Raw genomic sequence first — 144,179 nt, 5'->3', positions numbered from 1 at the left:
AAATTAATTGCAGTATCTCAAGCTTACAAGCATGTGTGACTGATCTATTGGAATATTTTGTATATAGTGACTGCTCTATTAGCTATGAGCATATGTTGTCTAATACTATGCGTGACTGTTCTATTAGAGTATCTCGATCTTTATCATTCAAAATGTGCTAAGTTGCCATTCCTTGGTGCCCATTTTTCCAGTTTCCACCTATTTTTCCAGCATTTTGCTCTTTGCTTTTACCAACGTATTTTTCCAAAAAGTTTGCCAACAAAATTGGCGCATCCCTAGTGACTATCCTTCATGTTTTTGTATCTAGCCTACTTGTTTTAATATAATTCATTATAGTGATAGTGATTAATACACCACATCAAAGGTAATAATGATGCTAGATGTATTAAGCTATATACAGTGGAACCTTACCTCTGTTATCCAAACCCCTTGGGGACCAAATGTGGTCAATAAGTCTGAAAATTCATATCTCTGAAACTGTGTATAAATAACCATAAAATAGCATAAAGAAAAAAAAATCAGTATTTTCAACTACCCAACTAGAACAGCCACTACTCTAATAGAGCAGTGGTTTCCATAGTTTGGTTAACCAAGAATCCAGATAACCAGATAACTGAGGTTCCACTGTACTTGCATGACAAATTGCTCATTACTGGCTAGCAAAGTAGCAGTTTTGATTAGTTTCCAGCCATGTTTTGCCTGTTAACTTCGTTGCACATAGGGTATAATACATGAAGTGCACCTGCAATCAATCTGGTTAATTTAACAGTTAGAGGTTTGGGTTCACTTTGTTTACTTGTTATTTTTACTAATGGTAATCTGTGTTGAATGAACTATATAAATTGGCATTATATATAAGCACACACTTGTAGCCACATTAAAAGTATGTTTATGTCCTTCACGTGTATTAACATCTTACCTGAATATTTTATTGTTTGATGTAGTGATTAGTGGAAGGGATATGTATGCAAAAGATGCTGATGGTATGTACAAAATAAAGTATGAATTCATTGCTTTAGCTCTTATGCCAATGGTTTGTGACCTGTTAAGCTAAAACCTGACTAGTTTACATAATTCTGTTTTTGAAATACATGTAAATGTCATTGAAATACATTGGGTAAAAACTGTGTCCTACAACAATAATTTTGTACATGTTTAATTGTTTCAATAAACAGTGAAATTATAGACTCACTTGTATATACTATCAGATTTATCTCTTCGTGGAGAGTAATTTTATACCATGGGGCAAGTGTGAATCGTGTGTTTTTGTTTATGTTGCATATAATCATTGCCTTTTATAAGCCTAAATAACCTTCTTGCTTGAAGGCATATGTAGGTGTATACAAGCCAAAAATTGTACCGTAATGGATTCCTAGTTCATGCTGAACACAATGAGACAACTCTGTAGCCTGTCACACCATCAATTACCTGCAATTTATTTTCTGTATAATTTTGTAGTCACTCCACAAGTCACTTGTTTTGCCTTTCATGTTGTCTATTGTTATAACTACAAGAGTATCCACCAGACAAGGCTAAAACTTTAACAGCCCATTAGTCAACAAAGAAGTCATAAAAGAAATTTGAGTAAAGTACAAATTAGTTGGGTTTTTACTCAGTGGGTCACATTTCAATTTAATTGGGATGAAGTGATTATGATGAATTTACCTGTAACAGTAGTGTTCATTTTGTATACGTACTTCAGGCAAGAGTGACCCTTACTGCTTCATCACTATTGTCAAGTCTGAACATGTTGATATGATCAGATTTGCTAAACATGATGTGGTGAAAATTAATGAAACAAAACAACTAGGACTGGATATTAAAAAGAGTAGAGTTATGCCCAAGACACTTAACCCAAGATGGAATGAAGAGTTTGAGTTGTAAGTTGATGTACACTTGTACTCACCCATATCATAAAGTCATCCAGGCCACTGAGACAAGATAGTGATTCTGATATGATTCTAATTGAAGTATGGTAAGATCAGATGTGGATGTATTTACTGTGCACTAGAACAAGTTCTGGAGCAAGATACAGACAAGGCAGCTGGTTTTATTACACATCTTAATAAGTAATATACGTATTACTGTTTAGTAAACACTGGCTGTCAGTCTTATTGCTGGCCTGTAGTGAGATAGAGTATGATTTTTTTTGTGAGGTACTTAATTGTAAGTTATTAAGCCAGGTATGTCTTAAATTATGTACATGTGCTTGCTTGTCTGTTAACACCCAGCACTTGAGCAAAATGGGTTTTTTTTGTGAAAAGCAGCCTGTGTGTGTGTGTGTATGTGTGTGTGTGTGTGTAGCTATGTATGTGTGTGTGCATGTGTATGCATGTTTGTGTGTGCGTGTGTGTGAAGAGTGTAGAGTGTGTCCTTTATGTGTACAAAAATGAAGAACAGCCTTGGCGCTTTACATACATATCTGTACAAGTTTAAATGGAAAAATATATCTGAGAAGTTATGCAATATTCGTAGTTTAAAGTTTGTAGTTGATCAAGTTATGCTTCCTTAGTAACAAAACGTAATTGGTAAATTACAAAAGTCAAATTATAAGGGAGTATGTATTGTTACAAGTAAAACATAAAAATTATCGCTAAACTTTATTTATTCGTCATTGATTCAATATTCTACTTATTTAGCAAGAGATAGCTGTATTGTGTGTTTTAATTCTGTTGTTTAGGGACAGTGATGATATTGAAGTTGGGATGTCTGGAATAAGTTTAAAGAAAATTGGCAGGTAATTACAGAATTTTAATCTGTTTTTCCATTCTCATGTTCTCGTAACTACTTCTAGATTCGTGTATGATCAATTTACTCACACTGATGATCTTATAGGAAGAGAATTCATGTCATTATCAGTTAGTAATACATTGTATAGTACTTCCTATACTAATAGTAGTAGATATATTTGTATGTACAGTGATGTTTGATATTAGTGGTCACAAAGTTACATATATGAACATATCCAGTCAGGGTTTTAAAAAAGTACATGACATACAAAAATAGTGCAGTGCCCAAAATTTTAAGCATTGTCTACATACGTAACACTGTGGATAAAATATAGGCATGAGACTAAAACTGTGGTGGTACACTTCAATACCAATGTGTGAAACACTGTGCATAAGCCCCTCATCGTTGATCAGGCACAGTGATGACTATTGAAGACAGATGTTGTAGTTATATTGTTATCCACACGAAAACAGCCAAGCTGTGAAAAAATGGTGCGGCCTTAAAAAGCCTGGGTGAAAAAAGTTGTGAAATCAAAGGTGGCGGCCAAGAAATGGCTGCAATGATGTAAATGCTAATAAATTTTAACAATGCACGCAGCCATTATTAAAAATTTTTAGCATTAACATCATTGCAGCCAATTCTTGGCCACCACCTTTGATTTCACAACTTTTTCACCCAGGATTTTTAAAGCCGCACCATTTTTTCACAGCTTGGCTGTTTTGTGTGGATTTCACTCCTTTTTGTACTTTATAAGGCCCCAAAACCAGCCTACGGCTGACTTTGAGGTTTGCACATTTCTTCTTTTCTATGTAGATACAATGATGATTGTTGAAGACAGACTTATAAATGTATTTCATTGCATGATTTAATTCAATATTTGATAATATTATTATAATACTCTAATAGAGTGTACATTTTTTTGAGGACTTCTAATAGAACATACATAGAATGTTCTAGAGCAATCTAGTTACTTCTATTGGTAGATCTATGAAATTACAAATGTTTGATTATGAGCAGATTTCAACTAGAAATTTCATTTATAAAGTAGAAATTAAGTGAGGTGATCAGCCAAGGTAGCAGTGGTTCAGTGGTTAAGGATGGAGGTTTTAGGTATGGAGGTCCCTGGTTCGAACTCTGGTAAGTCTTTTTTCGACATTTTTTGCACACCTTTTTTACCCCGCAGTGACTGTTCTATTAGAGTATCTTGATGCCACAATTTTACACATGCTTAGTTTTTGCTTTATAACTTTGTCGCTGTAACTCTATTGCTATTCAAACTATCAAAAGGCACTGCTACGATGATCAGCCTATTTATACACCAATTTTCAAGTTATTTCTATACTTGGTTTATCCTGTAGCCGTGACAGAAGTTTGATCTTTTTTACGTGAATAAACACTCATAACTCCTTGAATAGTACTCAGATTCACAACAAACTTAGTACGTGAATCCACCATTACACGCTCTTCATTTGTGCCAAAGATCATGGCAATCAAGCTACACATTTGCATTTTATAGCAATTTTTGCTAAGTGTGCGAAAAGAAATCAAAGCCCCGGTACGGCATAATAAGAAAAAATGAAGAAATTTAAATGAAATTTTGAATGCCCATATCTCACAAACGGCTGTTGCAAATTTAATCAAATTTTCTGTATGGCGTACCCTACTTGGGGGACAGCTATAATGCAAAAATGGTGTGCTTTGGAGAAGGGTCCATGGAGGTATACACACATGAAAAAGCTGTTTTCTTTCTTCCTGTAAATATACTCACGGTGTGGTCGCCGGCTTTCTTGGCCACATGACACACTACCATGTGTCTTGATTACATAATTTATTTGTCTATACTATTTGTTATTCCAATGGAACACTAACTATTAAGCAATACAACATTATTGTTCGATCATGAACCATGTAGTATGCCCATAATAGGATTGCCAAATGTTGTTGTTTGTTTTTGCAAAAATCTTAATATAATGCACACCTAAAACCCACCTTGGAATGCATCCTTTAACTTAGAACAACCCACTTTGTAAGGAGTAGCAAATATCAAGTGAAAAGTAACAGTACATGCATTTCAGACATAACTGAAACTTCTTATTGTGTTCATATCGTGAACCACTGTAGGGGTTCATATTAGGGATTGTAATGTAATTTCCACAACCCCCTAATAGAGCAGTCATCTACAAACTAACTTAGAAGCAGGCTTGTTCATGAAACAACACTCAGAAAACTTATTGTCAATCAGATAAATGGTGGTACTGTAGTAAAAATGGTCTAGACAAAATTTGGGGACATTCTAAAATTGTAATTTTTACACTATTTGTTCATCATATTTTATTGTTTCACAGGCCTACAGCACTTTTAGAAAAAAAACTATGCAGCAATGCTTACTAAGTCCTTCCACATATCCGTGATGTCTTTTATAAACCAGTAATCCACAGATTGTCATCCACCCTTGGGTTCATGAAATTTTTAAATTCCTTTTTGCCATTGTTACCAGCATCTTCATATATAAAAGAAACCACTAAATTACAGAACTCCTTGTTATGTGTTTACCATGCTGTAGTGTTAGCTGATTAAGTTTCAAGCTTAGTTCTTCACCACAACATGTACTGCATTCTTGAAGCTGTATCTTCACCTATGAACATGTAATTTCACTCTGTTAGTGCCAGTTTGAAGCTCTGTTGATGGTAAACACTGGGTCCAAATTTTGTTTCAACTACAATACAAAATTGTATGTTGGCACTTTCCTTAAGGAGTGTATTTAGATACCACAAAACTATTTTAAGCACTTAAACCGCTGTAGGTGGAGTAGATACTTGTAGCTACACATATAAAACCAAGTATGTGATCTGATCAAGAACATGTGCCGTGCATTTAACAATCGGTGTATTCTGTGACCACATCCCTTAATGACCTAGCTGCGACATGGCAAACCATGCCCCTTACTCTATTATGTAACTCATTTGAGACAAGCAGGGAGATCGAGATACTGTAATAAAGTAGTCACAGCCACACTTGTATAACAGCTAACAAAAAAAGTTAATGAACTAAAAAAATGAAGTAGTAGTGAAGCAAGATATATGAATGATGGTAACTATTACAACACAGCTATGTGAGAAAATCCCTACATACGTAGGTATGTTACTACCATCTGTTCAATGCCAAATTCCCATATAGCTATCTTGTGATAGCTACCATCACACTTGTATCTTTGTTTCACTACTTTTTAATGCTGGAACTCTACTTTTAATCTTGATTTGTGGCAATATGACAATGTAAACAGTCTTTGTTTAAGAGAGTTAGCCAGCTGTTTGTATACCAGATATCTTTGTCAATAATCATACTGACTCTATTGTAAACACTCTGAGGTATGATTTTAGTTACCGATTCCCACTTTTTAGGAAAAACCGATATCCGATATTCTTATACCCTATTTTACCAATAGTTAACCGATACCCGATTGTAGGTTACACTTTTGCATACTCCACTAAAAGTACAGCCAGTAAAGCCAATGCTGTGAGGTTGTACACTTACCTCAACGTAAAGTTGCTAGTCAGACAAGTGGGCTAAGGCTCTAACCATCACTGTTTATTATTGTGGTTACCACAAAACATAAACAAATTGACTAAGTACATGCCAGAGCCTTTGACACCAGCCCTCCAGTGGTACTGTAGCTGCTGAAGCTAAATAGACTAATAATTTCCCTGATTTCCGATTATAGTAAAAACAGCTAATTATCGGCTTCTACTGATTACTGGATTACCAATTACCAATCCAATTATCACTACAACTCTAGACTATAGTGGTGTAGCCCCCAAAATTAGCCAAATTGTGTACTTCTTTCTACATAAATAGCATTCCTCATGACATGTATTTTTTGATAGTGTCATTGCATATTTGACCTTTGGTGACCTTTATGGCCATTTTTGCCCAGAAATTTAATCATTTCTGTCTTTATCTCCCTGAGGCATTAATTGGCATGCTATTGAAGTAAAGGTCATGTTGAACAAAACAACTTGGTTTTTATTTGAAGTTAATAGGTAATTCCATTTTGAAGTTATGATTGTTTTTATCATCTCTGAGTTTACCTACCCTTGGGGTGTAAATTATCCATGGGGACGTAAATTATCTCAAAATTCATGGGTAATATAAATGATCATAAATTTGGAATAAAATCACCTATTAACTTCAAATAAAACATTAATTGTTTCGTTCAAAAATATCTTTATATTGCCACGATATAGAAAAACTCTATATCATATATCACCAAGGTTTATGTCACAATATGAACATATATCACAATACAGAACTAACTGTAACATTTGCAAGACAAATATATACATACTCTTTTGGATGTATACCACAAGCAAAAGCTATTCTTGTTTATAAGGTTTTAAGTCCATTTTGTACTGCTTTACAGTTGAGACAAGTGGCTGGCACTACATAGAAACCTTAAAACCTCCCAGTTTACTTTGGGGCTGGCTTGTTTACCACACTACGTCATCAAAACATAACTTAATTAAATGCCCAATACCAGATGTCTGGCCTCCCCCACATCATTATACTAAGCGGCACCACTATCTATCACGACTATCATGCAACCATACATTGATACAACTGATTGGCTATATAAAATCATATCACCACCTTGTTATATCGATACTTTTGATGTATCGATATATCGTGGCAACACTACATGTTTTAGCACGTTAATTAATGCCTCATGGAGATAAAGACAAATTTCTGGGAAAAAATGGCCATAAAGGTCACCAAAGATCAAATCTGTGATGAAACTATATCAAAAATTTTATGTCATGGGGAGTAATACTTATGCAGAAAGTTTCATGCTTTTATGAAAAGTACGCAATTTTTGCGTTGTGCCAATAGACTATTAGGAATCTTAAAAGTTTAGGCTTTGTTGGCCCACAATATCACCCTAAAACCAGTCTCACAATACCTTCATGTAGCCTTGGCATTATTAGTTTGGTATAACCTTTAAAGTTTGCATTTAGTAGAATTTACTGCCGACTGACTAACATACTAGCCAGTATTCAGTACTGGAACTAAAATAGTTTCCAGTTCTAGAACTAGAACTGGAAGTGGAACAATATTTTGCTTTCCTTAAGACTGGAACTGGAACTAGAACTATAATTTTGCTTTCCTCAAAACTGGAACTAGAACAAGAATTATAAAGAAATTTTTAGAACTAATACTGGAACTGGAATTGGTCTTAACCATACAGTTTTTGCCAATTAGATTTTATGCTCTTTACAAGACCAGAATTTTTTCTACTGACAAATACATGCAATGTAGACTAGTATATAACGTCATGAAAAGTTGTATGTATGTATTACAACCATGTATGCATGTGTTAAAACACTGCTTGAAACAACTGATTAGCTAGAGAATGCCAAATGTGCAATGCTGGCTCAGTTGCATTGTTATGTCTTGTTCAGTGTTTGATAATTAGCTATACAGGTATTTTTAGGATAGGTAAAAACAGTGGACCCAAGGACCCAGGGACCCACGGAAATCTAACTCTACTTGGAATTTTATACACTTCATGCAAAGTATTCTATATTTGTTCTAGGTACCTCTGCAAGTAGTCTTGCGTGACCAATCCACTTTTTCCCCCCTTGCTGAGTCTCACATGATGTTTACACTACTTAGACTTTATAAGCACCTCTGAAAAGTGTCTGAAGCTGACTTCATGTATAGGCCACTGCCTGCTACACAGTAAGCATACTAGTCTATTATGCCACCTAGCTAGCTACTAGAGTAGTTTAGGAACATTGTGCAAATGCACCATGACGTATGAAGAGCTGCTGGAACTTGCTTAGCTTGGCTTAGCTAGTAGCTAATTGCTCGCCTACTGCATATTGAGCATGTTAGTCTATTATGTCACCTAGCTACTAAAGTTTAGAAACATTGTGCAACCAATATTCTAGGGAATAGCGAGTGACCTATATTTAATGTAGTCAGCTTCAGACACTTTTTCAGAGGTGCTAATAATTTCTAATTGGTATAAACATTGTGTGAGATGCTGCAAGGGGGGGAAAGTGGATTGGCCATGCAAGACTACTTGTAGAGGTACCTAGTACAAGTATAAAATACTGTGTAGTGTATAAAATTCCAAGCACAGTTGGATTTCCGTGGGTCCCCAGGTCCACTGTTCATACCTACCCATCTTTTTGTACCACACCACCATTAGACTCATTAGTTACTTCAAACAACTTGAAATAGTGGTGTTATATAGTTGTTTATCTAATAATTAGCTACATACATGAAACAATTAAATCTGGCAAGACTATAGCATATAACTTATTAATGAGTGTCTATGTGCATAATTCATTATGGGCTTTTGGTAGCTAATACTTAAGTTAATGTTATAGAAATTGAAGAATGATTCTAACTGTCATGATTCCTGAACTGGATCTAGAATTGTAATCCTAAAAGTTTATGGTTCCATAACTACGTAGAACTGGAACTATAATTTAATAAAGATTATTGTTCCAAAACTGGAACTAGAACTGTATAATAACTAGCTGATACTGGAACAACACTACAATGTACTTATGAATACTGGCAGACAAGCATAACTCGATAACAGCTAAGGCTATAGACTTCCATTTTTTAACTGCTAGATGCCACGTCAGCTTGATAGGTGCGTATGGGCATATCACTGGACTTACCTCCTTTGTCCTCCTTTGTGTCCCAGTTCTTTTTGCTGACAACACAAGCTGTCAATTTGCAGTGGCTATCGTGATACAGCTTCCTGTGGCTGGTTATCATGCTGTGTTTTCTGTGGTGACTGGAAGATGCTTCTTGTGCTGTTCTTCATTTGTAATGGTGGAACATAGCTGAAAACAAAGCGTAATGGCCACTTCACCTTTAAGTAATTGATTATTGGGGTGCACGTTCAGACGCAAAATTAATTTTATAGCATGCCTGGTGCTGTTCTTGGTGCCATTCTTGGTAATACTACCCAGGCAATACGATCCTGCAAGAACTTTACACAAGATCTTGCAAGAGAATCATTTCTTGCAGGATTTTGCAGGAATTTGCAGGAATCCTGCAAAAGCTTTCCAGAATCTTGCAAGAGAATCCAGTCATTTCTTGCAGGACTCCTGCAGAATCTTGCAGGATCATTTTTGCTGGGTATGCATGGGCTCATTAGTTATAGTTATGATTTAAAAGTAAACAAAGCAAGTAGAAGGAAAATGAAGAATTTTAAGTTGGATCAGGAATCAAAAAAAGTAGTGAGACAAGGGAATAGCTAAAAAGTAAAGAAACAAGAGAGGTTGACTATACCTGCAGATAATTATACTAGTGAACATTTAGTTCCTAACTCAGTCATGATTATAGACTGAAGTACGGAGATTAAATGCCCATTAGCATACCTGCAGATATAGGCAGCTTTCTTGTTTCACTACTTTTTAGCAATTCTTTTGTTTCACTGCCTTTTTCTTTTGATTTGATTTGATGGACCTATTGTTTCCTTCTACTTGTATTGTTAATGGTCTCTACAGGATGTTAATTTATTGCCAAAGAAGAAAGAATTAACAGTTTGGGGTTGCCACAAGAGGAAACCACATGGATATGTGACCATAGAAGTGCAGCTTGTTCGGAGACAGGTATTGGTGTGATTACTGTATCTGTGACATTGTTTCATTTCCTACATATTAAGCATTCTGTGAATGAAGCTAAATTGTTAAAGGATCATAGTATGCTTACTAGAACTGTACTGGATTTTGAATCACATAAGGTATGAGTGTATGTTACGTATATACTGTGTTGTGTGTGTGTTTGCTCATAGAGGTATATGTTGCTAACTGTGTGTTTTACTGTTATGCAGACTGAAGGATATGTTGTTGGATGGAATGCAAAAATTACACCACTTGGTGATAAACTGTTATCACTCAATGCTAAGGCAAATGGGATCACTCTGTTACAACAAGCCTCAATGTGAGTTAACTATTCATGCTGTGTACCTAACCATAACTGCCATGTACTCCCATTAATGATAACTATGTATGAACCAGTTCAAAATAGGGATTGAACATGTTTTTTACAAAAATCTTAATAGAGTACATGTCTAAAAACCACCTGTAAAGCATCCTCCAACTCAAAACAACCACAAAATTGTGTTGCATTTTTCTATCTAACTGTCTTAGGCCATAGTTCCCATGTGTAGTTGTAAAATCATCTGAGCAGAAATAGTATGTGTGGTTACCACACTCTTAATACTCTATCGCGCTACCAGAAACTCACTCAATAAGCAGTCGCCCTACTAATATTCTAATAGAACAGTCACGCTTGTATATATATAGCTAGAGTATATGCTTAACAAAAAGGTAAACTAACTAGTGCAATCAATTAAAGGATCCAAATGATAAAAGTAGTAGGGCAAGTTATATGAATAATGGTATTATAACATACATAGCTATGTGGAAAAGTCCCTACTTTAGCACCAAGATTTCAAATATAAAGATCTTTCCACATAGCTGCATGTGTCCTTTGTATGTATTGTTTCATTACTTTTTATTTTTTGGGTCCCTACACCATTCTAAAATTAATACTTTTTAAAAATACACTAGCAAGAAACTTGCTGCACCATGTTGTACGGTACCACTCAAGTGCAACAGCATCTCGCAAGGGTCCAAGCAATTAAAAATGTACTAATTAAAGAGCATGGTACCTGTTTTGCTCATGAGTATTCATCCCGTTTCGTGTGGGATGAATACTTGCAAGCAATACACTTGCCACATCCTTTAATTAGCGAGTTTGTAATCGCTTGCATTCTCATTCATTGGAGTGGTGCGTACTACATGTATTGTTTGTAAAGGGAGTGTATGAGATATTGAGATATACATATAAAGATGCTGTTAGTTTTACTAAACTTTTTCATGTTTTAACATGCATGTATTTAACAATGTGTAGTTTATTTGTGATCTTCTACCATGGTATTTTTTAGCATTTTTCCATTTTTACAATTATATGATAAGCACATTGGCTTATCCATTGTTGGCTACTTTGGACTAGTGAAAACAATTCATCAACATCAGGACCAACTGCCTTCCCAATTGCTTACAAGCTCTAGTAAATCACATGCTGATGGTGACCTGGCTGACTGGGAATGTGTTGGAGAACTGCCTGTCTTTTCTAGTGGTGTGGATGTAGCAGATTGGGTATGTGCACAGTCATGTGTATTGCTCCCTTGATTAGTCAAACTCTTGGAGTGAACCCAATGGCATTTGAATTGTCAAAATATTAACCAAGAGTTATTCTCTATGCTAATCATCACTGAATTGTTGCTGTACATGGCCAGCACTGCAGGACCTTTAGCAGGGCAAACGTATTGCTTACCAACACCGCCTCAATTGTGCTGAGCACCACGTCAGGCAAGAGTGTAGCAAATTTGCTGGTGGATAGCTTAGTGTAATATGTAGAGTGCATGGCGGACAGCAAATCCTTGAGCAAATCGGTTCACCAGTCCAATTGCCATTGGTCAGTTTCTCTAAGTTCTGCTACAATGTCTCCTTAGTTTCATTGTTGTCAGCCATTTCTAATGTGGTAACTATGTTTCTCTACCAGTTATCTATGTTTCTGTACTAATGAAGAATTGAGTTATGTTCATTTCAGCATGTCTATTGATTCCAGCTCAATGCACCATGCCAAAGACTCGTATAACTTAATATATGTATATGACTCGCATGATAAAATTAATGGGCACAGAAACCCGTAATACCACATTTTACCAATAGCTATCACCTTGTAGGGAGTTCAGCTACATAAAAAGTTACCCTGTATAGATGGTTCAGCTATGTTGCTAGTCATCCAGTAGAGGATTCGGTGCCATAACAAGTCACCATGTACCCCAAGTCACTCTATAGAAAGTTAAGCTATGTTACAAGTCACTCTGTAGAGAGTGCAGCTACATAGTAAGCCACTACCGTGTAGATAAAGTCAGGGAGAGTTCACTTACAAGTAAGTTACCCTGTTGAGAGTTCAGCTACATATGTTCCAAGTCACTCTGTAGAGGGTTCAGTTACTCTTCTTCCTGTAGTAAAAAACAAAGGGTAATAAAAACTAAAAGCAATTACAAAAAGATGTGATATCTATACCAAAACAGTCAAGCTGTAAACGAGGGTGCAGCCCCCAAGGCACCAAATTCACCTGAATTGACATTATTGAATTTTTTTGCCATTAATCTACCATTACAATCATTTCTTAGCCGCCATCTTTGATTTCATAACTTTATTTGCCCTGGTATTTTTGGTTTGGCTGTCTTGTTGTAAATATTGATATCATAGCTTGCATTAATCATGCTCACTGTGTAAGTTGTGTAATTGTGTTATAGGCTAATACATTAATGAACTGTTTGAAAGCCTTGGATGATAGTGTGATTGGAACATTAAGAAGACAAAATGAATTGTTTAATTTCAAAGATGAAAAAGAGATTGAATATCTAACACTGCATGTTGAGTATGTTAAATTGTGTTTTGTGAGATGTGTGCTTGTACTTGTGTGCACTCTATGTATGTACATGTGTAGGTATATATACAGCCAGATCTCATGTATGCATGTGTATTTCCATTAGTTTGCAAACTCAAATTGAGTATTATTTGTATAGATGTAGTAGTTAATTGGTATATACTCAGATATGTACATATTACACATTACAGTGGAAACTCAGTTATCTGGACCCCACTTATCCAGATTCTCAATTAACAGGGAAATGACTGCTCTATTAGAGTAGCGACTGTTCTATTAGGGGAAATGAAAATTCTGATAATTTCTTTTTCTTTATGCTATTGTAAGTTAGATTTACACAGTTTCAGAGATGTGGACTTTTCAGACTTATGGACCACCCCTGGTCCCAAGGGGTTTGGATAATTCCACTGTATATAGCAGATTATTTTGAGCAGTGCAAATGACTGAGTTAATAATGTTTGTGGATAACAAATCCACAAAATCATTACTACCTATTTGTAGTTGGATAGGTATTGAGAACTGAATATATCAACTTCTTATCTTACAGGCTCCTCAAGGAGATGTATAGGATTGTACTTCATGTACAGAGACTGGAAGAATCCAGGAGGAAGAATTTTATAACTACTCTGCAAGATGAATGTGTGGTATGTGACTGTGTGTCTATGTCTGTCTGTGTGAAACATCACAGCCAAGCAGTGCAGAACTCAGCTAGGTAATTAGAAGGGTACAGGTTTGATGCTCATTTGTTGTTTCTATAAACAAGGACATTTCATTGCTCCAGTATGCCCAGCTGTAGATGGGTACATGGGGAAACAAATACTGTCCATATCCCACATATAAAGTAAAGTTTCAGATGGGTGTTCGTGCACATACACACCTTCACTTGTGAGTCATGGTACAGCCTCCTGTGGGATAGTATTTCTGCCCCAGAAAGATTTCCTGCACTGACTTGTAATGCCCAAGTAGTGCACAAGTGTCGCAGTGCTGGTTCACTGAATTGGATAGCCAAAGGTTTTTACTTAGTGTGCACATGTGTAGTGTGTGTATGTGTTTATGTGTGTATCTGTGTCACCATCGGTCAGGGGAATTTTTCTGATTTAGAGTCAAGATTTGATTACCTGTATTATGAGGCTTTAACAATTTGATTATTGTTTTGTTTTGGAGCATTTATATGTATACTATGTACATTTTCTTTGTGTAATACACATGTAGACAGAGCTATGTACACATGTGTTGTAAATTTATTGTCATATTTATGTAATTTTTTTAGAAAGCTTGTAAGCAATGGTTTGATAAACTAATCGCACTAGAAACGGTAAAGTGTATATTGTCATTAGTGCTTATCAAATAGTGTGTCTGTAGGATGAGCAAAAACAACTGCTCCATTTTCTTGAAGTGGTCAATGACATTATTCAACATCTCCATAGTATTAAAAATTTTGGAGATGAAGCTAGTACTGTGTTTAAACAGTGAGTGATGCACAATGGGCATACTTTTTGTGTCTACACTTAATTATTCTTGACTTTAGTAACTTCAAAATATCTAATCCATATGTGTTCAATTACATAATTATTACATAGTAAAAAAAATTGATTGTCTTGGTTAAAAACTGCCACAATTACAGTTTACTAGTGTATTATATACAGACATACATCATACAAAGTGAATTTTGGCCCCACACTTTGTGGCCAAGTAGCTCAGATTTAAAAAAAATTACCACTGAGCCAATGCTAGCTTCCTGTTTGCTGACAAAGAAACACCATACCTCCTTCCATTGCCAATTTCTCTTATGTCTAATGCATTTACCCCCAAAAGCATTTTTTCTGGCACATAATATCTGTGGTTCAAAAATTAAAACTGTGGTTCATGCTATGAGAAGTTGAAACAGAGCCACAGATGGTAGTTTTGAAGGTGACCTAGCAAAGTAGGCAAGAGAAAATTATAGTTATGCACTATTACTATAATGCTATAATAACACGATGTACATAAAGGCATGTATGAACCGAGCTGAAAAACCTTATCAATGGACCCTGCAAGTTGTGTCTGCAGGAGTGTTGATCTTAAAGGACTAGTTGTGTTGTGGTGGATAAGTGATGGCACCCACACTCCAAAATTCATTTCTGTGCCCTGTGTTTGTATATAATTATTATTATTACTCAATTCTTTGTATTTTGATTTAGAAATTGCATTGATTACTACACATTAATGTTCGAAACGTTAGACCAGAAGGTAACTAAACTGTGTATTTCATAGTGTGAATGTAGAATACTTTTGTGCAGCAAGACCCATGAAAAATATTTGCACAGGATATTTCAACTAGTTGATAACTTGAGCTGTTTTAGTGTACGCATAACAGCTCAGACAAGGCCTGCATTACAAAATTGTATATGAACTGCACACTAGACTACTGCACACTATATAATGTGTGTGTTAGTTATACAATAGCTGGAATTTGACTGGTATATACACACTTTCCTTCAGGCAAATAGCCTTAAGGTTTGTGCATATACAGCAGGAAAAGAATGAGTGCCAGTTACATAACTGTTATGTACTACTAACATGATAGATGAAGAAGATCTGATGTATGTGTTATAAAGGCTAGGTTAGCCGGACCAAACATTACAACCCCATTGTATAGTACTTCAGAATGAAATAACCCAGTATACTGTATCATTAGTAATGAGAGTTATTTAGAATAACTATATGATTGTAATGATTGGTCAACATGCCAAGATGGACATAATGTTGCCTACGCTAATTGCTAATTTATTTTGTGGTCTTTTAGAACCCTATCGTAATTTTTTTAAGGCACCTCTAACTACGGTAGCGTTTATTTATAGTTGGTGAACTCAGCCGTTTATCTGCAGTCAACACTAGGTGAATTAGTATGGTGAACACGGTGAACTTGCTATTGTGTGCTATTCTTGTAAGTGTTTGTTATTTAGTTGTTATCATGTAGTACGATAGTACTACATAGTAGAGACATCGAAGGTGTGGGGGTGATCCGTGATATAATATAACCCAAAAACCTGCCGCGATTTTTCCTCACAACGACATGACAGTATTGGTTGGGTAAAACCAAGCCCAAAAGTGTCTTCAGATTGATCCGAAACATTTCCGTCAAGTTTCTACAGAATTTTTTAAAATTATTCAATGGAATTTTCTACTGCTTGCCTGCCTGCCTGCCTGCCTGTCTGCCTGCCTGCCTGCCTGCCTGCCTGCCTGCCTGCCTGCCTGCCTGCCTGCCTGCCTGCCTGCCTGCCTGCCTGCCTGCCTGCCTGCCTGCCTGCCTGCCTGCCTGCCTGCCTGCCTGCCTGCCTGCCTGCCTGCCTGCCTGCCTGCCTGCCTGCCTGCCTGCCTGCCTGCCTGCCTGCCTGCCTGCCTGCCTGCCTGCCTGCCTGCCTGCCTGCCTGCCTGCCTGCCTGCCTGCCTGCCTGCCTGCCTGCCTGCCTACCTGATGCATTCAGTCAAGCGTAGCGGAAAATTGGCTACAGCTACAGCCTTACTTCTTTGGCAGAAATGCTTCGAATTTCATGGAGATGAAACTTTTAGTATTTTAAATATCCTACAATGTATGCACTATTGCTTACTGGTTTTCCTTTGATCCTTCTTTATCATGGCCATTGCTCATCAGTAGGGCTTCCATATCAATAGGGCTTTCATAATCATTGTGAATACACGTGTTATCGCACCAAACTTTTAGAATACGTTTGTAATTTGACGTTTGGTTTATACAGGACCTATCTCGGGACCTATTGTACGTTGTCGACAAAATGCACGTGTAAGACATCTTGTTTAGTATTAGTGTGTTTGTTGTTTAGCGGCTAGGTTTAACTGCTTGTGTTTCTAAACGCATTTCTTTGTGACTAACACATTCTTTGCTATTACAGTATTAATCTTGCTAAACAAAATACACGCGTAAGACAACTTGTTTATAGTATTAGTGTGTTTGTTGTTAACAAAGTTAAGTGGCTAGGTTTAACTGCTTGCATTTAAGAGAGAGTGTCCTACTGCAATAGACTCCCAAAAGGCACTGAGTCAAGTGATGATGCAACAGTCTTGTATCCACTCAATGTGTTAAATACTTTGATCTACAACATAAAGGGCACAACTCAAGAGACGTAGTGTATTTCAGCAGAAATCATTGATGTGCAGTCCATTGACACCTATCAACAAGCCTATCACTTAACTATTTGTGTTATAATAAAGCTAGAATATCCTGAAGTTTACTGACAACTTGACTCGTGCCTTTCTAAGGGTTATATTGAGAGTTGGACACTCTCTCTTATATTTTATTATTACGTACTCTTGATATTATCTATACATTTTCACACATTGCAGCTATGATGTACATTATAAACACAAAGTTATGTGACCATTAGGCTTAAGTTATAATCATGTTCCATAAAAAGCAAATAAACAAGTATTTGCACAGTATGGATATAACACGTCTTATTATTTAACTGTATTTTAGTATTGTTCACTACCCCTATGCACTTGTTTCAGTACTTTTTATCAATGTACTGTCGTCCCTACTCTACTTGTAAATTTCTAATTTTTTTTAATACTTGTAGAAATGTGTAAGTCAATAAATATAGTTTATTTAGTAACAATGTTAAACCGAGTCGGGTCATCCCAATCCCGCTTTACAGATTATTTGAGTCTGACTTCACGTGCTAAATTAAATGTGAACGTGTTACTACATGTCATAGCGTAGCCCTGCTTCTTTTGTGAGCCACGCCCCTTTACGTAAATTACTGTCTGTAGACATGGTAGCCACGCCCATTCATCAGTTTGTAGGTATGCACGAATCCATGCCCACTTACATAAATTACTGTCTGTAGACATATGGTAGCCACGCCCATTCATCAGTCCGTAGGTATGCACGAATCCACGTCCATTAGTGTCTGCAAGCTTATGTAGAGCCATGCCCACTGATCAGTTGTTATTGTATGAGTCATAATCTAGTATAATAGCACTGTGATTAACTCTTTTAAACTATAGTAACTGGTTTTGTGAAAAGCAGGCTATTTAGTGGTCACGAGCTTGCAAAAAAACTTCACAAACAAGTATAAGAAAAAATTAGGAAGTTTAAGTTAGAGTAGGGACAGTGTATAGTGCTACAATAAAAAGTACTGAAACAAGCTGGATCGGAGTAGTACGTAATGTCCAAATACTGTAAAACAATAAGAAGTGAATATCCCTACTGTACATTTGAGTGTAGCACAGAAGGGATATTCACTTCTTATTGTTTTACAGTATTAGGACATTAAGTACTACTCCGATCCAGCTTGTTTCAGTACTTTTTATTGCAGCACTATACACTGTCCCTACTCTAATTTAATTTTTTCTTATACTTGTTTAATAATGGGTCTGAAGTAGTTAGTGCAGCCCACAATACAGCTTGTTTGTGCATTTCAAGGGACAATCCAGTATGTTATATACAAAATAATAAGAAGTTTGGGGCACATTCTCACCTGCCGGGGAATGGCCTTTACTCAATCTGGTCACTGATGGCTTTAATGGTGCAGAAGCCATACCCAATTGAGGTTGCTACACAGACAAGTACCTGCCTACTTATACCAAACTACATTCTTTGGTTTGCCACTTCATGTCCCTAGTAAAAAAAGGGCGCTGCCAAGCAAAGTAGGATCAATCAAACAAGCTTATTCAACATGACTGGTAAGAAAAAGGACTGATATCAAGTTGTGGCTTTTAAGCAGCCAAATAACAATTTAATATCAGTTGCATGTGTATTTGCTCTAGTTTTATTATATAGCTATAGCTAGATACAATGAGAATGGGTAAACTGTATTCACTTATAATTACCCGCAACCTGATCAGTCCTTGTTCTTACCATTTGTTTTACAGAATTGATCATGGTAATATTCCAATCTACTTGGCCACAACTTTTGTCCCTGTTCTTACCAGTCATGTTGAATAAGTTTGTTTGATTGATTCTACTTTGCCTGGTAGTGTCCTTTTTTAAAAGCCCCAAGGCTGTTTTTGTTTTAGGTAATTATATAGAGTAAGGTTGTAAGCCTTTGTTCATATCCATATCCTGAACAAGACTAATTGACATACCTAATAGTGTTGCTGCCATTTCTTGGCTGCTACCTTTGCACCTCTTTTTCATACTAGCCTATTTTTTGAAAGGTCACGCCCTTTTTCAAAATGTGGCAGTTTTGCATTAGATAACACTACAAGTATTGTAACATAACAGTTGAGTGAGACATTGCACCATGAAAGAATACTACAACGTTTATCCATGCAGGTATTCCCCAAAGGTGTAGATCATGTAAATACCACACTACGTTCACTGTTGTCTCAACCATTATCAATTTTCATATTCAAAATCCAGTTACTACCTTTATGGATAAATTAACTTGTCTACATTCTTAACCATATTGGCTTGCAAGCTGAACCCACTAAAACAGGTTCCTACATTTCTCATTAATGCATTCCAGGCATTCCCATAAATCATCAGATTTTTTGATTTAACTTTGTCATCTCCTCTGCTTTAATATAGTGGCACTTAATGGGATCAATTGTGGGTTTTAGTTTTGTGACTAATGTGAAATTAACCTGTGAAGCTGGAAATGATGGTACGTACATACACATGTAGTTATTGAATGAAGAAGTTTGCAGGTTGTTGTTTTGTTTGATAATAGATACGTCGCATATAGCACATAGCGTGGTGCCATTAATGAAGCTATCTGCATGCCACGCATTACACTGTTTGGCCTCAGTAGTACATTATCATTATTCTAACATATACATACACAATCAAAATTCACATTGCCCAACATAAATATACTTGTGAAGCATGCCTGCAGTTCCCACATTTGCAGGTGAGTCACCAAGTGGAATATTATATTGGCTGTAACATATACAGTATGTGCTCACACTAGTGTTTGTGGCTACAGGTATATATTAGGGCTGAGCAATACTGCCATTTTAGTATCACAATCGATACTAAAGCCACTATTCACAATACTGAATGTTCACGATACTTACAAATAAGTCAATCATAGCTGGTGCTATATATAGTGTATTCCTCAGTATTCCTGTAGGAAGTCTTTAAAAGTAGCATCAAACTAGCCACTGTCATCCTTGTTTACAGTAACAGTTATTGTAACACAGGTAACCAGGTTATGACTTACAAGGATTCTTGAGCCTAGTACAGCATAACAAATGGATTTTTAATGACAATAATGTACAGGCATGGTATAGTTAATAACAAAATATCACGATATATCGCTAAAACGGTAGTATTGCTCAGCCCTAGGCAAATCACTTGATCACAACCATTACATATAAACATTCTTGTGTAGCTGTCATCTCAAATTATTAAGTATACTGCACATCGTATACCTGGAGGAGAGATCGCATCTTACCATCTCTACTTGTACATCAGTGAAATTTTAAAGCTTGCTGAGAACGTCCCTTCAAAGTAATACATAGCATATTGGTTACATCTTTTTAATAAGTGTTTTGTCTCCTTTGCAGGCAAGAATTACATCTCAATCAATACCATGAGTGGTTTAAAGGTTTTGTTGGTGACTGGATTAGTCTGGCTTCCAACAAATGTAATGATGAAATTAAGAGAGCAGTTACATTAATTGAAGTAAGAGAATGGTGTATTCATGTACGCATACATGTATGAGAGTGTGTATGTTACTATGTGTGCATTTCATAGGTTGATACTGTCACTGAAAATGTCAAGTTTTCTCAATCTGCTTTAAGTGCTACTCTTTCCTTTAAGAGGGTAAGTACGTGCTTATGTGTTTACCCAACCATGTATATACATATATCAGAAGTAGAATATGTTTGTACTGTGCATGTGCTTTTGTGTATGTAACTTATCTAGTACCTTATCCAGTAACTTGGTGTTCTTTTGTATAGTTAATAACATTTTGGAATAAAGTGCACTGGCCAATGGTGTCTGAATCTTATGGTTTTATTATTGGAATTGTTGAGGTATCAAATTATATTTTCAGTATGTTTTGTATGTGTGTATAAATGGTACTTGTACATTTGACTATATATATATATTGTATATATATATATATATATATATTGTATATATATATATATATATATATATATATATTGTATATATATATATATATATATATATATATATATTGTATGTGTGCGTGTGTGTGTGCATGTGTGTAACGTTGGAGGTCGCACGCCGGGCATCGTGCATATATATCAGGCAATGCACAACTTCCAATGTTGCAACTAATATGTTATACTTTTTAAAGTAGTTTTACCCAAAACCCAGCTTCAATTTTCCCTGGTGACGATGAGGCAGTATTGGTTAGGTAAAACTAAGCCCAAACAAACTTTCAGATTGACCCGAAACGCTTTCAAGAAGTTGCTACAGAATTTTAAAAATACTTCATTCAGCGGAATTTTCTACTGACTGACTGACTGATGCCTCCAGACAAGTGTAACTTGATAATGGCTAAGGCTACGAACTTGATTTTTTCACTGTTCGACGTTGCTTCGGCCAGAGAGGTGCCTTTTGGCATACTGCAGTATGTACAATGCATTCTTTATGGACTTACCAGTGTCCTTCTTTGTGTCCCATTCATCTTTGCTGACACTGAAAAGTATATATTTGGCGATAGCACGTGATGGCTTCCTTTCATAACGGAAATCGTCCATATTTGTCATAGTGGCTATTTTGATTACAGAGGTGCTTTTCAAACAGTTCTTGATTCATACTGCTGTGTAACGAGTTGAAAATAGCCGACAATGAAGCATAATGGATACTTCACTTTTAAGACGATAATTGATATAACTGGGGCATGTGGCACCATTTCTTTCTTTCGGTATGCATGGATTGCAGAGGTGCTTTTTGAACAGTTCTTGATTTGAAATGCTGTGTAACAGGTTGAACATAGCTGACAATGAAGCATAATGGATACTTCACTTTTCAGACGATAATTGGGGCACACGGTGCCTTTTCAGATGCAGTATGTGTGGGTTCACCAGTCATAATAATTTGTGATAGTATTTACAAAATCAATCGTATGGGTGCAAAAGCCAAAAGTGAGATAACACCAGCATGAAGTTGCTGCACTATCAGGCTAACAATTTCCATATCAAACTCGTCTTCAACTTGTCGGGTCTGCTTTTGGTTGGTTGTTCTCTGGTGGCCTGTATAACCTCACCAGACATCTGTACAGGTGTGTGAACAACAGGGAAGTGCTTTGGGAGGTTCATATACTCTGGACAGACAAGCAGGGTGCTGAATGTGTGATGTATGTCTGTTTTGTGAGATTTTGGTCTATTTCCTGCCTCTGACGGGCTGTTTTGTGGTCTGGTGTCTTCAATTACCATTCTCGTCCATTTTGTAGTCTATCTCTTGCCCACCCCCCACCCTCCACCCCTCTTTGAGGACTTGTGATACAGCAACACTGGTGAAAAAAGCTATCTAAAAAGGCAGGAAACTCTGATTACCTTGGTCACTAGCTGTTCTTAAAGGTTGTGAATTGCTCCATCTTTGCTGAAAATTCCATACGTGTAGCTGCCAAGGCTGGTGAGTAACAAAGCTTTAAATTATTAAAATGCGTTTTTCTCCAAATCAACAATGTGCCCACAAAGGTGATTTTCCAAAATCCAGTCACATTTATTTACAAAAAAAGTTAACAAACAAGTACACAGAAAAAATTGGAATTTTCAACTAGAGTAGGGACCATAACACATCAATAAAAGTACTGAAACAAGCTGGAGTGTAGTGGATGATATTAAGTCACAGTAAAACATTAAGAAGTGTTATATCCATACTGTGCATTTTTAATCAATGTGTTATGGTCCCTACTCTAGTTGAAAATTCCAAATTTTTCTGTGTATTCATAATACTAGTATTTACTATGTAAGGTTTTCAAAATGTATAAGAAACCTATATCACCAAGAGACAGCTTTGATTGTGGGATTCAGTTGGTCTCAATCAAGAGCCACAGGAGGCTCAATTTTAAGTCACAGGAGATCACTGAAATCCACAATGTAAAGTGCATCTTGCTCATTTAGGTTTATATACTTTATACTACAGTATTCAATAGTAAGAAGCATTAAAACTGTATAATTTGTGGAATGCAATAACAAGTTGTCTGCACGAGTTGTCAGCACGAGTTGAATGCAGTAACGAACTGTCCAGCAGTACAACATCCAGATGTCGCACTGCAAAGTGTGCCACATCACATTTGTAGCATAAAGAATTCCTTTGATCTGAGGTGTGAAAGTGTTACATATATATATATATGTATGTATATATATATATATGTTAGTGCTGTAAACTGGTATGGTAATTAACTGGGTATTGTCTAGGTCAGCCGATTACCGGTTAAGAGGCCTTTAAACTGGTTTTTGCCCACCCACTTGGCAAACCATAAATTACTGAGTAGGTAAAAACAGTGGACCCGGGGACCAAGGACCCTGACCGGGGACCCACAGAAATCCAACTCTTCTTGGAATTTTATACATTTCACAGTATTCTATGCTTGTACTAGGTACCTCTGCAAGTAGTCTTGCATGGCTAATGCACTTTTTCCCCCTCACAGCTCCTGCATGATGTTTACACCAATTAGAAATTATAAGTGCTTCTGAAAAAGTGTCTGAAGCTGACTTCATGTATAGGCCACTGCCTGCTACACAGTAAGCATACTAGTCTATCATGCCACCTAGCTACTAGAGTAGTTTAGGAACATTGTGCACATACACCATGACATATGAAGAGCTGCTGGAACTTGTTTAGCTTGGCATAGCTAGCAATTGTTCACCTGCTGCACAATGAGCATGCTAGTCTATTATGTCACCTAGCTACTAAAGTTTAGAAACATTGTGCAAACAAATATGATTCTGGGGAAGTAAGCGAGTGACCTATAATTAATGCAGTCAGCTTCAGACACTTTTTCAGAGGCACTCATAATCTCTAATTGGTGTAAACATCGTGCGAGATGCCGTGAAGGGGGGGGGGGGGGGGGAAGAGTGGATTGGCCATGCAAGACTACTTGCAGAGGTACCTAGTAAAAGTATAGAATACTGTAAAGTGTATAAAATTTCAAGAAGAGTTGGATTTCCGCGGGTCCCTGGTCCTGGGTCCTTTGGTCCCCAGGCCCACTGTTTTTACCTACCCTAAATTACCCCTGCTGACAAGTGTTAACATCATAACATAACCTCAAAGCATGTGTAAATATGTGATTGTAACAACTGTTATTGTAAGACAGGATGTTGATGGTCACTTTGGTACCACCCTAAAGCTTCAACCAGGCATGTTGAGTATCATTATGTCTGCCAATACCACTGTGTTACACAGGAACCAGTTAACCGGTTAACTGCCAGTTATTGGTTACCAGATAACCGGTTTTGAATTTGTTATCAGATTTACAGCTCTAATGTATGTATGTATGTATGTATGTATGTATGTATGTATGTATGTATGTATGTATGTATGTATGTATGTATGTATGTATGTATGTATGTATGTATGTATGTATGTATGTATGTATGTATGTATGTATGTATGTATGTATGTATGTATGTATGTATGTATGTATGTATGTATGTATGTATGTATGTATGTATGTATGTATGTATGTACGTACGTTTGTTTGTATGTATGTATGTATGTATGTATGTCTGTGTATGTATGTATGCACATATATAATTTGCAGCATACTGCACTGAGACTACTTCTAGATTAACAATACATATGCTATGAAACTTCTAAAGGTTCTATCTTTAAGCATCATAAGATTAGGTAAGTAGGTGGCTGAGTTTGCCGTCTGAAACTAATAAGCGTTTTCCATCAACCAATGGATCTATTCTGCTGTTTATGGAGAGTAAGAATATCTTTTCTGTACCAGTTAGTGGACGTGATTTTCATGTGTCACACTGTACATTACAGTAAAATGTGATTTTATCATTGCTATTTCTAAGCTTGAATAGCTGTATATGCACACAAACAAAGTTATATACTTAAAAGTTCAATCATGAAAAACTTGAGTTGCTGTTGTTCATTGTTTCATAACTTGTAATTACACAACTTCTTTATTTAAACTTCTGTAAGTAACCCAGTGAATAGAATCAATGTGCAGTTCAGACAAAAAGAGTTGAGCTACAATCATAGCTTTCAACCTTATATAAGAACATTTGATTGAATGCCAAGCTAATAATTATTATACATGAGTGTTAGATAAATTGTAATTTTCCATTTTTGTAGCGTGCGTGTGTGTGTGTGTGTGCATGTGTGTGTGTGATTTTTAAGCTAGCTGTTTAGTCGTGTTTTTTGTAGCTGTTAGTTTTAGTGTAGTGTGAATGCATGTTGTTTTGTAGCTGACTTATTTTTTACTCTTGCAAGGAAGAATGGCTATTTCCAATTGATATCCAGATTTTACTCTATTCTATTAAAAATACTCCTCCTGTTTCAAATAAAATGATCATTTTGATATTTGTAACAAATACTGAAAAGAAAAAATTACCAGGATTTTGTACAGCATGCAAATATGTAGCTGTAACTACAGGAGACCACTTGATGAGCTTGAATAGTGGTTTCTGGCCTGTGAAGGACCTGGCTTGACAAAAACCAGTGGTGTAGTGGTGGATGGCCTGATATAGTTGCTGTATTGAACAATTGTGCAATTGTTTATTGTTTATGGTAACACATTACGATCAAGGTTACTGTTTTAATGGTACTTAAAGGTATTTGTCTGGTATCTTGAGAACAGTTCAACAGTAATCCTTATTCCTGTAGACATATAGTCAGCTACAACTTATCTGGCAATATAAATGTAAATTCATAAGAGGTCTTGCAAATGCACATTAAATTGCCATTCTTTAATGTGACTCATTATTACAATTTATCTCATCTATCAACTAACATTATGCTGTAAGAACACAAAGGCCTGAGACACTTGCTTTGCTCTTATGCAAACTAAAACAAATCTGAAACTCTCTAATAGAGCATTCAATGATGGCCTCCTTTTCTTGTAATGACTGTAACTTATCTAGAGACTTCCTGAAAAATCTTTTGATCATTCTATAAATTGTGTGCACTTCTGGTTTTGCACAACCAGTGGTAAACCAGTTCCTCAATGTTGTTCTTGTGTTGCTCCAGTGGCTGATATTCTAACAGCCATAACAAAGTTATATATGTGGCGTAATGACTTGCTTTTTCTTATGTGACGAGAAATAGTGTGTGAACTTACATAAATATTTCATTTCTGTTAAACAATACTCTTCTTCTCTTAGGTTATTACTGATGCAGCCAAACTTTTTGTAGAAGAGAATCACAATAGATTGAAGAAGAAGGATTTTTTTCATGATACCAGTTCTAAAGAATTCATAGTCACTAAACAGGTAATCGCCATTAAATCTCTATATTACCTTCTAATATGTACATAGTTGTGCATATGTCTAAATGACATTGAGTATGTTAGAGAAGACTTGTCAAACATACCAAGAGCTCTTCAGTTCGATGCACTAGTTGCAAAACTGGCTGTGGTAGAAGGAGATGACCAGGCTGCTGAATCTTATCGAACTCTTTGCAATCTGCTAAGCAGTTCTAAGTGTGATGTAAACAGTCGCATTTCTGATGTGGTATCCAGTGTTAGTGAAAAGGTGAATAAAAGACAATTGTGTGTTTGTCTTATGTTGAATAGTTCCCTTGTACATACATACATACAGATGTCCAATGATATCACTTACCATATAAAGATTATTCAAAGTGAAATGAAAGTGACCAAAAGTCTTGTGAAGGTGAAAATTTGTGTATTCAATTTATGCACACTACAATAGAATATTTCACAATAGGCCATCGATCCATTGATGCAATACTTGACAAAGAACTTGACAATATTTTATAATTCACTCTCACCTCTTGTTTTGGAGTGGTGGGTAAACTTGTATAGTATGTAACAAATCATGATGTATGTGCATAATAGCATGTTAGAGAAGGTTTGGAACATTACAGTTCTGCGCTCTTTACAAAATGCCAACAACACTCGAGTGAAGCAGGTTAATATATACACTGTGTTGATGTATTGTCATACCAAGCTGTTTTCAGGACATAGCTGAAATCCTCTTGAAAACTGTTACAGTAAGTAATACTAAACCAAAACAGCCAAGCTGTGAAAAAGGGTGCAGTCTGGCTAGTATGAAGAAGATATGATATCAAAGATGGTAGCCAAGAAATGGCAGCAATGATATTATGTCAATTAATTTGTAATATAACAAATTAAGTGACAGTATAACGTCATTGCAGCCATTTTTTGGCCGCCATCTTTGATATCACATCTTTTCATAACAGCCTATTTTTGAAGACTGCATCCAATTTCACAGCTTGGCTGTTATTAGTATCATTTCTTTTTGTATTTGTATATGCTGGCATTTTCCTACAGGTAAACAGAAGAACTAGATTTTAAGAGACATTTGTACTAACTTTACTTCATATTAGTTGCTGAATATTGCATGTATATGACTGCTCTATAGCTATAAAGAGATCTCAAATTTGTCTGGTATATGCATGTATGGTTGGTTTTCAGCACATTGTCCAATATTTAAACAAATTTCTATTACATTACTGAAGGTTTGTACCTTGATAGTTACCTGACATGTGCAAGAAAAATTCAACTAGATTACATAAGAGGTTTAGCCAGCAGATGTGACAACAAATCCTGACTGCTCTATTAGAGTATATTGATTGCGTGATTACCATGTACGTATAGTATTTTTTGTACTCTAATAGAATATACATTTTTTTTGAATGCAACACACATAGAATACAATCTAGAGTTTCATAGATAGATTATATTCTGGTGCAGTACACTAGAACTTCCATTTATAGGTAGAAATCGAGATGAGCAACTGACAGCAGTGGCAGAGTGGTAAATGGTTTAAGCATCTAGGTATAGAGGTCCTTGGTTGAAACCCTGAGCAATTTTTTCCAACATGGTCTTACACTTTTTTTTGTACTGTTCTATTAGAGTATCTTGATTGCACTTGTTTCTGCTTTATAACTCCTTTGCTAATGCTCTCAGTGCTTTCAAATCACAAAAAGTTTGCACTATGATGGTGAGCCTATCTGCATACCAAGTAGTTTTGTTTTAGTTAACTATAACTAAACTATATAAAAGTACTTTTAGTAAGGCAAATAATATTAGTTAACTATAGCTAAAAGCAAATCCATATTACAACTAAAACTAAATCTAAAACTAAAAAGAATTAATAAGAAAGATAACTAAAACTATAACTAAAATCAAAACAACAAAGATAATAATATAACCATAACTAAATCTATAACTAAGAAGGATTACTATAACTAAAACTAAAACTCTATACTAAAACAACACCATGTTGCTCAGACCACTGCATGTATAAAATACAACAGAATAATTTACCAAAACTAAATCTAAAACTAAAAAGAATTGGAAAAAATTACTAAAACTATAACTAAAAGATTTTCTTATGTACAACTAAAACTATTACTAAAACTAAAGCGTTTATATAAATATTACTGTAGTTAAAAGATTTTAACTAAAACTAAATAACACAGAGAATATAACCATAACTAAATCAAAAGGAATTAAGAAAATTTACTATAACTAAAACTAAAATTATTGACAAAACTGACTATAACTAAAACTAAAAGTCCTTACTAAAACACCAAGTTATAACTTGTTTTTTGTGAGTAGTTTTGTGACAAAAATTGCACTACTAATTTCTGAAAATCGCTCATAACTTTTTTACTAGTTTCAAGATAAATACTCTTTGTACTCACCAAATTTAGAAAGAATTTAATAAAGCTTGCATGACTTATGGTAAATTTTATAAGTGGTGTAAAAAGAATAATTGAAGATAAAGAAAATACAAAGAAAATAAGACAAATTTGAGGAGCATATCTCAAAGTTAGCTGGATCAATTTAGTTCAAATTTAGTATGGAAGAGGTCCCACCCCAAGAAAATGTTGCACGTGTACAGAAAAATGGACTATTTCTGTTCAGCCATTACTGATGTATGAATGCGTGAAAATCGTGTTTTCTTGGTTCCTATAATTGTTTATCGTATGCCAAGACTTGGCTGCACAACACAACATTGTGTGTCTTGATTTACTGTGTACTAGTGTATACAGGTCTTATGTGTCCCATAGGAGTTACAAAGATTTTTCCATGCTAAAGGAGATGGATTGCCATTGGAGAAAATGGAATCTGATGAATATAAGGTGTGTATTAAGACTATTTACTGACTTGCATGCATGTAGTTGATGAATAGTATTAATTAGCCTTAATTGAGTTTTCAAAGTTAGAGGATCTATAATTTACTAAATGTCTTGTAATGTGTTTCAAGGTGTGTTGGTATATTGTCTCCTTCACAAAGTTAACTATTGCACAGAAAATAAATGAAGCCAAGCAATTTGTGCAAAAACCTGCATGGAATGCTAATATTTGTGCCCAACTGAGCAAAAACCAGCCACCTTGAATTCCTTTTCTGTTATTTATAGTAACAAAGGAGTGGACAGTCAAAGTTTCAACCTTTTATGGTGAATAGTATAGCGCTACACAGCAATAAATTTGATTTGTACAGCAACAATATGGCAAATAAATTACAGGTGCTTATTTATTTGATTATAACTCACAACTGAAACAAGCTACACGGAGACGGGACTTGGCTTAACATATCCACCATGCACTGGCAGATCCATTAAGGTATTGAGCTTTCCATGTACTCCTCTGTGTGGACAAACAAGAAGGCCATGCATTCCAACAAAGAAACAATGATGGTGAACTTTATTTCTACCGTGTCGTAAATAAGCACTTAAAGCTCATGAGCCTTTTGATGTGCAAACACAAAACAAAGATTCTCGTACTTTCCATGCACAGGCAAATCTGATGGTATATAAGTTTTATTGAATTGAGTTTTGCTTCAGTGAGCACGCAGTGATTAAAATGTGCATATTTGTTTTAATGTACTACACCTATTTTTACCCAGTTTATTTCAATATGTTGTAATTTTGGGAAAACGGCCTCAGCCAATCATATTTCTGCTTATAAAATGATTGTAACTTCATCACATGATGCTCAAACAACACTTACATGAGTCACATATACATCACAGTGAACCAGCTGGTATATTGTATACATACATGATTTCAACAAAGCAATGTGAAAGGCAGATATGTACTAGAAGCAAATGCTTCTGATCTGTGCATTTTGGATTGATCTGAAGGCACTTTTGGGCTTGATTTTACCCAACCAATACTACCATGTCATTGTGAGGGTAAATCAATTCTGGTGATATTTTACCTTGGGCGGTGCCCAAACCTTGCTATCTCAAACAGTTGATTTGCACTGACATTTTTGAGTGTAAGTGCTGTCTTGAATCAAGCATTCACTGAAATTTGTGTGGATGCTCAGAAACCCTACATAAGAGAGACTGTATGTAGCAAAATCTAGGTTGTGTTGACTATTGGCATAGGCCAGAAGCACAACTGTGGTTGCTTAACAAGGGATCCATTGCCATGAACACAAGACTCTACTGGCTACTTAGCAGCAAGTTGTTGCTTCAATCTATTGTATTTGCTACAGGCATTAAACTGTGAACTTACATTCCTAGACAGACAGTGAACAGGTCACATGGCCAAGTACTGGTTGAAAGCAGAACTTCTACATTATGATTATAAATGCATTTATGCACTCACCATTGTTCTTCATATGGCTAACCAGGGATGGCTTTACAGTATATTTAGATAAATAAATTGTATTTTACACTGATTTGCAAAAGTGCAATTATAATAGAGCAGTCAATTACCCTAATAGAACAGTCACATTTTGTATATCTTAAACGATTAGTAGATACTTAGTTTACCTCTACCACGTAAAAATAGTTTATCTGAGAGTGAATGATATCCATGTCTTTTGTATGCTTCAAACTTCACGTTGCTTCACACCTTTACTATTTGGCCTGCTCCTACCAACAGAAGCAAGTACAAGTAGCCTATATCAATATGTGCCTAACATATGTGTTAAAATGTCATTTTTTGGTGAAAATTGCTACCAAATTCAATATCAGACAAAAATTTCAAAAATTTCCTCAGGGAGCATGTCCCTAGATCCCCTTGGATTTAGATGTGTACTATGATGCAACAGGAAGTTTGGAAAACAAAATTCCTGGACCCACCCATGCTAACCACCCTTATTATAACCAATGTTAAATTTAAATGCATACAAATATAACACCACTTTTTATAACAAACAATAACATGTAACAGGATGCCATAAAAACCACAAGGTGCAGCACTTATGGGCACCTGTGTACAGTAATAATAGATTACAATCAAATACGAATACTGACTGGATACTAAAGAAGCAGCAGCTACTATCAAGTTCAGCAGTCAGCAGGGGCATACATAGCTACACTCTGGCATGCTTGGGCATTTGCCAGGGTATTAGCATACTTTGCAAAGGTTTATAGTTATGGTGGCCACCTAAAGAAATATTGCATTTATCTCTGTTCACAGTCCATTAATTAATGTTTCAGTCTGCCACAGTCGCACACACACTGTTGCCAACTCTAGCAACTAGTCTTCTATAAAAATAAGAACTGCACATTTGAGCAATAGCTGCAAGCTACTGCACTACAATACAGCACATATATCCAGAGTGCCTAGTAGATCACAAGTTAAGTGGAGATGTGCCCACCCAACAAATTAATCATGATGTGCTACGAGTTTGTAAGTGTTTGAGGTAATGGTAATGGTTGTTTGCCATTTACCTACTAATCTGTTGGCACTTATAAAATGATGCTTGGGACTGCTACTTAAACTCAACAAAGGCTAATAATCAGTGCCCAAGATTATTCTGATGTGCAATGTGTATGAAAGAAATGTATGTACTGTTTTATAAAGTATTCTGGGAGCCAGTGTGTGGAAGAGCTCATCTGTTATAGGCCCTTGCGATTATATTCAGAAGAAGGGTGGCTGGATCATTCATTATTATGTTTTGATATCATCTAGACTGGCCTGTTTAGTCAAGGTAAAAGTAAAGATCTTCAAAAGGGTAGTTTACCATGATGTATCAGTTTAGTTGGTTTGTTAGTCAATAGAAGGATCTGTAGAAGGATCCATAGACATGTGAAAATGTTGTTGGAAAAAAGCTAGCAGTCATGCATTGTATGTAGCTAGTGCAGATTTGTTTTATATACATACACCTGCAGCTACGCATTTAAACACAACATTATGATGAATACATACATACATATAAACTCCCTTCCACAAGGTTTGTCACTGGATTAGGTGTATATTAGACTTGCCTTTACACCTGGACTTCACACCTAGGCTAGATAAATCCCTGGCAGTTAGCCAACAAGCAAAAATTGTTGCAGACTTGACTAGAAATCAAGTATTATGGTACTAAACTGCTTGCATGTGAGGGGCATCATGCTTGTCAGTGATGGCTTGCAAGATGGACAATGCATTAAATCTGTGCCGTTTAAGGTACTGGATCTCCTAATTGTATATACAAGTTTTGTACTATGCTTACTTATAAGGGCTTAAAGTCCATTGCTATTCATAACACAATTATTACACAAACAATACCTAACTCACTTAGAAATTGCTTGCAAATTTGAATGTATGGGCTGCAACTGATGATGACTTGATAGATAACCATCTAAAGTGTCTGGCCAAACAGACTGTAAGGATAATAGTTTATAGTGTGATCATTGATGTAGTGTTGTGTACAGAGAAGTGGTGACAGGGATAATGGTGTATTGGCCTTCAGTGTTGGATACATTCAAGGCAAACAAATTCTGGAAATTACTGGTAAAGAAATGTTACACTTGCTATGTTACATTGTACTGTATAATAACAAGTACACAGAAAAACTTGGAATTTTAACTAGAGTAGGGACCATAGCACATCGATAAAAAGTACTGAAACAAGCTGGAGTAGTGCACGATATTAAATCACAGTAAAACAATAAGAAGTGTTATATCCCTACTGTGCATTTCCATTATGGTATCTTTAGTACAGTAGGGATATAACACTTCTTATTGTTTTACTGTGATTTAATATCATGCACTACTCCAACTTGTTTCAGTACTTTTTATCAATATGCTATGGTCCCTATTCTAGTTGAAAATTCCAAATATTTCTGTGTACTTGTTTGTTAACTTTCTTTGTAAATAATTATAATGACTGGTGAACCCACACATACTGCATCTGAAATGGCACCGTGCATCCCAGCTATATCAATTATCGTCTGAAAAGTGAAATATCCATTACGCTTCATTGTCAGCTATGTTCAACCCGTTACACAGCATTTCGGATCAAGAACTGTTTGAAAAGTACCTCTGCAATCCGTGCATACCGAAAAAAAGAAATGGTGCTGCACCCCTGTTATATCGTCTGAAAAGTAAAGTATCTATTAAGCTTCGTTGTTGGCTATGTTCAACCCATTACACAACAGTACAAATCAAGAACTGATCAAAAAGTACCTCTGCAATCAGAATAGTCACTATGCAAAATACGGATGATTTCGAATAGCCACTATGAAAAATATGGATGGTTTCCGATATGAAGAGAAGCCATCACATACTACTGCCAAATCGACACTTTTTGCTTTCAGTAAAAATTAATGGTACACAAAGGAGGACATTGGTAAGTCCATGAAGAATGTATTGTACATACTGTGGTATGCCAAAAGGCACCTCAGGCCGAAGCGACATCGAGCAGTGAAAAAATCAAGCCCGTGGCCTTAGCCATTATCGAGTTATGCTTGTCTGAAGGCATCAGTTAATTACTCAGTCAGTCAGTAGAAAATTCCATTGAATAATTTTTTTTTAAAAATTCCGTGGCAACTTGTTGAAAGCATTTTGGGTTGATCTGAAGGCTTGTTTGGGCTTAGTTTTACCTAACCAATACTGCCTCATTGTCATCAGGGAAAATTGAGGCTGGTTTTTGGGTGATGGTATTTCGTGGCCCACGCCTACTCCTTTGTGGTCCCTGCTATACAGTACTATCGTACTGTATGATATTATGTATATACTACCAACAGAGTTGTTGTGATTTGTCGCTCATAGTGTATCTAAATACATACATTTTGTCTTTTAATATTATTTTTGTTTGGTTACAGTGGTTAAGGCAACAAATTTACCAGCTTTGAGTTCTCACGGTATGTGTGATGTACTGTGAATGTTTACTCTGTGTATAGTTGTGAGTGCATTTATATGGTGTGTGTGTTGTGTATGCGTGCGTACATGTGTGTGTACGTGTGTGTGGATATGGTATGTGTGCACAGAGTACATATATACTGTAGTATGTAGTGTGTGATTACACACTTGTGCAAATGCAAAATGGAAGCGAAGACTACTGTGCAAAACAATGTCTGGCATGAAAAATAACTGGTAATTTTGAAAATGTTTGTGTCAGCGTCCACATCTATAACCATGTCTATCTTTTCCAACTACCTGTACATATACAGCTTGTAACAGTAGAATTTAATTGACTCATTTTTTGACAACACGTGTTACAAGTTCTAATTACAGCCAGTTAATAATAATAGTCAGTCACAATACTACACAGCTTATTTGTAACACTTTCAGCAACCTTTGATCAGCTTATGTTCCATACTACAATTACTTTTGTTTCTACATGTACAACCTTTTCCATGCATTCTTTAGGTCCATGTAACCCTTATGTACGAATATCACTGATGCCTAAGGGTAGATTCCACCTTGGAGCAGTTAAGACACAGCACAAAACTAAAGATCTGAACCCTGAATATTACACAAAGTTTAATATGTAAGTATCAGCTGTACATGACTTATGCAATGTATAAAATTGTGAACGCAGTATGAGATGTGTGACTATGGATACGTATATACAATGTGATCAGATGTTTGCAAAAGTAGCCTTGTCAGCACAACATACATTTATATGTAAATAACCTCACTAACCTTGATAGCTATACTGGTGGAATTATCATTAAAGCTGGAGCCAATCATGGCCTTTAACATTATTTGGTCACTTCAATGTCCTTCCAAGAGCAGTAGTGTCAGATTCATAACATACCTATACAAGCCCTTCTCACAGCAAGCAGACCCAATAACAAGGTTAAGGCAAGTTTAGTTTACCCAGATTGGTATGGTAGCAAATTAGTGAAAAAGTAATTTAAAAAATTAAAACATGGGAATAGAGATCGCTGAAAAAAGTAAAGAAACAAGAGTCAAACAAGCCAGCATGTTAAACACAGAGAGATCTCTATTAAGACTCAATGGATATGGGTAGAAACTAAGGTAAAAACAGTAGTTTCTTCATAAATCAGGGGCAGATAAGTACTGAGAATGCTTCTGTATAAATGTTTATTTGAGTACAAATAGAGATTTCTGTGTGTTTAACATGCTGGCTTGTTTGACTCTTGTTTCTTTACTTGTTTCAGTGATCTGGAACCACCCCTGCCTTAAGGTGGCAGTTACCTCACAATTTCCGGTTTGAAGGATATTTTTAAAATTCAGTTGTGAACACATTTGTAGAGCTACGCGAAAGCAAACACTGTTACATCGTAGACCAGCTCTTCTTCTACCTACATGATAATTTGTACGGCCATTAGATGCTGAACTATAACGCTATAGAGCCGATTGTAAGAGCATGCAAAAATATTTTCGGCGTCAGTTTACGCAAAGCTTGTTGCACATCATGGCGAAGTAAAACATGTAATCTTTTCTTTAGCAACATAAGCAGGGCGCAATCAACACAACTTCAGCCTATGCCAGGCTGAAACACAGCTATGGGATTTTGAAACCATTTTGGCCACTGCGAAGGGACCTAAAACCTGTTGTAACATCAATAGGCAATACAAAAATCTTTTTTTCTCGACATGCGGCCCTGCTGCAATAACCATTTACTTATTTTACACTAATACAGAGGTCTCCCTCACTAGTGTACAAGAAAAAACTGATGTAGAAAGTTGTACTAACACTTTAGCATACCATACAAAACCACAAATGATGTATGCCACCTAAGTTTCATGCGAACCACCCGTATCCCTGTGAACAAAACTTCTAAACTACTCTACTTACTTTAGTGAATGTCTTCTTTAATAATACTCGCACAATAGTAACAAATTTCTTGTTACAAGGCAATGGGCCTTAGTACGCGCAGCTGCCATTTTAATTATTATGTAAACACTAATCACATGTTGCAATAAATGAATTTTTGAGGCAGGATGTATGGCTTTGTTTGCAATGGCTTCAAAACCATGACTTCCAGGTAACTGTCACCTTAACTACAAGGCACAACTTTCATAAATTACGTATAGAAATCACTGTCACTGATCCATAAGACCATGTATTTGGCTAATTTAGTGTTATGTAGCTAGGCCCCGGCATAAAAATGTCTGGCCTAAATCCTCCCTTCCTTAAAAAGTTCCCTCCTCCACCCCTGCTGATACACCTACTAACCTAGTGTACCTTCTCTTTCCAAACCTTGAATCCACTCCTGCTTCGTGTACTATTCTACATAATAGTTAGAACATAGCTGAAAACATAGCTATAAAATAACTTGATATTCACTTCAGTATTGCATACTATGCATGTAGGCTTTATTTTTATTATGGACAGTTGGTTTATTTTAGTCATGCTACTATTGATAATAGCAAATTTTGTAATAAAGTATTACATAGCTACTTATTCACTGTAAGGATTTCACTACATTAGCACATACTACATGTATGCATACCTTGCTAATATTGTACTGTAGCATGCGAATGTGGCCTGTTTTACATACGCAACATCCCTAAGACTTTTTTTGTTGTTGTCTTTTTTAGTAAAGTTGAAGAGAATCTTTTGGACATGCCTGGATCTGTTCTCACACTGAGCATTTACAATCATCATCTCATTAGTAATGAGTTTCTCGGGATAGCTATAATTGATGGTACAGAAATCCCTCGACTTCCCGGTGGATCCTCCAACATTGATGATCCTAATGCTTCACAGAGAAAGACCTACGAACTCCCTCTACTTGTAGACACTATGACTCCTGCATTAGAGGAACTAGCAGAACGAAGTCACAAATATGTGAATGAGTTTCATCAGGCAAAGAGGACTTAGCCTATACAAGGCCTTTTTACTATGTTTTATTGTTTATTATATTAAATTTAATAGCACAATTTATAGTTTTGTAACACAGTATACATATAGAACAGTCTCTAGTTGTCAGTACCTAACATAAGATTATGACAATTTTATACTGTACACAGAACAGTGCACATATAGTTACCTGTATTATCATTTTACTGTCACAAATCATATTTTTTTTTTTGTCTTGATAAATTTTTATGGATAAGTTAACAATACAAGTCACATGCCACCTTCATTATATTATGCAAGTATTTCAGTCACAGCCATCAATGCAGTCAAAAACTAGATACATAGCTAAACATCCTCCTCTTTGATGGTGATGATTTCAATATATGTATAATAGGTACTGACACGTTATTAGCTGAAATTAAAGCGTAATGACATCTTCACTTCAGTTATTGATAGTTGGGGAACATGTTCAGATGAAAACGGCTGTTCTTTTGATGTGGTACGTGTGGGAGTACCAGTCGTAATTCTGTTACGAACAAGTACAAGGAAATAAGTTCAATATATTGTACAACAGAGTATATGGGTAGCACTGTACATTAGGGTACTAGGCTTGAGTCTATTATGCTCCAAAATTTGCCTGTTATGCTTTTTGGCATTTCCCCAATTTTCTGCCTATTATGCTTGTTTTTATGCTTTTCAGAAATGCATTATGCTTTTATTTTGTGTTTTTCCTAAATAAGACAAGTTCTTCATACAATAGAACATGAATGAAAAGTGTCACTTTAACTTCAACATAAACAAGGGATCCATTGCCATGAACACAAGACTCTACTGGCTACTTAGCAGCAAGTTGTTGCTTCAATCTATTGTATTTGCTACAGGCATTAAACTTAAACTGTGAAGTTACATTCCTAGACAGACAGTGAACAGGTCACATGGCCAAGTACCAGTTGAAAGTAGAACTTCCACATTATGGTTATAAATATATGCATTTACGCACTCACCATTGTTCTTCATGTGGCTAACCAGGGATGGCTTTACAGTATATTTAGATAAATAAATTGTATTTTGCAAAAGTGCAATTATAATAGAGCAATCAATTACCCTAATAGAACAGTCACATTTTGTATGTCTTAAACGATTAGTAGATACTTAGTTTACCTCTACCGCATAAAAATAGTTTATCTGAGAGTGAATGATATCTATGTCTGTTGTATGCTTCAAACTTCACATTGCTTCACACCTTTACTATTTGGTCTGTCCTGCCAACAAAAGCAGCCTATATTAATAAGTACCTAACATATGTGTTAAAATGTCATTTTTTGGTGAAAATTGTTATCAGATTCAATATCAGACAAAAATTTCCTCAGGGAGCATGTCCCTAGATCCCCTTGGATTTAGGTGTGCACTATGATGCAACAGGAAGTTTGGAAAACAAAACTCCTGGACCCACCCATGCTAACCACCCTTTTAACCATAGATATTATACGTAACATGGATTGGAAACGCATAAATAATTTTGTCTATCCTCGTTACGGTGCACTAGTTTTAAAGATGTTAACAGCCTGTTCACAGGCCTTTTCTTTTGGTTGTGTAGTAGTGTAGACGTTAATTTTACATTGTCAGTGTGTTATTTTGTGTACTGAGCAAGAACACAGGCATGTTTGCTGATATCGGAGGCAATAATACCATTGGCGACAGGTGGATAGTGGCAGGTGAGTATCAGCTTAACCAACTAGCAATGGCTGGCTGTATTTGCATTGCCTATTGAATACTTGGTACGTTACAATAAAGCTTTAACTGAAGTCTTACTCTGTTAGGGTAAAATAATTAGAAAATGTATAATAGTGCATAAACAACTTCACTACTAAAATATGTACAGCTATGTGTGTCTTATCTTTCATGCACTACAAGTGAATTATGGATGATAACTATCAAACAGCTGATATGAACAGTCAGCAGATATGGCATCTGTAGACCTTTGGATTTATAATATTTTGACTGTCAGTAAACACATAGATCATAAGATGTTTACATGTGTACATGTAGAGTCACATCATGTCATATCAGCTAACTGTTCATGTTAACTGTTTGATTTATCTATAGCAAACATCTAGTTCACCTGTAATGTAGTGCATAAACGATATGGTGTATATATTATGCATACGTAATTACGTATATACATATTTTTTAGTAGTAAAGTTCTTCATACACATAAAAAACAGCAAACTATATGTTCTATGTATACTTCCACATTTGTAATCATACCACTTTGGAGTCTTTGATGACCCCATACCATACGCACTGGCTGACAACAAAACAAATGTTTTAGGGCCTATAATGTTAGCTCAATCACTAGTCCAAATTTTTCTACAAATTGTGTACAAAAATGTACATTTTTGTAATGCCACTGTCACTTCCTCACTTCTCTATGGACCAACAAATGGGCTACAAAGGAATACATACTGAGAGTCATGATACTACCCACTGAACAATTGTCAATGTGCTCAGGCTCAGCACAATTCATCCTTCAAAGCCATTTAACTGTTTGAGCCAAGTAGGTGCTAAGCCTGATCCCATTGATAATGGCTGAGTGGGCAGTTCACAATGTATGATATTTGGTATGAACATGTCTATCTTTCTTGCATGCACACATCTATAGTGCCGAGAAACAAAGATGGAATGCAAGGAAGGAAGTGGCAGTATTATTTACTGATGCTAAGATAAAGTTTTGTTTATTGTACACAACCTGTGGACTAATGGTTGAATTATCAAGTCTGAATAGCCAGTTTGTCTTGTTGCTAGCCAGTGAGTTAGCTGTGATGATTGTGAGTTCTGTTATAAAGTCATCAAAGGCTTCAAATCACATAGTATAACATGTAGTAGTTTACTGCTTTATTAGTTTTCAAGTTAAGTATGTAAACAACGTATATATATATGTACTCAGTGAACTAGATCATGATGCTAACTATAAATCAAATCAAGTCTAAGCCCTTGTAACACTAACACGTCACTAATAGGCATGTCAAAGAGTGATGTGACTTTAATTGTACACATGTAGGGACACATGTAAACATCTTGTGATCTAGGTGTTTACTGACAGTCAAAGTATTGTAAATATCTATAGCCAATTATAAAGGCCTGCAATACGGTAACTGATCTATGTAGTCATGAATTACTTTACTGTTTTGTTGTCCTTGGCCAGTCTGCTATATGCTTCAGGAGAACTCACCGACTTCCAAATGTCTGAAAGGGAAGTACATGGAATGTACAACAATGACAGTGGGAATCATCTGTAACAGCAGAACAGATTTTCTACATGTGAAAACTCTAACTGGTAAACTTTTGGTACACTTTGGCTCATTCTGTGAAATAGATAACAATATCACGTCGTTCTGTTTATATCCTAAATCAAACATACTATCAACACAAAGAAGAGATCCGTCACCTTGAGGTCTAACACTAAGCCCATTTGATGATACACAAAGGGAGGTACTAACAATAACAGAGGTCAGTCTTCTAGAGGGCGCACCTCGTGCAGTTGGTGAACATGGAGTCACAGGAAGGAACACACTGGAAGTGACGCCCTTTTTTCTGTTTTTACTCTGAGAATGAGTCAGCTGCTTGAATTTTCAGCAGAATCTTTTAGTAGCACAACACCTGCAGCACACAGACAGAAAAGGTACTATGATCCTATTTGAATATTAACACTATGTGGCCACAATGTGACAGATCATACTTGAAGAGAAGAAACTGCAAAGGATTATGTGGTAGAAGGTGTGATTGTTGGCGATGGGACTGCTGCTTCCACAAGGGATGTTATGACCATGATACCTGTTGTGAAAGAAGAGGATACAATCATCCAAGATGTGTAACTAGACCTGGTAATCTGCCTTGTGATCAGTCATATCACTGTTGAACTACTCTATGTACATGTATTATGTGATCTGTTTCCACCTTATACTATTTACTGTACATGTACACACCACACACAAGTTGTTGTATGTATACTATTCCACTTACTATAGCCACATATGTTGTTCATGAATGTGTTTATTTTCAGCAATTATTACCTACTAATGTATAAATATTTAAAACTTGTTAGAAATGAATATAGTCTCTGCCTGTGTAATAGCATCAATCTACTAATCAGTAATACACAAACGAAAGCATAAAGGTCAACTGTAAAGCATTATTTGTATTCGAGACATTAGCTGCTCCGTTAAGGCATTCTGTAATTTATGCAGTCACTATCACTTAATTGTGCTCACAATACACCAGCTATGTTAGTACTAGAACAATGCTGATCATAAAATATGAATGGGGGGCTCATTAAGCATCCCCAAGGGGAAGCAGGACAATTTATTTACTTATTATTACTGTGACAATAATTTCTTATACAATTACAAGTTTATTCATTGTAGATGAGTTAAAATTGGTTCTTAAAATGGGATTTGGAGATCTAGATTTGTACATGGTTAACTAATGATACAAATCTGTTGTGAAGTATTTGATTCTGTTTGAAGTATTTTTTATATGCTCTATGGTCTCAGTCCTTATGATTCAAATTTACAATGTCCAAACAGTTGTAGTGTACAGAAGGCCTATGTTGTAAAGTGCCAAAGGAGGGGACAACTAGCTGAAGAGATTTCTTTCCAATGTGCAAAATTAAACACATTCAGCATGTCAGTGTGGCATGAACCAGCTAGGGGATCTGGGGACATGCTCCACCAAGAAATTGAACTAGTTTGGAAAATTAAAATAAAACAAGTTGATATCATGCTATTCACTTCTAATAAACAAGCAGTTACTACTAAGATAGCTATTATTAGTTTTTGTTTTGTTGTGATACATACAGAATTATCAAGTTACTCAGTAACTTTTTCAGTGTTTCACAATTCAGGAAATTCTATAATATTATTATCAAGTTGTTTGCACTGCCAGGAACTAACACCTTGCTACACTTATGGGCTCCTGGTGAGTGCTGTGTTTGTGTGCGTAAGTGTGTGCACGTGTGTGCGTGAGTTGGCCCATGCTAGTGTTGGGGTTACCCGAGGGCTTACCACGTGTCAGTTGGTTGTGTGGCTAATGGCAGCAACCCTGGCTGTATGGTGAAGACCAGGCTGGGTTAGGGTTCCATCCCTTGTGTTGGATTTGCACTCCAACAAGTTGGACTTGTACTCCAACAATGAGGATTACATGGTTACATCATACAGATTGCACACTGCAGGAGTATATGGACCAAGGAGACTCACCAGCTCCCAGCTGCTATTGTCCGTAGTCCATCCACCTTCTATTTCCTAAATAAATTGCATGTTACCAAGTGGGTGTGGATATTTCCCATGGATGGTTGGTTGGTGCAGGATGGAGATCTCCAGAGAGGTTAATCAAGAGGTGTGTGTGTTCAGCAGATCTGGTGATTTGAAGTGACATAAATGCTTGGATGAGAGACCAAAATCAATCTGCAGGCAGCTATTCATTGTGAACATTATTTTATTATATTGTGTACTGTGCAGGAATCATGTATGATTATAATGCACAGGTGTAATTGTAAGTGTCCATATCATTACAAAACTCAGTGTATGTGGGAGTGATTGCAATGTTCTGGGATAGATTATTTCATAGTTTAATCACTGAAGGGAAGAAGGAAAATTTTAAGCTGTCCACTCTAGTATTTAGTTGATTAAAATAGCCACTTCGTAGAAAGGAGGGAATGGGAGTTAAACAATCATCTGGAATATCAGCTAAATGATGAATGATTTCATACAGCATTTGTAATTTCTATTTTTCTTCTGCTCTGCAGGGTGGGTAGATCATAATCAGTTAACATTTTGGAAACACTGGAGAATCTAGAAAAGTCTTTATAACACATTCTTGCGGGAGACCTCTGCACAGCTTCTAATCGATTAATGTTAACACATGCATGTGTGTGGATCCCATGCAGACTGTGGAAGCGTAGGGTGGACCATTGCTTTATAAATATTACACTTAACTGTGGGAGGGCATTGATAAAGATTATGATGTAAGAATGCATTAATTCTGGTGGCTTTACTAGCAACTTGTTTTATGAGTTTGTTACAGTTAAGATGTTGATCAACGACTACACATAGATATTTAGCATGAGTATAACCAACCTCTTGGATTGTAGAGTTGTCAATGTGGTAAGTGAATGGTATGATTTTTATCTTGTTTGTTATTCGTAGAAATTCACATTTAATTGGATTAAAGGTCATAAGCTACTTGTGTGCTTACTGTGTTAAGGAGTCAAGATCATATTGTAATTGATGGCAGTCCTCCACGGAGAAGACATTGGAGTAAAGTATAACATCATCAGCATAAGGTCAAACTTTACTTGAGACATGCAAAGGAAGGTCATTGACAGTGTTGGGAATAACGCGTTACAAAAGTAACGCGTTACGTAATGTGATTTGAAGTAATATAACGTGCTACTATTCATAGTCTAGTAATATAACTTAAGTTATTTTCAAGGAACCCGATATATTAGTAACGAAAGTAACGTGTCATAACTTACCGCGTTACTATTACAGTTCGTTAGCGACGTGTAACGGTATTCATTAGTAGCTGCAATAATCTACTGTCCCGATCCCCTATAATAAAATCATCCATATTAGTTCACAGCTCAGACAACTGGTCACGTGATTTGCCAGCAATATTTAGGTATGGCTGAAGTGGTAAAAATAACTACAAGGGTGCAAGAAGCCAGTAGCTATATTTACAGGAGTGTTTATACTATATGCTAACTCAGTAACTAACATGCAAGCCGGGTGTAGAAAGGTGTGTATGATCAGAGCAAAAGTAACCATGTAATATATTAAGTTACTTTTCATCTAGCGTAATATGTAACTGTATCTTATTACATGGCCCAAAAGTAAAGAGTAATATGTAATATATTACATTGACAAAGTAACTTTCCCAACACTGGTCATTGATGTAAATCAAAAATAGTAATGGCCGGACAGTCCCTTGCATGTGGTACACCAGATAGCATGTTACATGCGTCACTTTGTTTATTATCTAGTACCACTTGTTGTGATCGATCATTGTTAGCATTGGCCAAGGAGTGCTGGGGGTTTAGCCATACATGTTATCCACCAGTGTGACCACGAATTTTTGCTTCCTCAGTCCTTTTGTGGAAGATAAAGTGACCCTGGTGGGCAGTCATGCAGACTGGACAGGTGACCATGTGTGTGTGCTCCATCAAAAGGCTGGCTAGCTACCATTGCATAATTATAGTGATAGCTAGCTACTTTGGCTAGCTGTGTACGATATGTCTAGTTTCGTGTAGCCAGACCACTACGCCCTGCTTCTTGTGTGGGCACACAAAAGAAAAGGTGTTTATTATTGATTTATATTAGCTATTATCTTTTGCACAGCAAAAAAAAAAAAAAAAAAAATTACTGTGGGAAAAAAGAAATAGTGGTCTGGCAGACATCCTGTCATATATCTTTGGGCAGACTACGCGAGACTACAATATGCCTACACTGAGGAAATACACTGCTGAACTACGTATAGTATGTTCACATTGAGCTAAATCCTGAAAAACAGCTAAAATTGAAAGTGGATTTTTTCTCAACAGAGTTAACATTTCAGCCAACCAGATGATTATTGGTAACAGCAAAGGTATCAACAACAGACATGCATGGTTTGGCTCCATTACAAGTTCGGGAAAGGGCTGTAATGGACACTGTACTTATATGGCTTCCCCATAGGAAATGTATTAAGATCGTGTGTAGTTGTATCCATGAGTTATTAAATGTTTTTGAGGATTCAGCTCAACGTGAACATACTATATCACCTTCTTTGTCATCTATATCCTTTCAAAACTGTATTAATTTTGTTGATGAGACCACCATGATATCTAAGTCAAGCTGGCAGGAGAATTTTTGACTTGGCAGCTTCAATATCTATCTCCACTTCTTGACACTTGATTAATTATACGTATATAATATTATATTTTTGTAATTTTTTCCCTTGCCACACCCACTCTTGGGGCACAGCCCCGTGAGTGGCATTGCGTATCCATCCGAGGACTCATCTCACATTATTGTTTGTTTTTTTCCCCTCACATTATTGTTACTGTAACACTCAATTTTCATCAATAAAACGATGGTCTCTCTCTTTTAATCGGTGGACCAGGGTAGCTAGGAAATCCATTGGCAAAGCGCGTGGCAAAGTGACTACGTACGTATCACGCGAGTCCCGGTATCACGAGAGCTATCGCAGATCTGAATGTTTTGTTTCCGTAAAAGTTGATTGTTACCAGGTATCCGTCAGTGTTGCTTTTGCCAGAGCCACTGAATTGCATGCTGACTATCATCTCTGTTTCTATCCTAGAATCGGCCAGCTCAGTGGAGTTAATTGTTATAAGACGATGGATTTCTTTAACGCTGCGAAGAAGAAGGCAGCTACATTAGGTACAGAATTTTCTAACGCCATTTACGCTACTGGAAGAGCCGTAAGGAAAGCAGGGGCAGTCTGGAGCACACCGAAAGACCAAGAAGAGCCTTACGAGTGAGTGGATAAAAGTAATTGTGTTTTTCGGACCAGGCCAACTCGTCTCATCCACTGCATGTGGGCTGGAGGTCATTGAGAAACCCAGAGAGTGGTTGAAGAAAAGCACCGTACCTTAGATGGCTTCTCTAGAATCGCGGTGGAAAAATCTCGTATTCAATAGGTTAAACCCCTCAAACCTTATATTTTATAGAAGTTTTGCAACAGAAACAATACACATGCATGTGGGATATTACATTGTGTGGGAGTTATCTGACCTGGTTACTTGACTCTTTACACATTTCCTTCTACCAATATAGCTACACCCTGTACTGTACAGTATTAACAATACAATTTTATAAGCTAGTAGCAATACAACAAAATGTACTTAAACAAGCATCATTCAAAGTGTAGCTTTAATCCCTGTTTTAATTGTGCATACTAAAATTAGGGATGACCCCCCTTGCTCAAGCATGTTTTTTTTTGATTCCATTTCATTGCACTTGTTTGCTTACTTTTTTTGTAATGGAACTCATTATTTGTGAACTTACAAAATCCATGTCAAAGGCACCAGACTTATGAGGCTGTAATTGCATGATAGAATGCACCTCCTATGAGTTGTGAGTCATGAATTATGTTTTAAATACCTCAGTCACACCTGCAATACTAAATTTGGTCAGTGGGTCATCTGAGTTAGCAATACTGACTTGGCTTCAGCCCTGTCACGTACAGTGTTGTGACAAGAGTGTTTATGTACTCCTGTTAGTGACATTCCTAACAAGCCTACAGATTTAAAGTCTGTGTCAAAAAGGAAATCATGTCAATGGTGGTATTTACAATGTTTCCCAAAACTCCATTTTAAGATCATCCACAATTTAACATGTATCCCACTTAGTGACATCACCTTGTCTAACACCACAACAGCAGAATCTACCATCACAACAAGAGCACACACATATATTGTTCCAGTTCCATTTGCAAGAACTTACACACACCAGTATTCACTTGGACCTAATGCTTGTAGGATGTGGAACAATTTACCCAAATAACTACATTGAAGAAATAAACTCTATTGAACAATTCAAGAACCAAATCATCAATGTTAATTTGTAATGTATAAGTGTTTTTCCTCCCTGTGTATAGTCTTTGCTTACGAAGTTTTCACAGTAATAATAAATAAATAAACTAATTCAGAAACCATGTACAATAACAGCTTGTAGCTAACTGTAGGCGTGTGCCTCATAAAATGCTTTCCATAAGTACCATACGGTAAATATTTAACTTGCCAATAAATTCCGCAAACATGTACACATTACTACCAAAATCAAAGTGCCTTTGGCCTCCTTATATTCAAAATATTTACACATATCTGTGATATGTCTGTATAAACTGTAAGTGTGTTCATCTATGTATAGTAGTTATTGTATGGAATTATTGAGTATGCATGTTTGCTCAAAAGCAATGTGTATGTGTATCACTGAAATCGGATATAATGTCACAAAGCTAGATTGTATCACATTAAACTGTGTTAAGTTCAACCACTGTATGTGACCAATTTGCAAAAAGGTAGCATTGTGCAATACATGGATATAGCAGCGTCTATATAGTTCCAATCGATCATAGCTTGCCAATGACTGTAAGCTATGCCCACCAAATTTTTACCATGAGTGAAGCCATCCTTAGGCATCTATTGTATTGGTAGAGTCAATGATACCACCTGTAATTTTTCCACTATTGAAGGGGTTTTTGCCCTAGTATTAATATTACAAGTGGTAGTACAGTAATAGAGGTGGTGGGTAGGCAACCCTTAAGAGAAGAAATGGAGGGAAGAGACAAGGAGAGCTGCCAGTTTTAGGCCAGAGGAGGCCCTATCCACTGAGAGTAATTGTTATAGTCCCTAAAAGCATCCAACCAACTGGTACTGTAACAGACTACGTATAATGGAAAATGTAGTAGTCTAAGTGTAAACTGATTAATATACCCATGCGTCATGATCTATGTATACAGTCTATACCAAGCATGTCACTATAGAATTGCTGTTTTGCCGTCTGGCTGTCAGAATTTTATTCAGTTAATGGTTTTTGTTAATTTGCTGAATTGCGTTACTACATTATGACTGTGTAGTTGTCAGTGAGGTGGTTGTCCTATTAGGGATGTTACAGATTTTATAATTGCTGCTGAGGACTATGATCGGAGTGTCAGGAAGAATTGTCGTGATGCACTGGATAAAGCATATGCTGAAGGAAAGGTATGTGTTTGCTTTGTGTGTTGTTGTACACACACACCCACACACATACATGTACAAAAATAACAAAATGTACCATATGTATGCATTGTGTACATACAACACTAACATGCTTGCACACATGCAGCACATATATGTAAATTTGTGTATCGCAATTATGTAGATTGTAACCATACACCCTGCAATCCTTACTGCTTTTTATTCCACTATAATGCCACTGCAGTACCGTATCCCTTTCCCCCATAATTGTCCCTAGTTGTATTGAGTATATATGTGTATACATTGTTTACTGGAATTCTCATACAGAAAATAGTTGGAGTGTGCAGTAAAAAAGAAGTTGATCAGTTGGATACATTGTTACCAGTTCACTCATCCACTGAATTTGATGTGTGGAAACAAGCCCAGCCAGTGACACAGATTACTGATCCTGTTTACCCTTTTAATACTAGAAAAAGCAGACCAACTGAAAATGAGGTGAGACATACTGATGTACGTAGCATACTATACAAGACACATTCAATGACCATAAGATGTTGCTGATAAGAAAATTTATATATGTATCCAATAGTCTTGATGTAAACATTTTGACTCCTTGTGTTGGTCTTCTCACAAACCTGTATTGTTTAACATGCGTATTGTACTTAATTAGGGCAATCCTATGTAAACCCCACACTTATGAATCGATCATACATACGTTGTGTTTGAGGCAATGGCAATAAACTGGTATAAGGCTGTTGTATGTGCTCGAAGAGTAACCAACATAGTTTACTGATGTTTTGTCATTGTTGATGTGTGTCCCCGAACTGACCGTTGTAAACATATGGTAGCCATGTTTGATTTAGCAGCTAGCATTCACATGTGCATTTGAATGTTGAGATCTAGTTGGATAGATAATAAACTGACAGTTTGTCAGTCCAATAACAACTAGTTGTATATTGCTATTATATACCGTTATTAATAGTAGGACTAAAATGATCGTGGTTTATTTAGTATTTGAGTACTTTCTAGAATTAACGATCGAGTACTCATGAATAGTAGTTACCTTGTAGCCATATACCCATTTAACATGTTTTACACTGAGTTTAAGCAGCTTACAGCTTTTTCAAGTAACAACAACGATGCACACACTGTAATGAAGTACTGATATTAGTGTTCCTGACAAGAAATTATGCCAATCAAACCCTATAGCCTTCATTCCAAATACATCATGTGAGCTGGCTCATGTGATCCTAACGAGTACTCGAGTACCAATTTTATTATCCAAATACCAAAATCCTTAACAAGTACTCAAGTATTTGCAGTATTTGTTTTAGCCCTACTTAATAGGAAATGACATATATACATAGATTGATGTTTGATGTTCGTAGAAAACTACAATCAGGTCTAATCAATACAAATGTTGCATCTTGCTTTACTGCTAGAATGTAGTACACAACTGTTTGAATGTTCATAGCCTTGTGGAACAATGTCGCAGAAATCTGGTTTGTAACTAAAGTAGCTCCTGCACTTTTAGTTATGTACAGAGCAATGTCATTTGAATAAACTGTGTATACATATAAACAAACTTTAAAAGTCAGACCTTCCCCAATACGCTGTTGTAGCACATGTATGTATGTGTGTATGCATGTATGTTTGTGTATGTATGTTGTGTTTGTGTGGGGGTGTGTGCGTGCGTGAGTGTGTGTGTGAGTGCGTACATGCATATGTATGTAAGTATGTTGAGAAGACGCAGGCTGTAAACAGCAATGACTTCATATCATTAATTATCTCTTTGTATGCACACATTACTACTTCTTGTAGCTTATTAATGTAATTAGCCGGGTGTTTTTACCTATCCCTGTCTCATTTGCTACTTTTTGTATGTTATCATTAGGTACCATTCTGACCTTTTGCTGACCTTTGCACTACAGCTTGTATAAATACCCTGCATCTATGTGCAAACTCTAGTTTGTAATTGAATGTGCTAAACTGAGTTCTGAGAACTGAAGTGATTTGATAGCTAGAACCACTCGGCTCATGACACATGTGTATATACGTACTTACCTGTGATTTGGAGGTGTGTATGCCTAATATACAACTGGCAGCTTTGATGTATGGAATCATCATTGTATGTACATGTGTGTATGGTATTGCTCAATATATGTGACCTGTTGAGCGAAAACTGATGATAGTTTGCACAATTCTGTTTTTTGAGATAAATGCCATTGAAACACATTAGGTAAAAAATGCATGCTACAAAAATAAGTTTATGTACATTTTAATTGCTTTAGTAAACAATGCTTTACCTTACAGACCATACAATTATTTTAAGTATTTACCAAATGAAGCTTAAACAGCATGCTTTCTCATCCTCAGGTTGTGGTGTCTAGTACTTACTAGCCTGTTGTGCTAACTTTGGAGTGACAAAGAGCAACTGAGGAGTCAATGGGCGGAATTGCTTTATTTATTCAGCTGTGTAGTTGACGGCACGTGGTATGGATTACTGTATTGCCTCGAATTATGGCCCGGACGTTTATTTCTTTAAAGCACCTATTGCTCATCCAAAAGTAGCACTAAATCTGAGGTTTATTGCTATAAAAAGTTTCTGGTGTCACAACAAAGGTTTCAGTTGATGTCTATTAAAACTATGAATACTACAAACTGGCATTCATGGTGGTCACGCTGTTATCAACCCTGGCGTCTAAACAAGACCAGGTGTTTATATGGGACCGGCCATAATTCGAGGCAATATAGTATACGTTTATTAGATTGGATTAAGCATGGGGAACCTACATGTGTACAACAACTATGTGGGGTAGGTAAAACAATCATGCAAAGCAGTAATAGCAGCAGCAGCAGCAGTACTGGGAACCTACATGTGTACAACAGCTACGTGGGGTAGGTAGAGCAGCTATGCAAGCAATAGTAGCAGCAGCACTGGGAACCCATATGTGTACAGCAGCTATGTGGGGTAGGTAGAGCAGCTATGCAAGCAATAGTAGCAGCAGCACTGGGAACCCATATGTGTACAGCAGCTATGTGGGGTAGGTAGAGCAGCTATGCAAGCAATAGTAGCAGCAGTACTGGGAACCTACATGTGTACAACAGCTACGTGGGGTAGGTAGAGCAGCTATGCAAGCAATAGTAGCAGCAGCACTGGGAACCCATATGTGTACAGCAGCTATGTGGGGTAGGTAGAGCAGCTATGCAAGCAATAGTAGCAGCAGCACTGGGAACCCACATGTGTACAGCAGCTATGTGGGGGTAGGTAGAGCAGCTATGCAAGCAATAGTAGCAGCAGCACTGGGAACCCACATGTGTACAGCAGCTACGTGGGGTAGGTAGAGCAGCTATGCAAGCAATAGTAGCAGCAGTACTGGGAACCCACATGTGTACAGCAGCTATGTGGGGTAGGCAAAGCAGCCATACAAGCAATAATCGCAGCGGCAGTGGGAACCCACATGTGTACAACAGCTATGTGGGGTAGGTAAGGCGGTCATGCAAAGCGATAGTAGCAGCAGCGGCAGAAGCGATAGGAACCCGCATATGCACACAGCAGTCTGTCAACAGCTATGCGGGATGGGTAAAGCAGTCATGTAGCCATGTAGTACTGACTATAGCAATTTGGAGCCTCCTTGCCGTCCAGCGTGATGCTCGCGCAATTTGACATCCTTAGTAGAGCCATCTAGGCTATGGTAACATAGACCACAGTGACATGCGAATAGGTACCGAACTAACTTTATTTATTTATGTCTTAGTAAGCAACACTTTGTGCCCAATTTCTCCCCAGATTTTTATTTGTATTATTATTTTTCTAGGCCCGGGGCAAATACAACCAAGTACAATCACCAACAGGACAACCTACTAATGGGGCATGTACAAGCAGTGCATGGTCAACACAGTGTGTGCAGGTAGAAAAGATGCACAGTAATACAATTCTAGAGGAATTTACTGGCACATATACATAAGGGATATATTAGTATGTAATTACAATCAGTGATTATCTGACCATGGAGATGTGAGGATGTGAGATTGCACTTTAAATTGTGAGAATCATGGTATTGAATCTGATGCCTAAAGCTTAAACATCCAAGGAATACTTATTACATTAATTTTATGCAATAAGTCTTTTCCGTAATGACATCACATTGGTTTTCTATTTGGGAACTCTTATATTTTTGAGTATTGCGTCCTATGACGACATATTTTATCATGAACCATTTAGTTGTTAATAAAGGATGGTATTGAAGCCAGGTTACCTGGTATGGTTACAACGTATATAAAGGAATGTTATTTCTACTCAACCTTCAAAAACCAGCCGAAATTTTCAAAACCCACGTAGATAATTTTATTCCGCTGTGTTATACCCATAACTGTTAGTTTTAGCTCCATATCTTCTTCCTGAATCACACAAACGATTGATCTTCGTTTGTTGCCCAATATCACCTGTACTTGAAAACATTACAGTCCCCCAAATAGAGGTCGCCATTTTTTGCTCTGTCATCATTATCGAAAAGGTTTATTGTATACAATTTGTGTTACATGTTATGTTTAAATGAGGATGGATTAGAACACTGAATTAAGACATGGTTGGAGTTGCCAAGAGCAGACCACGGTAAGATTGGGATAAAAGCAGAGTATTTCAACTGTCTGTCACCTACAACTGATATCTGAATTATGTTTATATTTAACATGAAGGTCATTTGTACTAAAATGATCACATGATGCCGTGGATATGCTGCAAGACCAAAAAAAAAACTGTGATCAGTCTGGGTACTCCTGGCACTAAAAGGCTTCAGGTGGAGAGCTATGCATCATCATACAAACTTACCAGCTGGAAACTGCACCTGTCGCCCACTTTCAAACACAAATGAACAGTAGTTCGCTTGTCTAGAATCCACCTGATCCATAAAAGTGGGCGTCACGTGTTAACTGTTTTGATTGGCGTTAAATAGAATCGCCGTACGTTTCTATCACCTCCACAAGAATACCCACCCATTATACGATTGTCTCTTCATACAACATGGATTTCTATTCCTGGTGAGTACGAAGCCTTAGGCCTTGTAGTTTTCTCAAACATTATTTATTATTTATTTGTTTCATTATTAATGATGTAATTTTAACCGCATTTTGTATTATCTTTAGTACTTGGTTGTATACTAACTGTTGATGCTTTTGGAATGGCTGCCCCTTATCACTGTCATACATAGATAGGCTCAACATCAGTATGCATGCATTATAAGGTGTACTTACAAAGTAGCACATATACACACACAATCAGTATCCAACAATTCTATATGTAACACAAGGTATATTACTGATTGAATGGTGCAATGTTCTATTAGTTGTAATCATAAACATACAGACAGCAATGGCATACATGGTATTAGTGAGTTGTGGTATAAGCATAAAAGTGGCATACAGCAATAATAGCACTTGCAAGGTTGTAAGTCAGCTAGTAGGTAGTGTAGTCACGTGCCCTGGCAAACTAGTTGTAAAAGTGGATCTTATGTCAGGTCTTCAAACAATGTTCCAAGGGCGTAGGAACCGGGAAGGGGCGGGCCCCCACACTATTTTCAAAAGCATGTTTTGGTCCCCCCACTTTTTGGGCCAAGTATCTAAGGCTATAGACACACACAGAGAAAAACATACCTACATACAAGAAGCCATACAACCACCATGCAAAATCACTCTCGAGTTTGGCATCACCAGTCCACCACAACTGTCAAGCCATTCATTGTGCAGTATTAAACACAAAAAGCGCCTGTAACTTTATATCTGTTGTGCTTGCGCGTGATATCTGTTGTTCAAATATTTCCTGGATCCTGTGCAGTGAGAAGTTTAAACAGTAGAAAGAGTGCCACATCCGTGGCATTATATGATGTGGAAAAGATTTAACTCGAATTGAGGTTGGTAACAGATCTAAGGGCAGTCTCACTGTAGTGCGTGAGTGTATGCGAGTTGCTGACTACCAACGATTTATAACCAGAAATTATGAAGAGTTTGGTGAAGTAGATTTATTAAGTAGTCTAAAGAGAAACATACAAGGATGCTGAAAATGAAAGTGGCTAATCGTGAACGCAGTATAGTATTCATGTGACCTACACTCAGTTTGGGAACTCCTGCTAGAGCAGACATCCCAGTTTGTAGTTCCTTAAAGGTAACGATGTTTCATTTTTTGGATAACAACTATTAATGTTGTAATCCTTGTAGTGTGAAGTAGCATGAAGAGAAGACCTTCACGTGAACATCATTTCTCACGTGCTATATACATGCATCAAGCACATGCAGTAGGTTTAGAGGAGCATAGCAACCATTAGCAGGATAGGGAGTGAAGAGGTATAGCTATGCAGTATAGGTGTAGGGCTATTAGCTAGTGATAACACACCCCACAATACCTTTATGTAAATGCACGTACGAACTGGGTACAGAGGAGCTGTAACAATGGGACCTCTGTGTGTCTGCATAGGTGTGGATCAGTTTATGGTTAACTGGCTTTGGCTATATCCCCCCCCCCCCCCCCCCCACACTCTGAAAATTGCTCCTATGCCTTTGCAATGTTCTATTGACGGAAACCACAAGTACGAGGTTTTGTGTTATCCACGTTATGATTTGCTGGTACAGAAGTATAGGAGAGTCAGTGATGATGCTGGCAATGGTATGAAAGCATATTTGACAAAGAAGTGTTGAACGGCTGACATGCCTGATTGGTATGAGCATCTAGTTGAGGTGGCAATTCCATGATAACAGCATTGCAGGGAGCGTTGATGAATGATTGTGGAGGCCAATCAGGGATGGGGTCGGGAGTTTGCTTTGCCAGAGGGACGAGCTGGTAGAACATTGTCATATGAAAGCGAGATAGAGCGTCAGCTATATTGTTGTGAGTACCAGGTATGTGCACTACACCATCAATGTTATATTGGGCTGCTCTGAAGTATAATAGGCGCACCAGAGCCATGATGTAGGGATCATGGGTGGTACCCCTTTCCCAAATATCCACCACTGCCCGGTTGTCACAATGGAAAATAATTTTTTGTTTGGTCCAGTGAATACCCCAGGTGTGCACTACCATGAGTATTGCATCCAGGTTATATTCACAGCTTGCTGTGCTGGGGACCAGATACATTGCGGCCACCTGCCTGACCAGTAAGCATCCCATCCCTGGGTGCCGGAAGTGTCAGTGTAAAGTTGCATTGATTTGCTGAGAAGCCAGTTAGTTTGCAGAATGAGGCTCTTTCCTGGCCATCGTGGTAAGAAGTCTAGCCACCATTGGAGATCTAGTTTTGCTTCAGCAGTCAAAGGGCAGATGGTAGTGAAGCTTCGGTACTGTTGTGCTCAAGTCTATGAGTCTGTGTAGAAAACTGTGGCCAGCCAGTAGGACTTTGCAATGAAATGAAAGTTTACCGATTAAGGAGAGCAAAGCTTGCTTAGTGCAATTACGGTGGAGATGAGATGTATCTGAGATGGAGTAGTTCAGAGAGCAAGGCATGCTTTCGCTCTTGTGTAATACTTGCTTCCATAGTGGTAATGTTTAGCAGAATGCCAAGGAATGTTATTGACCTAGAGGGGCGAAGTAAGCCACTTCGGATTCTAGGGGGGTCTGGTGGCATGCTCCCCCAGGAAAGTTTTAAAAATTTAGGCATAAATATAAATTTTGGTGAAATTTTACTGTGATGCCATTGAATATTGACCATTCGATTATACAACTTTGGGATCAATTAAACCTTTCCATTTCTCAAGGCTTTAAGTATAAACCTAGGGGGGGGGGCAATAGCTAACCCAGGGGGAGCCTGTGCCCCTCCCCCCCTAGATTAACCCCTGCCTTTACCTTGGAGTACTTCACTGGTGCATTGATCTTGCTGCAAAGGGAAAGCATTGCTGTTAGATTTTTCAAACAGCCATTGATGTCGGCAGTCCTAGCAGTGAAAAAATCATCTAAGTAGTGTAGCAAGTGTGCCACTCCGTAACTGTGTTTTAATACCCAGTGGATTGCATTGGACAGACGATCAAATAGGAAAGGAGCAGAATGCAAGCCAAATGGGAGCAATCTATCTGCATAAAAATGCCGGCGCCTCTGAATACCAAGGAGGTTCCAGTCCTCTGGGCAAACCGGAATCAATCTGAATGCATCTTTTATGTCAATTTTACTAAGAAGTGCATTGTGACCAAGTCTATTAATAATGCTATATGCATCGCCAGTAGTGCAGTAGGTTAAGGAACAGCAATCAGGGTCTATGTAATCATTTATGCTGTGCAGTGCTGGTGCAGAAAGATGGTAAATGACTCGACACTCTCCATCGTTTTTGTGTACAAGGTCTAGACCTGATGAACAAAAGTTGGGCAAGGGAGGTGACTCAAATTGCCCGAGAATTCTACCTGCTTCGCACTCTTTCTGAAGTGCTGCATCAATAACTTTCAGCTGCCGTGATGCAGAAGCCAAGTTGTTTGCTAAGTGAGCAAATTGTGGTCCAAGGTAGGCTATATTACAGTCATGCTGCAAGTCATGAATGAGCTGCTTAACAAAAGTTTTGTCAGGATGATTGCTTAATTCCACTCGAGTATGAATGGTCGTAATGGACCATGGGAGAGGTTTAGTGCATGCCTCCTTTGTTGGGGCATACCCTACGTTGGTGGCTACCTCCACAGTGGTCACACTTGTGCAGGTACTGGCAGGGTTTTCGAGTGCACCCGAAGTTATTAAAGTCCTTGCTTACTGGGGTTCCAGGGTCTGTGTTGGTTGTTGCTCCTCTGGTGACTGGTTGCTGGTCACTGATTAGGAGATTGTGCAGGTGAGGGGCGAAAAGGACAGTTCTCAGCGTAGTGATTAGTCTGACCACAATGGGCGCATGGGAATCAACCTGGTTAAATGGCAGTCACAAACAGTGTAATACATTTAAACCACAAGTCTGAGTGGCACTTGTCCGACCTCAAAGTGGGATCACTGGCAGGCACAGAGGAGGATATTGTCTACTGGCTGAGGTGACAGGAAGGTCAGTGGGTCTTTCGTGTTGAGTGGCAGGAGCAGTGTGTCCAGTAGCAGGATTGTCACATTGAGTAGTGGAATCATCAGTGGAAGACTGTTGCAAGCGTTCAATGAGGGCTGCCTTATTACCAGAGGCTGGCAAATTGCATTCTCGCAGCCTCACCCTTAGTGAAGTGACAGTTAGGGCAGATAACTCAACATTAAGGGCCGATGGTGAGAAGCTGGATGGTACTGGGTTAGCAGAGTGTTCAGTATCTGTAGGAGAAACTCGTCGGGTTTGGTGGCCGTGGGTGCAAGGCATCTTGTTGTTTTGCTATAGAACAATGCAGCTATATGCATACATTAAAAACTGTAACTACTAACTTACTGGGAATATACCGAATGTGGTTTTTTCTGTAGCACCGAAAGTTTAACACAGCGGCAGCGGAAGTTTTAACACAGTGGCAGTAAAGGCAACAGCAGCAGCAACTCTCTAAATTAGCGACAACCGTTCTTAGGCACTTTGGTAAAGCTTTACCTCGTGGCATTCCTTCAAGCCAGGTGTAATTCACATAGTTAATAAACCCGTCAAACTGGTTGTCAGGATACCATTAGCTCCTTCCAGGCGTGCATGTGTTCTATCAATGTTGGAACCAACCTTTTATGTTAACTTCAATTTATTGTTCGGCAATAAATTTCATCAAACATGACTTATGTGTGTTTGTTTATGTTGTGGTAAAATGTAACTTTGCTGTCATCATTTCTAAGCTTGAACAACCTTCTTGCTTGATAGCATGGGTGGAAACACTGTACCCTGATGAATGTTCCAATTAATAGTTATACCACGGCTGTGAGGGATTTTGCTGATATATACACCCAAAGCCCGAGGGCTGTGGGTGTATATATCAGCAAAATCCCAAGCGGTTGTGGTATAAGTGATACATATCACTCAGGACACACTTACCTGATAGGTGAAAGAACTACAGAGCACTCACCCCATTTGTTTTATACACTACCATCTGATGATTGATTGTGGTTTCAGTTGCACTCTCACAATGTTATTCCTACATTACTGTGTCATCACACACCAAGAATTTTTGATGGTAGGATTGGTTTTTGTGGTGTAAGGTTTTAATACTACATTAAACCAAGAGTACATAATAATAGAGTAGGGAGGAGAGTGTCTAACTTCAGTGGATTCACCAAACTCACTGTGCTCAGACCTTGCGCAATCAACTATAGCCACCAAAGGTGACAAATGGCTTGCTCTATGAAGGAGGTTGTAGCACTTTTACTGCTTCAATTAGGAAATATCAACAGTCTTCTGTTCACTTAAAGGTATTGATTTATTACTAGATGTTTTATGGATTGAAGTAGGAGGGTTTGAGCACAGTGTGTTTGTATGGATTATATTGAGAGTTAGACACTCTCCTCCCTCTTCTATTATTATGTACTCTTGATTAAACCTTTGCTATTGTGGCAGTATAAGTAAGTTAATACATTAAGTTAAGTACTTAGGACTATAAGCTACTCACCTAGTTGTCATAGTCTTCTTGTTTCGTGGTTGCTCAATGGCTGACACGCACCTCGTGCAGTATGCATCCACGCATTGCCCAAGTGTTCGTTTTACAGATCATTCATCTTAGAATATAGTTTAGTTACTGTCAAATAATCTAAACTTAGCAACTACACTGAGCTTAGCCTAAATTTTAAACCAAAACCCATAGTTAAATCCTCTGTGTCACTCAATATAATGAGTCAAAGCATATCATATCTTTGCACTGGTTGGGCTTCAAAGCCATGAACAAACCACGTTCCAATGATATTGCCTGGGAAATATTTAGCGGCGCCTTTGAATGCCCACGCAAAAGTGGTATATTTCATGGTTAACACTGGCTTGCTAAAGAAACAGAACATATGTGATGACCACTGATCTATGGTACTGCTCAAACGTAACGTCGCACTCGCTCACACTGCTCAATTTCAAGTGATTAAAAAACTTGCTAATTAAAGGGCGTGGCACCTGTTTCCCTTGTAAATATTTGTCCCAATTTGTATGGGATGAATACTCACGAAGGAAACGGGTGCCACACCCTTTAATTAGCGATTTTTTCAATCATTTGTAATCGAGCGGTGCGAGTGAGTGTGATGTTACATTTGAGTGGTACCGTAGCTGCATTAATGATCAGTAAACAGAGTACATTGACCATGCTGTTTAATGTGTATGTATGAGTATCATATTGTCTCACTGTTATATGTACTGTTCATTTTGTACATATGTAGTTGGCATACGCATACAAGGTAGCTCTTGGTGTTCTACTCAATCCTGTTAACAAGGATTATCAGAAAGAAATGGAGCCATATGTTGTTCAGGTATGTTGGAACAATTAGTTGGTTCACCACTGTGTTATAGATACACATTTTGTGTATACATACAGCACATAATGTGTTATGTTGTTATCAATAGATATTGTAGTGTATATACATGTTCAATATTATCAAGAGTAAATGATAAATCTTGGTATTATACAAAAAGAATGATTCTTAAAGCTACGTATACCAAAACAGCCAAGTTGGGAAAAAGGATGCATCCCCAATGAAGCCATGTTGAGTAGTTTAGTAATGTCATTTTAGATTGGCATTAACATCACTGCAGCCATTTCTTGACCACCACCTTTGATTTCACAAGTTTTTTCACCCTACCTTCTTTTACAACCAGGAATTGCTTTTACCTGTCTTGTTTCCTTTGTACAGGAATAACAAAGTGGGATATAAGAGTCGTTTGTTACATTAGAATTTCATATTTAAATTATGTCAACTTTTATTATTATTATTTAACCATTAAGCCTACATGTAATGACGGTGCACTGAAAATGCATATGCTGATAAATTGGCTTTTACACATTGGCCACAAAGAAAATATCGTACCAATCGAATGAATAATCTTGTGGCTATATGCAATTTCTGACTGTCACAGCAAAAACCTGACTTGTTTGTATAATTTAATTTTTTTTAAAATATCTCAGCGTTATCTACAGTGTCCAAGGAAGGGACCACCAAAGTTTCAGCCGTCCGTGGTAAGTAGTTTTGAAATTACAATGCAATACAGTAGGAAGAGGAAGGTAATCGATTTGTACAGTGACAATACTGAAAATAAAATACAGGCACCTACATTCGCAGCCATAACTTCCGTTTGCATTAGACTACAACATTGCAATTTAGCTTAAAATGTTCACCATGGAATAGCACATCAGCCAAGGTAGTTTTAGCCCTGCTAGAGTAGGGACCATAGCACATCGATAAAAAGTACTGAAACAAGCTGGAGTAGTGCATGATATTAAATCACAGTAAAACAATAAGAAATGTTATATCACTACTGTCCTCGAGATACCACAACAGAAATGCGCAGTAGGGACGTAACACTTCTTATTGTTTTATTGTAATTTAATATTATGCACTACTCCAACTTGTTTCGGTACTTTTTATCAATGTGCTATGGTCCCTACTCTAGTTGAAAATTCCATTTTTTGTATACTTGTTTGTTAACTTTTTTTGTAAATAATGACTGCTGAACCCATGCATATGTAGCGTGAAAGAAATGGCATGCCGCAAGCCCCAGCTATATCAATTATTGTTTGAAAAGTGAAGTATCCATTACGCTATGTTGTCAGCTATGTTACACCCGTTACACCCGTTACACCTGTTACACAGCATTACAAATCAAGAACTGTTTGAAAAGCACCCCTGCAATCCATGCATACAGAATCAAAAGAAAGAAATGGGCATGCCCCAATTATATCAATTATTGTCTGAAAGTGAAGTATTCAAGTATCCATTACGCTTCATTGTCAGCTATGTTCAACCTATTACACAAGTAGCAACTATGAAAAATACAGACGATTTCCATTACGAAGGGAAGCCATCATGTGCTACTGCCAAATCAACACTATTTGCTGTCAGCAAAGATGAATGGGACACAATGGAGGACACTGGTACCGTATAGCTTAAATATTTTGAGGGGCAAATATTTCGAGGTTGAGCAATGTTGTTAAAAATAAAATTTTCGCGGATTTGCAAACACTCCCAAAATGTATTGAACTATATGGAGGTCTAAATATTTCAAGGCTAAAATTTCGCTAATAACCCCCAAAACCGCAAAATCAATGAAAATTTTCTCCCTTGAAATATTTAGGCTATACAGTAAGCCCATGAAGAATGCATTGTACATACTGCAGTATGCCAAAAGGCACCTCTCGGGCCAAAGTGATGTTGAACACTGAAAAAATCAAGCCCATAGCCTTAGCCGTTCTCAAGTTACACTTGTCTGAAGACATCAGTCAGTCAGTCAGTCAGTTACTCGGTCAGTTACTTGGTCAGTCAGTAGAAAATTCCATTTAATAATTTAAAAAAAAATTTAGTAGCAACTTTTTGAAGGTCGATCTGAAGACTTGCTTGGGCTTAGTTTTACCTAACCAATACTGCCTCATCGTCACCAGAGAAAAGTGAGGTTGGTTTTTGGGTGATGTTTTTTCATGGGTCATACCCACTACTGAAAACTATATTGATTGGGCTACTTAGACAGGATCGAATAATCATAGTAACAACATTCACTCACTTGTATGAAGATCAACATCTGGTTTCTCCTATCTTGTGAATGCATGGTATGGCAGCCATTTGTGTAATTTTCTGTGAGTCAGTTATATATGCCCTGATTGCCCAATGACTGGCGAAGCTACTAGTGTTAATTTCAGCTTGATACAGTGAACTGGTAAGAAGTTATGAATCATTTTCTAAAGGTATGTACTGGCAAGCATGTTTGAATTGCATGCATGTTGTTTCATGGTATGTTTTGGCCCATTACTTTTGTCATAGGGTAAACCCCTAGGTATTATATATTACATCATAAAAATATGTGATCGTCTCAGCTAAAACTCGACTTGTTCACACAAGCATGCATATTGAGAAAAATGAAATTTTCATAAAATTATGCATGCTACAAAAAATGCGCAAGTTTTTTATCGGGTCAATACTCAAGGAAGGAAGACTCAAATTAATTAAAACTATATACCACCTTATTTGTCTGTTCATGGCAAGTTCGAAAATCTTTGTTTCGTTTCTGTAGCTCCAACGGTATGCGTGTCATGTGTGTTTGTTTACGGTGTGGTAAACGTAAACAAGATCATCATCATTTCTTCTACTAAACTGCCTTCATATATACCCTTATGTGCAAGTGACTACACGAAAAATGTTTTGTGTACTTGTTATTGTTGAAGTTAAAGCAGCTGTGAAAGTCCAGTACAGTATGCACAACAAAGATAACAACTGTAATACTTAACAATTTTTACCAATGGAGTGTTAGACAGCAGATATGTGGTGTAATTGGATTATTTGTGGTGAGGCTAAGTGTCTTCAATAACTAGTAGTAATATAATGATACTATCGCTATCGTGATATAAAAGTTACTATCAATCGTGAATAGTGATAGTTGTACTATCACTCAGCTCTACTGTTCTGTTAACCCTTAAAGCCATGTAGGTCAATATATCGGTCATTTTTTTATAAGCACATAAAACACATAAATAATACAAGTAATGCACGCTTAACTCTTAAAGTTGCATAGGCTGATATATCAGCCGTTTTTTTAAAGCACATAAAATGCACAAATATTTTAAGTAACGCATGCTTAAAGAATGGCTTCTAAACAGCCAGCACAGATGAGCTTGTCCAATGATATTAACTGAAAACCATATAACAATGGAAGGTTTATTCATTGGGCTATTTAGACAAGTATAAATAATTGTTGTAACAACAATCGCTCACTTGTTATGACGCCACAAAGAACAGCATCTGTATTTCCTATTACTTCACACTCATCGAGTCAGTAGCCATTTATAAAAATTTTTGACTCATGTGAACTTTATATGGCATGATTTGTCATTGAATGGAGAATCGAAGGGTCCTTACCAGAACTCCATAGAACACACTGTGAAGAAGTTATCAGCTGTTTTCTGAAGGTATGTAATGAGCTGTTTTCGCGTTTTGTGACAGGTAGTATTTACAGCAAGTTTTGGCCGTATACTTTTTCCAAAGGTAAAACCCTAGGTACCCTCATTACATCATGGATAGAATGGTACAAATTGCGTAGCCTTAGCAATTACTGTACGGAAGTTACAGTGCTTTGTTTACAGTCACGCATTACGGCCGAAATATCAGCCTATGCGTTTTCATTGTATTTTTATTAGTAATTGCTTGCGGCTTTATGGGTTAAAGAATGGTCTTCTAGACAGCCAGCACAGACAAGTTTTTCTGATGTTATTAACTGGAGGGTTAATTCAATGGGCTACTTAGACAAATACATATAAATAATTGTTGTAACAACAATTGCTCACTTGTTTTGGCACCACGAAGAATGGTGATTGTATTTCCTATTACTTCACACGCATTGCTTCAGTAACCATTTATAAAAAATGTTTGACTCACATGAGCTAGCTATGTATGGTATGATTTATCATTGAATTGAGAATCGAATGGTCTTTACCATGCAGAACTCACTGTGAAAAAGTTATCTACTGTTTTCTGAAGGTATGTAATTATAATTTTCGTGTGTTTGTGACTGCTTGTATTCACAGTGAGTTTTGGCATTATCCTTTCGCCAAAGGGTAAAACCCTAGCTACTGCTTTATTCCTTATTACATCATGGATAGAATGGTACAAATTGCTACAGCATTTTGTTTACAAACATGAAATATTGGCATTTTCAGTGCACATTTATTAGTACGGTGGAACCTCCCTTAACGGTCACCTGAGTTGGGTGGTCACCTCAACATAACAGCCACGTGACTATGGTCCCGACCAATTCCCAATCAGTTTGTATAGAAATAGTTTGCATTAAACGGTCACCTCTATTACACGTATAACGGCCAGCTTTAGCAGTCCCAAACAGCACCTCGCTATACAAAAGACCTCGCACAAAGCAGCCAGCTATAGCCATTACGGTGAGTATAAACTAGCTGCACTACTTCATACTTCTGTAATATGGAAAAGTTATAAACTCACAGTATAGAAAAGCTTGTGGCCACTCCATGGCTTTGCTTCTTCGTGTGATTCTAATTAAAGCTCACTTCACGATCTTGATTCCTGGATTTGTAATTGTTTAGTTAACATTAACAGTTCACCGTCTTTAAGGAAGTAGTCCCTGTTTTTACTTCACAGACTTTGTAGCTAGGAATCATAATCAGCTCAATTGCTGTCTCCAAACACAGAGTAGCTTCAGGCTCTTTTCTGCTAGCTAATTTGTCTGCTGTGTAAGTAGGCGGTGTACTGGAGTGTAGCTAAATGCATTTTATGTAACTAAACGTGAGTTTATAAGTCCCTGGAACCTTTGTTTAAAGGCCAAACCTCAGTTTATGGCCTATGGCTGCTTTATGGAGGATATTGAGTTAGGCAACTACCTCTCTATAAAGGCCAAATATTTCTGGCCCGAAGGTGACTGCTTTAGATAGGTTTCACTGTATATGTAATAAGATGGATGGCTATGGTATTCGGGATTAATAGTGCGAGCATTGTTAATAGGAAGGAGTAAAATAGAGGGAGGCGAAGCCAAGCACCATTTCCTTCCTGTTTACAATGCGAGAACTATTAATCCCGAATACCACAGCCATCCGTCCTATTGCAAATTAATCTAACAACCATAGCAACTGTTGCTAGGCAACAGAAATTCAAAAATAACTACTGTAATAGACTAATCACACTTATGGTCTCAAAATTATATTACCCTAGCAATGGTTACCTAGCAACCATTGCTAAGCAACCATATCATTGCTATGCCATGGAGCATCTATCACTATGGTAACACTAGTTGTCCCATTCAAAGTAGTATTACAGATTTTTGTCATGGGACCTTGACAAACAAGTGTAATACTATTTCTATTGGCTAATCACTTGACATATTTCAACATAATATGTCAAGCTGCTATTGAGAGTATTGCATTGTAGCACATTCAGTTGTTGGGTTAATAATTGTATGTGGTTTTAAGGGTTAAAGTACCTCAATTACGTACTATTACACATGTTGGATTTAGCATTATAACTCTGTACCTGTTATTTTGCAACCACAGATGTTTTAAGTTATAATGAATAGACTATCCACACAGCAATTTTCGGTTTGTTACCATTAGTCATTTGCCTGTAATGATTGGTCATTTTTACAAATCTCAGTCATGCACTATGCTTTGTTCTTTCTGTTATAATTCCATATCTGTTACTTTGATTTCTACCAGTGTTGGGGGTAACGCGTTACTAGTGTAACATCTTATGTAATAATTATTACTTTTGTAGTAACCATGTAATGTAACGAAATGCGTATGCTACAATATAACTCAAGTTACTTTACTTACAAATGTAACTCGTTAACTAAGTAATTACATTACTGTAACGAGTCTAATATTAAGAACAGACGTTCCTAATCTCATTAGCGATTCACTGAGTAACGCCTAGCCACAACGAAGTAACAAAGCAACTTTGATTGCTTCAAATTAATGAATGAAGCTTATTCACCAGCTTCTTACAATTATAACCAATATTTACACATTGTCCAACAACACAATCATGTCAAGTGATAAGGTGGTAAAGTTGCACACGTGACAGCTTAAGGCTGTGGACACGAAGTAATATAATATGTTATTTTGTTAATTTGTGTAAATTTCATACGCGTGCTTGCTACCCTTGGCAAGTTATGCTGACTTGAATTGTTTAAAACTGTTAATCTTGAAACTTCTAATGTGCGATTTGGATCATTTTTCCAAAGTCCAGTCACATATGTAATATTATTATAGTTACTTTATGGGTAATATGTAACTATAACTAAATAGTTCAGTTGCAAGTAATATATAATGAGTTACTTTAAAAAGTAATTGCCGCAACACTGATTTCTACCAAACCACATAAGGTTTAAGGCGTAGGTTAACCTATCCACGTACTGATTTTCAGCTACTTCGCATTAGTGGTTTACGATGTAAATATCATTGGTCTAATTTTCCATGAATATTATTAATAACTCCATGACTGTTTATCATATTGATATCAAACTTGGTGCCAAGATATGCCTTAAAGCCCTTCACCCCCACCCCCTCATGCGTGCCAAACTTTGGCAAGCAATTATTATGTTTGAGTTTTATGGCAGCATTTGTAAGTGAGAGAAAAGAAGAAAAACAAAGAAGTCTATTATTGAAAACCCTTATCTTGGGAATACCTTCAGAAATTGTATCCTGAAGAGTATTTCCATAACAAAAGTCGTAAGGCAACACAAAGCTACATATGGATGAAATGGTGTTATTGTTCTTCCTGTGAATAACATACTGGTGTGGTGCACCAGCTTCTTGAGCCACTCAACACACCACCACATATCTTGATGATGTAGGTCTGTAAATTAAGCTGCGCAGCATAACTTCATCTGATATACACATCTTTTTCTCTGTGTGCATATGTTTACAGTGTTACCATGCTGAGTATTTTATAGATGTTTGGAATGACCAAGGAAGGTTTTGAAGAAAGTGTTGCTCTGGATAGGAGGGTTAGTTATAGATATTAGGAATGTTGTAAGATCACTTTACTTAGTAGTATCCTTCCACTGTCCTATATAGTATAATAACTGATGTGGCATTGGTTAGGTCAATGTTCCTTTGCTGTACAAACATGAAACAAAGACATTTTACTCTCCATGAATATATCATGTACCATATACCTGGAAATTTTTGCAGTATGTATATTTCACGATTATGTACTTTGTCAGGATTTTTGCGCTTTAAATTTCACAGATGCCTCTTTACCCAGTGTTTTACTTTTCACGGATTGATTTGAAAATTTTTGTTCTCTGCTACACAGCTGCGAAGGATTTGGATTGATTTTTACTTCAAACATCATACAGATTAATATAAAGCACGTAAGAACCAAGTAGCACAGTAGAGCCAATCTCTGTGCGAGGCATATTTCTTTTGTGAGCCACACCCACTTTAAATTTGGAAATGAGTGATAATGTTTGAAAGCATATGTGGAGTCCACCACGTATGCCTACAAACACTATCACACAACAGGAGCCTCACTACTTTTAGGATGGTGAGTTGAAGTTTCATAAATTTTCACTTGATAAAATTCACGGTAGTCATACTAACTGCAAAAACCGTGAAAATTATGTACCACAAAAATTTCCTGGTATACAGTATAGATCTGAGTTAATTGTATACCAAAACAATTAAAACATATTTAAAACTTTATGTGGCTTACCCAGTTATTCAATACATTTTTATGGCAAAATAGAATTTTGCAAAAACACTTATCTGGTTACGTATTTAAAATACACTATCTGTTTATTTGATTTGGTTGTTACTGTGAGTTTTTGTTTTCTATTCTATAGACATGGGATTTTAACCTACATGTTAAGTGTAAGTTTTAAGTCTATTTTTGTTACTGTACGTATACAATACATGTATATACAATTGTTTACACAAGTATGAGGTCTGATATGGACCTTCAATCGGTACTTTATGTAACCCATATCAATAAACCAGCATGCTATAGATACACATATCAGGTGACTATCCTTCATGTTTTTGTGACTAGCCTACTTGTTTTAATATAATTCATTATAGTGAGCAATACACCACATCAAAGGAAATAATGATGCCAGGTGTATTAGGCTATATACAGTTAATGTTATCCGAACCCTTTGGGACCAAAGGTTGTCCATTAGTCCGAAAATCTGTGTATCTGAAACTGTGTATAAATAAAAAATTTAAAATGTCAGTATTTTCAACTACCCAAATAGAACAGCCACTTCTGTAATAGAGCAAGTTCGTTCGGTTAACCAAGAATCCGGATAAGTGGGATTCAGATAACTGAGGTTCCACTGTAATTGCATAACAAATTGCTCATTACTGGCTAGCAAAGTAGCGGTTTTGATTAGTTTCCAGCCATGTTTTTGCCTGTTAACTTTGTTGCACATAGGGTATAATACATGAAGTGCACCTGCAATCAATCTGGTTAATTTAACAGTTAGAGGTTTGGGTTCACTTTGTTTACTTGCTTGGTTTTACTAATGGTAATCTGTGTTGAATGAACTATATAAATTGGCATTATATATAAACACACATGTAGCCACATTAAAAGTATGTTTATGTCCTTCACGTGTATTAACATCTTACCTGAATATTTTATTGTTTGATGTAGTGATTAGAGGAAGGGATATGTATGCAAAAGATGCTGATGGTATGTACAAAATAAAGTATGAATTCATTGCTTTAGCTCTTAATTATGCCAATGATTTGTGACCTGTTAAGCTAAAACCTGACTAGTTTACATAATTCTGTTTTTGAAATACATGTAAATGTCACTGAAATACATAGGATAAAAACTGCATCCTGCAATACCGTATTGTCTCGAATAGTGGCCTGGGCGTTTATTTCTTTCGAGAAACATTCACCCAGACCCAGTGACTTGGATGAAAAGCTACTTCAGTGAAATAAACATGTAGGCAACTTTTACCCAGGCCACTATCGGAGACCGGTCACTATTTGAAGAAATACGGTAATTTTGTGCATGTTTAATTGTACAATGAACAGTGAAACTATAGACTCACTTGTATATACTATCAGGTTCACCTCTTCATGGAGAGAAAGTTTATACCATGGAACAAATGTGGATCACGTGTTTTTGTTTATGTTGCAATAAAATCTTATTTTATCATTGCCTTTTATATGCCCAAATAGCCTTCTTGCTTGAAGGCATATCTACTGTAGGTGTATACAGGCCAAAAATTTAATTCCCAGTTCATAATGAACACAATGAGACAACTCCATAGCCTTTTGCACTCGTGACTTATGATTGATTACCTGTAATTTATTTTCTGTATATGTAGTCACTCCACAAGTCACTTGTTTTGCCTTTCATGTTGTCTATTGTTATAACTACAAGAGTATCCACCAGACAAGACTAAAACTTTAACAGCCCATTAGTCAACAAAGAAGTCATAAAAAAATTTGAGTAAAGTACAAACTAGTTGGGTTTTTGCTCAGTGGGTCACATTTCAATTGGGATGAAGTGATTATGATGAATTTACCTGTAACAGTAGTGTTCATTTTGTATCCTTTAGGAAAGAGTGACCCTTACTGCTTCATCACTGTTGTTAAGTCTGAACATGTTAAATTGATCAGTTCTAAATCTGCTACTGTGGAAAAGATTAATGATACAAAACGACTAGGACTGAATATTAAAAAGAGTAGAGTTATGCCCAAGACACTTAACCCAAGATGGAATGAAGAGTTTGAGTTGTAAGTTGATGTACACTTGTACTCACCCATATCATAAAGTCATCCAGGCCACTGAGACAAGATAGGGATTCTGATATGATTCTAATTGAAGTATGGTAAGAATACAATTAAGGTGTAGATGGATCATGTGTATGGTGTATAGTCAGTGTTGGGGTTAACCATATTACTTTTTACAGTAAAAAGTAACATAACACATTGCTTTTCATGAACTAGTAGTACTTTGTAAAAGTAGCACATTACTTTTGTAACGTGTTTATTACCTTTGTAAAGTTAACACAAGTTGGACACATGCTACTGAGTCACTAGAACAAGTTTTGGAGGAAGATACAGCTGGAAAAAGACAGGGCAGCTGGTTTTTATTAGACATCTTAATAAGTAATATCAAGAGTTCATAATACTTTAGGAGAGTATCCAATGCTTCAAAATTCAAAAACGCACTGTGTAATAATGTTACGCAATAGTCATCATCACCAAAGGTGTTAACTTGCTTCAAGAGCTATAAGGGCCTTAAAGTGCTTGCAGGTCTTCGCTTTGGTATATCAACGCCTATCAACAAGTCTTTCAGCCATGTGTTGGAGTTTACTGAAATTATGCTAAAATATTCAGATATGTTACACAATGTTGCACAATTATTACACAATGCATTTTGAAGGGGCAATACATGCATTGGATATTCTCCTAAATGTATATATTATGAACTCTTGGTAATATACATATTACTGTTGAAAAGTAACAATCCAACACTGTGTATGGTATACATACCATTCCAGTCGGGTGAATGAGAAGCCATGCTGTTCAATTTACAAAGCACTCTGCTGTGCAGTGAACACTGGCTGTCAGTCTTATTGTTGGCCTGTAGTGAGATAGAGTAAGATTTTGTACATGTACTTGCTTTTACTTGTCTGTCAACACCCAGCAGTTGAGCAAAAGAATTTTTTTTTTTTGTGAAAGTAGCCTGTGTGTGTAGCTATGTATATATTTGTGTGTGTATGGGTGCATGTGCATGTGTGGGAAGAGGTATGTTCCTGAACCATTGTTGGCAGGTTTTGATAAGCCTACTTTTTGCCATTTTTGGCAACTTCCAAAGCTGCCAAAATTGGCAACTTCAGAAGCTGCCAAAACTGGCAACTTCATAAGCTGCCAAAATTGGCAACTTCAGAAGCTGCCAAAATTGGCAACTTCAAAAGCTGCCAAAAGTGGCAAATTCAAAAGCTGCCAAAACTGGCAACTTCATAAGCTGCCAAAACTGGCAACTTTTAGAATTGCTTCAAAAATGTATCACTAGCAGCTCTATGATATTTCCAAAAGTGGCATAAATTCCATGTCCTTTTATAGTTGCAAAGGTATTTTTTAATTGTGGGATTGAATTTCACTTTGGCGTTTCAAAACTGGAAGCTTTTATAGCTACCAAAGTTGGAAAGATTATAAATGTAAGTTTATAAAATATCCAAAATGGGCAAGTTATGTAATTACCAAAATTGGCAAGTTTCATAATATCCAATGTTAGTAAGTTTATAATTACCAAAATTGGCAAGTTTGAACTTCCAAAATTGGCAAGTTTGAATTTCCAAAATTTGCAAGTTTGAATTTCCAAAATTGGCAGGTTTGAATTTCCAAAATTGGCAAGTTTGAATATCCAAAATTGGCAAGTTTGAATTTCCAAAATTGGCAAGTTAGAATTTCCAAGATTCCGTTATTGGCATGAAATAGGCATGTCAAACTTGGCAATAAAAAACATCTTATTTCTTGCCAAAAATGGAAACTCAAACCCACAATCAATGGTTACACACAGCACTATATAAGTAAAACCTGATACTTTCCAATTTTGGAATAACTGTTAAGATGCTTGTGAGAGAAATTGAAGCACTTACTGGTTCCATGACGAAGCGGTGTATACTCTCCTTAGCTTGCCAAGGAAAATACGTTGCTCTATTGTTTTGCAATAATTCAGATCCCACATAATGTCAATGTTGGCAATAATGGGGGTCACAAATTATTGCCAAATTTGACGAAAAAAGGTCCTGCCAAATTTGGGCTTAAAAGAGCCAGTTTTGGAAGCTCGGTAACTTTTACATTAATTCTGTTGTTGTCACTACTTTGAAGTTGTATTTCGTAAATTGCCAACAATGGCAAAATAAAATTCTTTACATTGCCAGACTGCTTTTAAGGCTGTTCCAACTTTGGCAATAACCCAATAGCTGCAAAATATGGAACCCAATAGATTGACAAAATTGGCAACATGTTGGATCTACATTTGGCAAAATATGGACAATGCTGAATTTGCCAACATCTGGGATAAACTTAATTTTGCCACAATTGGCAAAAATATGATACTGAATGTTGCCAAAACTGGCAAAAAGCAGGTTTATCAAAACCTGCCAAAATTGGCTGTTGAACATACCTGGTGTGAAGGGTATGTCCTTTTATGTGTGCAAAAATGGAGAACAGCCTTGGGGCCCAGGCTTTACATATCTGTACAAGTTTTAGTGAAAAAAAATTATTTGAGAAGTTATGCAATATAAAGTTTGTAGTTGTTCAAGTTATGCTTCCTTAGCAACAAAACATAATTGTGACTGTCTCTGGGAAAACCGTTCTTATCGCCCATTTAAAGGTATCGAGAAACGTCAGTTTTATATATTCAGAGTGTTGTAGCTGGCCAGTGGTGGTAGCTACGCACACCAAATTTTCACACGTTTTACAGCAATTTCTTACCTTCCAGATCATCCACTGAAGAAGTAGCCAACAGCTACGTTTCCCACCATTTTAGATAGTTTTTAAACCGAGGTTGTCTGTATCAGGCGAACTCCAGAAGGGTGGGAGGTGGGGGCCCTGGAAGGCAGGCAAGATGATGTTCAAAAATTGAAAGGGAACGTGTTGGGATGAATTAGGCCAAGTTATGGGCCATTCAGGGCTCAGAACTGGCTAAAATGAAAGGAAATTTACAGCACAGGTCATTGTCCAATACCACAGAGCTGTACAGCCACACACAGCCATCTCCTGGTTGGCCAGGGCCCCATCAAGACTCCAGACCACTCGTGCGGCTCGCCACTGTGCTTTAAAAAAGCAGCCAGCAAAAGCAGACCACTTTATTCTGGTCGACGATGACAGTGAAATTTGATAGTGCGTTCATTAAGCTCTTTGTGTTTGTGTGAAAAAATCAAACTTCCTGTCTTGTGCAATAAGAACGGTTTTCGCAGATCCTGTCACAATTGGTGAATTACAAAAGTCAACTAAATCAATTTATAAGGGAGTATGTATTGTTACAAGTAAAACATAACAATTATAGCTAAACTTCATTTATTTGTCGTTGATTCAATAGCATCATGAACAACAGTAGTGGTTCATAACAGAGATCGCCTATGTTGTTGGGAACTGAACTTGAACATGCATACACTTTGTATAACACTGTACTATGTACTCTAGGTTAGGTCTTAGTATTCTTCCGTTTCTTGTAATTATCTCATGTGTGTACTATATAGTTATGGCTTCAGTAGTGTGAAGGGATTGTCACTACTTATCGATCTTGTTATCTCCTTCGATCGAACCTACTATCATCAGCCCCACAACATTTCTGGTGCTGTGACCACTGTAGACCTTTCTGGTCCTCATCACAAACGTTTCAACCTGGTACCGTGGTGTCAAACGGTACCCGACAATCCCACAAGCTAATCAGTGCTCACATGAAGGCACTCATTGATATGTCAGGTCCAACTAACTTGCTCGACTCACTGCAACTATTCTATGATGCAATTGAAACACATACTCGTTCTCTCACATCACTTGGCAAACCTACTAGTGAGTATGGAGCAATGCTAGTTACAAGTATAATGGGTAAACTATCAATGGATATCAGGCGTAATCTGGCCAGACCTCATGTACCAGATGAATGGACAATTAACAACCTTAGAAAGGCTATTCACAGTGAAATTCACATCTTAGAGATGGGTACAATTGATGTCACCAAGCACTATCAGTCTGGATACCCACTAACTGCTACCTTCCTTACGAACACTGACAGAAAGACACAACGTGGACATGGCACTACTGAATGGAAAGTACCTACCCCAACCTGTGTTTATTGCCATGGCACTCATGCTCCTGTAAATTGCCTTACTGTGAAAGATCCAAAGCAACGGTTGGACATTACAAGACAACACAAGTTGTGTTTTAACTGCCTAGGAAGACACAGGTAGCAAATATGTTATATACTTTTACCTGGTAACTTACTTTATACCAGCGATACTGTATCTTTTAGCACGATTCCTTCTTATTAGCATTAAAAATAATTCGTAGGTATCGGGATGCGTACGTTTTTTTCCCTCAAAAAATGGCAGATGCATTATTTTGATGATGTAATAAAGTGCCACACCTTAGTGCGCACGGGGTCTAGACCCTTCTGGCACTATTGGCGTGGGCGCCTGCATGTAGGGTCAGTAAAAATTTTATTAGTGATGGTTAGTTAATAGACCTAGGTAATTTGTAATAGACATTATGAATAGTATTATAGAATAATGATTGTGTGCATGAGCAATACAGGCTACACTAGCTCACAACTATTGCAAACTGTTTGTAAATGCTGTCCCACCATTTGAATGCAATCATAATAAAGCTGTTTACCAAAGTCATCACACTCAGAAGTTGGGCTAATTGCAGACTGTAAATCTAGTAGCAGTTGATGACAAGGCAAGAATGTATTCGAGGGGACTTCCACTGCTTCTGCACTATCTGGGATGAGTTGGTTGAACTACCTGCTGTTGATGGACCATCAAGTAACACGGCACTTACTGCTGCTAGTCCTTCAGTGTATAATTACAGTGGCGATAAGTTTCCTTCTGATGATAGTGAATGGTGATTCTAGCTTCCTTGAAAGTCAGCCAAGGATTTGTTAAGATGTGGAATAAAGACATCATGCAAACAAAACATGTCTACTTCATTAATTGGATCCAGTGCACCCTCAGTTTCAAGTGTAGTAAATAAATTTATGTATGAGCTAGAAATGCACCGAGTAACATCTCACCACATTCTTTCTACTCACTCATTGTGTGTGCCAGTAATGACACATGATGGATAATCCCATGTAGTAAGCATGTGTCTCCACACCTCTATATTTTCTCCACCATGGTCAGAACGAACATGCACAAGTTGCCCATATGCATCAACACCCTCCTGGAATGCATCCATAACTGTTGTGGCACAGTTGTTGTTTGCACACTTGATATAGACTAAACACCTAGAGAATCCATCCACACCTGCGTGTATTACTAGCTGCCAGCGAATCATCTTATGATTGCCATCTATGTCCCACACATGGTTGGGACAAGGAGCAGAATACACTGTACGGTTGACAACAGAAGATTGTCGGGACACTGTGTTAGTATGGTCAACCCGGTGAATGGCAGTGCGGAGTTTTTCTCGTGGCAGCACTTTAATATTTTTGTGTGCCAATAGCCCTTGCAAAATCACTTCACCTGTATTAGGATGCTCAGTTCTCACTTGTTTAACTATCTGGTCTAGTTCCGGTTTTGATATGTTTGTAAATTTGTCACTGTCTATGTTGAACTCTTATAAGTCGACGATATAATGTAGGGCGGGATATATCAAGCATCTCAGCAACTCTGGTCCAAGAGTAATTTAACCTCTTTAACAAAAGAATATCCTCCTTCTCAACTTCTAAGTGAGGCCTTCCAGCACCACTATTGATTTCAGAACTACATATATTATTATACTCCATGAAGTGCACTCTTATGCTAGTATCACCCTGTAATTCACTGTCAGGCTGATGAGGACCAGTTGCCATCTGGAAGTAGTCTCGTGCCCAGACCCCACCCACTGCGTTGAATAGGGTCTGGTGACTTACGCTATGTTTTTGGGCCCGCCGCCATATTGTTTACGCATTTGTATCCATAGCTGTAGTCGGCCATTTTCCTAGTTCCAGCCTATCAAATCGCGTTGTACCTGAATCAAGGCGTCTGATTGGTCAGAAAAGAAAAATGGCGTAGGGCCCAAAACTCCTGCTAATGTCACCAGACCCTATTCAACGCAGTGGGTGGGGTCTGGGCACGAGACTAATCTGGAAGATGTGCTTTTAAATAGAATAACATGCTCTTTAATTAGCATTGAATGCTCTTTAATTAGCTTTTAGGCATGATTATGTAACATAATTATTAAGCTTATTCCTAAGTTAATAGGTGGCATTGGCTAGCTCCTGCCAGGCTATGCTTTATGTATAATATATTTTGCTGCTATATCTAACTGGTATGCATAATGTACCATGCAGCATACACCCAACATTATGTACTGACTTCAAAATTATTTCATGACTCATGTGCCCGAATCGTTATGCCAGCACAATAGTGACTAAAAAACTCAACCAGCCCCGGCTAACCTGAGACCTATAAGGTAAACATTGTGTTTACATGCAAGTCTCATTTTATGCAAGTCTCATTTTATGCAATTTTTTATTTTATAGTGGTACTTGGATTTGAAAGCAACTTTTAATCAATGAGGTAGACCCACATAAAATAGGAAATGTTTGAAAATGGCTTGAATCTTGAGGTACCTTTAATCAAGGAGTAAATTGTAAAAATGTACACTAGCTACATAAGTATACAAAACTTAAGAGTTCGTACTTTTCTGTGTGGTGCAGCTTGCTATTTTTGTATAACTTTTACAACTAGCACAATCAACATTTACAACTAGCCAAAAGTCATTTACAATTAATTTTTTGGCCATGACTAGCCCCTTTCTTAACCTCAGCACAATAAACTGACTTGACCACTAAGTTGATGAATTGATTCTAAGTGTAATGATCTGGTGAAAACAATGAGAAAATGTTGACACACAATTAATATGAACTGTTGTAGCTACAGATACAAATTTAATACAGAATGCAGTGGTGGATACATTACTATACAGCCCATTGTGATTAACAACCTACTATCATGATACTATGTTTTTGTCGGCTATGTTTTACCATACCCATGAGAATTATGAATACTATAATCCATTCTGTTTTTAAACTGATCAAAATCAAGGGTTAACCATCCCCTTGAAAAGGTTATGGACAGGTCACATGTTGAAGTATCAAGAAGGTGATCAAGATCAGTGAATTTTATGAGAGGAGTGCTGTCAAAACCAGTAGCAGGTAGTTCTCCAATCCACTAATAAATTTCATTATATCCCCCACAGTAACCTCTTGCCGGGAGCCACAATCTGTGATATATTCATAAAACATCAACACTAAAGCCTCTTCCTTTGTACGGCTATTACTTCCATTAGGAGAATATCGTATGGCAAATGCATCACAAAGGAACTTTGGAGTAACATTAAATTCACTGGTGGCTATTAGCAGTCCCCACATTTCCTTAGCATGAAGCTGGATCAAATGCTGCATCTGCAGTGTAGAATAAAATCCTTTGTGTAGTTGCTCTAGTTCAGCATGAGGATGATACAGAACATGATGCAGCCAAACAGCACAAACAATGCAATCTTTGTCTTCAAGGGTCATCAAGGTTGCTGGCTTGGTGTACCCACACTGGTAGCAGAATCCAAATTCAGGTGTTAGCATCAGTGACTGAAGTTCCTCAGATGATGATACTAATTGTACCTATAAGCATTGAGGTATGTAAATCAAATCCAATTACACATAATATAATAGTCTCGTCAACACAGACTGTTTTGTCTTTTGTCATTTAGTCAGTTTTTTTTTCACAACTAAATAACAAATACAGTTTGTGTTGACAAGACTACACATACGTATAACAATTTTACTGTGAAAGTAAAGAATTGTGTATAATCTTTTTTATACGGCTACAATGCTGACTTTTGTAGCACTCGCACACTCACACACTCACACACACACACACACACACACACACACACACACACACACACACACACACACACACACACACACACACACACACACACACACACACACACACACACACTCCTACGTACACACACATTATATACTTAAATTCACAATGCTGTATATGCTGCGTACAATTGAATTACCTTCTGCAGGTTGTTCTGTATTTCCTGTCCTGCGATATCTTCTAGGCAGACTGGACTACGAATTTCATCGTAGATAAGATAGTCTCCTATAGCCTTGGAAAAACAAACTGGAGCCTCTCCTCCTTGCACAATGCAAGTAGCAAGTATCTTGCCAATGATGTAAAATATGTTGCTTGTTACTGCCTCTATATTGTGGAGTGGCACAATATGAGAAGGATAACCTTGAAAGAGAGATGACCTAAACATTTCTCGAAGGACTAAATGGAAAAATTCCCTCCGTGGTCCACCAGTGTCTACAGCTTCTTCACCAATGAATCTAACTTTAATCATTTTACTGACATCAAATGATGTTTTGGAAAACTGGCATAGAGCGTTAGAAAGAAGATGTGATCTTCTACTTCATCATCAATTGAGGTCAGCACCCATGCTTGGTGTTGCTGGATGACGTGTTTGACCACAATATTGTCTACCTTTTCATCACTGGTCTGAGTCCTATGTTATATATATACATGTAACCATGGCATTTAATAATAATGCAGTATCTTACATAGCTGAGCTTCCTAATAACAAAAATGGTGGCTCTTCAGACTCAAAATCACTGCAATTTTCTGCTGTCAAATCGATCAAATTTACATATTCTCTGCAAAGTGATAATAACAACATAATAATTATACTACTGCATGCAGTTTATACAAGCATAGGAAATAGTCTCTAGTGTCTACACATTTGAATATCATAAACTATAATATGTACAACTGAATATGTTGTGTTCATTCTGGCATCCATGCATAGCTATCGTTTTATTCAACAGTAGCACAACATACATGTAACTTTGTGATTGAAATCTGCTGGATAAGCCTGTTAATGATTCTGCTTCAGGATATTGAGCCAAAGGACCAGGTGGTAAGGATGGAGTTGGTGGTAGATCTGTTGATCAAGCCAAAGGACCAGGCGGAGTAGGTGGTAGATCTGTTGATCAAGCCAAAGGACCTGGTGGTAAGGGTGGTGTTGGTGGCTGGTCTGATGGTAAGAGTGTTGGTGGAAGTGATTGTTGAGGCAAACCATCAGACAATTGCTCCACTTCAATTTCTTCTCAGTCACTCTATATTGCACAAATCAATGTAATGCAATGATATTATAGCATTACCTCATCTATTCCTTCATCATCATCTACTTCATTAAGATCTTCTTGAGCTAATATGTAGATGGTCCCAGAATGACCAGAAAAGCATGCCACTTGTTGTGGTGTCTATTTGAATGATGTGCTTTGTGATGGTATTGCAAGTGTTTTTAACCCCCCTCCAGTTGACTGCAAATATAGAAAAGGAAAGGAGGGATTGTTTTGCATGGGCCCTCTAAAGATGGTACGTATTTCATCTTCAACATCTTGATCACTCATTTCTGATGTTAAATGCAGTTTTCCAATCAGGCCAGACCTTGCTAAATGTGCCCGATACCTTCCTCTTGGAAAACTAATGCCACCACCAGAACATCTTCCTTAGGGATACAAATTATCCCAAGTTTTTATCACCTTTGGTTTCTTATTCCTCTGCTGTCCTCTGGCATGCAGTTGCTCATTTCTTCCACGTCATCTAAGAAATGATGGAAGAATTTGCAGGGCACTATATATATATATATATATATATATATATATATATATATATATATAGTGCCCTGCAAATTCTTCCATCATTTCTTAGATGACGTTTGGTAATATAGCTAAGAGTTAGTAAACTATGTTTAATTGATAGTGAGTATAACCCCGCTATACTGTAGCTATGTTAATTACATGCCTCTGGTCAATTACAACGTAACCATAGAGACATGAGCATGCATGCATGACAAGTGAAAACTCAGCAAAACCACAAAATTGCTAATATATATCCGTTTCGGCATCATGACGCAAAACTGGGCCTGCATGTACTCACGTGACACATTATTAGTGCAGAATTGTATGTAGTTACCTTCTAGACGATGAACTGGTATTCTCAGCTTCCTGACTCTGTATTCGAGAAGTCCCGGTAGCTGGAGAGCCATCAGAAATCGGCGTACTAGAAGGCTGCCCATGGCCAGCTGCAATTTGTAACTGTCCTTTACCACCCTGATTTTGTGTAATGGCTCCAGCAAGGGTTACTAGTGCTTGTACAAACGAATCAGGTAGCAGACCAGCAGCCATGATATATCTAATCGTTTCAGGTCTTTAATGTTTGTCACGTGCACGCGTAGCTTAATCCCTCTATATAAGTGTCTGATATATAAACCAGAATGTAATTCATCTATATATGTAAGCACTTTATAAATAATCACGTAATTTACCTAAACAGTACCGCATATGCAAATCACCACTTGATTTGCATAAAAGAATAGCTTCGCATATAAATCTCTGAATGATTTATAAATCTCCAAGTGATAACATAAACACGTGATTTATCTAAATCGGTACCCAATTTATAAATCAAATAACAATTTATATAAATTACGAAGTGATTTATAAAACAACATGGATTTATAAATTACACAAAAGTACAATGTTTTAGTACAAATGGCGCCCCATAAATGTGTGTGATTACCTACTAATCACATAGTGACCACCCTTCATGGTTTGTAGTACACATCTATCCAGTTCTATGTGGCCATTAACTTCTACCAGGCGATTGCATCACCCTTCTTTGTATTACATCATTTGTTGTTGCACTTAAAATGCTTCACACTTCAGCAATTCTAACTGGCTACTCAAACTGGCTACATGTGTTGCACTTAAAAGGCTTCAAAATAAATTGTCAGTTTATTTGATTATATCACTTTCTTGTTGCACTTAAAAGGCTTCTGCTATTCTGCTATTGTATTAGCTACTTTACAGTGCAATTACAGAAACAAGGCCATGCAATTTGGGATTAATTGCACTCCTACTATTGAGACTAATGTATGACAAACTATGTGATTTATACCATAATTTTAACCGCATTTCATATTATTCTTAGTACAGTGGATCCTCACTAATTCGAACAGTTCTGTTCTCAAGTTGACAAAAGTCTGTTCAGATTAGTGAATTTGTTTGGATTAGTGAACCCATTGATTATATACAGAACCTAATTCAATTACTCTAATAGAACATACATTTGTTTGCAAATACTCTAATAAAACAGTCATTTGTACTGTTCGGATTATCGAGCGTTCGGATTACTGGAGTTCGGATTAGTGAGGATCCACTGTACTTGGTTGTATAACTAGGCCCTAAGCAAACACAACCAAGTACAATCACCAACGGGACAACCTACTAATGGGGCATGTACAAACAGTGCATGGCCAACACAGTGTGTGCAGGTAGAAAAGATGCACAGTAATACAATTCTAGTGCACAGTAATACTATTCTAGAGGAATTGGCTGGCACGTAATACATAAGGGATGTATTAGTATGCAATTACACCTCCAGCGATTAGTAGCAACTTCCAATCATGCTGTTTATTAAGCAGACATAGCATCCACTCATCTCCCGATCGAAATAGTCGCTGTTGCCCACAAATGAACAGTAGTTCACCTGTCTAGTGTACGTCACGTGCTAACTGTTTTGATTGGTGTTAAATAGAATCGTTGTACGTTTCTATCACCTCCAAGAAAAAATTTTAGTACTTGGTTGTATAATTATTATTATTATTCTTATTTTTTCCCCACAGGGCTAGAGCAAAATGTGAGTACTTTTGGGGGGATAAAAAGTACATAGCGTTCCTTCCTTTGTCTTTCTTCATGTCCATGTCCATGTTTAAAGTCATATTACGATGATAACACTTATCCTCAAGCAGTTTTAGTGTTCCTTCCTTTGTCTTTCTTCATGTCCATGTCCATGTTTAAAGTCATATTACAATGATAACACTTATCCTCAAGCAGTTTTGTTTCTTGTAGGTTCACTGTGCTATTGATCTTCTGACGTAGTTTCTGCAAGGGTGACCAACGTGTTAATTGTGTTAATAAGTATTTAATCTATTTATGTTAACAAGTTCATTTGGAAACCTTACGTATATCATTACCTATATTTAACCACAGTATATTAAGTTCATACCAGAGTAACAATGTTGTTGTGTACCACTGTGTACTTGACTTACTGTGATCACATAGCTGCACAACTCAGAAGCCATACTATTGCTGACCACAATATGCCATACACTGCCTATAGTTGGATATGTCAAAGCTGTATGGTACAAAGTACATTTGATAGTATGGAAACATGTTTGCTAACTCTGATAATATTGGCTGACTACTTAATAGCTGCTGTACATGATGACTAACTTGATATACATGTTTAGTCTGTGTAATATCAAGCACCACCAGCACCTCTCATTATCTTGTTAGCTATCCATAAATGAATGTATAAAAAGTAAACAAACTAATGTAAAAATAATTTTTAAAAATTAATGCGTGGGAATAGAGATCGCTGAAAAAAGTAAAGAAACAAGAGTTAAACAAGCCAGCATGTTAAACACACAGAGATCTCTATTTGGGCTCAAATAAACATTATACAGAAGCATTCTCAGTGCTTACTGATTATTTTCAGTACTTATCTGCCCCTATTTATATAAAACTACTCATTTTTCCTTAGTCTCTAGCTATACCATATCCATTGAGTCCAAATAGAGATCTCTGTGTGTTTAACATGCTGGCTTGTTTGACTCTTGTTTCTTTACTTTTTTTAGTGATCTCTATTCCCATGTTCTAATTTTTGAAAATTATTTTTACACTAGTACGTATTTAGCAAGAGATAGCTATTATTGTGTGTTTTAATTCCGTTGTTTAGGGACAGCGATGATATTGAAGTTGGGGTGTCTGAAATAAGTTTAAAGAAAATTGGCAGGTAATTACAGAATTTTGAATCTGTTTTTCCATTCTCATGTTCTCGTGACTACTTCTAGATTTTTTTATGATCGATTTACTCACACTGATGATCTTATAGGAAGAGAATTCATGTCATTATCAGTTAGTAATACATTATATAGTACTTCCTATACTAATAGTATATATATTTGTATGTACAGTGATGTTTGAAATTAGTTGTCATGAAGTTGCATATATAAACCATGGCTACGAGGTGTATTACACTTATCAACAGTAAACTTCCGATGACTGAAGAGGAGGGGTGTATATAAGTGCAATACACCGAAGTGAGCCATGGTTCATATGATATATACCATGGTTCTAAATTAATCCGAACTACATTACTTACTAACAACCCATATACACACAAACCAACTTAAAGTATATACTTACACTTAATTCACCATAGTTTGCCATGGTAGACACACTGGTAGCATTCCTCTCGCAATTCAGCACACAATGAAGAATTGAATTGATTGTGGGACTTAGTAAACATATCTCCATATATTCCCATGACTTCTCCGTTCATATCAACAAACGTAGGAGCAACATTACTTGCTGCAACCCATCATCGAAGTCGCGAGGTATGGTTATAAATGAATCCAGTGGTTGGACTCTTACTGGCTGGAGCGATTGATCGCCTAGCATGACAAAGGCTATTAGCTTGAGTCATCTGGGTGATTGGTCATGCTAGTGTGGGCGTCGTTCGTCTGCCCACCTATCAGCCCATAATCGTTACTGTGTCACGTGACTTCCCAGGTGAGTATATAATATATACTTACCTGGGTGAGTATATATATATATATATATATATATATATACTAGGGCTGAAACGGATAGTAGTTTTTACTATCCGGATATCCTGAACAAAATCTTTCCAGATACGTATCCTACGGATAGTGACATCATCACTTGCTATAAAAGCATTGTATATTTTGTTGTGAACATGTTTGTTTTACTAGTACTTTAGAATAAAACATAACACTTAAATGAAGATTAAGTAAGTTTGTAATAATGTTTAACTGGATCAAGGAAACATTAACGTAAAATTGCTTCAAATTATTAGAAATTATCCTGATGGCATCAAATCACTATCCGGATAGTAAATTATTATCCGGATATCCGGATAATATGGATATCTGTTTCAGCCCTAATATATACCATGATCATGTGAAACTTCAAAGGCACCGCTGGTTGCATATAGGGCATATACACCACAACACACAGGTGAGTATATATATACCTACCTGAGGTCAGTATATATATACTCACCTCAGGTAGGTATATGTATACTCACCTGGGATGTCACGTGACACATTACTGTGTCACGATTACGGGCTGATAGCCCGACTTGGGCGGGTGAATGATGCCCACACTAGCATGACTAATCACTCAGATGACTCAGGCTAATAGCCTTCGTCACGCTAGGCGATCAATCACCCCAGCCAGTATGAGTCCACCCACTGGACTCATTTTATACCCATACCTAACGACTTCGATGATGGGTGGCAGCAAGTAACGTTGCTCCTACGTTTGTTGATATGAACGGACAAGTCCTGGCGATATACGGAGATATGTTTACTAAGTCCCACAATCAACTTCAATGTGAGAGCTGAATTGTGAGAGGGACGTTTCCAGCGTGTCTACCATGCCAAACTATGGCGAATTAAGTGTAAGTTTATACTTTAAGTTGGTTTGTGTTCGTATGGGCTGTTAGTAAGTAATGTAGTGCGGATTAATATAGAGACATGGTATATATCATATGAACCATGGCTCACTTCGGTGTATTCACCTCGGCATTTATCAACAGTAAACTTCCTCTGACTTCGGAGTCGGGGTGTATATAAGTGCAATACACCTCGTAGCCATGGTTTATATATTACATATATACTCACTTCAGTTAGGTATATATATATATATGTGTATACTCACCTGTGGGGTTGGGGTGTATATGCCCTATATGCAACCAGCGGCGCCTTTGAAGTTTCACGTGATCATGGTGTATATATATATATATATGAACTCTTGTAATGTATCCAGTCAGATTTTTTAAAAGTACATGACAGACACTGAAAAGAAAAATAGCGCAGAGGCCAAAACTTTAAGCAATGCCTACCTACATACCACAGTGGGTGAAATATGGGCATAAGACCAAAACTGGGGTGGTACACTTCAATTACACATAATGCGATTGTATGAAACACTGTGCATAAGCCCCTCATCCATTGTTCAGGCACAGTGATGAGTATTGAAGACTGAAGTACATTTAATTCCTAATTCAGTCATGATTTATAGACTGAACTACAGAAATTAAATCTCCATAAATCTCCATTAGTATATCTCAGATATAGGCAGCTTTCTTGTTTCATTGCTTTTAAAAATTCCCTTGTTTCACTACTTTTTTCTTTGATGGATCAATCCAACTTATATAATTCCTGATTTTTCCTTCTACTTGTATTTCTACAGGATGTTAATTTATTGCCAAAGAAGAAAGAATTAACAATTTGGGGTTGCCACAAGAGGAAACCGCATGGATATGTGACCATAGAAGTGCAGCTTGTTCGGAGACAGGTATTATTGTGATTACTGAATCTGTGACATTGTTTCATTTCCTACATATTAAGCATTCGGTGAATGAAGCTAAATTATTGAAGGATCATAGTATGCTTACTAGAACTGTACTGGATTTTGAATCACATAAGGTATGAATGTGCGTGTTGTGTGTGTGTGCGTGTGTGTGTGACTGCCTGTTGGCATAAAACGTGCGTGTTTGCTCTCATAGGTATATGTTGCTAACTGTGTGTTTTATTGTTGTGCAGACTGAAGGATATGCTGTTGGATGGAATGCAAAAATTACACCACTTGGTGATAAACTGTTATCACTCAATGCTAAGACAAATGGGATCACTCTGTTACAACAAGCCTCAATGTGAGTTAACTATTCGTGCTGTGTACCTAACCTTAACTGTCACTTGCCATGTTTTTTTTGTTGTAAAAATTCTAATAGAACGCATGCCTAAAAACCACCTGTAAAGCATCCTCCAACTCAAAAACAACCATTTTGGTGGTTTTTTTGCAACGAGTATAGTAGTGATGGGCGATTTTGATATTTTGCCATACAATTATTGTCACGATTATCACAGTTATTGTCCACTCAACTCTTGTAATAAAAAAATACTAAACACATCATGAATTGTTAATAAAATGGTAAAATTACACTGAAATTAACAAACATTTCTCTGATTATCATGATTATTGCACAATAATTGCCAATTTCAATTATCACTAGTCAATGAAAAGTACACGATGTCAATCATTGCCAATAAAATAATCACAATTATCACGATAATTGAATATTTGCCCATCCCTAGAGTATAGGTCCACTAATGAGTATCAAGTGAAAAGGAAACAGTATGTGTGATTACCATACCCATAGTACTCTATCACGCTACGAGCCAATTAAGTATGATATTCTAATAGAACAGTCTCACTTGTTTATATCATAGCTATATGTGACCCATTGAGCAAAAACCTGATTTGTTTGCGTAACTGTTTTGAGATACATTCCTACATTAGGTAAAAAATGCATGCTACAAAAATAATTTTATGTGCATTTTAATGGTTTTGGTAATCAATAAAAGAAAATACAAATTGAACTACCTAATATATCACAAGATTTGACTTTTCGTGGAGAATATCTTGTTTCATTTCTGTATGATGAAGCAAACATGAGTTATGTGTGTTTGTTTACATTGCCGTGATATGTAAGTTTATCATTGCCATTTCTAAGCTTAAATAGCTTTCTTGTTTAATGGCATGGGTAGGTATAGGCCAAAAACTATACCTTGATGAATGCCTCAGCTCATGGTAAACATAATGGTACAAGTCCTAACTCTGTAACCTGTTGCTATCATGACTTATGTCAATTAAACGAACACCTGTAAGTTATTTTCTATATAGGCACTGTACAAATCAATTACTTTGCTCTTCTTACTGTATATCACTTTAACTTCAAAAGTACACACCAGATAAGACTGAAACTTTAGCAGTCCATTGTTTTTACCTCTAGACAATAAAGAAACAATAAAATGAATTTTGACAAAAATGTAAACAAGTCGGATTTTTGCTTAGCGGGTCACATATGCTACATATAACAAAAAGGTAAACTGACTATTATAATCTGTTTCAGATAAGATAGAGATCCAATTGACAAAAGTAGTTGGGCAAGTTATGATGGTATTATAACATGCATAGCTATTTGGAAAAGTCCCTACTTTAACATTGAACAAATAATTTATAAGGATTTTCCCACATAGATACATATGTCATTCGTACATATATATTGTTTCATTACTTTTTATTGCTTGGATCCCAACACATCATTTTAAAATTGATACTGTTTAAATATACTATAGTAAGAAACTTGCTGCACCATATTGTATGTACATGTAATGTTTGCAAAGGGAATGTATGAGATACAGAAATACATATACAAAGATGCTGTTAGTTTTTACTAAAGTTTTTCATGTTCTAACATGTATGTAGATGAACTATGCACTTGTAGTTTATTTGTGATCTTCTACCATGATATTTTTTAGCATTTTCCCATTTTTACAATTGTATGATAAGCACATTGGCTTATCCATTATTGGCTACTTTGGACTGGTGAAAACAATTCGTCAACATAAGGACCAACTGCATTCCCAAGTGCTTACAAGCTCTAGTAAATCACATGCAGATGGTGACCTGTCTGACTGGGAATGTGTTGGAGCACTACCTGTCTTTTCTAGTGGTGTGGAAGCAGCAGATTGGGTATGTGCATAGTCATGTGTATTGCTACCTATTTTAGCCAAACTCTTGGAGTGAACCCAATGGCATTTGAATTGTCAAAATATTAGCCAAGGATTATACGTCTATGCTACTCATTACTGAATTGTTGATGCACATGGCCAGCTTTGTAGGACCTTTAACAGGACTGATGTGCTGAGCACCGCGTCAGGCGAGATTGTAGTGAATTTGCTGGTGGTTAGCTATGTGTAATGTGTAGAGTGCATGGCGAGCAGCAAATTCTTGAGCAAATTGCTTCGCCAATCCAATTGCCACTGGTCAGTCTGCTACAGTGTCTCCTTAGTTTAATTGTTGTCAGCCATTTCTAATATGGTAACTATGTTTTTCTACCAGTAATCTGTGTTTCTGTACTAATGAAGAATTGACCTCTGTTCATTTCAGCATGTCCATTGATTCCAGCTTGATGCACCATGCCAAAGACTCATATAACTTAATATATGTATATATGACTCGTATGATAAAATTAATTGGCACGGAATTCCGTAATACCATGTTTTACCAATAGCCATTACCTTGTAGAGAGTTCAGCTACATAACAAGTCACCTTGTATAGATGGTTCAGCTATGTTGCTAGTCATCCAGTAGAGGATTCAGTGCCATAACAAGTCACTATGTACCCCAAGTCACTCTATAGAAAGTTAAGCTATATTACAAGTCACTCTGTAGAGAGTGCAGCTACGTAGCAAGTCACTACCGTGTAGAGAAAGTCAACTTGTGGGGAGAGTTCACTTACAAATAAGTTATCCTGTTGAGAGTTCAGCTGTGTTCCAAGTCATTCTGTAGAGAGTTCGATTACTCTTCTTCCTATAGTAAGAAAAAAGGAATATAAAAGCTAACAGTAATTACAAATAGATGTGATAACAATCAATCTGTAAAAGAGTGTGCAGCCCCCAAGGCACCAAATTCACCTGAATTGACATCATTAAATTTTTTGTCATTAATTTATTGTTACAATCATTTCTTAGCCACCATTTTTGATTTCATAACTTTATTTGTGTTAATCGCCTTTACTGTGTAAGTTGTGTAATTGTGTTATAGGCTAATACATTAATGAACTGTTTGAAAGCCTTGGATGATAGTGTGATTGGAACACTAAGAAGACAAAATGAATTGTTTAATTTCAAAGATGAAAAAGAGATTGAATATCTAACACTGCATGTTGAGTATGTTAAATTGTGTTTTGTGAGATGTGTGCTTGTACTTGTGTGCTTGTACTTGTGTGCTTGTACTTGTGTGCACTCTATGTACATACATGTGTAGGTATGTATACAACCAGATCTCGTGTATGCACATGTACTTCCATTAGTTTACAAACTCAGATTGAGTATTATTTGTATACGCAGATGTAGTAGTTATTTGGTATATACTCAGACACGTACATATTACACATTACAGTGAAAACTCAGTTATCTGGATACCACTTATCCAGATTCTCAGCTAACCGAACTACGGAAATGACTGTTCTATTGGGATAGTTTAAAATACTGATAATTTAAAAGTTTTTTTCTTTATGCTATTTTAAGTTATTTATACACAGTTTCAGAGATATGGACTTTTCAGACTTATGGACCACCCCTGGTCCCAAGGGGTTCGGATAACTGAGGTTCCACTGTATATAGCAGATTATTTTGAGCAGTGCAAATGACTGAGCTGATTAAGTTTGTGGATAACAAATTCACAAAATCATTACTAGCTATTTGTAGTTGGATAGGTGTTGAGAACTGAATATATCAACTTCTTGTCTTACAGGCTCCTCAAGGAGATGTACAGGATTACACTTCATGTACAGAGACTAGAAGAATCCAGGAGGAAGACTTTTACAACTGTTCTGCAAGATGAATGTGTGGTATGTGTCTGTGTGTGTCTATGTCTGTCTGTGTGAGACATCACAACCAAATGATACAGAACTCAGCTAGGTAATTGGGAGGGTACAGGTTTGATGCTCAGTTATGGTCATTTGTTGTTTTCCATAAGCAAGACACTTCACTTACATTTCATTGCTCCAGTATGCCCAGCAGTAGATGGGTACATGGGGAAACAAATACGTCCATGTCCCACATATAACAAGTGAAGTTTCAGGTAGGAGTTTGTGTGCCCACACCTTCACTTGTGAGACATAGTACAGTCTCTTGTGGGATAGTATTTCTGCCCCAGAAGGATTTGCCTGCACTGATTTGTAATGCCCAAGTAGTGCACAAGTGCCTTAGTGCTGGTTCACTGAATTGGATAGATGTTAACGTGATAGCCAATGTTTTTTTTGCTTAGTATGCACATGTGTAGTGTGTGTGTGTGCATGCGTGCGTGTGTGCGTGCATGTGTTTGTACATAATGTGCGTACAGTGGAACTTCAGTTATCTGGACCTCACTTATCCAGATTCTTGGTTAACCAAACTATGGAAATGACTGCTCTATTAGAGTAGTGACTGTTCTATTAGGGTAGTTGAAAATACTGGTATTTGAAAAACAATCTTTATGCTATTTTAAGGCTATTTGTATACAGTTTCAGAGATAAAAACTTTTCAGACTTATGGACCACCCTTAGGGTCCCAAGGAGTTCGGATAACTGAGGTTCCACTGTATGTACGTACGTAGTGTGTGTGTGTGTGTGTGTGTGTGTGTGTGTGTGTGTGTGTGTGTGTGTGTGTGTGTGTGTGTGTGTGTGTGTGTGTGTGTGTGTGTGTGTGTGTGTGTGTGTGTGTGTCACCATCAGTCAGGGGAATTTTTCTGAAATAGAGTGAACATTTGATTGCTTGTATTATGAGGCTGTAGCAAATTGATTATTGTGTACATTTTCTTTGTGTAATACACATGTAGACAGAGCTATGTACACAGGTGTTGTACATTTATTGTCATATTTATGTAATTTTTTAGAAAGCTTGTAAGCAGTGGTTTGATAAACTCATTTCACTAGAAACGGTAAAGTGTATATTGTCATTAGTGCTTATCAAATAGTATGTCTGTAGGATGAACAAAAGCAACTGCTCCATTTTCTTGAAGTGGTCAATGACATTATTCAACATCTCCGTAATATTAAAAAATTTGGAGCTGAAGCTAGTACTGTGTTTAAACAGTGAGTGATGCACAATGGGCATACTTTTTGTGTATACACTTTAATTACCCTTGACTTTAGTAATTCAAAATACCTAATCCATTATGTGTTCAATTACATATGTATTACATAGTTAAAAATTTGATTGTCTTGGTTAAAAACTGTCACAATCACAGTTTACTGTATTATATACAGAAATATATTATACAAAGTGAATTTTGGTCCCACACTTTGTGGCCAAGTAACTCAGAGTAAAAAAAAATTACCACTAAGCCAATGCTAGCTTCCTGTTTGCCGACAAAGAAAACCATATCTTCTCCCATTGCCAATTTCTCTTAGGTCTGATGCATTTACCCCCAAAAGTGTTTGTCCTGGCATGTAATATCCGTGATTCAAAAATTAAAACTGTGGTTCATGCTATGAGAAGTTGAAACAGAGCCACAGATGGTAGTTTTGAAGGTGATCTAGCAAAGTAGGCAATGAAGAGAAAATTATAGCTATGCACTATTACTATAATGCTATACAGTGGAACCTGTCTGAAGCGGTCACCTTCGGGCCAGAAATATTTGGTCTTTATAGAGAGGTGGCTGCCTAACTCAGTATCCTCCATAAAGCAGCCATAGGCCATAAACTGAGGTTTGGCCTTTATACAAAGGTTCCAGGGACTTGTATACTCAGGTTTAGCTATAAAATGCATTTAGCTACACTCCAGTACATCGCTTACTTACATTGCTAGCAGACAAATTAGCAGAAAAGAGCCTGAAGCTACTCTGAGTTTGGAGACAGCAGTTGGACTGATTATGATCCCTGGCTACAAAGTCTCAGTAAAAACAGGGACTTCCTTAAAGACGGCGAACTGTTAACTACACAATTGCAAATCCAGGATCAAAATAGTAAGGTGGGCTTTAATTAGAATCATACGAAGAGGCAAAGCCATGGAGTGGCCATGAGCTTTTCTATACTGTGAGTTTATAACTTTTACGTATTACAGAAGTATAAAGTAGTGCAGCTAGTTTACCCACCGTAATGGCTGTAGTTGGCCGCTTTGTGAGAGGCCTTTTGTGTAGCGAAGTGCTGTTTGGGACTGCTAAAGCTGGCTGTTATACATATTATAGAGGTGACCGCTTAATGCAAACTATTTCTGTACAAACTGATTGGGAATTGGTCGGGACCGTAGTCACGTGGCTGCTATGTTGAGGTGACCGCCCAACTCAGGTGACCGTTAAGGAAGGTTCCACTGTAATAACAAAATTTACAAAAAGGCATGTATGAATCAAGCTGAAAAACCTTATCAATGGACCCTGCAAGTTGTGTCTGCATGAATGTTGATCTTAAAGGATTGGTTGTGTCGTGGTGGACAAATGATGGCACCCATGCTCCAAAATTCATTTCTGTGTCCCTGTGTTTGTATAAAATACATTATTATTATTATTATTCAATTCTTTGTATTTCGTTTTAGAAATGGCATTGATTACTACACTTTAATGTTCGTAACATTAGACCAGCAGGTAACTAAACTGTGTATTTCATAATGTGAATGTAGAATACTTTTGTGCAACAAGATCCATGAATAATAATTACACAAGATATTTTAACTAGTTAATAACTTGAGCTGCTTTTAGTGTACATATACTAAGGCCTGCATTACCAAGTTTTATAATATTATGAACTACACACTAGACTACTGCACACTGTATGTATGTGTGTGTTAGTTATAAAATAACTGGCATGCGTGCTTTTACTGGTCTTTCCTTCAGACAAATAGCCTTCTAGGGGGGCTCGTGCATATATAGCAGGCAAAGAATGAGTGCCAGTTATAAAACTGTTATGTACTGTTAATGTGATAGATGAAGAAGATCTGCTGTATGTGTTATAAAGGCTAGGTTTCTTGTGGGTAGCCAGGCCAAACATTACAAGAACATTCCCATTATATAGTACTTCAGAATGAAATAAATCAGTATAGTGTATCATTAGTGATAAGGGTTATTTAGAATAGCTATATGATTGTAATGATTGGCCAACATTCCAAGATGGACCATATATGATTTAACCTGGGCTTAGATGGACTCACACTACTAAGGAATACATAGCTACTTTGGTACATGTAGAGTTGTGGCTCACACCACAGTGTGTCATGTGGCCAAAGAAAGCCAAAATGCTTCCAGGCACATGGAAAACAAGTGTGTATTCATATGCACCTTTGAGATATGTGCCTTCAAATTTGTCTTACTGTATTTTCTTTGTATTTTTCTTCATATTATTCTTTTCACACCATTTACAAAACTTTTGCAAGCCTAATTGGGTTCTTTCCGAATTAGGAGCATATTATAGCACTTTTATTTACTAATTTGAGTACAAATTGATAGCAGTGGTGCAAACAAAGTATATATACCAAACATACATAAGAGTCATGCGATTTTGAAATGCACTGGATACATGCATGTATGATTGGGTTTCATGTTATAACTCATTAATATTTTTTTAAAGATTTCCATAACATTACTGAACGTTTTTACCTTGACAGTTGACTGACACGTGCACACTAGCAGTATGGCCGATAGGTATGACAACAAATTACACTATCGCAAACTGCTCTATCAGACTATCTCGGTCTGTTAACACATGCAGCACTACAAAATAACTTTTAATTTTGAAATAGTACAAATGTTGTTTTTAATCTAGTTCTTCTATTTACCTGTAAAAAAAAAAAAAGACAAAAGCCAGCATATACAAATACAAAAGAAATGATAGGTAATCCAAAACAGAGCCAAGCTGTGAAAAAAGGTGCAGACTACTAGGCTAGTATGAATAAGATGTGATATCAAAGGTGGTGACCAAGAAATGGCTGCAACGATAATAAATATGATGTCACTTAATTTGTAGCATTCTAATTATTATACAGTACAAGTACAAATCAAGACTCATGGTAGTGAGTCACATAGCCAAGTAGGATGCGTGACTACCGTGAGCAAGAGTTCATAATATATATATATATATATATATATTTAGGAGAGTATCCAACTCCTGTATTACCCCTTCAAAACACACTGCGTAATAATTGTGCAACATTGTATAGTGAATTTAAAAAATTGTTAATTTAGAAATGGAAGTAGGGATCAAGCGATAAAAACTACTGAAACAAGTGATTTGAATGATGGCAACTATTAAAACATAGCTTTGTGGGGAAATCCTTACATTGGCATCTCACCATGTCACCATATATGTTCAATGCCAAAGTAGGGATTTCCCCACAAAGCTATGTTGTAATAGTTGCCATCATTCAAATCACTTGTTTCAGTAGTTTTTATTGCTTGATCCCTACTTCCATTTCTAAATTAACAATTTTTAAATTCACTAGTTTGTTAACTTTTTTTGGTATAGGTATATAACTATTATTGATCTTTGGCACTGACTGCTCTATTAGAGTATCTCGATCTTGCTGCTTGCTTTATGCAAGCTGCTCAATTACTAAATTGAAAGGCATGCAGGGTTTCTATCTCCTGTTTTCTACAATTAGTTACAGCTGGACCATTAATAATGGGCGTGGTCCACTGATCGTTAAGTACGAGCGCGCGCTCTGATTGATAAGGGCGTGGCAGTGTGTTATTATTGCACTTACTTCGCTAGGCTGTTTGATTGCTTTGCAAGTGTTGCTATACAGGCATCTACTTGCCCTTACAGTACGGAATCCGTTATTAGTTTTGTGGCGTCCGAATACGGCTGCTCTAAGGAAAGTGTCGATACGAATTATTAACGCCTCCGTGACTGGAAAAGAAGAAGACGATCTGTAATTGAAGATAAAAGGAAAGGCAAAGCGCAGAAGGCAGACACTCGTCGGAACCTGAAAAGGCACATCCCAGCAGCGAGTTAAATATTGTGGCAAAGAATGGTGATCCTTCGCTGCTTCGTTTGGCCTGTAGCCTTGCGAATGTGGTCAGGCTGGCTGGCTGGCAGGCGAAAATTTCTGTTTTAGCGATTTTTTAGAAATAAAATTCCAGCACTTTTCTAGTCGTTTCCTGATATATAACGCTAGAAATAAAGTTAGAAACTTGAAGACTCTTTAGTAAAAGGTTTATTTGCTGCGTGAGATATTTCTAGGATGATTTTTGAGGGATTGAAATTTGAGGCGCGCGCCAAATCCACTCGGATCCCTACTTAAACAGTACTATCGTACTGTTTGATAACATATCGGAATATTTTAGCGTAATTTCAGTAAACTGGCTTCGCCATGAAAGACTTGTTGATAGGCTCAACTTGATATACCAAAGCGAAGACCTGCAAGCACTTCAAGGTCCTTATAGCTCTTGAAGCAAGTTAACACCTTTGGTGATGATGACTATTGCATAACAGTACAACACAGTGGGTTTTGAAGGTATATATTATAAAGTCTTACTGTGAGTTATTTACATGAACAACTAACTCTAATAGAACACACACTAAACCTACCTTTAAAACTATTCTTTTGTACAAAAAACTTTGTGATACAACAAAACCTTTGGTGTATTGTTATATAAGTGTATTACTCAGCAAGTAACCTCTGTTATATTTAGTAACACTGCATGAAATTTTGCTGAAAATGTTGTATTCTTCTCCTCCTTCGCATGTTCGTTAGCGCAAGCTGCCCACTTTTTGACACTTATGTCTTGGACTGTGTTAGTTCCACAGCCTTGGATTTATTATTACAAGTTCTTTGACTAGTTAAGTTTCTTCACAAATCTTGGAACTCCACCTCTCTTGCGAGAACCATCATAAGAATTTTCTCAAAGTTTGATTCATTCACTCTTGCACTTCATTGGACAATCTTTGATATGCAATAAATATGGAGTAGTGTCGCTCGATTATGACCTGCCATTTTTCTAGGAAGTGGTGAGTTAATGTTGGGCAGTATGGCATTTTTGATCCCAATATTCAGTATTGAGAAAATACCCCAGTGTCCAGTATTTCACAGTATCCTGGCAGTCAACTAACATCCCACTTTCAATCAACCTGGTATTGCTTTATATGTGACTGGATTTGCGAAAAGTGGTCTTCCACACACATCCAATTCTATGAACTTAAAGACCATAACTTTGGTTGTGAAAAACACACAAAGCTGCAACTTTCTTCATCCATTAACCTATGTTGGTACTTATCACTGACCAAATCTCAAGTCCATAGCTTATAAAAATCCGTAGCTTATAAAAATCCGTAGTTATGAGTCGCCAAATTTAATAAATTAGATGTGCGTGGAAGATCCCTTTTCACTAATCTGGTCAGATATAGTCAGGTGTAATCTGTAGTTAATATCCAAAGTTGAGTATATACCACAAGTAAAAGTTGCTCATGGCTAGCAGATTATAAATGCATTTTACTAACATCTATATAGTTGATACAAGGCCATACCTATTGGATCTTATGTTGCACGGGCCTGACCGACTGTCTTTTTGCTTGACCTGGTATAATAATGGTAATCACGTGATATTGGATCATGTGTGTTGAGATAAGATCATGACTTCAATCTTGTGTGTGCAAGTGAAAGTCAGCCACTAAGGTACTAAAAGATGAGCTGTAAAGGTGAAATCTTTCAGAGAAATTGATTTCTTAGCACTCAAGAGGTTTGCTTCAGTAAATAGTAAACACTATAATGGTACTGTAGAGCACTGTATTATGATTCACACAAGTTTTTGTAGTTGTAGCTCTTTTAGTATGGTAAATTTTACTGTATTGCTTGAATTTTCTATCGTTATCAAACTGACCTACTTACCCACATTTTCAGATGTTTTGCTCACGCAATGTAAGATCCAATAGGTATGGCCCAAGTAGGCCGGCACTAGGTTGTAACCTGAAACCTCACAGTTTACTGTTAGGCTGGCCTTGTGGTCACATCCAAACCATCAATACATAACTTAATTAAATGCCAAGACCTGATGTCTGGCTTCCCTCATAGCACAATACAATATTACTGGTATATTTGAAAGTCAATACCTTTTCAAATAGTTTGATGAAAATACCACGGTATACGGTATTTTCGGTATACAGCCCAACACTATGAGTTAATTTCCATAAGCACCGCTCATCAGATAATAATGTCGCCTACACTAAAGGCCCTTTCACACTCAATGTGCATTGAAAGCAAATTGAACAAGCAAATTGACAAAAGTGAATTGAATGCGCATTAAAGGATTTCACACTGGCAACATCACACTTGTACTGTCTTGAGTAATTTTATAGGATTTATTGGTTAACCTTGCTGTGTAAAGGTAAAGTCCATCGTAACATATGGGTTAAACCAAGACCTTAAGAATACTGGAATGCTGTGAAAAAGGAGGTTTGCTCGGAGAAGATTGGTGGGTGTAAAACTTACGAATGACCAAAGGAACATTTATTAAAGTGACCAATGAGTTACAACCACACTAGGCAAAATCTGCCACCAGGCTCTGAATGCCGATTCCTGTAGACCTACAGCTAGCTGTGACAATCTGGAGGCTGGCTACTAACGTGGAATACCATACTATTTCAGCACTACTTGGGATAGGCATTTCCACCATCTGTGACATAGTTCATCAATCTTGTCGTGCCATGGCTGAACACTTGTTGCATAGGTACGTAAAGCTGCCATCAGAAGAAGGATTGAAGAATTTGATACTTTGTGGGGTTTTCCCCAGGTTATTGGGGCTATAGATGGATCCCATATACCAATTTTAAAGCCGACTGAGTCTCCATCTGACTACTTCTGTAGAAAGGGTTTTTACTCTATTATATTACAGGGGGTGGTGGACTCAAGGGGTCTGTTTATTGATGTTAATATAGGATGGCCTGGAAAAGTTCATGATGCACAGGTATTTACTAATCCAACATTTTATAGTAAACACAATACTGGTACACTTCTCCCAAATTGGAAAAAAACCTTAGATGGAACTGACATACCTTTGTTAGTACTAGAAACCCCTGCGTATCCATGGTTAATGAAGTCCTATTCAGATAGTGGAAACTTGAGCAGAGCACAACAACACTACAACTACTGGCAGAGTAGAGCGAGAATGGTGGTGGAAAATGATTTTGGTAGATTGAAAGGAAGATGGAAGTGTCTACTGAAGTGTATGGATTATTACAATATTGATGTACCACAGATGTAGCTGCTTGCATTGTTTTGCATAATATCTGTGAGCTAAATAACGACATCTGCAACCTGGAGTGGATTCATATTTATGAATCACCCCATGATTCTAGCTCTCCTGCTGCTGATGTTTCCCAACGAACCACAGTGCGCTACTCATATTCGTGACACACTGAAAGATTATTTGTATGCACACCAATAAGAAATATTTTTAGTACATACACTTTTTTAACAACAATTCATTAAATCACAGTAATTTATGTTACAGACACCGTCAATCAGTTTGTTGATAAAAATCCAAATCACTAATTATGGTCTCCCTCTAAAACAATCACTCACATTCATAGAAGTCTCTCTTCTGCTAAAGTTGGGAGCACTCTGACTGGCAGGTAAATATGGCGTGCTACTGTAGTAGTTGGGTACATAATCATGAAATGAGTTAACACCATTTCTGTACATCTGCGGAGCTGTCATCTGCATCATCTGGCCCATAAAAGAGCTAAACATCATTAACATTCTTTCTTCATGCTTTTCTTCACGTTCAATACAATCTTGCTCCCTCTTCAATTCTATATCTAGCCATTGTTTAGTTTGTTCTTCAATCTTTTTGTCTTTTTTCTTCCTCTAATTTTATCAGCTTGTCAATAATTTCAGTTGTGTCTCTACCCTTACGCTTAGTTAGTCCTATTTTTTTACAGCAATAAATTCAAAAATTTTAATAACTTGCGTACTCACTTTTCATTGGCTTTTTATCAGTAGCAACAGTCTTAGTGCTGGTAGCAGTGCTGGAATCATTGGTTGTTGTTGGTCTTTTGGCAGCAGCTGAGCCTCCTGATGACTGGGGGTAAGCAGACCACTTGTGCCTGAAGACGTGTGTGTGAATACCTTTGTTGTGTGTAGGGGTAGTTTTGTAGGGGGGGAGTGTTATGGTATGGTGCGCATGCGTGGAGGGGGCTGTAATAAGAGAAAACTGCTGAGTTTGTCTACTGTGGATGTTAGTGTGTATCCTTCGTGCCATGCCGAATCCTGTCACGTAACACTAAAAAGGCATTTCACAGAACCATGATTACCTGACAGAACTTCATCTGTTTGCAATGACTGTTCCTCCATGGTACTACCAGTAACATGAACATCTGAAGTCTCATCTTCCATGTCTATGTATATAGCCATTGCAATAACCATAAGACCAGTATTACATATACACTAATATTACATACCCTCTAGTAGACTTTTCTCCACTCTAACTACACCATTGTTTTCCAGTATTGCTACAGGCTCTGAGCATGCTCTCATTCCTAGTATGGCATCCAACTCCTCAAAAAATGGACAGCGTTTTCTTCCATTGCCTGTTTGGTGAGTATTATCCTTAGCCTTCAGTTTTAAATGGTGAAAACACAAGAAAAATCTATATTATGTATACCTGATGATACTTTTGAGCTAAGTTCTTCATCTTGGTTCTACATTGTTTCCAATCGTAGTTGTAACCAGCCTTATGCATGCCCTCCGCACTTTCTTCATAGACTGTCCGGTTTCTTGTCACGCCATCCAATCTTTCTTGCACATTTACCTCACCCCACAGAGATATTAAAACAAGTGTCACATCGGTTGACCAGCCAGCACCACGTGCCATTGTTACCTGGTAGTATCATGTGCATGCGGCGCGCTACTATGAATGCGCATTTGTCTGCATGAAACCACCTCGTGAGGTGCATCAAATTTGATTCGTATCCAAGGCGCCATGTTGCTAATGCGCATCAAGTGCAAAATCGTCAATGCGAATTAAAGCCTAGTGTGAAAAGGCCTTAATTGCTGATTTATTTTGCAGTCTTTTAGAACCCTATCTTAAATTTAAGACACCTCTAATTACAGTAGTGTTTAATTACAGTCGGTGAACTTGGTGAATTCGGCCATTTATTTGCAATTAACTCTAGGTGAATCAGTGTGGTGAACTCGGTAAACTTGCTATTGCATGCTATTCTTGCAGGGGCGTAGCTACACCCAGGCCTGCACTAGAGGTGTGCGATGACTAATTTAGACATATCTTGATATTTCCTTTGAACGTATCTCAATTATCTAACATATCTCGATAACTGAAACAATTATTTATTTTAGTAAACTGCCAATAGTGTAACCAGTAAAGTGAGCAAATTGCAATTTGTAGACTATAAAAAGTGAAAAATGTTAGTCTTAACACTGTTACCAAGTGGTAGGAGAGTTGGAGGCCCCAGGAGGTGCTTATACCATCAGATATAAAAATAATTTATGGAGGTTTACTATTATCTAGATAATAAGCCTATCATCTTTATGTCGATAAGTCTTATGATATCTCAATAATCGAATATATCTAGATAATCACACACCTATAGCCTGCATGGGCACAGGCCCAGGCAATCATTGCTGGTACATGGGTAGCCAGTCTGTAACCATAATTAATACACACTAAAATACGCACTTGTTATCTTTTTGGAGCGTCTTGTAATACTTTCATATCATCAAAAAAAATCGCATATACTTTGAGTTTCCCAGATTCCTCTGTCAATTTAGTAAACTTCTATGTAATGCCCAAGATCACATGATAACATTTTAAGACTTGAGGGTGGGTCGAGAGTCAACTGAACACAAGGTCAGAATTGATCATGCTAATATTCCAAAATCTACATCAACAAGATTGTTCATTATATTATATACCACACCTGTGGTTGGGATCAAAAACGTCGCGGTGTGGTATTATATAGTTATACAACGGCCACGAGTGTTCTGCCTGATATAAACGCACGAGCCTGAGGGCCGTCAGGCCCGAAGGCAAGTGCGTTTATACAGGCAGAGCACGAGTGCACGTTGTATAACTGTTATGTACCACTCACCTAATAGGTGGGGAGAGACTCACAAGACAGCTGTAACGCTTATAAAGGCCAGGTTTCTAACATCGATTGTGGGTAACCAAGCCAGACGTTGCGATAACATTCTCCCTGCAGTACTGCAGCCACCTGAGATATTGAAAGCTAGTACGCTATGGGTTATATCACTAACCTGCATTCACTGTTCGACTCTCATCATGTAGTGCTCAGCATGCCAGCGTGCCATATAGACTAAGCACCAGACTAATCGCCATAGTGATTCTCTCGAGCGGAAAAAAGCAGCTAAATAGACGGTTTAAGTAAACAAAACCTAACTACTAAACGATACTAGCCTAATTCTTACTATTCACACTGGCTAAACTCGAATGTAGTGGCATGACAAAACTGGTTACCACAATCAAACGTAAAGGTTAGTATTATTTAGAATATATTTGTTTTATTGAGTCATTGTCGAAGTGGACTACAGTTTAATCTGGGCTAAGATGGCACCAGACTAGTAAGGTGTATAAGTACGTTTATATATATGTAGACTAGAGTTGTGGCCACCCACATTGGCTTTTTCGATCGCCATTGGCTGCTTGTAAACATTATACGTATTGGTGACGTTATGGCCCACAATCGACCTTTACATGTCAGGCTATAAAAGAATTCGAATGATCTGTGAAGTGTCTTTCCACCTATTAGGTGAGGTGTCGTAGTGGTCTTCGCCACCGGCACTTGTGCTATGCTGCACAAAACCGCAGCCAGTGCAATATCTGTATATTGCACTGTGGTTGGTGCATTATAACTTATAATGCACTCGTTGTGGTCTACAAAACCGCAACCAGTGCGTTATAAGTTATAATGCACTCGCTGCGGTCTGCAGCAGTGCAATATACAAATTATGGCACTGGCGGTGCCTTTGAACTGCCCACGCAGAGTGGTACATATAACTGATATACCACGCTTTGTGCCTACGCTTACCATATATGGTGTAACTTCACACATTCCACAAAATCCTTATCTAAACAGTAAAAAAGTTTCTAATAACAAGCGCCTAAATCAACCAACAATTATTTACCTCAGGAACTGGAACAAGTTTTGATGAGCTCTGTCTCCTTCATGGATAACTCACTAATTGCAACAATGTGGGCATGGCACCGCTAAAAGTGTAAAACGTCTGATCCATCAAGAATTTCTATTGTTTTCCATCTCCAGGAGGTGCTGTTTCACTATAACGTACTATCTATATAAGAAAAAATTTGGAATTTTAGGGACAGTGTATAATGCTGCAATAAAAAGTACCGAAACAAGCTGGACGTAATGTCCAAATACTGTAAAACAATAGAAGTGAATATCCCTACTGTGCTACACCCAATGCACAGTAGGGATATTCACTTTTTATTGTTTTACAGTATTTGGACATTACGTACTACTCCAATCCAGCTTGTTTCAGTACTTTTTATTGCAGCATTATACACTGTCCCTAATCTAATTTAAAATTCCAAATTTTTTCTTATACTTGTTTGTGAAGTTTTTTTGCAAGCTCATGACCACTAAATATCTGCTGAGTTACTCACAGCACTATTATACTAGATTGACACATTCAATAACAACTGATCAGTGGGCGTGGCTCTACATAAGCCTGCAGACAATAATGGACGTAGATTCGTGCATACTAAGGACTGATGAATGGGCGTGGCTACCATGTCTACAGATAGCAATTTACGTAAGTGGGCGTGGATTCGTCGTGGCTACCATGTCTACACACTGTAATTTACGTAAGGGGGCGTGGCTCACGAAAGAAGCAGAGCTACGCTATGACGTGTAGTAACACGTCCACTTTTAATTTAGCACGTGGGGTCAGACCAGAATAATCTGTAAAGTAGGACCTGGACGACCTGACTCGGTTTAACATTGTTACTAAACAAAGACTTACGCATTGCTATATAGTTCGCCGTGAGTTGCTCTCTCTGATCAATATCAACAGCGAGTCACGTACGCGTGTGTTTTTGGTGCAACCGGCGACCACGTGTATTCGAATAGTTTGATGCAATATACACTGGTATGGAAGCCGTACTGTAGTCTATTAACACTCAGCGGTAGAACCTTGACTGATGGCTATGGTAAAGAAGGATAAAAGGTAAGACAATAGTGCAAGCATTGTATGCTTATCAATATATCAAAGGTTTTTTCTTAAGCGAACTAGAAACGTTTCTGCGAAAAAATTAGGGCTGTAGCTGTAGCCACTTTTTCGCTATGCTTGACTGAAGGCGTCAGGCAGGCAGTAGAAAATTCTGTTGAATTTTTTTTACAAAATTCTGTAGCAACTTGATGCAAATGTTTCTGGTCGATCTGAAGACACTTTTGGGCTTGGTTTTACCCAACCAATACTGTAATGTCATCGTGAGGAAAAATCGTGGCAGGTTTTATTATATCCCGGATCGCCCCCACACCTTCGATGTCCCTAATATACAGTACTGTTGTACTGTATGATAATCGTTTTCATCTACTGAGGTGTAGAATATAACAGTTATAACACAATTACTCGGGATATGACTAAATATATGCACTCTCACTCGAGCGCTGCATGTTCTTATGAATCGTGCATATTTCTTAGTCATATCCCTCGTAAGCGTGTTATAACTATAAAATAAACCATGACCAAATTTGCATCTGTCTTAATTCTAACTACTTTGCAAACTAGGAAATCCATCATTTCACTAGCATTATCAGTCCTTGTTCTTACCAGTAATGTTTTGTTTAATTGATCCTACTTTTGCTTGGCAGCATCCTTTTGCTTTAGGTAATTGTATAGAGTAAGGTTGTAAGCCTTTGTTCATATCCATATCCTGAACAAGACCAATTGACATAACCAAAAGCATTGCTGGCTGCTACCTTTGCAGTGGCGGATCCAGGGTACAGGGGAACGTGCCCCCCTTCCTTCATCCCTTTAAAAAAATTGCATACAAGATCGAGATACTCTAATAGAGCAGTTACTGTAATAAAGCAGTCACAGTGTTCGTGAGGCAGTGTAGCTTAACTATGAAGCTATGAATAAGGATCTTTATATACTTTATAGTATATACATTTGGTAAAGGGCAGCCATTATTGCTGGTGACCTTTTTTTTTTTTTTTTTTGCTTTTCAACTATTCAGCAAAGTGTACCCCCTTTCCAAACTTTGGATCTGCCCCTGCTTTGCACCTCTTTTTCATACTAGTCTATTTTGAAATGCCACACCCTTTTTCACAATGTGGCTGTTTCGGATTAAAGAACACTACAAGGATTAGAACATCAGCAGTTGAGTGAGACATCACACCATGAAAGAGCACTATGATGTTTACCCATGCAGGTATTCCCCAAAGGTGTAGATAATGTAAATACCACACTACATTCACTGTTGTCTCAACCATTATCAATTTTCATGTTCAAAATCCAGTTACTACCTTTATGGATAAATTAACTTGTCTACATTCTTAACCATGCCCTCACAGTGTTTGCTTTTGCAGTTAACATTGGCTCACAAGCTGAACATACGTATTGGTGACATTTGGTCTGTGGCCCATTATCAACTTTTGCATGGCAGGATATAAGAGAATTGAAGTGTGTCTTTACACCTATTAGGTGAGATGTTATGATGGTCTTGGCTACCAGCACTTGTGCAATGTTGCACTAAACCCACAACTAGTGCAATATGGACTACAATTCATGTGTTATAACTCATAATACTTTCACTGTGCAGTCTACAAAACTGCAGCGAGTGCGGTTTTGGTTAAGACTAGATTTCTTTGCTGTTAGACATTGCTTTGGCCCAAGATGTACCTTTTTTCCAATCGCAGAAGCTACAGTGTATGCTTCATGGAATTACCTTGTCCTTCTGCTTCTTTATCCACTACTGCATAAGTGTTGATTCGTTGTGGCTTTTATACAGTGATAGATTTTTATTGTGTGTCTGGCCAGCACCATTCTTTCCTAAGATATGGTATGCAATGGCTCACCAGTCATAAATCATGTTACAAAAAAGTTAATGAAACAAGGGTACTGAAAAATCAAAAGTTTACATTTAAGTAGGGATCACACAGTAAATATAAAAAGCAATGAAGCTAAGGTCATCTACACCTGCAGTTTTACTAGTGGACACATTTAATTCCTACTTCAGTCATGTGTACACGATTGACAGGCTTCTATGACTGAAAAAAATAGTTGCATGTGTACATGATCTCCCTTGTTCCACTACTTTTTTATTTCTATGATCTTAACTCATATCTCAACTTCTACTGTTCCGTTATGATGCATGGGGATCGTCTTTAATTTCCGTAGTGAGTGGATTAATTTCAGAGGATATAGTATGTTCACATTGAGCTGAATCTTGAAAAACAGCTAAAAATTGAAAGTGGATTTTTTCTCAACAGAGTTAGCATTTCAGCCAACCAGATGATTATTGGTAACAGCAAAGGTATCAACAACAGACATGCATGGTTTGGCTCCATTACGAGTTCGGGAAAGGGCTGTAATGGACAATGTACTTATATGGCTTTCCCATAGGAAATGTATTGCAAAGATTTTGATTGGCCATAAATATTATGTCAAACATTTGAACAACAAGATTTTGAAATATCTTTAGCGGGTCAAGCAGCACTACAAATGAGCCAAATTTCAAGACCGTGTGTAGTTGCATCCATGAGTTATTAAATGTTTTTGAGGATTCAGCTCAACGTGAACATACTATAGTTGGAAAAGGTGGATACAATTGGATACGGACGCAGACACGGACATGAACATTTTCAAAAAGCACTTTTACATTTATATAACAGTTATTTTTCATGCGTAACGTTGTTTTTACAGCAGTTTTTGCTTCCAGACCCTGGCATCGATCTTGTCATAGCGCCTATCCATTTATAATCACATGTGCAAAGGACTAGACCAGCACTCCACAGAATGCCAAAGACCATACAGTGTTGTACACATGTTCTAAAGTCTAATACAGAGTTATATAATTGCTTGTATGCCCCATGTAACTTAGTTTAGTAGGCCAAATCCACAATCTTACACCTTTTAGTAAAAGGCACAAGCGCTTATACCAAGTGTTGAGGGTTTCAATGACCTGGCCTACGAGATTAGGTTAGGACATGCCAGTTTAATCTCTATGACACTGAATTAGATTTCTAGAGCATGTGTACAACACTATAATTATGGTCTTTAGAAGGCTAGTCTATCCTTCGCACATGCGTTTATAAATGGATAAGCACTATGACAAGATCGACACCTGGGGTCTGGAAGCGAATACTGCTGTGAAAACAACGTTAGGTATGAAAAATAAGTGTTTTGTAAATGTAAAAATGTATTTTTGAAAATATCCGTGTCCGCGTCTGTGTCTGACCGTATCCGCCTTTTCCAACTACCCAATTGTAGAGGTGCTTCTTGTACTATTCTTCATTTGTTACACTGTAATGAGTAGATCATAGATGGAAATAAAGTGACATTGCAACTTCATTTTTCAGTACAGTGTAAATGATAGTCAGGGTGTGCATTCAGTTGTGAAATTATTTTTATAATATTGTCTGGCAATGTTCTCTTTTTTTTGATGTGGTATGTGCAGGTTCAAGAGTAAGCAAACAAATACAAGAGAATTTTATATTTGAGTAGAGATACTAGTGGTCATTTAATCCCTACTTCAGTCATCAACAGGCCATATATGATTGAAGTAGAAATTAAATACCTTGTTTGATTACCTACAGGTACACAGAAAAAATTTGGAATTTTCTACTAGAGTAGGCACCATAGCACATCGATAAAAGTACTGAAGCAAGCTGGAGTAGTGCACGATGTTAAATCCCAGTAAAACAATAAGAAGTGTTATATATCCCTACTGTGCATTTCCATTATGGTATCTTGAGCACAGTAGGGATATAACACTTCTTATTGTATTGCTGTGATTTAATATCTGCACTACTTCAGCTTGTTTCAGTACTTTTTATCAATGTGCTATTGTCCCTACTCTAGTTGAAAATTCCAATTTTTTTCTGTGTACTTGTTTGTTAACTTTTTTTGTAAATAATTATTATGACTGGTGAACCCACTGTAAAGCTGTAATAATAATAATAAATACTTAGGTTTAAAGAATGAAAATCCATCCCTCCTGGAGTAGGCAGAGTGTGGCGCCTGACTAGACATCAGGTAGCCTCCTGGGGTAGGAGGGATTTTTTTTTCCTTTCTTTGTCCCATTTTCTGTCTCACCTTATTGTTAGCTACTGTTAGGTTAAGTAACGTTTAAGTCTCTAGTTCCTATTTGTTAGGTTAGGGTAATCCAAAGGCTGCAGCACATGTTGCTGTCAGACCTTCAGTGCTGGCCATTGTAAAGCTGTGATAATCAAGACACACGGTAGTGTGTCGTGCGGCCCAAGAAGCCGGCGCGCCACACCGTGAGTATATTTACAGGAAGAAAGTAAACGTGATTTTCACACCTTTGTAGCTCCATGATTCCTTATCCTATTGAAACCAAAGTTGCTACAGAAGTGCCGGCTAGGTAGGGGAGTCCACATACCAAATGTGAAGAAAATCGCTCCAGCCATTTCCGAGATACGAGCGGCCAAAGTTTGGGTTTTTTTTCTTCGTTTTTTTCTTCTTGTTCTTCTACTTCTTCTTCTTCTTTTCGCACACTTTGCAAAATCTGCAATAAAACACGAATGCGTGCTTGGATCGGGCTGAAATTTGGCACACGTAAAGGGCTCATTAAGGCGAATCTCAGTACCAAGTTTGGTAGGAATCCGATGAACATTCACAGAGTTATGACCGATTATTTGCGTAAAATGAGGTCGAAGGTCTGTCACGCCCACAGGGTAAACCGCTTGAAGGAATGAGCTGAAAATTGCTATGTATATGGAGTAACTATCGTAGGAGTGTCTTTTTGTGGTTTGAAAGGAATCCAGTTAAAGGCCATCGAGATATGACACAAAACCCAACCTATGTCACAATTACGCGATCGACTTTTATGAATAAAAAAAAACTATTAGTTTTCACGCCTACCAGGTAAACCGCTTAGAACAGTGAACTGAAAATCGGTGTGTAGCTGGAATAATTATCATAGAAAGTCCTTGCAGTAGTACAGAAGAATCGGATTACAAACCACTTAGTTATGATTCCAAAGCCAACTACGTGTAGCATATGCGAGATCGAGATACTCTAATAGAACAGTCACCCTAATAAAGCATTCAGCTACGTTTATAACTTACTCCATTATAGAATTATATGGCATTGCAAGTTATTCTGTAGGGAGTTCAGCTACAAACAGTTAATCTTATAGACAATTCAGCTACAAGCAAGTCATCCTGTAGAGAGTTCAGCTACAAACATGTTGCTGTAGAGATTCAGAACATTATAAGTCACACTGAAGAGAATTCATCTATAAACAAGTCACCTTGTAGAGAGTTCAGCTACAACAAGTCACTCTGTAGAGAATTCAGCTACAAACAAGTCACTGCGTAAAGGGTTCAGCTACAAAAAGCTACCTAGTAGAGAGTTCATCTAGATCAGCTACAAACAAGTTACTTTATGCAATGTTCAGCAACAAGTAAGTCACTCTGTAGAGAGTTCAGCTACAAACAAGTCACTCTGTAGTACAAACAAGTCACTGTGGAGAGAGTTCAGCAACCAATCAAAAAACCACCATGTAAAAGAGTTCAGCTATACAAATAAGATATAACTCTATAGAGAGATCAGGTAGAAACTTAACAGATCACACTGTAGAGAGTTCAGCTAGAAACAAGTCATCCTGACTGAGTAGAGAGATCAACTAGAAAACATCACCTTGTAGAGAGTTCAAATCACCCTGCAGATAGTTTAGCTACAAACAAATCACCCTATACAGAGATCAGCTAGAAGAAGTCACCTTGTAAAGAGTTTAGCTACAAGAAACTACCATGTAGAGAATTCAGCTATAAACAGATCATCCTGTCTAGAGTTCAGCTAGAAACAAGTCATTTTGTAGAGAGATCAACTAGAAGAAGTTACTTTGTAGAGAGTTCAGCTACAAAGAAACAACCATGTAGAAAGTTCAGCTGCAAACAAATCAAACTGTACAGAGTTCAGCTACAAACAAATCACACTGTAGAGAGATCAGCTAGAAACAAGTCACCCTGTAGAGAAATCAACTAGAAGAAGTTACCTTGTAGAGAGTTCAGCTACAAAGAAACCATCATGTAGAGAGTTCAGCTGCAAACAAATCACCCTGTAGTGAGTTCAGCTACGAAAGGATCACCTGTAGAGAGTTCAGCTAGAAACAAGTCACCCTGTAGAGAAATCAACTAGAAGAAGTTACCTTGTAGAGAGTTCAGCTACAAAGAAACCATCATGTAGAGAGTTCAGCTGCAAACAAATCACCCTGTAGTGAGTTCAGCTACGAAAAGATCACCCTGTAGAGAGTTCAGCTAGAAACAAGTCATCCTGTAGAGAGATCGGCTAGAAGAAGCTACCTTGTAGAGAGTTCAGCTGCAAAGAAACCACCATGTAGAGAGTTCAGCTGCAAACAAATCGATTTGTAGAGAGTTTAGCTACCAACAAATCACCCTGTAGAGAGTTCAGCTAGAAACAAGTTATCCTGTAAAGAGATCAGCTAGAAGAGGTTACCTTGTAGAGTGTTCAGCTATGAACAAACCATCATGTAGAAAGTTCAGCTGCAAACGAATCACCCTGCAGAGAGTTCAGCTACAAGAAGATCGCCCTATAGAGAGTTCAGCTAGAAGAAGTCACCTTGTAGAGAATTCAGCTGCAAAGAAACCACCATGTAGATAGTTCAGCTATAAACAAATCATCTTGTAGAGAGTTCAGCTACGAACAGATCACCCGGTGGAGTTCAGCTAGAAACAAGTCGCTCTGCAGAGAGATCAGCTAGAAACAAGTCATCCTGTAGAGAGATTAGCTAGAACAAGTCACTTTGTATGTAGAAAGTTCATCTACAAAAAAAAATCACCCTGTAGAGAGGTCAGCTACAAACAAATCTCCCTGTAGAGAGATCAGCTAGAAGAAGTTACCTTGTAGAGAGTTCAGCTACAAAAGAAACCATCATGTAGAGAGTTGAGCTGCAAACAAATCACCTGTAGAGAGTTCAGCTACAAACAAATCACCCTCTAGAAAGATCAGCTAGAAGAAGTCACCTTGTAGAGAGTTCAGTTACAAAGAAACCACCATGTAGAGAGTTAAGCTACAAACTAGTGACCTTGTAGAGACATCAGTTATCTTGTAGAGAGTTCAGCTACAAAGAAACCATCATGTAGAGAGTTCAGCTACAAAAAAATCTCCCTGTAGAGAGATCAGCTAGAAGAAGTTACCTTGTGGAGAGTTCAGCTACAAAGAAACCATCATGTAGAGAGTTCAGCTACAAACAAATCTCTCTGTAGAGAGATCAGCTAGAAGAAGTCACCTTGTAGAGAGTTCAGCTACAAAGAACCATCATGTAGAGAGTTCAGCTGCAAACAAATCACCTGTATAGAGTTCAGCTACAAACAAATCTCCCTGTAGAGAGGTCAGCTAGAAAAAGTTTCCTTGTAAAGAGTTCAGCTACAAACAAATCACCCTGTAGAAAGATCAGCTAGAAGAAGTTACCTTGTGGAGAGTTCAGCTACAAAGAAACCATCATGTAGATAGTTCAGCTGCAAACAAATCACCTGTAGAGAGTTCAGCTACAAACAAATCTCCCTGTAGAGAGATCAGCTAGAAGAAATTACCTTGTAGAGAGTTCAGCTACAAAGAAACCACCATGTAGAGAGTTCAGCTGCAAAGAAATTACCCTGTAGAAAATTCAGCCACTAACAAATTGCCCTGTAGAAAGATCAGTTAGAAGAAGTTACCTTGTAGAGAGTTCAGCTACAAAGAAACCATTCTGTAAAGAGCTCAGCTACAAACAAATCACCTGCACAGAATTCAGCTACAAACAAATCACCCTGTAGAGAGATCAGCTAGGAGAAGTTACCTTGTAGATTGCTCAGCTACAAACAATTCACCCTGTAGAGAGAGCAGCAAGAAGAAGTCACTTTGTAGAGTGTTCAGTTATAAAGAAACCACCATGAAGAGTTCTGTAATAAATATATGTGAGAGGTTCAAGTAAAATCCAAATTTTATTTCTTTTGAACAAATCTGAAAAAAATGCAGATTAAAATTTAGCATTATGATGTCATCAATATGACATCATCATTATGACTTCACCATGCACAAGATTTATGAAAATTAGTTATTATGTTGATACGACATTCCTCACGGACTAAATTATATAATTGTATTTAAAAAAATAAGTTTTTAAAATACGGCAACAATACTTTGATTTTACTTGAACCACTCACATATGTATTATATATATATATATAATTTGTACATTTACTGATAAAATCAGAAATATTTAAAGTACATCTACTCCATCTTTTCTTCTTCCTGTAGTAAAGAAAAAAAGACAGGTTAAAAAAATCCCAAAGCCGGCCATAGTTTGGGGTATACAAATACAAAAAGAAGTGAAATCTAATCCAAAACAGCCAAGCTGTAAAAAAAGTGTGCGGCCCTCAAAAAGGCTATGGTGAAAAAAGATGTGAAATCCAAGGTGGCGGCCAAGAAATGGCTGTGATGGTAGGTTAATGGTAAAAATTTTAATAACGGCAATTTAGGTGAATTTTTTGCCAAGACCAAGTGGCACAAAAATTCACCTGCATTGTCGTTATTAAAATTTTTACCATTAACCTACCATCACAGCCATTTCTTGGCCGCCACCTTGGATTTCACATCTTTTTTCACCATAGCCTTTCTGAGGGCCGCACACTTTTTTTACAGCTTGGCTGTTTTGGATTAGATAATAATAATAACGATGCATAATGCATCTGAAATGGCACCGCACACCCCGATTATGATCTGAAAAGTGAAGTATCCGCTATGCCTCGTTGTCAGCTATATTCAACCCGTTACACAGCATTTCGGATCAAGAGCTGTTCAAAAAGTGCCTCTGCAGTCCATGCATACCAAAAGAAGGAATAGTGACGTGCGCCCCAATTATATCAATTATTGTCTGAAAAAGTAAAGTATCTATTATGCTCTGAAAAAGTGAAGTATCTATTACACTTCATTGTCGGCTGTGTTCAAGCAGTATGAATCAAGAAATGTTTGAAAAGCACTTCCGCAATCAAAATAGCCACTATGAAAAATACGGACAATTTCTGTTACAAAGGGAAGCCATCACATACTACCACCAAATCAACACCCTCTGCTGTCAGCAAGATGAATGGGACACAAAGGAGGACACTGGTAAGTCCATGAAGAATGCATTGTATGTACTGTGGTATGCCAAAAGGCACCCCTCAGGCCAAAGCAACGTCGAAAGCGACATTGAACAGTGGAAAAATCAAGCCTGTAGCCTTAGCCGTTATCGAGTTACTCTTGTCTGAAGGCATCAGCCAAGCAGTCAGTAGAAAATTCCATTAAATGAATTACTTTTTAAATTCCGTAGCAACTTGTTGGAAGTGTTTCAGGTCGATCTGAAAGTTTTTTTGGGCTTAGTTTTACCTAACCAATACTACCTCATCATCATTGGGGAAAATTGAGGCTGGTTTTGGGTGATGTTATTTTGTAGGCCACACCTACTCCTTTGTGGTCCCTACTATACAGTACTATCGTACTGTAGATTACTTGAAATTCTTATATCTTTTATTGTAATTCTTTTATACTTTTTGTTTTATATATTAATAGTGTAGTGTGCACACACCTATGTACATGTGCTTGTCCATGACCATTGGTTGTGAGTAGTCTGATATGTAGGTGTTTTATTGTTATATTGTGCATAAAAATAGATTTCAGATAAAATTAAAGAGTTCACTACCAATCGAAACAGTAAAGGAGGTATCCCATCTTATCATCTCTTCCTACGCCTGAGTGAGCTCATTCAGCTTGCTGATTACATCCCCTTAAGGTGGGTAACATTATGTACTATATACTTAATATATAATAGTATACGTATAATCTTTTGATTTTCTCTCTCTCAGTGACAGACCACGATTACACCTCAATAAGTACCATCAGTGGTTTAAATGTTTCATTTGTGACTGGATTGCTGCAGTTGCCAACAAGAGTTGTAATGAGATGAAGAGGGCAGTCACATCCATCAATGAAGTAAAACATACAATCTGTTTACTTGTATGTAAAGCATACTTAGTGGCTGAGCAAAAAAGTTTCAACCATTTATGTTTCAGTTGGAACAGCAAGAAATTTGATTTTTACAGCAACTACATGACGAACAAATTGCAGATACTTAATTAATTACCCAGATCTAGGGACCCGCCGATTATGCTGACATAATTTTGAGCATAATAGGTGCTTGAAAGCATTGAGCATAATGCTAGCATAATAGGAAGAATATCTTTGACATACTACAAATCCTTGATGGTCAAAATACATATCACAGAAAAAATCAATATACTCTAATAAAACAGTCAATAACTCTAATAGAACAATCACGCAGTTGACTGTTCTATTAGAGTATATCGATCTTTACTGCCACATGCATTTTGAAGAGCAAAGATGTGCTCCAGCTAGTTATTATGTGCCCACAACTGCATATTTATTAGCAAAACATGGGAAATGAGGCATAAAGCTTGAGCAAAATTTGAGCATAATAGGTAAAAATTTTGAGCAGTGCAGCATAGCATAATAGGTAAAATTTTGAACATAATAGGCGGGTCCCTACCCAGATCATATAAAGATGGGACTTGGCTTAATCTGTTCACCATGCATTAGTAAATCCATCAAGGTTTTCTCCGTTTGCACAAAGAGCCAGTCTAACAAAGAAATAACAGTAGTAAACTTGATTTCTGCCCCATATCCATAACTCATCTGCTGTTTACTGTACCAACAAGAGACAAAGATTTTCTTTTTGTTCTCTCCATGAACAGGCAATTCTGATAGGTTTTATTGATTGAAACCTTGTTTCGGTGCATACTTAAATTAAGTTAGGTAATCCTAAGGCTGCAGCACATGTTGCTGTCAGACCTTCAGTGCTGGTCACTGTAAATTGCTAATAATAATAATTATACAACCAAGTACTAAAGATAATACAAATGCGGTTAAAATTACATCATAAATAAATAATAATAATTAATTAATAATTAATGTTCTCGAAAACTATGAGGTCTAGAGACATGAATTAACCGGGGATAGATTCGCCTGTGAATGAAGGCACAAACGTATAATCGTCGCGCCCGTTCGTGCTGATGACTTGACCATACGTGTAATTCTATATAACACCCAGTACCATACCCTTGCTTATTTACAGATTGTGTGAACGAAAAGATTAGCGATACCTGTGGAGTGACTGCAGGAGAGCCAGAGGCCACTTTACGTGTAAACGAGAAGATTACAAGTAAGTTTTTATGTTTGTATAACGTCTCAAGTCTCCATGCTAGCTGCCAGTGGATTCATTCATGTAAATAAACAATACAAGAAAACATTAAAACACATGCCACGCTCTTTTCAATACAGTTACATATAAAATACAAGTAAACAATCTTGTCTTGTGCAGCTGGCATGGCGAATTTCCTTTGTGTTGGTGTCAGACAATTCAATACATGCTTAATCTTTTTTGCCTTCACCTGGCTTAGCTACTTGGCTCTGGCTGGCTTGGCTGTCTTCCTTTATCTGGTTCATCTGGCTTTCATACTCCTACAGTATTGTGTAGCTATCTCCTGCAAGTTGTGTGTACTTAATTATAGTGTGTCACCCATCACTGTGCCATTGCTACACAGTGAACCCTATGTAGCTCTTTGATATACTGCGCTGTATATTGGCTAATAATTTTTATCTGGTGATGTTGCCTATAATGTATTGCTGCATACAATACTGCAATAATGTATAGTTCTCTCCTGTATGTTTTGTATACATATACTGTGTTCACATCACTGTGCCATTACCACACCAATGATGTACTGGCACTTAGCTACTGGTGGCCTTTAGTTACGATGCCACTATTGTGTTATATCTGTCACTACTGTAACATATTGAGTTGATTTGGGGATCGTGCCTTCACCACCTAATAGCCTCACCAGAGGGCTGTCACATTGGTGTATGTACTTGGGTGTATGTACTTGGTTGTATGTGACGCGGTCTTAGTAATAATAAATAATAATACAGAAGTGATTTAAACATGCATAATGTTTTTGTGTGGCATGCATGGTCTATTTCAATAAAGGAAAAATTAGGATCTTAGGGATCATAGCAAAAAGGTCGCCTACACCTGCAAATATACTAGTAGACATTTAATTCTAATTTCACTCTATACCTGAAGGGATTAAGTGTCCACTAGTATATCTGCAGGTGTAGGTGACTTTTTTTATGAACCTTAATCGAATGTATAGTCAGGATGAAGCAATGTCAAACAGTGAAGAAATCAAACCTGTAGCCTTAGCAATTATTGAGTTAGGCTTGTCTGAAGGGCATCAGTCAGGCAGTTAGTCAGTAGAAAATTCTATCAAATAATTTTTTGTAAAAAAAAAATTGTAACAATCTATTGGAAGCATTTAGGGTCATACTGAAGCACTTTTAGGCTTGGTTATACCTAACCAATACTGTCAGGGTGCCAGGATGGTATTGTGAAGCTGGCTTTTGGGTGATATTAGTAGCCAGAAAAACCTAAACCTCCTGGTCACATATCTTTTTGTGTTGCCTCTGTGTAAATGACATAAATGCAAATTATTAATTTCTTTTACAGGTTGCTACTCTCACTAAGAATGTCAAGTATTCTCAGTCTGCTCTGAGTGCTTCTGCATGTTTTAGAAGGGTATGATCTCACACCTAGTTTGTATATAATACTTTGATCATATGACATTCACATTTCATCACAATAATGCTTACTCTCCATATATGTAATGTGTACAGAAGTTCTTCGAGTGCATGTTTTTTTAACTTAACGTAATAGAGAGTGACTTGCTAAGATTCGTAAGAGTCTGATTTTTCTATATCAATGGCCACAAATTAAAAGAATTCACATCACATATACAGTTGGATAAAATTAGGACCAATCAGCCAAAAACATGGACAAGTTGAACTCCAGGTGTCTACTTGTTGATTAGTTTATTTTATTATACAATTGATTACATAATCATTAGCATTTAAACAGCACTTCGACAATCTCAGGAGGTGTCAGTACAGTTTTAGTAGTTGGTATCATCATGTACTATATTTAAAACAACTTTTTGTATATTATTGCATTTTTATGGATTGCATTGACTGCTCCGTTAGAGTATTTTGACCAGTGTATGAAGTTTCATAGCAATTTGACATTACTCCTAGAAATAGTGTTTTCTTATTTTTGGGGGTTTATTAGCTCCCCTTATATAATTACACAAGGCTATAACCATAGAACAGTTGTATACAGCACATATAGTAATGTGTGTATGTTCACGTGCATGTGTGTGTGTGTGTGTGTAGTATACTGCAATGAGCTATTTTCCTACCTACATGTTAGTGACCAGAAATTATTGTTTTAGATTTCAAAATTTTGGAACAATTTAGACTGGCCAGTGCCTTCTGAGCGTTATGGTCTAACAATTGGAATTGTTGAGGTATGGAAGTATATACATGTAGTATTATATCCACACAAAAACAGCCAAGCTGTGAAAAAATGGTGTGGCCTTAAAAGCCTGGGTGAAAAAAGTTGTGAAATCAAAGGTGGCGGCCAAGAAATGGCTGCAATGATGTTAATGCTAATAAATTTTAACAATGCACACAGCCATTATTAAAATTTTTTAGCATTAACATCATTGCAGCCATTTCTTGGCCGCTACCTTTGATTTCACAACTTTTTTCACCTAGGCTTTTTAAGGTCGCACCATTTTTTCACAGCTTGGCTGTTATTGTGTGGATTTCACATCTTTTTGTACTTTATAAGGTCCCAAAACCAGCCTATGGCTGACTTTGAGGTTTGTTTTTTACTCACATTTCTTCTTTTCTATGTAGATACAATGTGATGATTGAAGACAGACTTATAAATGTATTTCATTGCATGATTCAATTCAATATTTGATAATATTATTGTAATACTCTAATAGAGTGCACATTTTTTGAGGACTTCTAATAGAACATACATAGAATGTTCTAGAACAATCTAGTACTTCTATTTGTAGATCTATGAAATTACAAACGTTTGATTATAAGCAGATTTCAACTAGAAATTTCATTTATAAAGCAGAAATTAAGTGAGGTGATCAGCCAGTTAACAGTGGTTCACTGGTTAAGGATGCAGGTGTTAGGTATGGAGGTCCCTGGTTCGAATTCTCGTAGGTTTTGTTTTTTTTCATCATTTTTTGCACACCTTTTTTACCCCGAGGTGACTGCTCTATTAGAGTATCTCGATTCCACGATTTTACACTTGCTTAGTTTTTGCTTTATACCTTTGTCACTGTAACTCTACTGCTATTGAAACTATCAAAAGGCACTACTACGATGATCAGCCTATCTACACACCAATTTTCAAGTTATTTTTGTACTTGGTTTACCCTGTAGCCGTGACAGAAGTTTGATCTTTTTTTACATGAATAAATGCTCATAACTCTTGAATATTATTCAGATTCACAACAAGCTAGGTACGAGAATCCACCATTAGACACTCTTCATTTCTGCCAAAGATCAAGGCAATCGAGTTACACGTTCACATTTTATAGCAATTTTGCAAAGTGTGCGAAAAGAAATCAAAACCCCCGTATGGCATAAGAAGAAGAAAAAAATGAAGAAATTAAAATGAAATTTTGAACGCCCATATCTCGCAATTGGCTATTGCGAATTTAGTCAAATTTGCTGTGTGGTGTACCCTACTTGGGGGACAGCTATAATGCAAAACTGGTGTGCTTTGGAGAAGGGGCCATGGAGCTTGAAAAGCTGTTTTCTTTCTTCCTGTAAATATACTCACAGTGTGGTCGCCGGCTTTCTTGGCCGCACGACACACTACCGTGTGTCTTGATGCTTTTATTGTGTGCTTATATGTACGTATTAGGGCTGAGCGATACTACCGTTTTAGCAATATATCGCGATATTTTGAAAGTATCGATATCGCAATATTTTGTTATTAACTATCGTGATACAATGCCTGTACATTATTGTCATTAAAAATCCTTTTGTTATGCTGTACTAGGCTCAAGAATCCTTGTAAGTCATAACTGGTTACCCCTGCAGAGAGGTGTGAACACCATAACATAACTTCAAAGTATGTGTTACAATAACTGTTACTGTAAACAAGGATGACAGTGGCTAGTTTGATGCTACTTTTAAAGACTTCCTGCAGGAATACTGAGGAATACACTATGCAGCACCAGCTATGATTGACATATTTGTAAGTATCGTGAACTATTCAGTATCGTGAATAGTGGCTTTAGTATCGATCGTGATACTAAAATGGCAGTATCGCTCAGCTCTAGTACGTATGCATGTGATGTGGCAGCAGCAATAATCTGGAGGTTCAGTGATGTGCCAATGAATGCTCATCTCTTACACTTTACTACAAAATGCTCAAGTACACTTTAGTACAAAATTGTTCTTGTATATAGGTTTGCAGTGAAGCAATAAAGTTTTATGTAGATGAAAGCCTTAGTTGCTTAGAACGAAAGGAATATCTTCGTGATACCAGCAGTAAAGAATTTTTAATCACTAAACAGGTAACTATGCTTAACCTGTCATCTGCTTTTCAAATCCTTCCTACAGTTATGCATCAGTCTCAATGACATTCAGTACACACTAGAGAAACTGTCAATGATACCAATATCTCTTCAGTTCGAACAAATAATAGCAGAACTTACAAGAATTGAAGGGGAAGAGCAAGCTATGCTTGCCCATATAACATTGAGTAATCTGATGTGTAGTCTACAGGAAGATGTGCAGTGTCGTCTTGACCAAGTGGTGTATAATGTTGCTCAAAAGGTGAATAAGCATGATGCAATACTTCATAAATCACAACAAAATTAATAATTTGTAGTGAATTAAAATGCCCAATTTTATCATAAAAATGAGTGTACTTCATATATACCTTTTACGTAATATTGTCTGTTCTTTTATGCAATGAACTACAGTTTTCTGATGATATTACTTCGCACTTGCAGCAGATTGTGAAGAAAGATCCTAAAATTGATGTTGAACAAGTAAGAATTATTTTAAAGATGCCATGCTGTTACCACATGAGTCACTTTCCAATAGGTCATAGATCCAATGATGGTGTACTTGGAAAAGAACTTGTCAATGTTCAATGAATCACTTCTTCCTGTAGTTTTGGAAATGTAGGTAAACATAGCTTTGTTTTTACATCATTCACATTATGCGATATATCACAGCATGCTTCAGGAGATTTGGAATGTCACTGTCCTTTGCTTAGAAAGTGTGGTTAAATGTCCATGTCAATTAAAGCCGGTAAGTATAGGATGGTTATAATTGTTGTTATGATCACTGTTTCCAGGAAAGTGCTAAACTCCTCAGGGAAACAGTGAAAGTGAGTAGCTATGGAATTATGTGCATGTCTGAGTATTTACTGATTGCATGAATAGGATGTTCATGTTAGTCCGTGTTTGTGTGCTTGTAGGTACTACAGGACTTTTTTCATGCTGAGAAAGATGGGCTATCAAAAGAGAAAATAGAATCTGAGGAATACAAGGTTTGAATGCTGTGGACCATTTTAATTTTACCTTGGATAGGTTATGGTTATGTATAGTGCTACCACGATATAGAAAAACTCTATATCATATACGCATAACCAGGTTTATGTCACAATACATCACGATATAGAACTAACGATCACATTTGCAAGGTAAACATATACATACCCCTCATTGTAAGTTAAAATTTAACCCATTGATGGCCAAATTCTCTGGGATCACTGGCCAAATTGCCGAATCGCATCATAGTAGCCGTCCAACACACAAAACTACTTAGTAACCATCTATCTAAATACTTGCTATAAACTAAAGAGGTCGACTGTGTTGTTTTTGTTTACATGACAGTAACCACAATGGAGTCATCAAATGCCAAAGTTTAAACTTCAGTGAAAACCAGCCCGAACAAACAACAGAATCCCAACTAGTTATTTACTAAGGTGTATTACACTGTAAAGAACTATATAATTCTATATAGTTTACTTATAGTATGATCCATTCCACAGCGGGTTTCATGATTTGTCCCATTTCTGCTGTTACACATGTGTATCTGCACTCATGTCTACCATGCCACGTCTGGGATAAAGCAGCTGACTATCGATTTTACCTGTCTCCATCAATGTATAACACTTTCTTTGTTACCAGCTACTAGTTTTCAATTCAAAGAATGATTTAATTTGCCTATTATAAAAGGTTACACTTTACGCTATTGCATAACAAGCACGTACTAGTCTGGGAAGGACCCGGTTATCCCAGAAACTGGGGCATGTCCATTTCTGTACTAGCGCATCTCACTATGAAACGTGTTTTACAAGTTATAGCGAGGCTAAAGTTTATTCTATATGATGCTATGCCGCCATATGGCGGCAGTGGCTGTTAATGGGTTAAGGTGGATGTATACCACAAGTAAAAGCTACTCATGTTTATCAGTTTAAATACATGCTATGTATATACAGTTGAGACAAGTGGTTGGCACTTCATTCAAACCTTAAAACCTCGCAGTTTAGGGTTGGCAAGGTAATTAGAAACAGTGGGGACATAGAAACTGGAAACGGAAAGTGGAATTGGAAAATGGGAATGGTCAAATTGTCACATAAATGTACCCTAGAGTAAAACCCTTGTTTAGTGGCCGCCTCGTATTTAGTGGCCGCCTCGTAATGACCACCTTCTTACAAAGACCAGCTCCATACAAAGACCATGGTCCAGCAGAAGAAAGGGCTTTTTTTTTGGCTGAACCTTGCAATGTGGTCTATAGTTTATTTTCTGTCACAAAATATTTCTCCATACTATGGACTACTCAAAACCACCTGCTGGACCTCTGTCAGCATTGGGCAAATTGGGATATTACCTCAGGAAATTCTAGTATTTTGGTCATTCCATGCTAAAGTATCAAAGAAATTAAACTGATAACCCACTCTTTTCGAATTTCTTCAAAATTGGCACAAAGACAGTGCATCATGAGTCAAAGTTATACACCAAGTTTCATTAGATTCCTTTGATTACATTCCATGTTATGCCTGTTTGCTTTACTGTAGGTATTTTACTGCATTTGTGATTGTGCAATACTTCTAATATTGAACTATACAGTATAACCTGTCTAAATGGATCACTGTATAATAAGGTCACCTGATTTAACTGACCATTGTATAACAGTCTCCTAATTGTGTCATTTGTGTACACAGTGACATTAACATATTTAATGTAACCAACTCCTTCATAAGGCAGGTGACCGGAATAGGCAAGTCCACTATATTTTATTTTTATGCTGAGCGATTAAGTAAATTTATAGTAGTTAAATTAATGTAATCTCATCAACTAAATGGTTTTAGATAATAAGTAATTGTATAAGTTGTGTTTTGAACATTAGCTTGACTTTCTGCCTTGAGTAGAGCACATGTAAAGTAGTAAATGATGGTATCCATGCCAAAATAGCCAAACTGCAGACAGAATAGCCAACTATGAAGTAAATCAAAATCAGCAACCAAGAAATTGCTCCAATGATTAAATTTCAGCTAGACCAATACTCTTTACTTTTAGTTTATAGCTAACTCTGAATGATACAGTTGTAGTGCCACTACATGCACCCTTTTCACAGCTTGACTGTCATGGATTTGTTGTAGCCGAGCACTGTCCCTGTCTACCATTGCATTTCATAGAACACTGGCTGTATACGTACATGTGAAAATACTGTACAAACAGTACATTTAGCATCTACTATTATGAATCATTTGTAGAACCAAATTTGTACGCAACACACTGTGTGCCACACATATTCATATGGCATGTTATTGCTGACCACAATATATGCTGTTGATAGATGCCAATTGAGGAAAACATTAGTGGAGCAAATAGGTGGCAGCAGGAAAGACTTTTAAGTCTAATTTTGTTTATGCAATGGATGCCGTTAAAGGCTGGATTTGCATCTTCCACATGCAATTGTTTGTTTCAAACAGATGTGAAATTTCTTCCTCCAATGCTCTGTTATGGCTCATAGCTGACAAAATTTCAATCAATAACTTATTTCAAAATTTAAATTAAGTTATGAATTATTAAAGTGATAAAATTTGGTGTGTGGATGACCTTTCTTGCAAATTTGGTCACAAAAAGAGTGGTACGTAGCACCTTTATATCATTGAAAGTTCTCTTTTGCATGCTAAAATTAATTGCAAAATTCTCATGCAAGAGGAGCAACATGCAAGTGTAAGAGAATAACATACACCCCTGTACCTTAAGAAGTTGATTTGCTGGTCATTTTAGTGAAAATAACAGGTATAGACAGAAGTGATTCAGCAGACGTGATTGAGAACAGACATAACTTCAGTACAAAGGGCATGTCATGATCTATTTACTGTACATAAAAAGATTAAGAGGTAGCACACAGTTATACATACGTGTGTGTATTGTATATAAAACATAGCTAGAGGCTCTCACAACACTATTCTGGACACCGTAAGACTCCACTATACTGTTCTTATTGAAAAGTTGTCCTGATCTCAGAGGATTCAGAATAGTATAGCTATATAAAATATAGCTAAATATAGATAGAGGCTCTCACAATACTATACTGAGGCCCCACTATACTGTTCTTGTCCTGATCTTAGAGGCTTAATTGTATGTATATTCAATACAAATGGGACCTTAGACAAATACTCTGATATCATGGTGTTCACATTTTAGGGTGGCTTAACTTACATAGGGGGGTACAAAAGGAAGCTACTGTTTTATTGTATTATTGCATGGATACCACATACGTATGATGCCCCAAATAAGGCATAACTTCCATTATTTCTTGCTAAATTAGATGATAGTGGAACAGGTGTGAAGAAGGCATTTAATAAGCGTAGATGAAGAACACACATACACTATTTGCTGTATAGTGAGTACTTTGTGACATACTCCTATTTGCCGCAAGTATATAGCAAGTACTAGTTTTTGAGCTGACATTTGATGATCTACGTACATGTACATTAACTTCAACTCAAGTTCTATTTTTAGCACCGATGTTATGGTTAGATTTTGAACATTTTGTAATACTGCACCTGATAAATTGTTTGCATGCACTTCATGGACTTTAGCTGGAGAAAGGGTGTAGTAACCAAGCCTTTCCACACCAGCAATACCAAAAAGAGGCAAACCATTATCACCAGATACTATCATAATGATTTAGAAGCATTGAAAGAAAAAGGCCGGAATTAAATTTCCTACCAGAAAACTGTGTTTATTCTATCAAGTCTAAAAGCAATGGTAACTATTATAGTATGGCTTAAACTGAAACAAACATTTTTACAATAATCAAACTAAAGAATGTGAAGAGAGCAAATTTGACTGGGCCTGTGAATATAGGGCATGTAGGCACATAAAAGTTACCTACTTTTCGAACTTTAATCGCCCATAATTCTATGTACCAATGTGCTATGGCTTTGAAAATATCAGAAGGTAGTAAGCAATTGATTGGTTTTATAATATAAGGAGCAGAATGCAAATACTTTACTCCATTACTCAGATACATCCTGTTGTGTGACAGGGTGTAGTTTGTGCCCGCAGGCCCTATGGTGGTTATTGAGACATACGTAACTATGGTATGCATAATGATGCCTTCAGGGATTTATGGGACTATTTAATCAGTCAGTTTTGTTCTGACATTAATTGTAACACCTAAGATTTGTTAAATGGTCAACAATTTTGGGTAAAACTGAAACCCACAGAATCTATTTTGTAAAATTTGTATAGTTGCTATGCAGTTAATTAAACTTTCATTGCTATGGCAAAATGCCCAAGGCTGACACCTGTCCAGCAGTGGAATATTGTTTTAGGTGTACAGGACAATCTAAAAGTGCATTAAAATAAACTATAGACCATTTTGCAAACTTCACCCTGCTGTCTGCCGGACTACCACATTGTAATTGGATCTCAAAGATGGCTAATGCATACCAATTTAATAATGCATACCGACCTTAGAAGACCACTTCATGGTCACCTTTTATAAGACCACCCTTCTTACAAAGACTGCCTTTTCACATTATAATAGATAAGTTTCAAGCATCTGTTTCATGACTTTATCAAAACAGCTAGATCAGCTAAAATAAGGTAGGCTCACCTTATGAGACCCCTTTATATGAGTCACAAAATTGAATATTACCATGTAAAGAGGTGGTCTGTATAAAAGTTGACCATTATTAGATCATCAAGTATGCCTTATCTATCTTTAGAACCTAATTACAATGTGGTCTTTATACAGAGGTGGTCTTTGTAAAAAGGTGGTCTTTAAGATGTGGCCACTAAATAAAGGTTTTAATCTATGTTACATGTACACCCCCTACTATTATATAATGATTTGACCATTCCAGTTTCCATTTCCACTCTTTCCAATTGTCCAGGTTGGCATGTGTCCACCACTAAACCAGCAACACATAACTTGCCAAATACCATATGTCTGGCTTCCCCAACATCATTATACTGGCTCATGATACATTGATATAACTGATTGGTTATATCACCACCATGTTATATCAATGCTATTGATATATCGATATATCGTGGCAGCACTATAGTTATGTACGTACTGTATATGCTTACACATAAGTCCTCTACAAATAATATTACATTGTAAATTGACATATTTTCTAGAAATTGTGTGAGGTAATAGACACACAGGCCACACCTGATGATGAGCTGTTCCATAGTCACTTAAAGCATCTGGCTAAATTAACTGTAAGGGTAGTATTGTATTGTGTGTTAATTGATGTAGTGTTGTGTACAGAAATTAGGCGATGACAGTAATGGTCTATTATCCTTCAGTATTGGGTATATCCAAAGCAAGCAAACACTGGAAGTTTATGGTATGGAGTTATTTTATTCACAATCTATGCTGTTTGATGTACATACGTGTATGTTGTAGCACTGCTGTAAGTGCTAAAAATATGGAACAAGCAAGGGTTAAAATTATGATGCAATTAAGACAAAACCAGGTGCTATATTTTGTCACCAATATTTATGGTGCTGAGTATAGGCAATGCTTAAAGTTTTATAATATCTAATTAAATGTTCATCTGCTGTAAATTTGACAGTCATTCAAACTGTTGAGTAGTCTTAACATACAGGTACACAAAAATTTTTGGAATTTTCAACTAGAGTAGGGACCATAACACATTGATAAAAAGTACTGAAACAAGCTGGAGTAGTGCATGATATTAAATCAGTAAAACAATAAGAAGTGCTATATCCCTACTGTGGTCAAGATACCATAATAGAAATGCACAGTAGGGATATAACACTTCTTATTGTTTTACTGTGATTTAATATCATGCACTACAGCTTGTTTCAGTACTTTTTATCGATGTGCTATGCTAGTTGAAAATTCCAAATTTTTTTGTGTACTTGTTTGTTAATTTTTTTGTAAATAACAATTATGACTGGTGAATCCACACATACCGTATCAAAAGAAATAAATGGCATCTCGTGCCCCAGCTATATCATCTGAAAAACAAAGTATCCATTATGTTACGTTGTCAGCTATGTTCAATCTGTTACACAGCATTATGAATCAAGAACTGTTTGAAAAGCACCTTTGCAATCCACGCATACCGCATCAAATGAAAGAAATGGTGCCACGTGCCCTAGCTACCAATTATTGTCTGAAAAGTGAAGTATCCATTACACTTTGTTGTCAGCTATGTTTAACCTGTTGCACAGCAGTACGAATCAAGAACTATACGAAAAGCATCTCTACAATCAAAGTACTGAAAGTAGCAACTATGAAAAATACAGATGATTTCTGTTACGAAGGGAACCCAAATCGACACTTTTTGCTGTCAGCGAAGATGAATGGGACACAAAGGATGACACTGGTAAGTCCATGAAGAATGCATTATACGTACTGCGGTATGCCAAAAGGCGCCTGTCGGGCTGAAGTGACATCAAACAGTGAAAAAAAATCAACCTTAGCCATCATCGAGTTACACTTGTCTGAAGACATACTTCAGTCAGTCACTAGAAAATTTTATTAAATAAACTTTAAAAAATTCTTTTTGAAAGCATTTTGGGTCAATCTGAAGGCTTGTTTGGGCTTAGTTTTACCTAACCAATGCTACCTCATCGTCGTCAGGGAAAAGCGAGACTGGTTTTTGGTGATGTTTTTTCATGGGACACGTGCATACCTTTGTGGTCCCTACTATACAGTACGATAGTGCTGTATGATAACTGTGTATGCAAAAGCATCGTGATATAGTTACATGTATATACAAATGCTATGCAGACTGCAATGTGGTACTTTTAGCACAACTGCTTGTGTGGCTAATTGATTTCCGTTGATTAGTACTAGTTGTTACTCATTCAAGAAAACTCTGTTTAATTTGCTCCAATAACTTTTCTAATAAAATTTAACATATACAAGTTTATTATTGCTCTATTACTCAGTAAAGCAAGTCTCACACTGATGAAATGTATATAGCATAGATCCATGCAGAGAAACAAGTTCTTCAACTATTGCCTTTCATTGTCATCAGATATTTTCATCTTTGATGGTGCTATAGAATGTCATTGTGATCTTCACATGTGTTCCTGAATCCAGTGATATACAATAGATCATGTGATAAATTTATGGCAGAGTGTCACACTGAAAGCACTGCTGGATTTGTGAGTGAAGAAATCGAATGCTGTTTATTGCCTCATATTCTTTAGTCTATTTACATAGTGATGGTAGTACTGTTTAGTAGGGTCCTTCATAAACATCATACACAACGAAAATCACTTTTACAGAATGGCCTTAGTGCATCTATCTTCAAATCTATAGCACACCATGACCACACCCCTTAATGATTTAGTTGCAGTAGCTGTGGTTTTGCTGTAGAATGGTAAACTACACCCCTTAATATATTGCATAACACAATCAGGAATATCGAGATACTCTAATAAAGCAGTCACAGTCATACATGTATAACATAGCTATACTATAGCAAAAATGTTAACTCCCTAATACAACAAATTATTAATTATACAATGAAGTAAGGTTCCAGCAGTAAAAGCTATTACAACATAGGGAAAATCCCTATCACATAGCTATGTTGTACTTTGGCAATGAACTGGTGGTAGTAACATGCCAATGTAGGGATTTTCCCACATATGTAGCTGTATTGTAATAGCTGCCTTCATTCTTGTCTTGTTTTACTTTTTATCATTGGAACCTACTTCATATCATTTTAATTGTACTAGTTGTATATTAACATGCTGATTGGTGTGGAAACACCCCGGGGCAGTGTGCACTCGGCATATTCGAGCAGTGCACACCCTGGGGTACAATCACCACTTACCATGTATTTAGTATGTGTGCATACAAAATAGGCACGACTATATAATATTTTCCTAGCTATACACACCATCCTTCCACCGCACCTAGCTCTATTGCCTACTTTTTCCTAGTTCTAACCACAATAACATTTTCGACAAAGCCATAAAGTGTATGCAACAACACCAAACAAACAAACACTCATGCAAACATCTACCACATAACATTGCCATAAATATACATAACAGCACAAAACACAAATAACATTCATACAGATATCTATACACAAGTACTTTGGGGAAAGGGAAACTGAGGAAATTGTTGGAGTAGGGTGTAATAACTTTTGCACAAGCCACGCAGACAAGCATTGTGGATATGGCATGACTGGATTTACAGTTGACCACGAAGCAAATATGTGTTCCAATTAGTACAAGGTTGCAGCAACGCACCATGTATGCATAGCAACACAACGTGATAGCAGCAACCAGTGAATAATCATATAAGCGTAATTGGTTTGGTTTGGCCATGCACAGATAATTAGCACTTCATCCACCCAATTTCTCCCCAAACTTCCTCAGTTCCCTATCACCCTGTTATAGCAACACTATACGATATCGGTTGGTAATGCACACACATAAAGGGAAACAATGCACATATCCAATGGGCAAATACCTATAAAACACACATGGTGAAATTATGCACATTAGAAATATGTAGCAGTCATAAGTAATGATGCTTGTTGCAGCAGAATGTGATTTACGTGAAATGAAAAGTAGCACACATATCATGCCAAAAAGTGTATTGCGAAGGCCACAAATAACAAAAGCAAATTTGCAATACAAAGAGCAGAAAGTCAAGTCATCTGTCTAGCCCAGAAACATGGTTGCTGACCACATGCATGCAGTATATAGGTAGTTGGAAATAACATGTTTATATGTGGGAATAAACTGCAGTAAATGTATCACTATTGCAATAATTGACAAAATACAATGGGATTACGTTGCCTAGTAGGATGTAGCAAAACACAAGCAAACAGCTGGAGATCTCTGCAAGCAGGATCAAATATTGATGTCCTAATAATGTAATTTGTAGCCTTATATGTATGGAATTGAACAGATAAAAGCAGAACATCACACATGCCAACACAAATGTAGCAACATGCATGTTAACACAGCACGACAGCACACGTGCAACAATACACATGCAATGACACACCTGCAGCAACATGCATGCAATAACACACCTGCAGCAACATGCATGCAATAACACACTTGCAATGTCGTGCATGTAATGATACGCTTGCAATAACAGTATTGGAAGAAGTTATAGGAACGAACACGTAGCATAGCTCACAAAAAAAATTACACATAATTAATTGAGCGGAATCCGCAGGTATTAATTTGGTGTATTATGCTCATAGATGTTCGGAGAAGAGGTATGAGTGAATCACATATGCAAAGACAGCGTCAATCCGTTGTGTGTTTAGTGAAACGAGAAAATTCAACACGGATAATCCACTGTGTATGTGCAATTAGTAACTGTTTTCCCAATGCAATAGTACTATACTTCCTGAACATGAATCAAGTAAACCATGCCTCGTGAATGCATGGTTTATCTGCATTAGAAGGAGGAACAGCAATGCTCTTGCAAACACCTCACATGCATTATTGAGGATAAATAACTGAGAGATATTCATTCGTTTACCCTAATGTAATTCAACTGTTCCATCAAAAGCATCCCGATCTCTTAAGCTTGATAAATATCAGGGAATGAGTGTAGTGAGACACCAATGCTAGCAGGAATGACAGGGAGCCTAAAAGCATATCCTGATGGTCCATAAGTATCCCTTAGGACAGCTGGTGTAGGGTATAATCAGCCTTCATCAGTCACAGGGGCAGACAAGACTGACAACAGGCTGGTTTACCTGTTAGCACTCATGGCAGAGAGACAACAGGTTCTCCGGTTGTAATTGCATATTGAAATATTTAATAATACTTAAGACTAGTACATGATGTCCTGTGATCACGCAGGCTGTATGCTGAAATGTATGAAAAATGTGTGAAGAACGTGTGCTATGATGTACAAAAGTTGGGAACTGAGGGCATTGGATGGCATAGCGGTTACACATAAGGAAGTTGAATGCACAAGCTATCAAGTTTTTGTATCCTGTAAAACAGCAAATACTTGCTATCACAGATAAAGGTAAACATGTAGTAACAATGGTAATAGCGTACGTATAAGCAAAGAGGCAAGCAGCAGCCATAATAGCTTGTGATTATAACATTCATGCAATATCACACGTGCAATAGCACGCATGCAAATATCACGCATGCAATATCACGCATGCAAATGTCACGCATGCAAATAACACGCATGCAAATAACACGTATGCAATAACACGCATGCAAATAACACGCATGCAAATAACACGCATGCAAATAACATGCATGCAATAACACGTATGCAAATATCATGCATGCAAATATCACAACACGCATGCAATATCACACATGTAAATAACTCGTATGCAATATCATGCATGCAATATCACGCATGCAAATAACATGCATGCAATATCACGTATGCAATAACACGCATGCAAATAACATGCATGCAAATGACACGCATGCAAATAACATGCATGCAAATAACACACATGCAAATAACACACATGCAATAACACGCATGCAAATATCACGCACGCAATAACACGCATGCAAATAACACGCATGCAATAACATGCATGCAAATAACACACATGCAATAACACGTATGCAAATATCACGCTGAATAAGCCATAAAGCAAATAAAAGCTGCCTTGCTTGCGGTATTTATCAAAGCCACTGTTTAGTATTAAAGTGCCCAATAACACCATCCCTAACCCTCAGTAACCAACCCTACAATGAGGTAGCAACAGTCCATGCATTAGTGTTGGTCAGTCACAAAATTGGTCACAAAACCGTGAGATAACAGAAATGAGATATCAACAAAAACGTGCTAGTGGACTGATATAGGTGCTTGCCTACCATGTGGAAAGTTAAGAAAGGCTCAGACCATGATGAACATAGATGTATGCCTGGCTGTAGATAAGCCTGGCTGTAGATAAACCTGCATGGCTGTAGGCTTGTGGAAGATAACATTAGTCTACATCTTCAAATTTACTATGAATGGTATGCTGACTGCACATCTGCAACCAGTGTAGATAAATACCAATATATACATATGGGAGGCTTTTGCTCGTTAAATGCGTGGGCGGCCGAGGAACAGCCTTATTTTTCGAGCAGAGGTAAGACAACTCTGCACTACGCTACAATAAAGCTAAATTTGCTGACCAGTGTAGATAAATACCAATAGGTACAATTGTATGCATATGAGAGGCTTTTGCTCGTTAAATGCTAATTATATATGTGGGCGGCCGACGAAAGGCTTTATTTTTCAAGCAGAGGTAAGACGGCTCTGCACTACGCTACAATAATGCTAAATTTGCTTAAAACACTGAAAACGCTCAGCCACAACAATATGTTGTGTCAAACTAGATGCCAGCTCATTTTCGATTACGCAATCCTGATGATTGTTTAACGCTTCGTAACTGCAACAGCACGTGGCAATTATATAAAAGTTTTATAATAGAACGGACTCACCGGGAATCATCAACAGTAGCCATCACCTAACTGAGAAAATCCTATTCAACATTCACAGAATCGGTAGAAGCTCTGCCTGCTCATCCTTCACGCAGCTGAGCATCCACAATGTCCGTTTGATCCAGGTTTATCACCATGCCGCATCTGCTAGACTTTACCAACTCTGCTCCAAATCGACCCTGAGTAGTAGCAACTCTCCAGTGACACCAAGGACAAAAGTTTTTCTGTCCGCCAACACACCATGCACTATGGCACGATCTCGTGATCTCAAACCTGTCAAACCAGTTTATTACAATGAATCATTATGACATCATTACGTTTCATGTATCCTACAGGATTGGTTCAACTTTTACCTGAAACAAGTGTTCACTTCAGTTTGTGGTGCTAGCACTGCTAATATACAATGCCTCTCTAATGGACCTTACAGTAGACTCAAGGATTCTGTGTTGCTGAATTTAATTACTTTACTCGAAAGGATAGTTTATCACTAAAGGATGCTGGCTTCATTTACTATGGTATGGTACGTAGATTTGCACTGTATCCATTCTACGCCCACACCAAGGCATGTTAACTTCAATTTATTGCGTTGCAATAAATTATATTGTGTCCATCTCAGTGAAAACCCATCTAGTTCGCACAACTTCCGAATTTTCTCAACATTATCTGCATAGTCCAAGGAATGGTTAACCAAAATTTCAGTCGATTATGGTGAGTAGTTTTGGAATTACAGCACTAGAAATTAGGAAAAGCAAGGAAATCAATTTGTACAGTAACTATACTAAAAATAAACTACAGGCGCTTGCTTACATTAGCAGCCATAACTTCTGTTTGGATTAGTCTACAAAGTTGGGATTTGGCTTACAGTGTTCACCATGGATTGGTAGATCAACCAAGGTATAGTTTTAACCCTGCAGTCAATTGCAAATAGGCATACGAAGGCGGTTTTATTGAAGAAACGGCAACAATTTTGTTTAAATCTACCGCATCGTAAACAAATGCACGTAAAACACAGACCATTGGAGCTACTGAAATAAAGCAAAGATTTTTGAACTCCCCATGAGTAGGCAAATAAGTGGTATTTAGGTTTAATAGATTTAACACTTCCTTTCCTGAGTTATGGCTCGATTAAAACTTACGTAAAATTTCTTTGTAACATGCATAATTTCACCAATTATGAGTGTTAACCAATTGCGCATGTTAATCTTGCAGTTTTGAACTTTCTGTATATTTGTTTGTAGCTGTGTTTGTCTGCAATAGAAGTACATTATGTAAGGTGTCATGCAGTGAGTGATGATGTAATGTGGTAGAGATGTATGACAGGGTCCAGTGTTGGGTGTAACGTGTTACATAGTGTCATTACTTCATGCAGTAAAAGGTAATATAATGTGCTACATTTCTTGAACTAGTAATACATAACTGATCATTACTTTACTAAAGTGATACGTTACTTAAGTAACATGTTTACTGGTAGTTACATGTATTACAGTAATATTATTACCTAACAAAGTACTAACGTGTTACTTAACAAGTGCGTGTAACAAGTAGCATTATGTCGTGCACTACTGCAAAGTATAATAACCAGTCTTCTAATGCTGTATTTTACCTAGAAAACAACATTAATCTAATCATGTGACCATTAATCTCATTCAATGACATAGCTATATTCACTAGTTATGTGTTACAGTTACAGGTATTGCTGTAGATGTACCTTTGATTTGATTTGCACTCACAATAACCACAAGCTATTATTATATCACAATAATGGATTACTGTGATACGATTATCACACTATTGATATTATTACACATTGCTATTGTTATATGGCATTGTAACACTACTTTTGGCACTTGCTCTGAGCATTACCTTGGTACATGGGTCAAGCTAGATTCTGAGTATAAATGTAGTAAAACATCTGAGCACACAAGGTGTTTCAAGATGTGTTTTGCAAAAGTGACATGCAGGACTATTATTCACTGGTTCTGTGCCAACTGCGATTAGCTGGTTATGAGTTATATCAACAAGTTCTGTGGTAGCTCACGGAGTCAGTAAATGAGGTTATTCCATGTCAAATCAACAAGGAATTTAGGGTCACCTCTCGGATTTTGACGAAACTTGGTGTGTTTGTAGTACCTGTGGTGCTTATCGCTCATGCAAATTTTTAGATCCACGCATTCCATAGTTTCTGATTTATGACCACAAATATTTTGAATATTTCATGAAAATTGGTCCATCTCTAGTTACAAAATTAACTGCAACTTTGTACTGTGAAAATATTTTTAAACACAATTTTCACTGATGAAAGACTGTTGACTGACCTTTCCAGTGATCCCTAAATTATGGGATATCTACTTAATTATGGTTCAAAAGTACTTCATTGAAAACTTTAATCCTTTATATTTTGTAAACTGCTGCTTGAAATTTTTCAAATTCTTTTGTGAATAGTGATTGGGTAATAGTCTATGTTTGATAAAATTTTTGTGGCGGGACCACTATGGGCTCAAGAGATATAATGAATTATGTTGTGGTATGCAGTGGAATTTGCAGTCTATTATTGCTGTATTGGAGTGTACACCTCCGATAACCACTCGCAACAAGGCCATGCCAAGTTTGTCTTACAGAGTGAAGGTGTTTAGGTACATTGCAACCCGTATTAGTGACCACCTGTATTGAAAGACCATCTATAAGCTGCAGTTAATTTATACTTTAATTGGATCTTAATGTATAGCACAAAGCATCAATCTTTTCTAGCAAATCCAAAAATGGTCTTTATTAGACAGGTTGACTATATAAATGAGATCATCATGCGTCCATAAACACATTAATGTTGTACCATCTCTTCAGTTATACCTTATTTATTAAGTAAAATTTTGCCGTAGTGCACTTACATACATATCTCCACTCTACACCATTCAAGTTACATACATGGCTGCATAGGTACAACAGACCTCCTCAAAAAGGATATCGGGTACCTTGATAGCCTCATGATCTTACTTTATAATTGTATGTACATTTTTGGACCCAAGACAAGTCTGTGGTTTCTCAAAAATTAACACTTCATCAATGGTCCAGAGAATAGAAGAGTTACACTATATACAGTAGATGCATTACTTGTACCAAGAATTTTTATATTATTAACAATTGCTTGCACCTCAATGCGTGATTTATAGTACTGTAATTACTAAAATTAATGGTTTTTCAAAGTATTTTGTGTTCACGTTTTGAGATCAGTACAGGCAAGAGTATATAATGGAGAGCCCTCCCCATTATATACTCTTGGTACAGGTAAATGTTATATACGTGGTCAACATGTTTACTTCCTATGTGAATATGTGTATGAATTTATGACTTGATCTTCAAAGTGGTCGTGAATGTAAAGTAATGTAGTAATTAATTTCATACATTGAGGTACAATTAATGCATGCATGCGTATATGGTAAAACCCCTCCATTGCTAGGACCATAATAAAGTGCTCATATTACAGAAGCCACAGAAGTATCTTGGTCTAAATGTATGTGCACCGCTAGAGTGGGAGTACAGTGTATAAACAGGTGTCCTGGTTATCAAGGTATTCAGGTATCCTTTCTGAGGAGTTCTGTTGTATGTATCTATGCAGCCACATACAGAACTTAAATATGGTTAAGTCCACTACAGTGGGATTCAACTTAATAAAAAAGGTACTTGTGAAGAGATGGTACAACATTTACATGATGTTTATGGACACATGGTGGTCAGATCTATAATTTATAGTCAACCTGTCTAATAAGGACCATTTTGGTTTTGCTAGAAAGGGTTGATGCTTTGGTGCTATACAGTAAAGAAGTATAACTTGACTGCAGCACATAGATGGCCTTTCAATACAGGCGGTCACTAATACAGGTTGCAATGTACCTAGACACCTTCACTCTGTAAGGCAAACTTGGGAAAGCTTGTTGTGAGTGGTTATTGGAGGTGTACACTCCAATACAGCAATAATGGCCTGCAAATTCCACCACATACCACAACATAATTCATTAGATCTCTTGAGCCCATTGTGGTCCCGCCACAAAAATTTTATCAAACATAGACTATGACCCAATCATTATTCACAAAAGAATTTGAAAAATTTCAAGCAGCATTTTTCTAAATACAAAGGATTAAAGTTTTCAATGAAGTACTTTTGAACCATAATTAAGTAGATATCCCATATTTTAGGGATCACTGGAAAGGTCAAACAACAGTCTTCCATCAGTGAAAATTGTGTTTAAAAATATTTACACAGTGCAAAGTTGCAGTCAATTTTATATGTAGAGATGGACCAAATTTTCATGAAATATTCAAAATATCTGTGATCATAAATCAGAAACTATGGAATGTATGGAGCTAAAAATTTGAATGAGTGATAAGCACCACAGGTACTACAAACACACCAAGTTTCGTCAAAATCTGAGAGGTGACCCTAAATTCCTTGTTGATTTGACATGGAATGACCCTATGTTAAATAGTGCCATGAACACACATTTAACATTATAGTTATTGTTAGTAAATTGCTCTTTACCATTTTTTGTTCAGAACAAACCACAAAAACTTAAAACTGCTTGTGGTCTGTGATATGTGTACTCTAAAGGCTGTCTTCATTGTATTTCCTGGGACATTCTTTTAGTCCATTCATTATGCACTGGTGCTTGGAATATACAACTTTCCACTGCTATGTTCTTCACAAAGAGCAACTATAAAAATTGGTACACACATTGACTTCCCATATTATCAAGAGTAAATCTTCTTTTATTATTTACTCTTGATATTATTAATTTAGCTATATGGCTACAGTTCCCCTTTAAACATGTTTGTTCTTATATAGCGTAATATAAGCAATCAATTATCGACCGGCGTCTATTATCGGCCAACTCAGTATCTATTATCGGCCAACTCAGCATCTATTATCGTCAAATAGAATCCTGATTCAAACACAGAATTTCACAACACTAAGCTGCCTTGTGCTGTTTTGTTTTGTTGTCCTAGCAGTTAATATCAACTTCTGTCATGTTGTACTGTTTGTGAATGACAAGAGGTTTGTTTATGACTTAGTTTGTATACACTAGTCTGTTATTTTTGGCATGAAATGGTATTAGTAGCATACTGAACTTTATCCGTGTTGTTTCTGTTGTTGTACCACACACTGAGCCTTATACACAGAGACAGGCTGTGGTTATTCAAAAGGCTCTAGTGATTGGCTCTGCCAGAGTAATCATCCTTCCCAGTAGAATAGTGTTTGCTTACACATGTACGCATCTGTTTACAAGAAAGTCACCACTGATAGGACTTGGAATTCGTGTCCTTTGTACTGTTTAAGTAGTTTTAACCATGATGGATTAGTGGCTGTGCAAAGACAAGGCGGAAAGTCCTGTTGTGGTGATGAACAATGGAGATAACTTGGAGAGGAAATAACTCAAAGCAAGGTGAATTGAAGTAAAGTCTTCTGGGGGGTATAGAAACAACAGGAGAATTGACTACAAGAGCATGGATAAACTGGGTGAATGTTTGTAATTTAAAATACATGCACTTTCATGCACCATTGACTACAGTACACTTGGATTTTAGAGGTTTGGAGGCTTGTCACAGCTGTCAAGTGTTCAAGATATGTTTCACTGCTCAGGAGCAAGATGTACATAGTAGATAAGAATCCCATACATAGTGGAGAGAAGTTGTTGGTTATTATGTAAAGAAAAAGCTTTTATGTCATTGTTACATTGCTGTACAGTAGGAAGCAAAGTAACTACAGTTCTTCTCAGTGGCACCACGCTGAAATTTGTCTTGATGAAATATTAGTGCTGTTCAATTTGTCTTAAAATGTGTTAAGGTGGCGGTAACCGCAAAATTATTAATCGATACATAGATTTATAAAATTCATAAAACACAGGAATAAAGAGTGCACGAAGTTATATGCTGTATCATGTTTTAGCACAACCATTACACTGTTGCCATAAGAAATTTCACACTGCTAAAACACATGGAAATGCGGATACAGAGCAATTCAGGAACCCCTTTTATAATCATCTTCACGTCAATTTACTCGCAGCCTTATGCCAAGACGGATCAAACGATGGGTTATTCAGGTTTTCCCAGGCAATGCCTAGGGCGTAATGAGTTTACCATAGTAATAGCGTAAGCAGACATCATTCTATTTATATAGTTTCCTTGTGCCAAGCGTCCATGACTATGAAAAGTGGACGGTAGTGCCAGGATTACGTACACGGAAAATTTTTTTCGGGTATTGCGCCCTTCGCCCACCTTTGTTGCACAACTGCATCTTGTTATACAAGGATTTAAAGCTAGTATACTAGAAAAATTTGACGTAGAAAAGCTGTCTTCACCATTTAGGATACCATACTAATACCACAAATTACCCTTGCCGCCAAAATTTCGCGCAAAGGATACGAATCCCCTTAAACTAAGTTTCTATACTACTCTACTTACTTTTGTGAATGTCTTCTTTACTACTACATATTAAACAACGATGAATTTCTTCTTACAACAAAGCCACGCGCTTTAACACACAACGTAGCCATATTATTATTACGTAAGTGTAATCGCGTGATCTAATAAAGCAAATTCTTGTGGTAATATTATGGCTTCACTTCATAAGGCTTCCCTTTAGATGGGTTTCCGGTATACCGGTATACCGCCACCTTAAGGTTACGTAAAGTCGAAGCCCTTCAATCCAGGGAAGCCAAAGCGTGTGCCACAAAAATTTCATTAACTATACCACATTGCTAATATTCCATAAAATTTAAATGGCGATTGCGCCAAGGTTAGATTTTGTGTTTGGTTTTTAGTGCTATTTACCACTAGGAAAGCATAAACGTTGTGTAAATTAGTTGATAAAAAAGCTTGTTAATATATTTGGTAATGGTTTAATTGTAGTGACTTCTTTGTGTCTACAAGTCTCATCAAGGTTAGCGTTGTAATTAGTTCTGTAGGGCTTGTAGCAAACATCAGCTTAGTGACACAAGGCTTGTTGGGTGCTTATATCCTCGATACACTGTCAGTTCTGTTAGCGCATGGCGCTTGAATGACATCACTAATTATTTGTGGTTTCTTTGGCATTTCACTATTACTTCACGTCAGTTTTCTATAGTATACTACTAGATAGGCTAGTTGTTGTGGCTTAGAACAGTTCAGTAGTAGTGGGCGCAGGGACAGATACCAAAAAAGTGCTTTTAATTGCATTTTCTTAGCGATACAGGAAGGATTTGTATGAAACTTCGAAAATTAAATAACTGTATTCATACTGTACTCGGATTGCTAAAGCAAGCCTTTCTTAATGGCTTTCTGTCCCTGCCCATGTGTCTGCTGGCTGGTTTTCACTAATTATCTTGGCGAAAATGGTAATAGTTTCCCAGCGATTTGACGTGTAGTAATGCTTCGAAGTCCTTCACAAACCACACTATAGCTCTTGAGAGATTAACACTAGCAGCTTCAAATCTCCCAACCTATTAGGCTAGTGTATGGACTGTAATGGGCCAGTAAGTAAAGATGTGTGCTTATTAGCAAAGGCGAGTTATCACCTTAAGTACAGCATGCAGTATTTTACCCATTTCCGGTTTACCGTAACCTTAAAGCATTGAAGTACTGAAGTGTTTGTTTTATTAGAAATTGATTTGAGTGTATTTCATTACAATTTTGGTGGAATTACAATTGGTACAGTGGATCTACAGTTATTCGAACAGCTTTGTTTTTATAGTTAGCAAAAAGTGTTCAGATAAGTGAAATTGTTTAGATAACTGAAGCCCATTAATTTATATACAGAGCTTCATTCAACTACTCAAATAGAACAGTCATTTGCTCTAATAGAATGCACACTGATGACAAAATAGCCTAATAGAACTGTCACATTTGGCATTCAGATAACTGAGGTTCAGATAAGTGAGGATCCACTGTACTGGTATATAGACTATTTTGTACTATTGGCAAGATTTAGTATGGGAATACCAAGTGAAATACCTCAAACTGGATGATAATTGATGTAGGCAAGTTAATGAGTGGTTGATAAACGATGTGAACTGTTGATAATTGAAGCTGTACACCACTGTCTTTGGCCGGATGCTACTGAAGAACTCCGCTGCCTGGGGAGCTTGTATATTGTGGACACCTAGAGTATTAAATTACCCATTGCTGGGTATAAAAAGTTTGTGCCCATCTTGTTCTAAATGAAAATCCCATGGGTTGGCATAATTGATTGCTTACATGAATATTAACTCATTTTAGAATGGCAAACAACTAATGCCTTACCTATAATACACATTGTACTCAAAATTATATCAATTTTTGGGCACCAAAAAAGTCTAAATATCTATACCGTGGAGTCTGGTTGTTAAGCTCACGTTTATTATATTAAACGCATATTACTTGTTAAGTGCATACCGTATAGTAAAAACTTTGGCGAATTGGCAAAAGCGTTCAATTTGCCAAAGTTTTTTTTGCCAATTATTTTAGATGATCGCATGAGCACAGTGAGTAACTGGAACTTGAGATGAAGGTGAACTCCTACGAGTCGTACCACTACGCAATAAAGATCGAGCTTACCTTGGAGATCTTCGAAATGTGTCCCACAGTTGTAAGCACTACTTGGGATAGCATTTCTAACCGGCTTCCTATTCGCATGTCAGCTAGTTCATCGTCCCATGATGGGTTTGGTCAAATACTTTGATATACGTGATAACCTCTGCTACTGAAAAACACTCTCGTCATCGCAGGAGATAGATCCGTAGCCACAAAAGCACTGCTACAAAAATGCTTTAACAATACTAGCTACCTATACACTTACTACACTACTTAACTGATGAGTTGACACCTTGTCGTTAACCTTACGTACCATACAGTAAAAACTTTGGTGGTAAAAACGTCAGCAAATATTGTTTCAATTGCCCAAGTTTTTTCTGCCAATTTTTTCAACAGAGGGATTTCGTCACACTTTTTTACTGCCAAAGTGGTTTTACTATACGGTACCCATTTCTCGTATTTAATCATGGTTGATAAGCTCACATGGACAAACATGAAGCTCCAACATGAGACAAAGCTTTACAAGAGAAGAAATGCTAGTGGTTTACTAATAGTGTATGAATCGATATTTCACAAAGCCAAAAAGTACTATACTTAACAAGTGAAGCGGTCTTCTGTAGTATGCTCCACACAAAAGATTCAGTGTAAAACTGGACTCAAAATATTGGTACTGCAATTCACACCACCCCAAGATAGTGAATCCGACAAGCTTTATTTATTAGGCACATGCGCTTAACAATTATATGTTAATCACAATATTTTTTTGCTAACTTTTATTAGGTGTATGCGCCTAACAACCAGACTCTATGGTAGTTTACTTTTAGTATAGGTCACTGTACAATTTCCCCTTCCTACTTGTCCAGCATTATTATTCCACAGCTGCTAGGGTAATACCCCTGGACACTGTAGATAATACTGAAGTGATGAAAAGAAATTTGGAAATGAATTGAGCTATCTGTCATTGTATTTTGATTGTATATATGTGTGTGTATACACTTAACCACTTCCCATTTTTGTATTTGCTTGTAGTGATAAAGGCAACAAATTTGCCACCTTTGGACAGTGATGGTATGTATGACAAAAAGATATATTTTCTATTATGTATACATTCTATCCCACTGAAGCCCTACACCAAACTAAAAAAAGGAGGATGAGGTAGCTATATCCTGGGAATGGAAGTTAAACCCCAGAATCCTTAAATATGAAGGACAAGCTAATATACACATTCAGTTGGATTAAAGGAAGCATGTCAAAATATATAGCTGCAAGCACATGAGGACATACAATGCAGAAAAGACTAGGAAATGGACTGGAAAAACTTACCACAAACGTCTATTTATCACAGTTATACCCACTCCAAAACAATATCAGTCGCTGTAGTGACAGTAAATAAACCTTTGAATATCGTCTCAAAGCTTGCTTAACCCGATATTAAGTACTGCGAGTAAAACAAAAAAGTACAAGTAAAACAAATAAAACAGACGGGTTGAGCACAAGTAAAACAAAACAGACTATAGGGTACAACAACTAATAAAACTACATAACTATCTACTTTACGTACTACTACTACTACTACTACAAGTAGGGGAATACAACTAAGGAGTCATCATTGTCAATGCCTTGAAGTGCCCAATACCTCAAAATCATGTTCAACCATAACGCAACAGAAAGTTGCTGTAGTAGATTATTCCTTGCAAGTTTAGCAGGAACACCACTGCGAGGGGTGGTACGGTCAACAATTACGTAGAATGTCTTCAAAGCAAACACAGAGTCCAGACTCCAAAACAACACTACTATTAAGGGAATAGAATCATCCCGTCCCACTTTCTCCACAGCTGCCAAATGCTTCAAGTTAATTGCTGCAATTAGTTTCACAGCTACTTCTCAGTGTAACTGGTGACGGGAGGTGATGGGCAGGCTTCGAAGTCACACCATGTTGTACTTTGTCAGTTGGTAAGGCTTACTGCAACAATAAATTTGACTAATTGTCAATTAATCAATAAATTCATGCTGTTGACTATAATTCAACCATGTTTACAGCACTGATAGTAACAATTTCACCCGTGACTGCTTTCACCTGAGTTTATTACACCCTTGTTTTAAGCGTAGGGCTTGTTTTTGGCTCAAACGCACTTTAGAGTCACATTTAAAAGTTTTTATAAGACCTTTGTTGTGCCTAGTATTGTTTTTGCAATGCTATGGTAAATTCATGTTTTAGGCTTGTTTGAGCCAGTCTGTTTTCCCAGTCTGTTTTCCCAGTCCATTCAGAATTTTAGTCATGTCCCAAAATTGAAACCATGCATAGCTTTACTAGCCTCATTGTAGTTCTTTATGAAGTAAAATGCTTCAAAGTGTGGGATAGAAGGCATGTCATAACACATTATCAACACCTCAATTTAGCAATTGTCACATTGTTTATGAAAGCCAGAAAAACAATGCACCTGGCAAATACAATGTGCCAGATGTGGGGTTTCAAAGCGTGGGATAAAAGCCAATTAAACTCCATACCTGCACTCGTAGGATATCTGTTATCAACACCTCGGCCTGGGGGTTGATAACAGCGATATCCTACTCATGGTGAGGTTTAACTATAACTTGTGTCTGTGAACTTGTATGTGTGTTAATTTGGGTAAGGGTGAGATGTGTGTGCTCACATAGAAAGTTTTGTTATGACTACACAATACTATTGTTGTGTTCACAAAAATTATACTAACATATTACAAATATATTACGCAGGTTTAAGTGATCCTTATGTGTATATACAACTGAAGCCTACCACAAGATTTCAAATTGAAGCAGTGCAGACAGAGTACAAAAAGAAGACCCTGAATCCTACGTATTTCAAGCAGTTTGATATGTAAGTAGTGTATGTATAGCTATGTGAATCAAACAGTGGTTTGAGAAACCTCTTACATGTATGTGGTTCAAAACCGCAACTGTGTGAAGGCATTCTCTGTGTTTTATGTACTAGCTGCCTCCCTTTAAAAAGCAACCTTTTCCATAAAGGTAAAGTCTGTATATTCAAACACAAGTGGTTCAATGTGCACAAAATTTTTGCACTGTCCTTTTCTGGATGCTAACTGAACATGCACGTAAATCAAACATGCCTGAACAATACACTCAAGTATTTTGATCACTGAACACTCAAGCAGCGACATATTATTACTAGGTTTTTACCTCTGCTATTGTAGCCAGTTCCTCATAGTATTGTACTTCCTTTAGATATTCATGTTTAATATTGGTGTGTTCTTCCCTTTATAGAGAAGTCAAAGAGGATCTTCTTGACATGACTGGATCTGTTCTGACACTGAGTGTCTATGATCGTGATACTGTGAAAGATGACTTTGCAGGAATGGTGGTAGTTGAAGGTAGAGAAATCCCTCGACTTCCTGGTGGCTCCTCCAATATTGATGATCCTAAAGCTCCACAGAGAAAGACGTATGAACTCTCTCTAGTACCAGACACTATGACTCCTAAATTAGAAGATCTGAAAAAGCGAAATTCCAAACATTATAAAAGTCAACGATTAAAAAGGAAAATTTATAAAAGTTAAATTTCATTTTTCATTTTAATTAATCATGTCATACAAATATAAATATAAGTAAAGAGGTGTATGTGTGAATTACATATAAATATTGTACTGTATGCTGTTCTACCTGTACTTTTTAAACAGATTTTTTTTCAGTCCTACCAAACCAATATGATATTCTCATTGTTATACATTATATTATTTACTCTTGATTATAGCTATGTACTCTTTTAACTAACTAAAAGGGAAAACCTCTATTTAGTGTGTGTCCTATGGTGTCCATTATAGAAGATCTATTTAGCTATCATGCAGTGAAGAAAGACTGCATGAACTTCAATTGTATCACTTATCTCTTGCAATTGTATGTACAGTGACATTTAACTAGTCACATAAGATAGTTACACAATAATAGCTATGTAGATATTCGTCACGATATATATGGACAGGTAAACTAACAGCTGCCATTAAGTGTCGCATCCTATGTTCTCAATCCCTGTATATATTTAGACGGGCTGTAGCCTTGATACCATCACAAATACAGAATCACTCCGATACCCTATAATTTTAGGTTCTCTACATTTGCCATGCGATGTAAATCTGGGAAGAACTATCTGAATGTATTCACAACAGATTCAGAAAATGTTTCCATATGCAGTACTAATCCTGGGGGTGGGGCGATAGTTTAATTTTCCAGGAATGTCAGAGTTGGGGTAACTAGTTACTTTGTAACTAAGTTATGTAGCTAGTAATATAACTAATTAATTGCTTTGTAGCCAGTTACAACTGCCTGAAAAGTAACTAGTTAGATTGTAACCATAGGTAATTATGCTGTTAAAGGCTAGCAAAAGCACTTCAATTTTTGTGCTACAGCCACATAAACTAGACACTTTGTGTACTATTCTTCATGATTCAGCTTGAGTATGCAGACATAACAGTTGAACTGAACTGAAATGGCTACAGAATCATAATTTTCAGAAAGTGTACGTGCTCTTGGCAAAATAATTATTTTGCAAAAGTTAAACAAGCATACCTTATTAATTTTATGAAAGTAACTAGATACAGTTATCTTTTAAACTGTAACTAAGTTACATGGGATAAGAGTAACCAGTTACTTTTCTGAAGTAACTACCCCAACTCTGGTGGTCTTCTCACTGAACCATATTAGCCAGCATGTGCAAGACTTAATTTCTACTAGAAAAGTTTATACTTCACCCAGTATAGTTTAATTAAACGATTGTAGTGCATACAGTAATCATTGATCTGTTAAATTAAGTATATATCTTGCCCCAAGTCAATCATAGGGATAAAATATCCACCAGTATATCTTCAGGTATAGGCAACCTCCCTTGTTTCACTATTTGTATTTCTATATGATCCCTGATCAAATTAATTCATGCAGCAACGTGTGTTCAGTGATCCTTCAAATGCAACATATTATTATAAATAAGTAATTAGTTACCTTACTAACATTATATGCTCCTCTTGTAAGCATAGAGGTAACAAGTCATTTTGGCATTATCAAATTCCAAATGTGTGCTTCTAAAGTATCTAATAAAGTTCTACACACTTAAGGAAAGTGGGCAACGTCTTCATTGAGTGACAGGAGCTTATTGATGGCTTGTATTCATCTTCATGTGAAGATACTTTTGGTGTACATGTCCCGTTTTAGGGCCAATGCTATGTATCAGTGGTCTAATAACAAAGCATTAGCAATGTCTGCTGATACAGCTGCAGTAAAACAGCCACCTATGAGACCAAAAAAATTTGGCCTTAATAATACTAACCCTAACAATTTGCTCATGCAGCAAAACCGGCCCCATGTATAAAATGGAGATTTGTTCTCTTGGAGATATGAAAGACATGCATGTGTGTGCCTAAAATGTTAACATCATTACTTGGATAGCCTATATAAATCTGCCTACCAACAGTACTGTAATTACATTCAGCCATGCATTATCTAACTAGCTATATAACCCTCTGATCA

General features: G+C 37.1%; 2 protein-coding genes across 3 annotated transcripts in view; both read left to right on the top strand.

Moving 5' to 3' along the window:
- Positions 1-37,597, top strand: part of LOC136250810 (protein unc-13 homolog 4B-like) — a 64,350-nt gene extending 26,753 nt beyond the window's left edge. The window contains exons 7-36 of the mRNA XM_066043115.1: positions 945-983; positions 1,703-1,880; positions 1,928-1,975; positions 2,681-2,737; positions 2,795-2,858; positions 10,260-10,364; positions 10,418-10,495; positions 10,586-10,695; positions 11,705-11,918; positions 13,091-13,215; positions 13,772-13,868; positions 14,495-14,539; positions 14,587-14,693; positions 15,405-15,453; positions 20,559-20,677; positions 20,734-20,851; positions 20,924-20,992; positions 21,130-21,204; positions 26,488-26,595; positions 26,641-26,856; positions 26,923-26,994; positions 27,049-27,128; positions 27,180-27,252; positions 27,302-27,334; positions 29,384-29,455; positions 32,841-32,924; positions 32,974-33,052; positions 34,365-34,403; positions 34,912-35,032; positions 37,056-37,597. Of these exons, the coding sequence (XP_065899187.1) occupies positions 945-983; positions 1,703-1,880; positions 1,928-1,975; positions 2,681-2,737; positions 2,795-2,858; positions 10,260-10,364; positions 10,418-10,495; positions 10,586-10,695; positions 11,705-11,918; positions 13,091-13,215; positions 13,772-13,868; positions 14,495-14,539; positions 14,587-14,693; positions 15,405-15,453; positions 20,559-20,677; positions 20,734-20,851; positions 20,924-20,992; positions 21,130-21,204; positions 26,488-26,595; positions 26,641-26,856; positions 26,923-26,994; positions 27,049-27,128; positions 27,180-27,252; positions 27,302-27,334; positions 29,384-29,455; positions 32,841-32,924; positions 32,974-33,052; positions 34,365-34,403; positions 34,912-35,032; positions 37,056-37,338 (2,957 nt within the window). The 3' untranslated portion in view covers positions 37,339-37,597. The remainder of the gene's footprint in view (positions 1-944; positions 984-1,702; positions 1,881-1,927; positions 1,976-2,680; positions 2,738-2,794; positions 2,859-10,259; positions 10,365-10,417; positions 10,496-10,585; positions 10,696-11,704; positions 11,919-13,090; positions 13,216-13,771; positions 13,869-14,494; positions 14,540-14,586; positions 14,694-15,404; positions 15,454-20,558; positions 20,678-20,733; positions 20,852-20,923; positions 20,993-21,129; positions 21,205-26,487; positions 26,596-26,640; positions 26,857-26,922; positions 26,995-27,048; positions 27,129-27,179; positions 27,253-27,301; positions 27,335-29,383; positions 29,456-32,840; positions 32,925-32,973; positions 33,053-34,364; positions 34,404-34,911; positions 35,033-37,055) is intronic.
- Positions 37,598-45,529: 7,932 nt separating this feature from the next.
- Positions 45,530-142,421, top strand: LOC136250808 (BAI1-associated protein 3-like). 2 transcript variants are annotated; one of them, XM_066043114.1, is made up of 37 exons: positions 45,530-45,601; positions 45,673-45,849; positions 47,980-48,076; positions 48,380-48,547; positions 59,298-59,387; positions 66,532-66,585; positions 67,426-67,453; positions 68,238-68,276; positions 69,160-69,337; positions 69,385-69,432; positions 82,144-82,200; positions 82,259-82,322; positions 84,687-84,791; positions 84,845-84,922; positions 85,040-85,149; positions 86,819-87,032; positions 88,107-88,231; positions 88,818-88,914; positions 89,940-89,984; positions 90,032-90,138; positions 91,577-91,625; positions 111,874-111,992; positions 112,066-112,192; positions 114,783-114,851; positions 115,561-115,635; positions 117,613-117,720; positions 117,767-117,982; positions 118,132-118,200; positions 118,256-118,335; positions 118,390-118,465; positions 118,512-118,544; positions 118,635-118,706; positions 123,832-123,915; positions 123,965-124,043; positions 139,696-139,734; positions 141,403-141,523; positions 141,928-142,421. In XM_066043114.1, the coding sequence occupies exons 2-37, from the start codon at positions 45,710-45,712 to the stop codon at positions 142,217-142,219; spliced, it is 3,552 nt and encodes a 1,183-aa protein (XP_065899186.1). In that variant the 5' UTR covers positions 45,530-45,601; positions 45,673-45,709; the 3' UTR covers positions 142,220-142,421. The 2 variants fall into 2 exon arrangements, with proteins under 2 accessions (XP_065899186.1, XP_065899185.1); XM_066043113.1 differs by having other exon boundaries at positions 45,577-45,849.
- Positions 142,422-144,179: the final 1,758 nt, after the last annotated feature.

The sequence above is a fragment of the Dysidea avara genome, chromosome 3, assembly GCF_963678975.1.
Source record: "Dysidea avara chromosome 3, odDysAvar1.4, whole genome shotgun sequence".
Taxonomy (NCBI): domain Eukaryota; kingdom Metazoa; phylum Porifera; class Demospongiae; order Dictyoceratida; family Dysideidae; genus Dysidea; species Dysidea avara.
The sequence above is the reverse complement of the archived record's forward strand: the minus strand, read 5'-3'. Positions and strand labels throughout refer to the sequence as shown.

Excerpts from the sequence above, each read along its gene's own strand:
- LOC136250808 (XM_066043114.1), top strand. The coding sequence starts at position 45,710 with ATGGATTTCTTTAACGCTGCGAAGAAGAAGGCAGCTACATTAGGTACA. Across the intron at positions 48,548-59,297 it reads GCAGACCAACTGAAAATGAG|TTGGCATACGCATACAAGGT; the intron begins GTGAGACATACT and ends GTACATATGTAG. Across the intron at positions 123,916-123,964 it reads AGCATCTGGCTAAATTAACT|AAATTAGGCGATGACAGTAA; the intron begins GTAAGGGTAGTA and ends TGTTGTGTACAG.